Source organism: Myxine glutinosa, chromosome 4 (assembly GCF_964187855.1).
Source record: "Myxine glutinosa chromosome 4, kmMyxGlut1.1, whole genome shotgun sequence".
Lineage (NCBI taxonomy): Eukaryota > Metazoa > Chordata > Myxini > Myxiniformes > Myxinidae > Myxine > Myxine glutinosa.
This window is the reverse complement of record NC_136264.1, coordinates 110,007,295-110,139,577: the sequence shown is the minus strand read 5'-3', so window position 1 is coordinate 110,139,577 and position 132,283 is coordinate 110,007,295. Positions and strand designations below refer to the sequence as shown.

Genomic DNA, 132,283 nt, shown 5'->3' with positions numbered 1-132,283 from the left:
TCAAAATAATATTTATCCTGACTATTATGAATACAAACCCAATGAGAACCATTCTGTGTGTCTAAATTCATTATAATATTCTTTGTATTCTTATTTATATGTATTAATTCATCTCTCATACAAATAACCACATTATCAATTTTTAGTGTTTTACAATACTTAGCTAGTTCTATATTTGACGTTGTATTCTTTCCAAATTGTTTAAACCATTTATCCATTTATTTATGAGAAAGATACAATCCATTACCCCGTTTAGTTAGTTTAACACCCGCTTGAGCGATAGAGGAAAGCATATCTCCAACCAACAATCTAGCTTTATCAGGTAGACTTTCAAGTTTTTGAGCAAAATCTACAATTACACCACTTACACTAATTTGTTTCTCCAACTCCTTGTTATGTCTTTCCAATTCTTTTTGAGCTTTTAGTTGTGCCTTCCTTTCGTTAGCAGTTTTTACCGCTGCTGAAATACCACCAGTCAATGCTCCCGCCGCACTTAAACCATCAAATAAAGGAATTAGAAACGGGAGAAATCCTCCTCTTGACTCGTCTATTGAATATTTCTTTAACATAGGTTTCGTCATTTTAATTTTAAGAGATCCAACATCATTTAGTGTTTTTACTTGTGTGTGTGTGAGTAAAACATCAATTCTTACAGCTCCTTTTCTTTGAATTGTATTAACATTAATAATACAAGGCTTTTGATTTTGAATACAAGATGTTAATTTATTAAGATTGATTTGATTAACATATACCCCAACCATTTATTTATGAGAAAAAACCTATGTGATATTAATCATAACACCATTATCTGTATTAATCTGTAATTCTGTTTCCTCCAAAAGCAAACAATATGCATTAACCTCTTCACTCTCCCCTCTTTCAATGTATAGAGAAGTATCCACTCGATTAGACTTTATAGTTTCCTTTTGAGAACTCAGGTCAATTGCATAGATTGTATAAAGTTTTTGAAACGCAACCATATCCAAAATAGGATCATTATTACCTTTACTTTCACACACCTTTTGGTAGGACTTGTAGGCTTCCGCATAATCATTTTTTTCCCAATCAATTTCCAATCTATCTCGCGGATAAAATGTGCCATCAAGAGAAACCCGAAGTTGTTTCACCTTAGCATTATCACTCAGCGCATTATTCTTATCAGTGCCTTCATCTCCATCTGGTTTCTTAAAAATGAGCCATAGGTATCGTGGCTTTCCTTGAAGAACACCTAAATTCCAAGTGTAGGTAGTGTGTTCCAGTTTAACGTGTTGACATCTTCTTTTAAGGTATGATACATTTAGTGGTTTCTTTGAGTTAAGTCTTCTATTTAACATCTCTTCCGTTTTAAGATTAGGAGTATATTCACTAATATACCAACACAAATCATTAATAACAAATTTATTATTATCACCAAAACCATTTTGAGCCCCAAAAAGCAATCTATTTACATTATCATTCCTTTGTAGTTGAAATCTAATTTTAAGCCCATACAAAACTTTATCATAATCACAAAATCCAAATATACCTTTAAGAGGTACTGCTACGGTAAAACTATTCTCTTCTTTTGTTTCATCATTATACATTGACTTCCTTTGACTATAACCGGGGTCAGCATTTGTTCCCGTTGACATATCAGGAATAAAACCTTCAACAGCTCCCTTACCCATTCTATCACTAAACGAATATAGTGTAAATTTCATCATTTCAGATGTAGCAGAGACATAATCAACCGCTTCAACCTCTTGTGTTCCAATGTACAGGCGGACACTGTCAAACATTTTCCAGAAGAAATCATTTACGAGTGTAGCATTAGTATTATTCGCAGCCTTAGTGAATTTAAATTTACACAGCAAGAAACTATCAGCTATATTCAAGTAAGTTTGTTGATTATTTATTTCAAAACTTTTTGTTCCGTTTGAATTCCAGTCTGTTCCTGTTATAGCATTTACCTTAAAATAGTCTTCCTTTTTAGTGGAGTTTGAAATGATAATCGTATCATCCAAATCATAGATACTATCAATCGCTTCCATACTTGTATTTATATAGCATTAAAATTGTTGAAACCCTGACCCAAGTATTTTAATGATTTTTTGTCGTTCTTGTGAAGATAGTTGAGTTTTACCTTTTTTTATTTCTTTGATTGCTTGTAATTTATGAGACTCCTTTTGAGCATCTTTTATACTCTTTATAGCACCCGCAACTGAACCCACGGCAGAAGCAGTTGAACCAATTAGGTCTTTATGTTTAAGGATGGTTGAACCAATACCCATTAGAGTATCAATTATCCCATCTCCTTTATTTCGAAATTGATGACCTACACCTCGTTGTCTCTTAGGTTTATAGTATCCTTTACCCACATACCTTGTATAGTATGGTGAAAGGTACATGCCCTCCCCTGTAATTATTTTATATTTTCCCAACTCATGTTTTCTCACAATAACCATTATTTATTTATTGAAAAACTTCACGTAGGTGAATTCTGATGGATATAATTTCATCATTAAAGGATATCATACGATTATCTTGGTCGGTTATCCTAAAATTTACTCTGTATATGGTTTTTCCTGACACAGGTAAATAGACAAGATTTTTTGGTTCCATATTAAATTTATAACCAATCGGGGTTGAGTATGCACTGAATGAAAATATTGTATTTGTTCTTATTCCATCGTTATAAGCACCATCAATCAAATCACAATGAATTAATACTGAATTTATACCGGAGGATATTTGGATAACATTATCACTGTAAAACGTCCCGTTAGTTTCAATCTTTTTTGAAGAGAAACCCAATAGCTCTCTGAACGAATTTTCAATCGTGAAATCAACTTTATAATTATTTTTAAGCTTAATCGTTGATTTTGAAGTGTGTTTTTGAATATCTATTACCATATTTTTTGGTTCATCACCTTTTTCTTTCATAAGGTGAAAGACTTCTGAAGATATTTGAGAAATCTCGTAAGCTCCGGGTGAAACGGTTATAGTTTTATATCCACTTCCTGGATTATAACTAAACTTGTTGTTTTTCTCTGTGATATTAAAAAGGGTATTGTAAGTTTCCATTGACAACAAAGAAGCCTCATATGAGGTAAGGGGGTCAAGTTGTAGTGGGTAAGGGAATGAAGCTGTGTAATCGCTCGTTGTGAAATTAAAACTAAGAATTGTGCTTCTCATCTTATTTAATATCTAATAAAATATCTTTGTATTGACATTTATTAATTATTTTCATATTCATCAACTGATCTAAAATGGCTGAGGATTCATTAAAACAATTGTTGTTTCCAGCCTTCTTACTACCTAACAACAATAATAGCCTATTAACTAATTGTGATGGGTCATTTGGAAGAAAACTAACACCTGAACCAAGCTTACTTAAAGCATCAATAATATGTTTCTCCTTCTCATTCTTCTTACTTTTACCAGCAACAGAAACTCCATAATCAAGTGCATTTAGCAACTCAATATATACCCTATCTTCCTCTCTTTCCATATCAAGTGGTTCCTCAAAATATTTTGAACCGCTGAATCCGGGGTTTGTTAGAAGAAACATTAATCTTGGAGTTAATTTAACATTTGGTTGAGTAGAACTCAAGAACATCAATTCATCATTAAATACCAATACCTTTTCTTTCACAAGATGAAACACTGCTGGTTCTTCTGTTGGAATGAGACCTGCTCTGGTTTTTGAATCTGCCAAATATTCATTGTTTTGAAGAGCTTCCACTACATAATTAGGGGGTTGATTTACCTCCTCAAGTTTCTGAAATAATTCTTCATCATTATATTCTAATTTTCCAAGTTCTTGTTTTGTTATCTGACTAAAATCTTTGAGCATTTGAAGTTTTTTCGGAGTAAATTCTACCGTGGGAACTGTAGGGTGTTGAGTTTTTAAAAGCGGTTTAAAAAATTTCTCTTGTTTTCTTTCAAAGGCTTCTTCACCAGTTAGTTTCTGTCTCCGTTTCTTCTTTATCTCTTCCTGTTGCTTTACAACTTTTGAAACCAACTCTTGATGTTCTTTAAACTTTCTTGCTCTTTCTTCGGTATTCATTTTCTGTATTTATTTATTGAAAAATATCATTTAATGAATTGTAAAGGTCAATGGGAAAATTTTCCTTTTCTTTGTCATTATAGTAAATGTGTTGAAATAAATCCTTTTCTTTAAATATTTCATCAAATTCTTTATTGGTATTAATACGAGTTGTTATTTCTTCTTCACTAATACTTGTATCTCTGCTTTTCATACGTTTGCGTTGAGTCTCCTCATCGATATCAAAACCGAATGATAAAATCTTAACTCCATCACCACACAATTGTTTAATAATTTGTCTCATTCCTTCAGGATTAGTTTCTAAAATCCCAAGACCATTAGATTTTACTTTATTTAACTCACTCTTACAATGTGAATATTTTGTAGAACCAAGAGAGACCTCCTCAAATATTTGACCTTCGTTCCTCAATCGCATATGTTCCTCCATTGAAATGTAGTAATAATCTTTCCCTTCTACTTCTCCTGGTCGCTTTGCTCTGGTTGTAGTACTCACAAAACGAATCATAGGGTGTTTTAAAAAAAAACTTACAATCTTTTCATTTTTACTATTCAAGAGTTTAGATTTATGAAAGTTCTTTCCTGAAGCAGATTTACCCACAAGATTAATAATAATAGTTATCATTTATATATGTAATTATGTTTAAAATAAAAATACATCCTTTAATATCTCATCTTGTTTCACAACAATATATTTATATTTTTCAATCGTGTGTTTCATATAATTTTCAAATTCTTTTTTACTACATAACGTAGAGCAATTATCTCTCCAAAAATTATTTACATCTATTGAATTTAACTTAAATAAAATAAAAGTATTGGCATTGTTTCTTATTGAGCGTCGAGGGAGTTGAAAATATGATTGACTAAGATATATACAATTACAAGAAGAATGTCTCCCTCTTGTATAGTAGCTATCCATTACTGTTTGGTTTCTCTCATTAACACAATCATCAAAGATGACGAGGTTCTTTTTTGATTTATCTAAATCTTGAGGTGAAGGTATATCATCCGTATTATCACTGAGAATACAAGTTATGGGTTTTGGTTTCGATTTTGATTTCTGTGTATCACAAAATAATTGTATTATATCTTCAATATTATAATCATTTAGTTTGTTTTGAAGTTTAAATAAACCGATAATGTCTTCCTTTTTAAGACCTGCATTAAAACCCTGTGAGAGTAGTTGATACTCGGGTTGAAAACTAGACTTTGTAAAAATTATTAAATTATCATAATCTAAAAAATTAGGACCAAGGAGCATCTTTAAAAGTAAACTGGTTTTTCCACATCCGCTTGAACCAACTATTAGACATCTCAATGAATTTGGAATGTTTTTATGGTTATTAAATTTTATCTTATTTTCCCAAACGGGTAAAAAATCATTCATTTATATATTTGGAAAACAAGTCATCTAACTTTTTTTGAGCTATTTTAGAAACTCTATATTTTATCCTGAGTTCGGGTTTAATTTCAAAATAATTCATTATTTTATTTATATAGTATCTTGTATTAACATTTCCATTAAAATAATTTTGAATAATAAATATCATTAAACCCTTATACATTTCCTCAATACAAATAGTCTCTTCCCTTGAAAGAAATGGTGTATTATCATCACAATACTTAACATTCATCTCTCTTATTAATCTTGTAAAGTAATTCATTTTTGGTTCTAATTTAAAAGAGTCATATATTTTTTTCTATTTCTTATTATCATTAATTAAAATTAAATCACAGAAAATACATTGTTTATATGAACCCTCATTATTAAGCCCTATTCTATCACAAGCCGGACAATTCTCTAATTTATCATATGGAGAGTCTGGAAATTCTAAATATCCTTCAGAACTTATCATATTTATATGGTAAATTTTTACTTAAACTAAATGCAAGTTTATTCATTAATAAATACAATGTTTCAAAGCACAAAAGACAAATTTCAATCAATCTCTACTTCGGTGAAAGATATAGAAAAATATGTCAAAGATGTTAAATTGAACAAAGATAAATATGGAAATTTTTAGGTAAAACCAGTTATGGAAAATAACATGAGCCCCTCTATTTCATTTAAAGGAAGAGCTCTAACTATACCTGGAAAGACATCCATTAAAGTAAATCTAACAAAAGTTTCTCCTCTACTCCTGGCAATTTATTCAAAGCTTGAAAAAGTGATTGACCACGATACTTTGAAAAAGAATGATAAGACCATCAACAATACTCGTGGAGAAATTTGTATTTACTTTAATAATCCAAAGGGTGTAGATCTAAGTAAAATGAATGATGTTAATATTTCTGGTGAAATGTCATTTCGTTCTATGATAGTTAGAGATTATTTAAAGATAACTTTTGATATTAAAAATGTAGAGATTGAATCCGTTAATGAAAGAAAGTATATTGGTATAGATGGAAAGGTTTTTTCTGCTAATTAAATATGAGTCATTACAGCAGTGAAGATTTTACTATTTCATTGAACTCGGACGATGGTGATGATAGTATTTCATTGAACACAGATGATAGTTATGATACTAATAGTTTGTGCTCAAATGATAGTTATGAGAGTAGCTTTATTGATGACTCTGTGTATGATTCTGAGTATTCATGTGATAGTGATGACTTAGATGATTCTGAGTGAAAAGTGTTTTAGTTTAAGCACAGCGATATATATAAAACGGAGCTGTAAAGCTCAAAAGTGTTTTATTTTAAGCACAGCGATATATATAAAACGGAGCTGTAAAGCTCAAAAGTGTTTTATTTTAAGCACAGTGATATATATAAAACACCACGTTTTCTCACGCTATAAATATGGTTTATTGTGATACTTGCGAGAAGGAAGTAAAATATTATAAACAACATATTCTCACCGCAAAACATACATACAACATTCTTAACAAACTTTCCCCTCTTCCACCTAAAACAAAACATTGTAAGGTCTGTAAAACAACCATCCTCAAGAAGGGGTTTAAAGCCCATCTTAAAACTAACAAACACTTGTCAAAATTGTTTACTATTAAAAACTCTGATGGTGCATTCAAAGGACATATTAAAAGAAGAGTCTTTAACTTCAAACCTCCTGAACCAGAGTCTATAGTTGATGCTGTAGAAATAGTTAAACCTGCTGTTCAAACGTTGATTGAAAAAACACTAAAAGAAATGAAACCACTTAAATTTTATATGGGAGTAAAATTAGAAATGACAAAGGACGAAGGAGTTATAGATACACCATACATGAGAACTGAGCCACACTTTATATCTTCATATCAAGATTTTAAAACATCAGGAGTCTATGATGAACTTATTAAACAAGAGCAAGATGTGGATAATTCAATCGTAGGAAGTGGATTCAATATAGGAAAAATTATTTACATAGACATTCATATTCTTAAATCAGATCCTCTAAAAGCTTCTTCTTACATTGATTTACCCAGTGTTATCAAAAATAGAAAAGCAGTTATCAATATCAAAAATAAAGACAATAAATGTTTTCTCTGGTCTATTCTAGCACACTTACATCCTCCACATTTTCATGATGAAAGAGTATCTCATTATAAAAAATATGAGAATACATTAAATACGAAAGATCTAAAGTTTCCGATGACTTTAAATGATATTCCTAAATTTGAAAAGTTGAATAATTTATCAGTTAATGTTTATGGTCTAACAGAAACAAACAACATTCAGGTTTTAAAGCTTTCTGACAATTGTAAACAAACTCATATTAATCTTCTATATTTTAATTCAGACGAAAATTCACATTATACATACATCAAAGATATTACAAAATTAATAAAACCACAAGTATGTAAAAGAACAAATAAAATATATATTTGTATGCGTTGTCTTAACTTCTTCCATACACAAGAAAGATTAGATAAACATTCAAATTATTGTGGTGAACATAAATCAACGGTAATCAACATGCCTAAAAAAGACTCAAAGATCACATTCAAAGATGAAAAGAAAACAATAAAACATCCATTTGTTATATATGCTGATTTTGAAAGTATTTTAGAAAAAATTGATACTGCTTCTCCAGATCCAAAAGAATCATACACAAATAAATATCAAAAACATACTCCTTGTGGTTTTTGTTATTATATCAAATCATCCGTTGGTGATAAATATAACAAGTTAGAGATGTATAGAGGCTCAAATACCCCAGAGGAGTTTGTGAAACGACTAGAAAAAGACTGTGTTCGATTAACCAAGATAATGAGAGAAACCAATAAACCAATGTCCTCAACAAGTAAAGAAAAAAGGGAATTTATAAAAAACAATGTCTGTCATATTTGTGAGGAGAAAATTGGTAAAGGTCTAAAGGTTAGAGACCATTGTCATCTCACTGGTAAATATAGAGGTCCGGCTCATCAAAGTTGTAATATTAATTATCAACTCCCCTCTTTCATTCCTGTCTTTCTTCATAACAACGCTCATTATGATACACATCTATTTATCAAGGAACTCTCAAAGACTTCTGGAAGTATCTCAGCAATTCCAAACACGGATCAGAAATATATTTCATTCACAAAAACAATTCACACATCTCCTATTACTCATATCAGATTTCTTGATACATTTAAATTCATGGCAAGTCCATTGGCTAACTTGGTTCAAAATCTAAAAGAGTTTCCATGTCTTTCAGAGTATTTTTTAGATAAAGATTTTCTAACACAAAAGGGAATTTACCCCTATGACTATATGGACTCATTTGAGAGATTCAATGAAACACAACTTCCTTTAAAAGAAAATTTCTATAACAAATTAAATAATAGTCATATATCTGATAAAGATTATGTACACGCACAAAATGTTTGGAAAAAATATAACATTAAGAATCTTGGTGAGTATCACGATTTGTACCTCAAAACTGATGTGCTTTTGTTGGCTGATGTGTTTGAGGCTTTCAGAACAATCTGTCATTCTGGATATGGATTGGATCCTGCTCACTATTACACTGCTCCTGGATTGGCTTGGAGCGCGATGTTAAAAATGACAAAACAAGCTTTGGATTTGATAACCGATGTTGATATGCTTTTGATGATTGAAAAGGCAAAGAGAGGAGGAATTTCACAAGTCTGTTCAAAGAGATATGCTAAAGCAAATAACAAGTACATTCCAAATTATGATCCATCGGTAGAGAGCTCCTACTTGATGTATTATGATGCGAACAACCTGTATGGCTGGGCAATGTCTCAGGCTCTTCCTTATGGAAAACTTAGATGGGTAAAGGAAAAAGATTACAAAAAGGTTTTACAAGATGTATGTATCTCTACACAAAAAGAATTGGATGATTCAAAGGTTGGTTATTATTTTGAGGTCGATTTGAAATATCCAGAGGAACTTCATAACCTACACAAAGATCTCCCATTTGCTTGTGAAAAGGAAAGTCCAAAGAAGGAGTGGTTAAGTGATTATCAACAATCATTTAATATAGGTGAATCAACAGAAAAATTACTTACTACATTATATAACAAGAAAAATTATGTTCTACACCAAAGAAATTTGCGACAATATTTATCAAAAGGTCTAAGAGTAGAGAAGATCCATAGGGTTCTAAAGTTCAATCAAAGTCATTGGTTGAAGGGGTACATTGATTTTAATACACAAAGAAGAACAGAGTCAAAAACAGATTTTGAGAAAGACTTTTATAAATTGATGAATAATGCCGTCTTTGGTAAGACCATGGAAAATGTGAGAAAAAGACAAAATATCAGACTATCAACATCTTGGAAACAAGCATCAAAATTAATTAATAGACCGAGTTTTACTAGAGCTGAGGTCTTTACTGAGAACTTTTGTGCGATCCATTTGATTAAAGAGAGTATTGAAATGGACAAACCTATTTATATTGGAACATCAATTCTTGATTTATCAAAGTCATTAATGTATGATTACTTTTATAATAACTTGAGGAAGAAATATCAAAATGATGTTCATCTACTTTATATGGATACAGATAGTTTTATTTTGCAAATTAATACTGATGATGTTTATTCAGACATGAAAAAGGACATTAATATCTATGACACTAGTAATTACAGTCCAGAGAGTGAGTTGTTCTCTTCTAAAAATAAAAAGGTGATTGGAAAGTTTAAGGATGAATTAGGAGGAAATGTCATGAGTGAATTTGTGGGATTGAGGTCTAAGGCTTATGCTTATAAATACATTGTGAATAACGTTGAAAATCTGATAAGAAGTTAAAAGGCATAAAGAAAAATGTCATTAAAGAAACAATAAACTTTAAGGATTATTATAACTGTTTAACAACAAAGAAAGAAGAGTTTAGAAAGATTAATGGAATAAGAAGTTATAAACATAAATTATATTCAGAAGAGGTGAATAAGAAAGCATTGGGGGCTTTTGATGATAAGAGGTTTATTTTAGAAAATGGAATTGATAGTCTCCCTTATGGTTATATAAGTATATAAGTGATAAGTTAAAAAGGGGGTTAGGGATTTTAATGGGCTACCGCCGCCTTTTTACTATTATATAAATGATAGAACCAAGTACCAACCAGACTAAAGAGTGGAGGTGTAATCAACCTTGGTATATAAATGGTAAACATAACGAATGTGAAAAATATCAAATAGGTATAATTGAAAAGACAACTGGTAAAAAAATTTACAAAACAAATAAGAGAATTAATTTAAATACCGGTGAATTGGGTAAAAAAGATGGAAATATTTTTGAGTGGACGGAAAACTTTGATGGTTGCCAGGAAAATATATACTTTAATTTTAAAATGGTATGTGGCACTGGAGGTGCTCAAACAAGAACATTGAGGGAGGTTTACCATTTTATCTTAGCTCAGTTAAAATATCTTAATAAAGAACCAAACTCAAACATCTTTTTTGTTAATATATTAGATGGTGAAGGGAGTGGCAAGAGAGTTAAATTATTTCCCACGCATAAACAAATATTTGTAGGGTCGTTGTTTGAGTGGGTCAAAGATGATTCACCAGATGATATTAAGAGTAAAAGGTTAAAAGGTCCATAAGGTCAGAAGGATCACAGGTTCACACAGAAGGACCATTGTTTAAGTGGTCTAATGAATAAGGATAACATGTCAAAAGGTTAGAAGGTTCGTAAAGAACAGGGTGAGAGAAATAGAGGTGTTTAGGGGCAATGAGGGAGGGGAAAAATTAACATGCAAGTCAATGGGAAAATGAGAGTGTCCCAGAAGCAACATACATACACTACTATGGCCTGATTGTGAACCCCGCAAAGTGCCGGTTCGGCGTCGCCGAACTCGATTTTCTGGGGCACCGCATCACCAGGCATGGAGCCATCCCCCTGCCGGCCAAGGTGGAGGCGGTGAAGGGGTTTCCGCGCCCCCGCACGATCAGGGGGCTGCAGGAGTTCCTGGGCATGGTGAACTTTTACCATCGGTTCCTGCCCCGTATCGCCCAGCTCCTGCGCCCCCTGCACGAAGCTCTCCGAGGTAAGCCGGGCAAAGGCGACGTTACCTGGACCGAGCAGATGGACGCGGCGTTCACGGGCACGAAGCTCGCCTTGGCTAATGCCACCATGCTCGCGCACCCGGCGCCCGATGCACCGATCGCCCTCACCACCGATGCCTCGGACTACGCCGTGGGCACGGTGCACGAGCAATGGGTGCGTGGAACTTGGCAACCACTGGTGTTCTTCAGCCGGCAGCTTCGCCCTGCCCGAACGCCGTTACAGTACCTTCGACCGTGAGTTGTTCGGGCTTCACTTGGCGGTCAGGCACTTCCGCCATCTGCTCGAGGGCCGTGTGTTCACAGCCTTCGTCGACCACAAGCCACTGGTCTTCGCGATGGGCAAGGTCACCGAGCCGTGGTCGGCCCGGCAGCAGCGTCACCTCTCGGCCGTGTCCGAGTACACGATGGACATCGGCACGTCGCGGGGAAGGACAACCCGGTGGCGGATTGCCTTTCCCGGGCCGTCACCCACGCAGTCCACCTCGGCATCGACTATGCCCGGATGGCAGCGGACCAGGCCGCTGACCCCGATGTCCAGGCCTTGCGGACCGCCGTCACGGGCCTCCGCGTCACCGAGGTGCCGTTCAACGGCGCGGGCACGGCCCTCTTGTGCGACGTCTCCCTCTGGCGGCCTCGCCCCATCGTGCCCGCGGGCTGGCAGCGCCAGGTGTTTGACACCATCCACGGCCTGTCCCACCCGGGCACGAGGGCCTCCCAAAGGTTGATCGCCGACAAATTCGTCGGGCATGGCCTCCGGAAGGCCGTCCGCGGCTGGGCCAGGACGTGCCTTGCGTGCCAGCGCGCCAAAGTGCACCGGCACACCCAGGCCCCGTTGGCCCCGTTTACGGTGCCGGAACGCCGGTTTGACCACGTCCACGTGGACCTGGTGGAACCTCTGCCCCCCTCGCGGGGTTTCACCCACGTCCTCACCATGGTGGACCGCACCACCCGGTGGCCGGAGGCCATTCCCTTGGCGTCGACGACAGTGGCGGACGTCGCGCAGGCTTTCATCGCCACCTGGGTCGCCCAGTTCGGTGCCCCCTTAGACATCTCGTCCGACCGCGGCCCCCAGTTCACCTTGGAGCTCTGGGGGGCGGTCGCGCAGGGGCTCGGGGTCCGGCTGCACCGAACCACGGCCTACCACCCCCAGGCTAACGGCCTGTGTGAGCGATTTCACCGCTCATTGAAGGCCGCGCTCCGGGCCACCCTCCGCGACGGCGGCTGGGTCGACAGGCTCCCCTGGGTCCTGCTGGGCCTCCGGACGGCACCCAAGGAGGACCTGAGCGCATTCGCGGTGGAGTTGGTCTTCGGGCAACCGCTGCGGGTGCCGGGCGAGTTCCTCCCCGACTCCACGGCACCATGGTCCGCGGCACATCAGCGCTCCGCTCTGCAGGAGACCGCCCAGAGGTTCGCCCCAGTGCCGACGGCACGCCACGGGCACCCACCGACGCACGTCGCCCCGGAGCTTTGCACGGCAGAGTACGTCTTCGTCTGCCACGATGCCCATTGGACACCACTGCGGCCCCCGTACGACGGGCCTTTCCGCGTGCTGGAGACCGGGGTGAAGCACTTCACCCTGGACATCGGCGTTACTCCTGACCGCGTTTCTGTGGACCGCCTCAAGCCGGCCCACCTCGACATGGACCATCCACCGCCGGTGGCCCGACCCCCGCGTCGGGGCCGCCCCCCTGCGGGCGGACCCCCGGCACCGCCCAGCCCCGACGCCACGCCGCCCCCCGGTCCTGCACCCATCCCAGGGGCAGCCGGCGGCATTCCAGATGGCATGCCTGCATCCCGGACGCCGCCTGTCGCCAGGGGGCGCTTCGGCCGGGTCATCCGTTTGCCCCGCAAACTGACCCTTCAGGTGCGCGGGGATTCTGGGGGGGGCGCGTGTGGCGGACACGAAAGCACTGACGTGGTGACATCACCCCGCACACCAAGTGGAGGTGGGCCACGCCGGGCAGAGAGGCGTGGCCTCAAGATATACACGGGGTGCGCAGCCCTGAGCAGCTCAGTGTTACAGTGAGCTCTTGAATAAAGACTCTTACAAATTACCGCGTTGTCCGCTTCCTCCTTGCTTACAAGTAGCGCGCGTAACACCGCATCCGCGGCAGAGTTGGTCTTCGGGCAACCGCTGCGGGTGCCGGGCGAGTTCCTCCCCGACTCCATGGCACCATGGTCCGCGGCACAGCAGCGCTCCGCTCTGCAGGAGACCGCCCAGAGGTTCGCCACAGTGCCGACGGCACGCCACGGGCACCCACCGACGCACATCGCCCCGGAGCTTCGCACGGCGGAGTACGGCTTCGTCCGCCACGATGCCCATCGGACACCACTGCGGCCCCCGTACGATGGGCCTTTCCGCGTGCTGGAGACCGGGGTGAAGCACTTCACCCTGGACATCGGCGGTACTCCTGACCGCGTTTCTGTGGACCGCCTCAAGCCGGCCCACCTCGACGTGGACCATCCACTGCCGGTGGCCCGACCCCCGCGTCGGGGCTGGGTGGTGCCGGGGGTCCGCCCGCAGGGGGGAAAATAGCTTTCATATTTGTTGTAAATGTCGTTTAAACTCGTGGTTATGCGTTAGAGCGGTGTATTTTGTTAGCAGCGTCGTCTTCAAGGTTCTTTTTCTTTCTTTCTAATAAAGACATATTCTGTCATTTTAAAACCACCAATGTGTGTTTTCGGTTTCCCCGTTTCATAAAATGTATTGTTTGATACGAATAATGCTTTAAAACTGTTTTTTTTTTGTTGTTTTTTTTACCTCAGAAGAGATATCAACATTTACCTCAGCGAATGTCAATTGCGGTGTCAGTATTTGATGAACTTATAAAGACTTAGGTGAGTTATAAGTGTGACAAGCATGTGCACGGGATTCTTCCCAGAAGAATGAGTGGTCGCATTAGCTTGTACGACCTAAAATGAGCGAGGTTTGTTTTGACGTTTGAGCCAGTTTTACATGTTGTATCCCTGAGGAATGAAACGAACGTTTTTCCTGGCTTACAATTTTATTTGAAGTCACACATGCCTCAAAATACACTCACGTATATAGAATTGAACGCTGAATCCGAAAATGTAAGTGAAATTGCCTTGTTTTTTTTTTAACATTATCTTCTATATATTCTAAATATATATCTGTGCAGTGTCTGGCTTAGCTTTAAAAAAAAGAGTTATGACAAAATCCTATGTATGATCTGTCCACAAGTGAATGTTACACAAAAGCTAGCTCAAAAGCATACATTATGTATTAAAATAGTGTGCAACTCACAATTTGTTATCTGAATAAGTGGAATGCTGTCACTTTCCCTTGTACTAATGGGGAGCTCCATAGATGCAGATAAGGAAAGTGATTATCTTGAAATTCCTGTGGTCAATGCAACATAGAATTAAGTATGTCTAGATGAGCAACATTTATTAGATTGAAAGAAAAATAACATTTCATTCCAGGAAAAGGAATTTCATGATTAAACTCGATGAAAACACTGCTATACTTTTTTTTTTTTTTTTTTTTTGTATACAAAGTCGAGGCTCGTGTGAGAGCTAACGCATTAAACACAAAAAAACACAAACAGACACATAAAACATAAAATGAAGGGAGCGGGAGACAAGAGGGGCAGAGAGAGGGAAACACACAAACACAACAGTAGAGAGCAGGGACATCGGGAGATCTATGGATCTATACACACACACGCACGCACACACACACACACACACACACACGCACGCACACACACACGCACGCACACACACACACGCACGCACACACACACACACACACACACACACACACACACACACACACACACACACACACACACACACACATGCATACATACACTGTCTCTGCCATGCCTGTGGGTGTCTGTCTGCCAAGCCGGTCTGTCTGTGTCTTCTGTCTCTGTTGCGCCGGTCTGTCTGTGTCTGCCGTGCGAGTCTGTGTATGTGTCTGTCGATCCGTGCCAGTCTGTGTCTGTCTCTTGACACAGGTGTGTGTCTGTCTCTGCCGCACCAAGCGAACAACACTCAGCCTTCCATGCACACATCTCCCATCCAAGCACAAACCGAGTTTCTTAGATGACAGGATTATGTGTTTTATCCATGTACACGCATTTAAACACAACAATTGTTTGAGGTAGGGATTAATTGATTGAGCTTAATTGATAGCCTTTTAAAAAAGTATTATTTGCTTAGTCCATATTTAACATCATGTTATATGTACATCCAATCTTAATTAATTTCCTGTGAATCACAGAGAATGCCCACCCAGTGCCTGGTCTGCTCCTGCTGTGTGGGTGGCCTGCGACCCTGGATGGTCCGCTTATAAATATAGAACTTAATTTTTTTGAATAATCTGAATTTTGTATATTCTTCCACATAAACCTGATGCTATGTGTACCTAGAGAATAACCAATATTGCCTTTATTTTTGGAGTTCTTCCAGGTGTCAGTGAGTAAGAATAAAAGAGGAGTAAAAAATGAGCTTGAGCACAGGAGAGAATGAGACCATCCTACATTTCAAAGTATATTCAGCGATGTGACCCGGTGTGTACCCTGGTTAGAATAGGTACACCGTATCCCTGCGTGTCGTAATAGGCGACTAAGGGGGTTGGCGTCAGGAAGGGCATCCAGCCATAAAAGCATTGCCTCAAAAAGAGAACCATGACTATTACCAATACATATGAGCATGGTACAGCCCGAAGTGGAGATCTGTTTCTGAGGTTTGGGACATGGAATGTAGGGACAATGACAGGGAGATCAGGTGAAGTGGTGGAAGTATTGGTCAGAAGAAGAGTGGACATATGTTGTGTGCAAGAGACGAGATGGAAGGGAAGTGGTGTGAGAATGATGAAGGGTAGGCAGGGACAGAAATACACGTTTGTGTGGCAAGGGTGCTTGGAGAGCGTGAATGGTGTTGGTGTCCTGTTTTCTGAGGAGTTTGTAGACTGTGTGGTGAGTGTGACTAGAGTGAGTGATAGGTTGATGATGGTGAAAATGATGATTGGAAAGCTCTTGGTGAACGTCATCTCGGGATATGTTCCGCAGGTTGGTCGGAGCGATGAAGAGAAGGACAAGTTCTGGTGTGCGATAGAGAAGCTGATGGAAAACGTGAAAGATGAGGAAGTTGTTGTGGTAAGAGAAGATCTAAATGGACATGTGGGAAGGAGTATGGACGGTTTTGAGGGAGTTCATGGGGGTTACGGATATGGTGTGAGAAATGGAGAAGACGAAAGGATTTTGTAGTTTGTGATGGAGCTGATTTGTTGATTTGTAATACTCAGTTCCAGAAAGAGGATAATAAGCTTGTTACATACACGTCAGGTGGGTCGACGACAACCGTTGACTACCTGCTGGTGCATAGGCGAGATAGGGGCACCTCCGGGACACAAAGATGATCCCGGGGGAGGAGGCTGTTTCACAGCACCACTTGGTTGTCTGCGACATAAGGGTGAAAGATGTGAGGAGAGCTCGGCGGGTGAAGTACCAACCGAGAATGAAGGTGTGGAGGTTGAAAGAGGTGACAGTAAGGGAGGCATTAAAAGAGAGGCTGAGGATGATGTGGTTGAGCTTGAACGTGCTTGGATGTCAATGAAAGATAGTCTGTTGGGAGCCGTTGGTGAGGTATGTGGATGGACAAAAGGACCACCGAGGCACTTGGAAACATGGTGGTGGGATGATGAAGTTGGAAAGAGGATTGACGAGAAGAGGAAGAAGTTCAAGGAGTGGCAGAAGGCGAAGGGTACGGGGGCAGAAAAGGAAGAGCATGAAAGTTCTAAGGCAGCCAAGAAGGCTGCAAAGAAAGAGGTAGCAAAGGCGCAGGAGGCATGTCAGAAAATGTTCGGAGAATGCTTGGATTTGGAAGAGGGTCAGAAAGCAGTATTCAGGATTGCAAAGCAGATAGCGAAAGATAGGTGTGATGGGGGTGAGTTGCTTGAAGGATGAAGTGGGACAAATCGTTGTGGACCCAGATGGAATTAAAGGAAGATGGAAAAGATATATGGAAATGCTGTTGAATACAGAGAATGAATGGGATGGCAACATAGAGAGTAACCCAGTTTTAGGACCAGCAGAGAAGATAACTGGGAAGGAAGTTGAGGAAGCGATAAAAGCAATGAAGAGTAGAAAAGCGGGAGGGCCGACGGGAGTTGTGGGAGATATGTTGAAGGCAGCAGGAAGTTGTGGTGTGAAGAGAATGACAGAGATCTGTAATCTGGTGGTGAAAGAAGGCCACATTCCAGTGGATTGGGAACTGAGTACCCTCGTCCCTCTATACAAGGGGAAAGGTGACCCCCTGGAGTGTGGCTCGTACCGAGCGATAAAGTTATTGGAGCATGGAATGAAGGTATTGGAAACGATGTTGGAGAGGAGGATAAGGAAGAAGGTGAAGATCGACGAAATGCAGTTTGGATTTATGCCAGGAAGAGGAACGGCAGACGCACTCTTTATTGTGAGGCAGTTGCAGGAGACGTACATGGAGAAGAGGAAGAAGTTGTTTCTTGGGTTTGTTGATCTGGAGAAAGCATTCGATAGGGTTCCACGCAAAGTATTGACATGGGCGTTGAGGAAGTTAGGAGTGGAGGAATGGTTGATCAGAGTAGTGATGGCAATGTACAAAAGAACGCGCACAGCTGTAAGGACGAAGGACGGGAACAGTGGTGAGATTGAGGTGAAGGTGGGAGTGCATCAGGGGTCGGTACTAAGTCCACTACTAATGGTAGCTGTGATGGAGGTGCTGGCTCAGAACGTAAAGGAGGGTTTACCATGGGAGTTGTTGTATGCAGATGATCTGGTGTTGATTGTGGGAAGTATGGATGGACTGAAGGAAAAGATGAACAAGTGGAAGGAATGTATGGAGACAAAAGGTCTGAAGGTGAATATAGAAAAGACGAAGGTGATGGCAAGTGGTAAAGCATGTGGTGAGGTGGAAAGAACTGGGAAGTGGCCATGTGCTGTGTGCAGGAAGGGTGTCAGAGTGAACTCCATTCAATGTACAATGTGCGCTGAGTGGGTTCATCAAAAATGCAGTGGTCTGAGAGGGTCATTAACCAGTGTGGCAGCTACAGTCAAATGTAAGGTGTGCACAGAGGGAGTTGCAGATGGAGGAAATGTTGAGTTGGATCTTCGAGACGGCGTGAAGCTGGAAGGTATGAAAACATTTTGCGACCTCGGAGACATGCTGAATGGAGAAGGTGGATCAGACTCTGCAACGGTTGCTCGAGTGAGATGTGCATGGAAGAAGTTTCGGGAACTGAGTGGCGTGCTGATGAGGAGGGGAGTGTCGTTTAAGCTGAAGGGAAAGGTGTATGCTGCATGTGTGAGAAGTGTTGTGATTTATGGGAGCAAGACGTGGGTCATGAATGCAGAGCAGCAACGAAGGCTGGACAGGGTGGAAATGCGAATGGTTCGGTGGATGCGCGGAGTATCGTTGAGAGAGAGGAAGACAAATGATGAATTGCGAAAGATGATGGGAATAGAGCCTGTGATTGATGCTGTGACGAGGAACAGGTTGAGATGGTTTGGTCATGTGTTGAGGAAGGATGAAAGTGACTGGTTGAGAAGAGTGATGGAAATGAATGTAGAAGGAAGTAGAGGATGGGGAAGACCGAGAAAGACTTGGCTAAAGATGGTGGAAGAAGAAATGCGGGCAAGGGCGTTAACAAGGAGAGATGCAGAAAATAGGGCAAGATGGAGAAGATTGTCATGGGGACCGCAAGGCTAACCCCCGCTCTAGCAGGGAAAATGGCCTTAAAATGCATGTTGTTGTTGTTGTATTCAGCGAATGACGCATGGAAGTTGGGGACACACGGAAAAGGATGACTTTTCACGGAACAGCTGAAAACATGAAAAAGTATACGAGATGTAACCTCAGCAAAACTCAGGACGGAGTTGTCACAATCAACATATAGTAAGGGCATTTTATGAGATATTTCACAAATCTGTTAACTAAATTGTTACCAAAAAATTTCTTCACCAATATGTTTGTAAAGGTGTGTAATAACATGTGTTAAAATGTTGAAGTTCAACTCCCGTGGGAAACCCAGAAAAAAAGCTGTTGAATTCGGGTACCGAAAAATTATTTTCGAGAATTTTTTTTTTTTTAATCGGCCCTTAAGTAACTTATGAGGGGTCAAATAAGGGTTTTTCATGATTCTGGTTTGATTGTTAACATTTATATTTTCACTTTTACATTTACACACAAAGTAGCTTTTATTTCACATACATATATAATACTCAAGAGTTATTTCTCATTCACAATGTCAGAAGTTTCAACAGTCATTGTCTATGTCTTCTTCAGACTCAACAACATCATGACTGCAGTTTCTGCATGTAATGCCATTACAGACTCCACAGGCCGAGATGCATGTGACCCCATTCTTCTTGCAGCTGCATCGCCGGTTGCTGCAATCTCCATGACAATTACAGCTCGTGAACTGCAATAGCTCCTCAGGAGCCGTGGGGTCCAGTGTTGGAACTGGCTCATACCCGTGCACACCTATTGTCCATCCATAGTCACTGGGGTTCAGAGACATGCTCTGTAGAAGGATCCTCTTTCAGAGTGGTGAAGATGGTGTTGAGGTCATTAGGGTCTCCTTCAATAACTGGGAGGAACTCGATCTGTGTGCTCTGCTTTGCATCATTAGCATGGATTCTCTTCATCCAGCCATTCCAGTTGGAGTGTGGGAACTCAGGATCGTTGGCTTTGATCACCCACCCCGCTGCCCAGAGTGTGTCACCTGGAGTGAGGAGTGGCTGATCATGAGCCAGGGAGGAGGAAAGCTCAGCGAGGGGGAGAAACATGATCGCGTTCGTTCCTATCTGTTTCCTGTTCGTAAATGGAATAATCTTTACTTCAGTTCCTCTCAGGATCTTAGCTTTGTCGAGTGCCTTCAACTTCACCCGGGGGAAAGCTGCTGTTGTCTGTGGATCTGGCAAAGGTGGTGCCGGAGAGGTGACTTCGATCCAACCCATTGAGTGAAAGGGAGTGTTTCCGTGAATAGAGACAATGTTTAAATCTATATTGTCTCCAACAAACTGAGTGACTGCATTGTTTGTTTCCCCAACCTCCATAAAGACCACCTGATCATTACTTGACAATTCACTTTCACTGGCTGGCACTTTGGCTGTCATCACTGATTGATCCTCAAGCGCAGCATCAACCGCAACCTCATCATTGATCTGTTCATCGGTTTCCTCCACAATGGTGTCAAGAGTGCCAGAAGTATCTGGAACATCATCTCCACTCCTACTATTAAGGAAGCAGTATTTGTAGTTTTGTGTCTCCGTGTAAGACTCAGTGTATCCCAGCCGGTGGAACTTGTTGAGCATCCATTTTGACCCAAATCTATGATCAAGTTGTATGGCAAGCCCCATTTGGTGTGGCAATACTCCAGACCGAGGTCGACAGGCCTTAATAAAATTCTGCCCCCAAACGGCAACTCTTTCGTCTGTCTTGACAATCGGTCTCAAGAACATCTGAAGGCTTGCAGGAACAAGTGTCAGCTGACTATCGATGTCAGTCATACTGTGTGTGGTGGGGTATGACTTTGGACCTAAATCAATCAAGGCAATATCATTGGAAATGAACTTGAGTGCCGTCTTTATGATCTGAGTCTTCTCATCTCCATGGTCAAGATTAGCATGATGCACTCGCAGAATATTGTCGGTGCCATCTTTGAGACAGAGTACATCTGCCCTTCTTTCCTGTGTTGTGAAATACAAGGTGTCTTCGTATTTCTCTAGAAGTTTTATCTTTAGCCAATGCTTTGAATAAGAAAGGCTCTTCTCTGGTGACTGATCAAACTCCTGCAGCTTTTCATGGACTTGGTCCATGTTCATTACCCCATGCTCTAATTCTGAGTCTAACCATTTGCAGAATTCAATAAAAACTGCCTCTCGCTCCTCATCAATACTCCTCTGTCCTCTCTTCCTTTTTCCTTCCTCATCAGTCTTGGACAAACTGTCACCTCTCGCAAACATAAGTTTGCATCGCAAATGGTACAGTGTTTCTTCTGCTACCAAGTCGTTGATCCCTTCCAGGCGTCCAGTGACTTCAGTGCCCCAGTCATCCCCGCGACTCCGTGCTGTCTTCAGCAAGCTTGCCTTCAGTGTATCTGCAGTCAAATTATCTGGCACTCTGTATTTCTTTCTAGCTTGTGCTGGATTATTTTTGTAGAGCTGGGCTGGTTGGTTGCAAAGAATGCATACATCCTTATACAGGAGGTCAACTGACTGTGATCTTCTAGAACTGCAGCCAGTTGATGAACTGAACTCAAGTAGTGCGTCTTCTCTTCACCTTTGATGACTCTTTCTCTGCCTTTGATGCTTGAGCTGACTTCTTGGTGGTTGCAACAAAGTTGTTGTACAGATCATTTTTACACTTCTGGTGGTACCTCAGTTTTCCTTCCTTTTGAGCCTCCTTCATACGTTCCACAACAGTAACATTTTCGACAGTTTCTGCTTGTTTCAATAAAGTTGAGTATTCCTTTGGAGTTGCCTGTATGAGCCTTTCAGCTGGTGTATCCGAGCGTGCACAGATGAAGCAATTGAGCACAGGTGGAGTAACGTCTTCATCCATATTGCTAGACTCCATGTCCTGCAAAGTAGAAAATGAGATATATTTAGAAATTATTTTTCCACAAAGGAGTGTCTGTGGTGAAATATAAATGTTAACAATCAACTCAGAATCATGAAAAACCCTTATTTGACCCCTCATAAGTTACTTAAGGGCCGATTAAAAAAAATAAAAATTCTCGAAAATAATTTTTCGGTACCCGAATTCAACAGCTTTTTTTCTGGGTTTCCCACGGGAGTTGACCTTCAACATTTTAACACATGTTATTACACACCTTTACAAACATATTGGTGAAGAAATTTTTTGGTAACAATTTAGTTAACAGAGTTTCATGTTTCCCTTACTAATAGTAATCCGTGATGAAATACTAGAGAAAATAATTAAATCTCTTGGTTCTAATCTCGTTTTGCGGGTTTCAGAAGGTGCAACAGAGTTCCCTCTTAGCCCAAACTATCCACCTCCTTTTATTTTAGATCACCTTTTGAGGACCAAGTCGTGATGTTTTCCTGTTCTAATATCACTGTACCACAGGCAACCTTCAATTGTCTGAAACTCTGCCAACTGTCAATTCTGACGACTGTGTCGACTTGGGCATCTTTGGCACGAGTCGATGTTTTGTGGATCTTTATTATTTTTCAGTTGGTTTTGTGAAACGTTTTCCCTTTTCTTGTGTACCCGACCTCCAATTTCAGGTGCAGAATATGCTTTGCAATCAATGGTCTCCTTTTACAATGAACGTTAAAATATATGGATCAATGTGGTCATTACAGGCTACAATTTGTAAGAAATGATCCATGTTAATACCCTGTTGATCTCTCTTAATTTCTGCTACTTATGTTCGATAAGCTACTTTTTTGCTACTTTTTCTGCTCTCCTACTTTTTTCTGCTACTTTAAAAAACTTTAAAAAAAATTTTTTTTTTTTGTTGTATACACGATCGAGGCTCATGAAAGAGCTAACATTTATCACACAAAAATCAAACAGACACACAAAACATAATAAGGGTAGTGGTAGAGAAGATGGGGAGAGAAAGGGAAGCACACAAACACAACATTTGAGAGCAGGGACATCGGGAGATCTGTGGGAGGGCTTGGGGGGAGGATGCGTGGGAAGGGGGGAGGGGTGGGAGAAGTATAAAACACAACGACACTGCAAGGATTTCCAGGAAGGAAGTTGGTATTTCAAAAAGGTGAATCTGGGGTGAAATTCGTGGGGTTACAAAAGATCAAGGTTTTGGATGGGGGAAGATAAGAGATGGTGGTGAACAGCTGTTTTAAAGACCTGAAGGGAGGAGTGGGATTGAAGAGAGTGAGGGAGTTTGTTCCAGAGGTGGGAGAAAAGAGGAATGAAGGAGTGAAGGTGAGCAGAGAGTCTTGATTTTGGCAGTTTAACCATAAGAGGGTTGCAGGCAGATCTTGTGCGACCTGCAGGAATATTTGGGGGACAGAGCCCAGAGAGAGCTGTGGGAGCAAGGCCGGAGAGGAGTCGGTAGAAGACAGAGAGCCCACCAACCTGTCTGCGGTGAGTAAGTGAAAGGCCCTCGGAGTTAGCTTCATCGCGGGAGATCCAATGATTCTGAAAGCTTCGGTTTCAACAGCGTGAAGCCGAGCTAGGTATGAGGCTGGAGCATCGGGCCAGAGGGGAGAACAGTATTTCATTGAGCTGCGGATGAAAGCCTTGTATGTGGTGAGGAGCTCAGGTGTGGCAAGGAAGGACTTCGCACGACGGAGGATGCCCAGTCGGCGACTGGCTTTGGAGGCCAGATTTGAAATGTGGTTTTCCCAGGAAAGATCATGGCAGATAGTGATACCAAACAGCTTGAGTGACATAACTTCTTGGAGAGGATTATTCAGAAAGTGGATGGGAGGGTTGTCCAGTCGGTCTTTTCGGAGAGACATACTAAGCGTGTGAGATTTGTCAGGATTGAAAGACATGTCACACTTGTTTGACCAGTCTGTGATTTTGTCCAGGTCTGCAGAGAGTGAGGAGGCTGCAGACTGCCGATCTGAGGGATGAGGAATGAAGTGGCAGAGAGTGGAGTCATCAGCAAAGAGATAGAGAGGATTTTCAAGAGAGTCAGAGAGACCATTGATGAAGACCAGAAAAAGTACAGGGCCCAGAACACTGCCTTGGGGAACTCCAGCCTGAACAGGAAGGGGAGATGAGAGAAACCCATTCAGGGCCACATGTTGACTACGACTAGAGAGGAAGTCCGCAAGCCAAGCGTGGAGATTTCCATGGATACCATAGGAGGAGAGTTTGGTGAGCAGAGCGGGGTGCCAGACCATATCAAAGGCATGTGATATGTCCAGGGAGACAGCTCTAATTTCCTGTTTGGCATTGAGGACCTCCATCCATTGTTGGGACAGCAGAAGCAGCATGTCTAGAGTAGAGTGACCTGGTCTGAAACCAAATTGATGATCAGAGATCAAGCCATTTGAGATGAGGAAAGATTTGATATCCGAAGCAATGATGTATTCCATGACTTTGCTGATAATTGGGAGAAGGCTGATTGGTCTGTCGTTGCAAGGATCTGCTTTACCTTTTTTGTGTAAAGCGGTGATGTTGGCCGCTTTCCAAGCTGATGGCAGTTGACCTTGAGCAAAAGAGAGGGTGAAGAGAACAGAGAGAGGGAGTGAAAGAACGGCGGAGCAGGATTTTAGGCCCCATGGGCTGATGCCGTCAGGTCCGGTTGCAGAATCAGAGTCGAGGGTTGACAGAAACTTTTCCACCTTGTCAGGAGGAAAGGACACACCGTCCAGGAACAGCTGGGTACGACTGGGTACGGTGGGTACAGAGAGGGATGGGTTTGGGACACAAGATTTAGAGGCAAACACAGAGTTGAGGCATTCAGCTTTTTCACGTGCGGAGTCAGCTGTGTAGCCGTTTGAGGGAAGGGAGGGGAAGGAGGTGGAACTAACACCAGAAACGGATTTGAACAGAAGCCACCAGGATTTGGAAGAGGGAGACAGGTTTGAGAGTTCGGTCTTGAGAGTGGAGAGATATTATTTCCTGGCTCTCCTGAGGGTGGACACACACTTGTTTCGGGCTTTGTGAAAGGAAATGAGGTTTCCTTCCTTTGGATTTGCTTTCCAGAAGGCGAAGGCAAGTTGTTTCTGGGAAACTGCCACACCACAAGATTACGTGTACCATGGACGGGAGGAAGGGTATGAAAACTGAAGGCGAGATGGGATAAATCTGTGCATGAGAGAGAGCAATTTACTTTGGAAGAGTTCCCAGGATGAGTTGATGTCAGAGGCGGTAGAGATGGGAGACCAGTCCAGATGATTGATGGCTGCTTGAAGACCGTGCCAGTTGGCCTGAGTGAAATGCCAGACTCTTCAACGCTGAGGAGGCTCTCTGAGAATGGTCAGAGAGATGTCCACTTTAACAAGCACATGATCAGATGAGCCGATTGGAGCAGAAGAAGAGCAGCAGACATTTGCAGGGAAGTTAGTCATAACCAAGTCTAGAAGAGAAGATGCTCCGTTGCCTGAGATCCAGGTCCGGAATTTGACAGATTGTGTCAGTTCCAGTGAGTCGCAGAAGTCCTTTGCTGAGGAGTCATGGCTTTTGAGAGAAGTACCCACACCCAGCCAACTGGCATGGTGACAATTGAAATCACCACATATGAGGAAGAGAGAGTTGGGATGAGTTGATAGAAGTTGGTCCATGTTGTCAGGCAGCGAAATGTAAATTCAGTCATCACTGTTTGGAGGACGATACAAAACACATATGAACAAAAGGTGGGAGCGGAGAGGAAGCCGTAGCCAGAGGTACTCCTGGGGGTGAGGTGGAGAGAGGGCATTGCAGAGCGAGTGAGGAAGAGGGTTTTTGATAAAGATAGCAACCCCACCTCCAGGACGAGGCTCAGGTCTATCATACCGGAGGAGGGAGTAACCCGGGAGAGATATTAAGGAATCAGAGACATCATGAAGGAGGAAAGTTTCTGTTCAGCAGATCAAGTCTGGTTTGTCAGAAGCAGCCTTTTTGGAGAGATCAGTCAAGTTTGAGCGAAGGCCCCGGATGTTTGAGGTCCATACTCTTAATGAAGAGGAAGGGGGAGCATCGGATACAGAACGGGGGGGGGGGGGGGGGTGGGGAGGGAGGGGTAGGGTAAGATGTGGAAGAGGAGGAAGAGGTAGGGAGAGCTGTTGAAAGTGTGTCAGAGATTTCCGAATAGCGAGGAGAAAGGGAAGGATGGGGAGGACAAAAGGTTTGATGGTGATTGGGTGAGGCACAGTGAGGTGTTATTTGAGGGGGGGGGGGGCAGAGTGAGGCAGAAGGTTGGAGGAGATGGAGGTGAGAGTTGGAAGGGGTAAGAAGCGGGGAGGATGCTTTGAGGAGGGGTGAGAGGAGGGAAATGGAGAAAAAATGAGGATGGGGAGATTTGAAGGGGAGGGGTGAGGGGGGAGTTTATGAGGGTAGGGGTTAGGGGGGAGTTTAGGAGGGAAGGGGCAAGGGGGGGGATTTGAAAGGGATGGGTGATGGGGAAGATTTGGAGGGGAGGGGCAAGGGGGGAGACTTGAAAGGGATGGGTGATGGGGAAGATTTGGAGGGGAGGGGCAAGGGGGGAGACTTGAAAGGGATGGGTGATGGGGAAGATTTGGAGGGGAGGAGAGAGTTTGGATTTTAGAAAGTGTACGATCAATGGGAAACGAACATTTATTGCAAAATGAGTTTCTTGTGACTTTCGAGTCAAAGATACATTTAAGGACGCTGGAGGGGGGTGGGGGGGGTGGACTGCAGTTGACTTTAGAGAATGTATGAAAGAGGCACTGTAAGAGATGGAATTTTTTTTTGGAATGAACAGATTTGGTGAGCAAGTCGAAAGCAACCTTTTAAAGAAGAAGAAGAAAAAAGTGTTATAATATACGACAGAATACATCACTTCAGGGGAAAGTTCAAACATTTTAAAATTGAACAGTGAAAACTATCTGGGGAAATGGGGGTGAAACACATGGTCGAAGAGCGAATGAACGAATAAGAACAACGAATAAACGAATAAGAACAACGAATAAACGAATAAGAACAATGAATAAGAACAAAGAAGGAAATGTTTTTTTTTTGTTGAGATTTTAAACAAGGAAGAATGGGGTGAAAAGACTGGGAAAAACTGAGAACGAAAGTAAATGAACCACAATCGACCGCTGAATGAAAAAAAGCCTCAAGGTAGGAAACAAAGTACTCGGCCGCAAAAAACGCGGCACAAAATAGCCCACGATTTTTTATACAGGTATGAAAGATTAACACCAAGAATCTTCCCCGGGACACACTATAGGTACACACACCGAAAGATAAATGCAGTTTCGACAAAAATACAATTGTGAACAATTACTTAACTTCGAAAGCATGGAGAGCGTGTGCAGCTTCGAAAAACCATGCCCTCGCCGACAAAGATCTCAAACTTCAATCCAAGTCTCCGATTAAGATCAATAGCAGCACCAATATTCTGGTTGCTATTCATTTTGTGTGCAACCTGTGGCTGGTGGTTTGCATCATTGCCTGTGCTGCTGTTGCGGTGGCCCCTGTATATTTTAGGGCAGGAATTTGGAATTTGTTCATAGTGCCGGCGATATCTCGTCTATTCGTCTACTCTCAAAGGACACGGTGGGGTCTTAAATGTCCACCAACAAATGCCTGTAGATGGGAGGCCCAGTTTAACTTCCAACCGTCCAACCGAGGGACGGCACACACATTGATGAATCACCTTGCGTGTGAAACGTCAGGAGAACAGTTTATAGCTGGGCCAAGATTCAGACCCAGGCTAGACGGCTTACCTCTAAACTAAACGGTGTGCGTACCTCCAGGCCATCCTGACAGCCCTGGTTGCTACAATATGTGACAGAGGATGTCAGGATAATTTACAAGTGACATACTCGTCTTTGATCTGCTAGTCTGGATGTGATTCCAGACCAGAGTGTATAACCTGTCCCCCTGCTATTTCAGAAGGCTGTCACGCTGTTATTATACTGGGAATGTACCATACCTGTCATCCTCTTTTTATTACCAGGAGGAATTATTACTATTACTAATATTATTGTTATTATTATTACTAATATTATTACAAGGAGGAATATATATTATTTTACTAGGACAGCATTTCCCAACCTGGGGGAAATTTCCCCTGGGGGGAAATTTTAGGATTCCAGGGGGGAAACTTATTCCAAGGGAAATACAATATTAGCATTCGTGTAATATTGTGCTTTAGTGAATAAATCTCAAATCTTTAATTGTTTTGTTCTTCGACTTTTTCCTTAACATAAACATTTATAACATCGTCGGTAAATAAAAATTTATATACAGTAGAATAAATTTTTTAAATAAAATTTATATGTGTGAGTGTGTATGTGTCTCTGTGTGTGTGTGTAGGTTTGTATGTGTGCAGGAGTGTGTGTGTTGCTATATTTTTGTGTTATTTATTATGTTATTTATGTTATTAAGCGAATAAATTTTGTGTTTTGGCTACTTTTTCCCTTGTTCATATATATATAAGGGGGGAGGGTGGGGGGAAATCCGGATGGTTGAATTGGTTGAAGGGGGAAACGACAGAAAAAAGGTTTGGAACCACTGTACTAGGAGGAATGTCAGCATCCAAGTTGCCTGGTGGATTAAAAGTCAAACACAAAAAGTGTGGACTGGGGTTCCATGCAGAGCAGACCTGGTGGGGACAGGTAGGTTGACCGCCTACCTGAAAACCATCAATAATGACAAGGCAATTCTGTGAGAGGAGCTCAGTTTTTTTCACAAGACTAGATAAAAAAAACTTTTTTTTTTTTTTTTTTACTGTTTTCTTCTGCAAGATTCAAATCCATAACTTCTTAAGCGCTAGTTCAGTGACCATAACATTGTTCTACCAGTGTCCTGACTTTGCGAGTGATTTGCCTTTCTGATGGAAAATATCTAGACAACTTGAGATGTGCAGGCGACAATATATGTTTATTAGGAACGTTAAGAATGACGTGGGCGGGATAAATAGCCAGGCCCAGTTGCTTCTGCCGGGTAGTCACGTCAGTGTTTCCCCCGGAACAATACATGACCCCTCCCTGTACCGATGCCTTCACCTCCACCCCTGCGACCTGGCTGCGCCTTTAAAGCTCCGACTCTCGGTAACAATCACGGAGCAGCTGTACTGGGCACACTGCGGGAGGCGACAGAAACCTTGTCAAACCTCTGCAGAATTTTACACGTGTCGCAATGAAGCTCTCTTGGTCTGTGCTCATACCACTTGTCATGGGAGGTGAGCTTTCGAGGTCGAACCATGAGTCGTGTTCGCTGGAACTTTTATTTTATGAAGTTTTCAGAATGTAAAAACTCAAAAATCTCTTCTGTACATTCTGTTTTGAAAGTCACGATTTTCTTTTGACTCTGATATCGAATGCATTTTGAAAGCACAGGTTAAAATGTCATGGCTAAGTTCAAGTCAATATTAATAATCCTCATTTCTGCAGTTGTAGTATTTTTTATTCTGGATGGTTATATGTTTTTCCTTATTACAATGGTGCTTCAATGAGGATTACCCTTGATATACTGTATTTGTACCACTCTTTTCTTGAATGGCCATGTATGAGGAACTTGGTGGACAAAAAAAAAAGTTGCAGTACTGTATGAACTTCAAAGAAATAAAGTGAATGCTTTCCTCCTTCTCACCTGTACCCAACCCTTCCCTGTGGACATGTAGTGCTGATCATTCCAGCGGATATGCAAAGCACAGAGGCTGCCCTGGAAACTAGCACGGACCTCGAAGAAGACATGCTTGAACAAGGCAGCGCAGAAGGAGAAAATGGATTTCTCGTGACCACAGTGACCGAGGATGAAGGAATGCTGTTAGCCACCGAGTACCCCATTGCTCCTGTGCAGGCATTGCAGGCCAGACAAGAAGAGGAGCCCAAGCCAGAGAAGGGGAAGAATAAGAAGAGGAGGAGGAGGAGGAAGGGTCGTAAAGAGAGGAAGAATGGGGGAAAGAGAAAAAAGGAGCCTAAAAGAAAATCAAAATGCCAAGAAGAATTCAAAGATTACTGTGTTAACGGAACGTGCATATACAGGAGGAAGGTGAAAATGGCAAGTTGCTTGTGAGTATACAATCCAAAAGCTGACACGTTTTGCTGTGGGTGTGGCTTAATTATAATGACGTCATCGTTCTACCTGGCAGGCTGTTTGCTCTGGTTATTGTCAGCAATGTGTTTATTTATGTTGTTTTGGAATCCATGGAAGGACTTATATCTTCCACATAAAACCACTGTAACCGTTAGAAGGAAACAAGAAAATTCTGGAGGGCTAATGGTGGATTTATAAACTAGTTATTGGTCCACCTGTGACATGTTTGCAAACAAGTCTCACATCAGGAAAATCTGACGCAAACGCAAAGCTGCCCTTATTGTCACACTCTATTTTTCTGTCTGTCTGTCTGTCCTTTTCCTTATATCTTGTATGTCTTGAGAAGAGAATATTGTCGGCCACAAAACTTGGCAGATACAATGGGGCCTCATGGGGAGTGTCAAGTGTGATGGGGGGGGGGGAGGGGGGAGGGAGGGGCGGGGAAGATATTAGTGATGGCTTGCGTGATCGCAACTAAATTTACTACATAATGGGGGACAATGGGGAGTAAAACATGGGTTGGGGGTGGAGTAGTAATTATCGGGGAGGGAGGTGGTGTGGGAGAGGAGGGAAGAGGGGGTTCTCAAAATCTGGGTCCGGCTATTCACGTTAGCCCTAGTGCTATGAAACGTGGCTGCATAATGGAGGCCTCATGGGGGATTTATGGGAAGAAAATACAATTATAACCTTTTATAGTTTCTTCAATATATTGGGATTTGGCATGGAGGGTGGGAGGTAGGAGGGTCTCTGTAATGGCCTACGTGATGACCTGCAAACTTTTAGTGATAATGTAGGCCACACAGAGGTCTAATGCCAAAAAAAAAATCAGGTTTGGAAGAGGGGGAAGTTTGGAATCTTTTTAACTGCTTTAATTGACCTGAACCAAACATTTCGAGGATAGTGAAGACCCCTTGGAACGTAGAATAAGGGATGGGGGGGGGGGGGTGGAGTATTTGGAAAGGGGGTTGAGGTTACTTGTGTTTGTTGACTTGAGAACAGTAGGGGTGGAACATTCTACCTCTTGAAAAATTTTCTTGTTAAAACTTGTTAAGTAAAACTTAGCACTCTTAAATTTCATTCTTATGTGCGATGAATAAATCAAATTCTTCCACGCCACAAATGCTGACATGAAGTCCATTTTCCCAGAGGCTTTGAAGTAAAATTTGGATCCTGAAAGATTAGGCATGTTGATACATACTGTTTACATATATATATATATATATTTATATATATATATATATATATATATATATATATATATATATATATGTATGTATGTATGTATGTATGTATGTATATATATATATATATATATATATATATATATATATATATATATATATATATATATATATATATATATATGTATATATATATATGATCAAGGCACCTCCTAGCTTTAATGGTGAGCACCAGCCACGAATTATGTCTCACACGGTAAATACCGCATAACCCGCAAGGAACCAACAGCCTGTCTGCCACACAGACCATCGTTCCCACCAGTGCAAACCAAAACCAGGGGGTGCAGTGCGATCGGCGGGGATAATAATCAACGAACATAACAGCGTGACGAGCGCTGCCCCGATCTCCTGTATATATAGGAGGAGGAAGGGTCGTAAAGGTCGGGATAGATAGGAGACTGTATATATTTATATATATATCGGGATAGATAGACTGTATATATATATATATACATATACATATATACATATATATATATATACATATATATATATATATATATATATATACATATATATATATACATATATATATATATATACAGTCTATATATATATATATTTATATATATACATATACAGTCTATATATATATATATATATATATATATATATATATATATATATATATATATATATATATGAGTCTAGCTTACACCCTGCACATCAGAGAAAGGGAAGTCTCACATATAATTCTTTTGTTGCATGACTGTGATCTGTGATGCCTAGTGGGTTAGGAATCGCTTTATTTCAAATCATTGTACATACGTTTGCATATTACCATTTACCTCTTTGTGTCCATTTGACTCGGTTGATTCATTCTGTTTTTGTTTATAGCGTCTTGTTAACCTCTTCCATGTTTTCTTTACAAATAAATCCTTTAAAAGGTAAGAAAACAGGTTTCAGCCACCCATTTTTGTGTGTGTTTGCCTCCGTTTTTTCGGCCCAATTAAATGCTCCTTGGAGAAGTTAGAATCAATGAATTGAAGGCAGTGCAATAAAAGATCGTTTGGTCGATTTCTTGAGACTAATGTCTTGGTGCTGAGGTTTCTGTGTTCACTGGAGCCACAGACGTGACAATATATATACAGTGGTACCTCGGCTTACGAGTTTAATCCGTTCCGTGACGGAGCTCGTAAGCCAAATCGCTCGTAAGTCAAAGCAAATTTTCCCATTCAAATGCATTGAAATGCTATTAATCCGTTCCAGCCTCAAAAAAAAAACACCAATTTTTTTTGTTAGGTGCTTTTAAATAACAAAAATGTACTTTATAAATAACAAATAATGTATAAACAAGCACGACCTCGTATATACTGTACATAATACAAGAGAATGTAAAGAAATAAACTGGTTTTATTAAGCAGAGGAGAAGAGCATGCCAGGTGAGGTGTGCGTGTTGTCAACTTGGCGAGGCAGTACGATCGTACTCCTTCTACGATATGTACGATTTTGAAGCAGAAGGAGTCCATAAAGGCTATAACGCCAGCCAAGGGCGTTACGATTATTTCAAAGCTCCGGACCTCTATCCATGAAGATATGGAGAAGTTGTTGTTTGTGTGGTTGAAGGAGAAGCAGCTCGCAGGAGATACCGTGACCGAGAGCATCATGTGTTTGAAAAGATTGAAACTCGGATATCGAGCACGGACCACGAGGTGTTTTTTCTTAATCTCGGTTTCAGTGAACTTTTGCTCTGTGCTCACGTGTACTGTACCTGTACCTGTAATGGTACGTCAGAGCATGGCACCTGTTGTCATCATATTAAGTGCAAGATGTTCTGCATCGTAAGTTGGTACACCGTGGTCTTTCGGCGGTGTTTAAGCCGGCCGTCTTGGCTTCTGTCACCATTGGCATTGAGTCTTTCGATGTAGGTAGGTCGTTGTGTGCCGGTGCCTTGGCCGAATTCCTTCATTGCTGCATTGTTAGCTCACCTGGTTTTTTATACCACATCTTTGGTTATCGGACCAGCGAATGACGTCATCTCCTCCAAAGTATGGCTTATTCTCACTTGTCTTGGACGATCTTCTACTTCTAGCCTTCCACCGTGCATTTGGTGTCCACTGTACTTACTGTACAGTGCCTGGTAAAATTGATGTAATGGGTTTTTGACCGTCAACGCCATGAACCGTCATGAACCGTCATGAACCGTCAACCGCCATGAACCGCCATGAACCGCTAACACTCAAAAGCCCATTTATCGCGCCTTATAAAGCAAAACGCAAACCGAAAGCCATGCCTCTCAAGCGAGGCGTGCTTCCGTGGTCACGTGATCCACAGGTGTAGCTCATTATACCCGCACGCGCGACACGCTTTGGCGGTCACGTGACCAGCCACTCTGGAGGCGGGGATCCCCGCCGATGACGTCACCGGCTGGAGCAAGGAGATTCCTCGCTCATGTATTTCGACGATTGCGTGTTTTATATCCAAGCAGAGATGCTTTCACGGCAAGATAACCGCGTGACCGGAACCGGAAGCCACAACCGGAAAATTCAAAAAAATAAATTTTTTGAGCTCGTACATCGGATCTCGGCTCGTATCCCAAAGCAACAAACCGCCCGAGCGACGGCTCGTATCCCGAAAAACTCGTACGTTGGGGCACTCGTAAGCCGAGGTACCACTGTATATATATATATATATATATATATATATATATATATATATATATATATATATATATATATATATATATGTATTGTGCCACCAATGCAGTGTCTCCTATAGATCAGTGCAGGAAATTGGGAGACTGGATGCGAGCGGTACCTCACTATATTCTTCATTAAAAGGGAATCTTTAACATCTAAAAATTAATGGTAGCTGAAGGGACACTCAGCTTAACCTCTGCACAAGGGATGGATGCGTATTCATGCAACACTCTACCTGTGTAGCACCAATTTGACAGTTGACAGTCGAGGTGAGAATCAAACCCAGACTGTACAACTCAAAGGTAAACACGCTACCTCTTCAATATCCTCTCATATGAGGAGAAAGATAGAGGAAAGAAAGGACAATGCATGAGATATATGAGAGGTGTGAGAGAGAAATGTGAAATACCGGCCATTTTTGCATCTGCAGAAACCTTTATGAGCATATCTTTTTGTCTTTCAGATCATAGTATTGTGTTTTACAAATGGTGGACTTCAATCATAATTTAAGGATGTATTTTATTGCAGGTGTCAAAAAAACTTCAAAGGTGAACGTTGTGATGAAAGGATCCCATTCAGAATTAAGACAAATATGCAAAGTGATTCCAAAACTCTATCGCTCACTGCCATCGCACTTTCCGCTCTCAGCCTCTTGCTGGCTGTCGTGGTGTTGTTAGCCACAAGGTATGGATTTTAGAGAAACTTGATATTCCTCAACTTCCACAGACACAGGCTCAACACTTTTAACATATCATGAAATCTACTTGCATACAAATGTGAGAAACAAGACTCTGCTGTTTATCACAATCTCCTCTACATCTATAAATCTTCAAAAAACACTTTGATGAGTTCTGTTTGAACATGGTTGACATATATATTTGGGATGGCAATATTCTCATTCTACATTGCTTTATTTGATCTGTCATTCTTCTGTGTTTTACCTCTAGGTGTAGACGAGAACGTGACTACGATGTTGAAGAAGAGTTGGAGAAAACCAAACATCGGGAAGACACTCTTCTCAAGGCACAAACTGTGACTGCCTGGTAATGGCATCGTCATTGCGACAGATGCTCTAAAAACTGGTCCTCTTTCATTCCACAGAGAAGGCAACAGGATCTATTTTGAGATCCAGCATTCAGTTTGAGAACTTGTTATTTTTTAAGGAAGGAAGTCTGAAGAGGGAGCTCACATCCTCATCATCTCAATAACATTTGAGCCCTGGTTGTAAAATCCTGATTTAAAAAAAACAAAGCAAAACAAACCCACTATGACTGATCAAGTATTAGAGGTTATCTGTTTCATCAAAGGTGCAGCAGAGGAGGTTGTGATGGTGAATGTAACAAATAACATTGAAAAAAAATCTTTGTTAGTAATTTTCACAAAATGTTTATCCATATCCAAAGAATGAAACCTTGTTCATGACGGTTCACTTTGCTGGTTGAATAATAACGATTGTAATGAAAACTATCCAAATGAAAGAAAGCAAGAACTGCGCATACCTCCGCCAGGCTGAACAGTATATGTTTTTTATCCCACTGATAGGCCGGATCTGGATTCGGACTTGAACCAAAATTGAATCGTCTTGTTCTTGTCACCTAACCAATTACTACATCAAGTTTTGTCATATTCCATCCATAACTTTTTGAAATATCATGCTCGGTATCATTTTTGGCCCCATCTCTCAATGGCGAAGAATCACTTTAAAATTATTGTATCCAGATCTGGATGGGTCTTCACCAAAATCAAGTCCTTGCCACACACTCAACCTGTCCACCAAGTTTTATCCAAATCTGTCGATAACTTTTTGAGATATCATGCTGTATATCGTTGTTAGCAATATCTCTCAACGGTGAAGAATCACTTAAAAATTGTTGCATCCGGATCTAGATCCGGACCTTTACCAAAATCGAATCAATTCGACCTTGACACACCCAACTTGTCCACCACGTTTTATCCAAATCTGTCGATAACTTTTTGAGATATCATGCTGTATATCGTTGTTAGCAATATCTCTCAACGGTGAAGAATCACTTAAAAATTGTTGCATCTGGATCTAGATCCGGACCTTTACCAAAATCTATTCAATTCGACCTTGACACACACCCAACTTGCCCACCAAATTTCGTCAGAATCCATCCATAACTTTTTGGGACATCCTGCTCATAGACAGACAGACCGACAACAAACAGACATGGGTGAAAACATAACCTTTATCAACCTTCAGTGGTGGAGATAACAATCCACCACCACCACGACCACCACCACCACCGATTGTGAGACCTTGAGATTTTTTAAGTGAAAAGATGTTTGTACATAGGTAACTATTATCAAATAAAAATAACAATCACAATGTGCCAGGTTAATTTCTCACTTTGTATTTCCTTTGTGGACGGCATTGTTTTATTGCCTGTAGAAATAAAGGCTGAGTTACTTTTGGGTATTTGAAAGAGTACAGCGTAACCAGTGCTCCTTTTGAATCAGTATTTGATGCAAATAATTATTTTGAACCATAAATCCTGCTTCCTGTTGTTTATTCAGTTATCAATGTAATATTTATTTATCGATTGTTTTTTCTAAATACATTCTCTGAAAACAATTTTACTTTGTGTCGACTCTGTCTCTTAGTTTTTGACTCATAGTAAATGTAACGGCAAACGTCTGGGGCCGGCCTTGTGTACAAGTATTCTCAATGGAGGGCAAAAAAAGTTCACGTTTTTTGTTAATATTGTTACTCGTCCATATTTTGTGGTAGATGTTTAGCAGCTTGAAAAGTGGAATTATATGTTTACGAAAATGAAAATATTGATTGGAAAAAAACAACTTTAAATACGTATGTGACGACATACAGTACGTAAGTAGAATGTTGAAAAGTAAACATCAGTTGGAGTCTTCTGTGTTGAAGCGAGAATCTTTCAAGCAAGCCAACACATCTCAAATCATTCAAATATGTACAACGTTAAACTCTTATACTTTTGGTTAACATTTTTTTGCACAGTTTGATGTTATGCTACAAAAGACAAAAAGAGGTTATAAAACCTGAACATTCTTGTAATCCTTTTCTAGCTCTTTGGTTAGGAGGAAAGCTGAGAGGTATGTCGATACTCCCTTTGAGGCTGACAAGCCTGGGTTAGAATCTCGACCCAGTTATAAAATGTCACCTTGATATTTTACCTATAGGATGATGTGCCAATGTGTACACTGTCTACCCAAGGACCCGACTGTCAGTTCAGGTTGTTGGTAAACATTTAAAAAGGTTGTATGGTGTCTTTTGTAATGATTAGGAGAGTTATTGCGGACACCTTGAACAAATTACAAATTTTCACCCCCTTCAGTTGAACATCAGGCCTTGCTGGCTGGTTTGTGACATACTTGGTGCAAAAATGTTTTCTGGTCGACCAACCTAATTGAGGTCATTCAAAAAGTAGTAGTAGTGCTTTTGTTCAGAGGTTTGCTGTCAGTTTGCAGAAAAGTTCAGGCAGACATAAGTTTTGGTTAGAACGGCCATGGTTAGAACTGCAGTTGACAAGGCAGATTATTTTAAAGAGAAAGCACTACAAAGACAGATAAGGAGGGAGAAAGACTGAAACCAAATAAAAGTTATCGTTAGAGAAGTAAAAGCAAACTTTGTGGGGAGATACTGCAAAGTGTATAATTTGTAGTCCATATTTCATTAAACTTTTCAGTACTTTGGGAACATTGTGCCATCTTAAACTTTGAAGTCATACATGAGTATAATAAAGTTTTCAGGCATGCAAAGCTATGTTGCACCGCAAAACAGAACATCAACTCCAGGGGACTTATCGAGCAACAGACTATGGAGAGCAGTTGTTATTTCATCCAGAGACAAATAAGTTGGTGTAGCCACAAAGAGGCTATTCCATAAAGTGCCACAATCATTAGTATCCATGCTCTTCCCTGAGTACAGTTGAGCATAAAAGGCTCAAATGAGTTGATGAGCATTTCTACAAGCATTGAGCAAAGAACCATCTTCTGTCAGAACACTGGATACAGATTTAAATAGAACTTTGCGCTTTTCCAAAGCTTTGAGATAAATCAGGGTATATTTAACTTCAAAAGGTAACTGCAGATGAGAGAGCAGATATGTTTATTGGTCTTCACACTGCTTCATGCTTTCAGGGTGTTCTGCTTTTCTTCATAAATATGCAATTCAACAGGGGTAAGTGCTGTCACTTGTCACTTGAGATGCAACAGTTCCTCTTCAAGCTTGCTGATCTCTTACCCAAGTGTTTTACTCATTCTATATGAATATTCCTGCCACAACAATTTCAGCCGTATCTTACCCACATCCCACCAGAGTCCAAGCAAGCAGAAATCTCCTTTTCTGTTCTGCCAAAATTGCCAAAAGTCATGAAAAACTGAAGGAAAAGCTTCATCCTGAACTAAGGAATTGGAGAAGTGGCAAAATACAGTACCACGCATTGTCTCTGCCAGAGAAAGCTTTATCCAGGCCAGATTATGATCTGTAAAATGTGTAAATCCGATACCGCAGCCACTGACATTCCTGCACCAACGATGAGACAAATAGATTCTGTCTAATCGGGAATGCGAGATATGGCCACCACTGATACTAATGTACGTAAACGATGTGCCTGTTGGGTGCTGTATACACCAAATGCCTCTCAGTTCAACATCAGTATCACTTTTTGTAACACTTTAGAAGAAGGACTGTACGTCTCTTGACCCACTTGATCAAAGGAGGGACTGAGTGAGACCTCAGGACTGAGTTAAGAACCCCTCCAAGAATTACACATTCTTCGCCAGGCAAGGTGAGCATACATTTTCACATGTGGTCGAAGAAACGCACTCTTGCAGCTCCAACACATGACGCATAAACATTCACCAAGTTAATAACAACATATTTTAACTGTATTTTCACATGTACCAAACGGCCTGAACTGACCTCATTTACAACTCGAACGGCACTCAGTAGAGAGCATATCTCCACCTGGTTGGCCATATCACAATGGTGAAGAATCACTTAAAATATTAAATAATTCTCATATCCGAATCCATATTCAGATCTTCACCAAAATCGAATCCATTCTTTCTTGTCACACACACAACCTGTCCACCACGTTTCCTCCAAATCCATCCATAACTTTTTGAGATATCCTGCAATGTATAGTTTTTGGCCTTATCTACCAATGGCGAAGAATCACATAAAAAATTCTCGTAGCCGGATCCGAATCTTCACCAAAATCTAATCATTTCGTCCTTGTGACATACGCTACGTCTCTGCCAACTTCGTCCGAATCCGTTCAAAACTTTTTGAGATCTTTTGTTCACAAACAGACAGACAAACAGACAAACAGGGGTGAAAACATAACCTCCATCCACTTTTGGTGGCGGAGATAACAAGTATATCAGGTTGAAAAACTGATGAGAAGAGCTCAGCAGAATGCATCCATTAAGTGACTGATCCAATTTGCCAATCTCTGCCATTGGTTTTTTTTTTTTTTTTTTTTTTTGTATACAAGATCGAGGCTCGTGAAAGAGCGAAGGCAAGGTGAGCGGTGAGACATCTCCCTCCCAGTCATCAAAGCTCCCTTCATCTTCACTGTCTGGGAGCTTATAGTCTCTACCCTTTAGCATGTCTTCACTGTGGGCCAACACTTCTTCCTCGTTGTTACTTAAACAGACTCACTGCTCTGTCTCTGTTAATGCCAATCTCTTGAGTTGTGTGGGATTCCTGTAGAAAGGCTCCTCCAAATTTTTCCTTCAGACAAAAGGACAATACCTGATGCACCCAGAACGCATCTTTACACCCATTAATGTTCATTGATCTCAGACAAAAGCCTATTGCCTCATTGTACACACATATATATATATATATATATATATATATATATATATATATATATATATATATATATATGTGTGTGTATATTAGACTCTCTCGTGTTCAGGCCGTTGGTGCTCCTATGGTTGGCAGCGAGTTCCCCGGAAGCAGACAGAAAGAGAGTGGCAATTCTATGTGTTGGAAAATTGCATACTCAGTGAGGGTCAGCCAGATAGCTCAGATGGTAGAAGAGCACTGGTACGTTTCACCAGAGGACTTGGGTTCGATTCCTGGTCTGGGCGCGTAACTTTCCCACCTATGTCAATTCAATATATATTAGAGTTCGATGCTTTACAAAGAAGAAAATCCTAAGCCAATTCATGCTAGACCCACAGCTCAACAAGTTTGAAAGAAACTTCCTTCGTTGGACCTGTTCAGCTGAGCCTGAAGGCTTTTGTGTCCTTCTCTTCTCAGTGCATCGAGGGAATGCACAGATAAATTATAATAAAGCAGTTTAAACTTCATTCCAACTGTGTGAACTTTTTTTCCCCGAGAACTCTAATATCTCATATAGCCAGAAATACAAGAATGATGCCCTGAAGACAGATCTGACTCAAGCTCATCATCACTCCTTGATCTCCCTCCCAGTCATCAAAGCTCCCTTCATCTTCACTGTCTGGGAGCTTATAGTCTCTACCCTTTAGCATGTCTTCACTGTGGGCCAACACTTCTACCTCGTTGTTACTTAAACAGACTTATCACAGGCTTTCTGGCAACACAGATGAAACCTCCACCATCAGTATTACTTATGCAATCATTTCTACCCCACTAGTTAAAGCTGTATGATTTGAAGATGCCACATTTAAGGGGACAAGGAGTTCATCCCTCCGAGGTGCTTTTGGTGAGGTGTGCTTGTCGACTTTCCTCTCTGCACATATGCGGCCGCAGAGGCAACACTCGGGACCTCAGTCAGTACAGGTGATGCCTTAAACGCTTGTATGGTTGGTTCCTCTTGTGTGTTTGTTTCAACAATGAAGGACTCTGCTGATTCATTTAAACCTTCAGTGGTGTTCATTTCTTGCAGAAATGTCACAGCAGGTGCACCAACCACCAGTTTACTCTCAGCTTCATTATAGTTGTTATTTGTGCGTCGGAACGTATCATCTTCATAACAGACACCAGTTTCCTTTGACTCTGCCAAGTCAGGAGGAGCCACAGAGTCTGGATTCATGACAATACTGGGTTTGGTAATGGATGCTTTATCTTTCTGATCACTCTTTGGCAGGCCTCTAGCTGCATTTGGCAGCCAATCACATTCATGATCTGTCACCAGAGGAATAGTCTCTTCCACTTGTTCAAGCCAATAGGGCAGGCTTCGGCATCCTAGAGGCACGGGCCTCATGAGTGGACTTAGCAATCCCAATCTTTCCAAGAATGGAACAGTTACATGATCGGCAAATAAAAGGAGGTATGTTAAATAGGATGATCCATGTACCAAGGCTCGAAAGCGGCTCTACTTGGACAAATAAGCCTTCGACAACAATGCCTTCCTCGATCACCTTATTTGCTGCAACTGCAGATTTTAGGAAGAACGCAGCTCTTCCGTACATCTTTAAAGCTGCAATTATTTCTGATGACCCACCATCATTAGTCATTGCACTCACATATGCTTCCATTTGGATGATTTGTCCTAACTTGCATCTCACACCATGTTTCCTTGTCAAGGACTGAAACAGGTGCACTATGTATCTTCTTGCGTCTGCACCAGAAGTAGAAGAGGCGCCTTTATTTTATTTATTTTTTTGGATACAAGATCGAGGCTCATGTAAGAGCTCACATTGATCAGAAAAAAGACAAACTGACACATAAAACATAAAATATATGATAAAGGAAACGGGAGAACAAGATGGAGAGCAGGGACATCGGGAGATCTGTAGGAGGGAGAGGGCTTGGGGGGATGAGGCATGGGAAGGGGGGGGGGGGGTGGCAGAGGTAAAAAAAAAAAAAACCACAAGGACACCAAGGACTTCCAGGAAAGAAGTCGGTATTTCAAAAAAGTGGATCTGAGGTGAATTAACGGGGGTAGAAAAGATCAACGTTTTGGATGTGGTATAAGAGATGGTGGTGAACAGCTGTTTTAAAGACCTGGAGGGAGGAGTGGGATTGAAGAGAGTGAGGGAGTTTGTTCCAGACGCGGGAGAAAAGAGGAATTAAAGAGTGAAGGTGAGCAGAGAGTCTTGATTTTGGCAATTTAACCATTAGAGGGTTGCTGGCAGATCTTGTGCGACCTGTAGGAATATTTGGGGGGCAGAGCACAGAGAGAGCTGGGGGAGCAAGGAAGAGATGAGTCGGTGGAAGACAGAAAGACCACCAACCTGCCTGCGGTGAGTGAGTGGAGGATAAAGGAGTTTATCCCATTCGTGATACATAGGCATGATGTGTAAATAATTATACATTTTGCAACCATAAAAGTACAAAACTACGTCATTAACAAAAGAACCTCTCACTTGTTCACCAACAGTGTGCTAATTTAGCACATGAAACGGTAATTAAACAAAACAATAGAATCTCTAAGTATCTTTGTGATAACAACACCTTTGGGCACGAATAGTCACAAAAGTGCACTGCGGCTAGGCCTGAACCCAACTAATAAAGTCGAACAGAACATGAAAATCTATATATATGGATGGAAAGTATGTTGTTTGTTTCATCTACTCGTATGAAAGTATTTGACCAAGAAAGCTGAAACTTTGAGGGATTGATGAGCGCACCTTGAAGTTGCCTGTGGAAGTTTTGTTTGATTCTATAAAGTTTGAAAACATTTTTTTTTTCCATCTTGGCATTTTCTTCCTTTGGGATGGGGGAGGTGGGGAAGGTGCAATTGGAATTATCCAAGCCATGTAACAACAATGTATTACAGATGCACTATGCACATAAGCATTACACATGTTTTTGCTTCATGAACGTGAGGTGGGCTATTTTTAAGTAATGAAGTCGTTTCAGTATTTGGCTATGTCGTCCGTCCGTCAAAAATGACAAAGAAAAAACTTTAACCCACCGAGTTTAATGCTAAAGGATTCCAAAGGGTAATTATAATGGGTTCTAAAGAGTAATTCTAGAGGATAATTCTAAAGTGAAATTCTCAAGGGTAATTCTAAAGGGTTCTAAAGGGTAATTCTGAAACATAATTCGAACGGGTTCTAAAATGTAATTTTGAAGAGTTCTAAAGGGTAATTCTAAAGGGTTCTAAAGGGTAATTCTGATGGGTAATTATACAGGGTAATTATAAAGGATAATTCTAAATGATTCCAAAGGGAAATTTTAACGGGTCATAAAGTGCAATTCCAAAGGGTAATTCTAAAGGGTTCTAAAGGATATTTCTAAAGGGTAATTCCAAAGGGTGATTCTAAAAGGTTCTAAAGGGTAATTATATTGGGTTATAAAGGGTAATTCTAAAGGGTAATTCCAAAGGGTGATTCTAAAGGGTTCTAAAGGGTAATTCTAATAGGTTATAAAGGGTAATTCTAAAGGGTAATTATACAGGGTAATTCTAAAGGATAATTCTAAAGGATTCTAAAGGGTAATTTTAATGGGTTATAAAGGGTAATTCTAAAGGGTTCTAAAGGGTAATTCTAGAGGGTTATAAAGGGTAATTCTGAAGGGTTTCGTTCATTTCTAGGCTTTGCCTATTTCCCATTAAAAATGCCTAACATAAGCGCTTCCTTCAGACACAGGTGCGAATTTTTTCTCCTGCCTTACAGTTTGCAGCTGAATCCATATTGTGCACCCTCTGTGTTCTTCCCTCACCCTCATTCTTCCCCACATCCATTAGTTGTACTCTGTAGTTCTGTCAGAGTGGTGTTTTGGTTCTTGGTCAGGTCTTGCCTGACCGGGCAAGATCGTTCTTGCCCGTTCAGATCGTTCTTGCCCGGTTGCCTAGTTTGGTCGGATGGACAGCTCTAGGAAGAGTCTGGGTAGTTCCATATCCTTTCTAGTTCCTAATGATAATCACTGTGCTTTTGGGAACTTTTAACACTGTGGAAATTGTTTTACACCCTTCCCCAAATCTGTCTCCTCACAATTCCATCTTGGAGTTATACGGACAGTTCATTGAACTTCATGGTTGAGTTTCTGCTGTCAGGTGAATTGTCAAATGTGGAACCTTATATAGAAAGGTGTGTTTCTTTCTAAATCACATTCAATCAATTGAATTGGCCACTGGTGGACTTCAATCAAGTTGTAGAGATGTCTCAAGGATGATCAAAGGAAATTGGATGCACCTGAGCTGAATTTGGAGTGTCATAGCAAAGGGGTTGAATACCTATTTACTCAAGACATTTCAGCTTTTCATTTTTTATGACTTTGTAATATATATATATATATATATATATAAACACGTTGACATTATAGAGTACTAGCCGAAAGCACCCGGCATTGCCTGGGTTCTTTTTGAATGAATTCACTACTATAATTCAGCTTTTACTCGCGGCCGTAGAAGATTGACTTCTATAATTCAGATGAGCTTTTAATTGCGAAATGGGCCCAGCCCGGCCGAAGCAGCCTCGACCGGCCTCGCCACCTAGCCTATAAGCTTCCTGGGGCCCGTGCCGACATTATTGTCTTTTTGAATGAATTTACTACTATAATTCAGCTTTTACTCACGGCCGTAGAAGATTGACTACGATAATTCAGCTCAGCTTTTAATTGCGAAATGGGCCCAGCCTGTCCGATGCTGGCTCGACCGGCCTCGATACTGTTGCGGATCTCCCGAAGCCCGTTCCCGTTATAAAGGGGGGATTAAACCCCTTTTTCCCCTCTGGGTCTTCGGGTCTGCGAGGCCGAATCGCCACTTCCAGAGCAAACGTGAAAAAGGGTATTGGGTCAATTTCGCATGTACCTTTAACCCATGCTGCCACAAAAGCGGGGACCGAACCTCGCACAAGCCACGCTTAATCGAGTACGCCAGAGCGGTATGTGTCTCATGTGACTCGTGCTGTTACTTATTATGGAAGCCAATTCGAGCGGTTCTATTCGTACCATGCGAAGCCAATGGATGGAAGGGACAGGAATGTTCAAATCAAAGGAATAACACAATTTATTATTATTTACAATGATCCAGGATGAAGGATAGGGGACACAGAACAGAAGCTTAACCAGTTTAACTTAATGCCAGACACAGGGCCCACTCACTCACACGGGGAAAAGAATAGAAGAAGTTCGCGCGCCAAGCGCGCTTTGCCGTCGGTCGCGCCCCGGGGCAGCTCGCCCGGCGTGGTTCTCCGATGTTCACGGCACATATGCAGGCGAAGGCAGGCAGGAGGAGATCGCGCATCTGTGGCCCGGCGTGGGTCGCCCTCTCGAGCGCGTGATTAATACAGTGCAGAGCGCAGGGCACGGGGAAAGTTCGTGTACAATAGGCAATTCAATTCGCTCGTTCTGCAGATCCACTCGCGTTCTCAAGCTCAACCCAACTCACTCTCACGGGGAACTGTAACTCGTCTCACAGGGAACTGTAACTCAGCCCTTGAACTCACCGGGAACTCAACTGAACTCATACTCATCTCAACTGCCGCCTCTCTCCTCAACTCAACTGAACTCTCGTTTGAAATCATCGGGACCTCAACTCAGAACTTCTGAGATGGGGGGACTCGGAGCAGGGTTTATGGCCCCGCCCCAGAGTCTCCCTCGAATGTTCCAAACCCCGCCTCTGGTCGTCGTGGTTAGCCACTCCCCGAGAGCCCCAATTGGCGGCTCGTGCTTACCGACCACTCCTCCTGCAGTGCCTCCCTTCGGCCTCGGTAGACTTGTTCAGGCTTGCCACATGGCATGCTATCGCCAAAAGAACACCTAAGCTCACTGGCCTACTCAACGCAAAACTAAACACAGGAAAGGACTATGCTCACATTCACTAAGAAATAACTGAACTATCGCGAGGCTTCATGTTGTGGTGCGTCTACCTACGAGGGGGAATTAACCTTTATTCCAAAACCACAACAATACCTAGCCTATAACCTTTCCGGGGCCCGTCTTGACATTTTTAGTTCTTTTTGAATGAATTTACTACTACTAGGACGTACCCGTACGTGGGTGCCCGTTCCTTGCCAAAAAAAAAAAAAAAATGTCTGGGCGTGCCCATGGGCCCATGGGCGTGCCCATAAGTGCGTGATGTGACCGTACAATGAATGTATCGTCCCGACGCCGCAGCTCGGATGGCGCTGCAGTTAATCGGGCCTGTATCGGCAGAGTTATTATAAACGTGTACTACAATCGATCGTACCTTACAACAATCAACACAGATTGCAACGTCAAATAAATGAATACGCTCTCAAATGTGCCGTCCGAGGCAGCGTCTGCTCGCCACGTTCAGCATCAGTACGTCGTCACTATGACTATCCGTAAGTCCGGAAGTGATGTCCTCATTTGACTGTCCGGAAGGTCGCATATCGCAGTTACGATGAATCGCAAATTAGTTTTAATTAGTTTTAAAACATAGTTTAACGCCAACATAGTTTGCCAACGTGAAATAAATGAATACGCTCTCAAATGTGCCATCCGAGGCAGAGTCTGTTCGCCACGTTCGGCACACGTGATAGCTCGCTGCTCTCTGATTGGTTGAATCGTTTTTTGGACATAGCTCGGTAACTACTTCTCCGATTAATATGAAACCTTGAAAAGGCACATCCTCAGGTCCCCAGCAATATACCTGGCAAGTTTCAAGTATATCGGACCCGTGGTTGTCGAGAAACAGCGGTCACAGACACACAGACATACACACAGAGATTACTGGAATTATAGATAGATAATTCAGCTTTTACTCGCGGCCGTAGGACATTGACTACTATAATTCAGCTCAGCTTTTAATTGCGAAATGGGCCCAGCCCGGCTGAGGGGGGCCTCGACCGGCCTCACCACCTAGCCTAAAACCTTCCCGGGGCCCGTCTGGACATTTTTTGTTTCAGAGGTTTCCTCCTATCTTTCACCGTTCAGATTAGCGCGTGCAGACAAACAAACAAACAAAAAACAAACAAAAACTTTCTTTTCTATATATAGAAGATTATGTGTCGATCAATGACAAAAAAAAAATCTCAATTTAATCCATTTAAATTTCAGGCTGCAACACATGAAAATTTGAAAAAAGTCAAAAGGTGTAAATACTTTCTGAAGACACTATCATTTTTGTCCCCATCTCTAAATGGTGAAGAATGACTTAAAATTGCAGGATCCGGATCTGGATCTTAAATTGTGGTATATTGTCATTGTCACACACCCAACATGTCCCACAAGTTTCGTCCGAATCCATCCAGAACTTTTTGAGATTTCCTTCTCACAGACAAGCAAAGAGACAAAGAAACAAGGGTGAATACATAACCCCCATCCACCTTCAGTGGCAGAGGTGGTAATGACAGTGTAGGAAGATTAAATATAATACAATTGTTATTTAAAATATTTTAATTGATTGGGTGTGAGGGCAGAAGGAAAAACAGGGATTTGAGCGGAAAGAAGATCGTTTTAGGAATATTTAAGAAAATTATCCAGTATTTAAAAAAAGATCAAGACATGTTGTGAAGCATGCTTTTAGACAAATAACTATTGATTTATGCATTCTCGACAACTTTTCATTATCGAAGTGAACTTTTAACTATGCTTTACAAGAGAAGAGCCAGTCAAACGAACATACTTTTACCTACCACAATATCTCCCATCTGTCATGCATCCATGCCCAACAACAAAGGCCTGATAAAAGTAAATGGTTCTGCCTCCCATATATCACGCATGCCCTCCCTCGCATCGACTGGCACTCCTAGAAAACGTGACCATCTTGCATTTTACACATATTATTGTATGCAGGTAATTCACCTGAAATTCTTTCAGCAGGAAAAGTTTATGACCTCATGAGGACACCATACACGTTTCTTTCAGGCATTTAGAAAGATGGATTTATATCTCTGCCCGCAAGTATTTATATCTCTGCCCGCACCCTAACCCTAACCCTTCATGTCCACTGCCTCCTGGAATCTGACATTTTCATCAGAGATGGTCGAAAAAGTTCTGGCCAGCCTTCACAATGCCAAGATGAAGGGCCGAGATGGCACTGTTGCCAAAGATCTTATAACCTGTTATCCTGCTCCCTATTTTCCTATATCTGTTCTTCACAGTCTGTTCATCACTTGGGGTGTCAATTGCAAAAATGTAGACAGCCAAAAAAGTTGTAGTTTTAAAGGGAAAGCAAACGCAATTTTTTTTGTCTGAAATCCAATGAAAATCATTAATAATGGTATAATTTTAGGGAAAGATTTTTTAGAACTTTTATTCCCAATAAGAACGTGTCAGAAAAAGCCCTGTTTTTCAATTTCGCCAGTGACGTCACACTCATAACCCACCTTTATCCAAATGGCCATTTACATAGAGAAACAGTGCATGTCGAGCTTGGATTGTGATACTAATGTCACCGTCATTAGCAACTCTGAAGGTTCTTAGTATCTTGAAACTGATCAGTGGATTTTGACGAAACTATTAGAGACAAATTTAGTGATGGAAACGAATTCGGGGGAATTATGGAGCTGTATCGTTTCAAGCCTTGTGCGAGCAATTCAGACAAAGATGGTGACATTGGAGGTATTAGCAGTGTAGATAAAAGCACCACTGGCAACTCTTCAAGAAGTGCCAAGCAGATGCCCTACCATTTGGTGAAGTTTGGTGAAGATCGGTTTAAAATTGTGACCTGTAGGCAAGTATAAGTGAGCGGACAGACAAACACACAAACACAAACACACACACACACACACACACACACACACACACACACACACACACACACACACACACACACACACACACACACACAAACCGGAGTGATCAACATACTTGCAAAAAAAAATGTTTTTTTTGCCAAGTAACAAACAGACAGACAGAGACGGAATAACAAATGCAACCGACCAATATACTTGAAAAATCTTACATTTTGCAAGTAACAAACAAGAAAAAGAGCAATCAGAGATTGCAAACCCTCGCCAGGATGTATTTTCAGTGGTTTTTAAGGCTTTAGTGTTAAAACAAATATAACGGCCGAACCACGTGACCGATGAAGTCATCATTATTTTTTTCTAAACTAATTTATTCCTAGATTATGCTCAAGAAATTTCATCTTGATCGGATGAAGTTTTGTACTTGTCGAATTATGACGTCATAATGGAGGCACCTATGACATCATCATTAACATATTTTATTCCCCATGGAGAGTTATTTACAATGAGCCATGTCTCAATTTTTTCTATTCAGTGGTTTTGAAGATATAGAGGTGCAAATTTTTTCGATTTTTCCAAGATGGCGGCCGAATCACGTGACCTATGACGTCATAATTATCATTTTAAAATTCTACAGGTGGATTTGCACGTATGGTGAAAATTTCCTTGCAATCGGACCAAGGGTTGCAGAGAAAATCATATTTATTCTGTGCGGACAAACAGACAAACAAACGGACTCAAATGCAATACCCTCTCCTCTGGCCAGGGTAACAAACGGAGTGAAAACTGAGTGCTTCATTTCAGCGCGCCGCGTCATCGCCACTCCCGTTTGATGCCCAGCGATGACGTCATGCAGCGCCTGGAGATGGAAAAGGAAAGAGGCGGTGTACAATATATGGGAAAAAAAATTAATATGATGCTTCACATATTTGTCACATTTCATCCAAAAATAGTAATCGATGCCCCATGAACACAGATTCACTTCCTCCCAAATTTAACTAGGTCAGAAGACTGTACAAATACACAAAAACAAACACATATGTTAAATGGATATATTTTCAGATCAGAATAGAGAATCGTTTTTGGCCATTCTTATCAAATTGCGAAGCTATTGCAAAGAAGTGCTATCACATCGACTTTTCAACCTGAAATCATCAGCAAGCAATTACAGATTACCAAAACAGAGAAACCACAATGTTATGCAACAGCAAAGTCAATGGTTTAAAACAAAAAGATGGCTTTAAAACTTTTTTTTTTGATGATGTCAAACTTTTGATAAATGTTCAAAAGGTTCTTTTACAAACATTTTGTAATTTTTTGTGTACAAAATATCGGCTCATGGAAGAGAAATGTGACAAAAGGTAAAAGAAAAACCAACATATTGACAGTGGGGTCGCAGGACAACAGGTGGACACAAGTAAGAGAAAATAATGAACAGGAAAAGAGAGCCGAGTGGAGGAAACCCCGTAACCTGCAAGTAAGAGGGTTGGGTTAAGTAGACTTCATGGGGGGTAGAGAAGATCGCAAGTAAGGATAGGATTTGTGACTAATGTATTCTACAATGGTTACTGTGCGCTGTGCAGTCAAAACATGACAGCATTCGTGACGTCTTTTCACATCAAAAGGAATAGATAGATGTGCGTGCCCTCGGGAACATTCCAAAAAAAGATCAGGAGAAATACATCACTGAATAATTATTATTAGGTGCGTGTATCATGAAGTCTCCTCATGGCATTTCCATTATTATTATTGGCACATCTGGAATATTTTTGGAAGCAGTCTGGAAATTCTGGGAATCTAAATTTAAATGCAGAGATCCAATGAACCCGAGGCCATGTTGAATTTATTTGATGGACCATACTCTTTTACAGTGTTGGTGCTGCCAAAGCAGTTTCTCGGCAGTTATTATACTGGTTGTTTTGCCATTGCCTTCCCAGCATTGTTTGTCCATATGCTCTATCCTTTTTAAATGCTGTGTCAAGCAAGGAAGCAGCTCGTACACTTTTTAAAGTCTTTGCGAGAAGGAGAAGGAGAGAGGAGAATGAGAGCAGAGAATGATAGAGAATAATGAGAGAGGGGAAGGAGAGTAGAGAACGTTCCCAGGACATCGTTATTTATATTATTACTTAGTAAAAATACAGCGACTGAATACTGAAGTTCGGGTTCTAATTATATATTTACATATTCCTGGGGTTTATATACAAAGTTTGTTTTAAGCGAGTCAACTCTTTTCCAACCATGGAATTAAACAATACAGTAATTCAAAAATGTACATAATAATGTAAACTAACGATGGAATACAATATTTATTAATAACATTTGATTTTAATCTATTTTTACTTGGTAAAGCGAAAAGTTATTTATAGATTCAAGTTGAAAAATGAATAAGAGTCATGGGCTCTATAGGTTTACGATCCGCCTCTGTATGCTCTGTATGATTGTCTGTATGATCGGATGTGCATTTTAAGACTCAATCATCACGTCTTCGATCATTAATTACTTTTTGAAGAAACAAAGGTACATTTTACTGTTTCGTTCGGAGCGATTATACACCACCCAAATAAAATGCGTTTCGTAGCTACAGGTGTGTGTGTGTGTGTGTGTGTGTGTGTGTGTGTGTGTCCGTCCCACTCGCCCGTTTGTGTGTGTGGCCCACTCCCCCATGTGCGAATGAGTGTGTGACCTACTCTCCCTTGTGTGAGTGTGACCCAATCCCCCGTGTGCGAGTGTGTATGACCCACTCTCCCGTGTACGAGTGTGTGTGTGTGTGTGTGTGACCCACTCCCCTGTGCGAGTGTATGTGTGTGACACCCCCGTGTGCGAGTGTGTTTGTGTGACTCCCGTGTGCGGGTGTGACCCACTTCCCCGTCCGTGTGTGAGTGTGTGTGTGACCCACTCCCCTGTGTGTGAGTTTGTGTGTGTGACCCACTCTCCTGTGTGCGAGTGTGACCCACTCCCCTGTCCGTGTGCGAGAGAGTGTGTGTGTGTGTGTGTGTGTGTGTGTGTGTGACCCACTCCCCCGTGTGTGTGTGTGTGTGTGTGTGACCCACTCCCCCGTGTGTGTGTGTGTGTGTGTGTGTGTGTGTGTGAGACACTCCCCTGTGTGTGTATGTGTGTGTTTGTGTGTGTGATCCCACTCCCTTGTGTGTGTTTGTGTGCATGTGTGTGTATATATATATATATATATATATATATATATATATATATATATATGTGTGTGTGTGTATGTGTCTGTATGTGTGTGTGTATGTGTATATGTGTGTGCATGTGTGTGGTTGTACATGTGTGTGTGTGTGTGTGGATGTGTGTGGATGTATATATGTGTATATATGTGCATATATATATATATATGTGTGTGTGTGTGTGTGTGTGTGTGTGTGTATGTGTGTGTGTGTGTGTGTGTGTGTGTGTGTGTGTGTGTGTGTGTGTGTTTCTGTGAATAAGAGAGAGACAGAATTGTGAGGAATAGAAATGAAAAAACGAGATGTGCGTGTGTGACCCACTCCCCCGTGTGTGTGTGTGTGTGTGCGTGTCTGTGACCAACTCGCCCCCCCATTTGGGTGTGTCACCCACTCCCCCCCCCCCATGTGTGTGTGTGACCCTCTCCCCCCCCCCCCGTGTGTGTGTGATCCCCCCACCCCCACAGTGTGTGACCCCCCCCCCAGTGTGTATGTGTGTGTGTGTGTATGACCCATTCCCCCACGTGTGTGTGTGACCCACTCCCCCGTGTGTAAATGTGACCCATCCCCACGTGTGTGAGAGTGTGCGACTCACTCCCCTGTGCATGATCCACTCCCCGGTGCAGTGTGCGTGATGTGGGAGGGATTGGGGGTGGGGGGGGGGGGGGGGGTGGGGAGGGAGGAGGATTTGAGCTCTTGAAGTCACGTTTTACATGAGATGTAATGACACATTTCAAACTGTATTTCCCATGTGCACGCACATGCATTCACATGTTGTCAGAAGTAAATACATTGTGTAGATGACATCATTTGTGGATCTGATAAATTGCCAGTAACCAGTTTGCAAAACTGAATGTGCAGGTGCAACATGTGCAACAATATAACTCAAGATGTCCAGATGTCACACACGTCCATGCTCGTGGGTGACCACACTCGTTTACAGTCAAGTGAAAACGTAAGTACACCCCATGTAAAGTTTTGACTTTTTCAACATATTTCAACATACAGCTATTTGATCTTCATTTCAACAATATTGATAGATAAAGGTGATGTAATAAAACAAATATCATGAAACATTTACATTTTGTAGTCCATTGTATAATTTAAATAAACATAACTGCAAATTTCGCATGTGGAAAAAGTAAGTACACCCTTGGCTCTAATAGGTGGTATTGCCCCCCTTTGGCAGAAACAATCTCAAGTAGGCGTTTCTTATAACTGTCTACCAGTCTCTGACATCGACTGGGAGAAATTTTTGCCCACTCCTCCAAGCAGAATTCTTGCAGCTGTGCGATGTTTGAGGGGTTTCTTGCATGCACAGCTCGTTTCAAATCCCCCCACAACATCTCGATGGGATTTCGATCCGGGCTTTGACTTGGCCATTCCAGAACCCTCCATTTCTTTCTTTTCAGCCATTCCTTTGTGGATTTACTGGTATGTTTAGGGTCAATGTCATGTTGCAAGGTCCACCTTCGGTTGAGCTTCAACTTTCCGACAGATGGCCTCACATTATCCTCAAGCACCCTCTGGTACAATGAAGAATTCATAGTGGATTCTATGATGGTGAGCTGCCCAGGCCCTGATGCTGCAAAGCCGCCCAAAACCATAATATTTCCACCACCATGCTTAACAGTTGGTATCAGGTTCTTGTGGTCAAATGATGTCTTTGGTTTTCGCCAAACATGTCTTCTGGTACTGTGGCCAAATAGCTCTACCTTTGACTCATCTGTCCAGAGCACATTGTTCTAGAAATGCTGGTCTTTGCCTCGGTGTTCATTGGCAAACTTTAGTTTTGCCCTGATGTACTTTCTGGACAGCAAAGGTTTCCTCTTGGCACACCTCCCATGTAATCAAATTTGTGCAGCCTCTTTCTAATGGTAGACTCGTGCACTTTGACATCAACAGTGGCAAGAGCTACCTGTAGGTCCCGTGCTGACATTCTGGGGTACTTAGAGACTTCTTTCAGCATCTTGCGGTCTGCTTTCGGGCTGAACTTGCTGGGGCGGCCTGGCCTGAACAAGTTGGCATTTGTTTGGAATCTTCTTCACTTGCAGATGATCTTCCGGACAGTCGAATGATGGATTTCAAATTGTTTGGAGATCTTTTTAAATCCCTTCCAGGACTCGTAGGCATCTATAACCTTCTTTCTGAAGGCCGCAGGGAGCTCTTTTGATCTAGGCATGGTGACGCCACATACTTCAACAACAAAGAGCAAACCAAACTAAATGTCTGAGGTTTAAATAAGACAGGTTCCTCCAAGATCCTCTCTAACGATGTTCTAAACATTTGCACCTGAGCTGGTGCACGTGATTCTAATTTTAGGTATTTGAAGTAGTGATAAATGTCGGGGTGTACTTACTTTTTCCACATGCAAAATTTGCATTCATGTTTATTTAAATTATACAATGGACTACAAAATGTAAATGTTTCATGATATTTGTTATATTATATCACCTTTATCTAGCAATATTGTTGAAATGAAGATCAAATAGCTGTATGTTGAAATATGTTGAAAAAGTCAAAACTTTACATGGGGTGTATTTACTTTTTCACGTGACTGTATATATATTTAGAAAGTCGTGTAGGAGCTACACTTGCAATTAAAAATCAAAATACAACGTTGGCATTTTTTTTGTGGGACTTCTGTATTGTGAATATCTCATTCGTAGATATAACATGTTGAACACCCGTCGTAGGATCTATTCTCCTTAGCCCACGTTGGATTCATTCCGAAACAGGGGATTATGGATTGGGTTTCGTCCGTCTGTCCGTTCGCAACCATACCTTGGAGATGTATGGACCGATTCTGTTCATACTTGGCAGAAATACAATACATGAAGGGATACATATGCGCATCATTTTATTTTGCGATGCGATCAAAGATGGCCGACTGGCAGCCATTTTAGTTGTAAAAAACCCGATATTGAACACGTCCTCGACCATTTATTGGACATATTTACCGATCTTGTTCAAACTTTGCACACATATAAAGAATGATGGTTTACATATGCACATCATTGATTTTCGAGATCAAATCCAAGATGGCCCACTGACATCCATCTTGTTACTTAAACGTGTCCCCAACCATTTCTTGAACATGCATGAACCGATTTTGTTCAAACTTGGCACAAACACTGCACATGATGGCATACACATGCACATCACTTTATTTTGCGATCATATGCAAGATGGCCGACTGGTGGCCATTTTGTTACTTCAACATGTCCCAAACCATTTCCAGACATGCACGGACCAATTTGTTCAAACTTGGCACAAAGACAATACATGAGAGTTTTATACATATGTAGAAGATTTTGTTTTGTAATCTAACTAATGATGGCCGACTACAACAACAACAACAACAGGCATTTTAAGGGCATTTTCCCTGCTGGAGCGGGGGTTAGCCTTGCGGGCCCCATGAAAATCTTCTCCATTTTGCCCTATTTTCTGCATCTCCCCTTGTTAACCCCCTTGCCCGCATTTCTTCTTCCACCACCTTTGGCCAAGTCTTTCTCGATCTTTCCCGTCCTCTACTTCCTTCTATATTAATTTCCATTATTCTTCTCAACCAGTCACTTTCATCCTTCCTCAACACATGACCAAACCATCTCAACCTGTTTCTCTTCACAGTATCCATCACAGGCTCTATTCCCATCATCTTTTGCAATTCATCATTTGTCTTCTTCTCTCTCTCAATGATACTCCACACATCCACCGAACCATTCGCATTTCCACCCTTTCCAGCCTTCGTTGCTGCTCTACGTTCATTACCCATGTCTCGCTCCCATAAATCATAACACTTCTCACACATGCAGCATACACCTTTCCCTTCAGTTTCAACGGACACTCCCTCCTCGTTAGCACGCCACTCAGTTCCCAAAAGTTCTTCCATGCACATCTCACTCTAGCAACCATTGCCGAGTCTGATCCACCTTCTCCATTCAACATGTCTCTTAGTTAGCAAAATGTTTTCACACCTTCCAGCTTCATGCCATCTCCAAGATCCAACTCAACATTTCCTCCATCTGCAGCTCACTCTGTGCACACCTTACACTTGAATGTAGCTGCCACACTTTTTTTTTTTTTTTTTTTTTGTATACTGAATCGAGGCTCGTGAAAGAGCTAACATTTACTTCACAAACAAATCAACCAGACAAACAAAATATATAAAAAAAGAGGGAGCGGAAAACAAGATGGGGAGAGAAGGGGAAGCACACAAACACAACATTTGAGAGCAGGGAGATGTGTGGAAGGGAGAGGGCTTGGGGAGAGGAGGCGTTGGAAGGGGGGGGGGGGGGGGGGGTTGTGGAGGGAGAAGTATAAAACACAAGGACACCAATGACTTCCAGGACAGAAGTTGGTATTTCAAAAAAGTGGAATTGGGGTGAAATTAGCGGGGGTAGAAAAGATCAAGGTTTTGGATGGGGGAAGATAAGAGATGGTGGTGAACAGCTGTTTTAAAGACCTGGAGGGTGGAGTGGGATTGAAGAGAGTGAGGGAGTTTGTTCCAGAGGCGGGAGAAAAGAAAAATGAAGGAGTGAAGGTGAGCAGAGAGTCTTGATTTTGGCAGTTTGACCATAAGAGGGTTGCAGGCAGATCTTGTGCGACCTGTAGGAATATTTGCGGGACAGAGCCCAGAGAGAGCTGGGGGGGCAAGGCCAGAGAGGAGTCGGTAGAAGATGGAAAGACCACCAACCTGCCTGCGGTGAGTGAGTGAGAGGCCCTTGGAGTTAGCTTCATCGCGGGAGATTCCAATGATTCTGAATGCTTTGGTTTCAACAGCATGAAGACGAGCTAGTTGTGAGGCAGGAGCACCAGCCCAGAGGGGAGAGCAGTATTCCATTGAGCTGCGGATGAAAGCCTTGTATGTGGTGAGGAGCTCAGGTGTGGCAAGGAAGGACTTCGCATGACGGAGGATGCCCAGTCGGCGACTGGCTTTGGAGGCCAGATTTGAAATGTGGTTTTCCCAGGAAAGATCATGGCAGATAGAGAGACCCAAAAGCTTGAGTGACAGAACTTCTTGGAGAGGATTATTCAGAAAGTGGATGGGAGGGTTGTCCAGTCGGTCTTTTCGGAGAGACATCGTAAGAGTGTGAGATTTATCAGGATTGAAAGACATGTTCCACTTGTTTGCCCAGTCTGTGATTTTGTCCAGGTCTGCAGAGAGTGAGGAGGCAGCAGACTGCCGATCTGAGGGATGAAGAATGGAGCGACAGAGAGTAGAGTCATCAGCAAAGAGATACAGAGGATTTTCAAGAGAGTCAGAGAGATCATTGATGAAGACCAGAAAAAGCACAGGGCCGAGAACACTGCCTTGTGGAACTCCAGCCTGAACAGGAAGAGGAGATGAGAGAAACCCATTCAGGGCCATACGTTGACTACGACTAGAGAGGAAGTCCGCCAGCCATGCGTGGAGATTTCCATGGATACCAAAAGAGGAGAGTTTGGTGAGCAGAGCGGGGTACCAGACCGTATCGAAGGCACGTGATATGTCAAGGGAGACTGCTCTAATTTCCTGTTTGGCATTGAGGACCTCCATCCATTGTTGAGAAAGCAGAAGCAGCATGTCCAGAGTAGAGTGTCCAGGTCTGAAACCAAATTGATGATCAGAGATCAAGCCATTGGAGAAGAGGAAAGATTTCATATCTGAAGCAATGATGGATTCCATGACTTTGCTGATAATTGGGAGAAGGCTGATTGGTCTGTAGTTGCTGGGATCTGTTTTTGCACCTTTTTTGTGCAAAGCAGTGATGTTGGCAGATTTCCAAGCAGATGGAAGATGACCTTGAGCAAAAGAGGGTGAAGAGAACAGAGAGAGGGAGTGAAAGAGCGGAAGAACAGGATTTTAGGACCCGTGGGCTGATGCCGTCAGGTCCAGTTGCAGAATCCGAGTCGAGGGTTGACAGAAACTTTTCCACCTTGTCAGGAGGAAAGGACACAGAGTCCAGGAGCAGCTGGGTACGACTGGGTACGGTGGGTACAGAGAGGGATGGGTTTGGGACACAAGATTTAGAGGCAAACACGGAGTTGAGGCATTCAGCTTTTTCACGTGCGGAGTCAGCCGTGTGGCCATTTGAGGTGAGGGAGGGGATGGAGGGGGAACAAACACCAGAAACAGATTTGACCAGACGCCAGCAGGATTTGGAAGAGGGAGACAGATAAGAGAGTTCGGTCTTGAGAATGGTGAGATATTGTTTCCTGGCTCTCCTGAGGGTGGACACACACTTGTTTCGGGCTTTGTGAAAGGAAATGAGATTTCCTTCCGTTGAATTTGCTTTCCAGGAGACGAAAGCAAGTTGTTTCTGGGCAATAGCCTCACCACAAGATTTCGTGTACCATGGACGGGAGGAAGGGTATGACAACAGAAGACGAGATGGGATAAATCTGTGCATGAGAGAGAGCAGTTTGCTTTGGAAGGAATTCCCAGGAAGAATTTATGTCAGAGGCAGTAGAGATGGGAGACCAGTCCAGATGATTGATGGCTGCTTGAAGACCGTGCCAGTTGGCCTGAGTGAAATGCCAGACTCGTCGACGCTGAGGAGGCTCTCTGAGAATGGTCAGAGAGATGTCCACTTTAACAAGCACATCTTCAGAAGAGCCGATTGGAGCAGAAGAAGAGCAGCAGACATTTTCAGGGAAGTTAGTCATAACCAAGTCCAGAAGAGAAGATGCTCCGTTGACTGAAATCCGGGTCGGGAAATTGACAGATTGTGTCAGCCCCAGTGAGTCACAGAAGTCCTTTGCTGAAGAGCCATGGCTGGTGAGAGAGGTACCCACACCCAGCCAACTGGCATGGTGACAGTTGAAATCACCACATATGAGGAAGAGAGAGTTGGGATGGGTAGATAGAAGTTGGTCCATATTCTCAGACAGCGAGATGTAGATGGAGTCATCACTGTTTGGTGGACGGTACAACACACATATGAACAAAAGGTGGGAGCGATGGGGAAGCCGTAGCCAAAGGTATTCCTGGGGGTGAGGTGGAGAGAGGGCAGTGCAGGGCGAGTGAGGAAGAGGGTTTTTTATAAAGATAGCAACCCCACCTCCAGGACGAGGCTCAGGTCTATCATACCAGAGTAGGGAGTAACCTGGGAGAGATACTAAGGAATCAGAGACATCATGAAGGAGGAAAGTTTCTGTTAAGCAGATCACGTCTGGTTTGTCAGAAGCAACCTGTATGGAGAGATCAGACATGTTTGAGCGAAGGCCCCGGATGTTTGAGGTCCATACTGTTAAGGAAGAGGAAGGGGGAGCATCGGATACAGAACAGGGGGGGGGAGCGGTAGGGTAAGATGTGGAAGAGGAGGAAGAGGTAGGGAGAGCTGTTGAAGGTGTGTCAGAGATTACAGAATAGCTCGGAGAAAGGGAAGGATGGGGCAGACAAAAGGTTTGATGGTGATTGGGAGAGGCGCAGTGAGGTGTTATTTGACGAGGGGGAAGAGCGAGGCAGAAGGTTGAGGGAGATGAAGGTGAAAGTTGGAAGGAGGAAGAAGCGGGGAGGACGCTTTGAGGGGGAGGGGTGAGAGGGGAGTCTAGGAGGGGAGGAGCGAGGGAGAGTCTCGGAGGGGAGGGGTGTGGGGGGAGATTTGAAAGGAATGGGTGATTGGGAAGATTTGGAGGGGAGGGGCAAGGGGGAAGATTTGAAAGAGATGGGTGATGGGGATGATGGAGGGGATGGGCAAGGGGGTAGATTTAGAGGGGAGGGGTGATGGGAAATGGGATTTTGGGGTGATGGGATTTTGAAAAATGTACGATTAATGGGAAACGAACATTTATTGCAAAATGAGTTTCTTGACATTCGAGTCAAAAATACGTTTGAGGACGCTGGAGGGAGGATGGAGTGCTGGAGAGTTTAGGGAATGAATGAAAGATGCACTATAAGAGATGGAATTTTTTTTTGGAATGAATGGATTTGGTGAGCAAGTCGAAAGCATCCTTTTATAGAAGAAGAAGAAAAAGGTGTTATAGAATATGACAGAATACAGGTCTTCAGGGTTCAGATGAGACATTTTTTAACAACGTGATCACAAACAGCGTGGTCGAAGAATGAACGAACGAACAACTAAGAACGAATAAACTAATAAAAACGGAAGGAAATGTTTTTGGGTTTTTTTTTTTTTTTTGAGATTTTAAAACAAGGAAGTATGGGATGAAAAGACCGTGAAAAACAGAGACCGGAAAAAAATTGCAGCGCGATCGGAGAACCGCTGAGACAAAAACAAAGCCTAAAGCCAAGGTTGGACACAGTAGCCTAGTACTACACTTAGGCCTCAGAATACATGATGAGAAAGACCGACGATTCTGTACACAGGTATGAAAAACCAACGCCAAGAATACTATTAAAGACACCCCAATAGGTACATACAAGACCAGTTTCGACAAAAACACAATTGTGAAAAGTTACTTAACTTCGAAAGCGAGCGTGCATGGACAGCTTTGAAGAGACGAGACCTCCAATCTTGCGCATGCGCAGAAGTCTTCAATGACCCTCTCAAACCACGACATTTTTGATTAACCCACTATGCGCACATTGTACATTGAATGGAGTTCACTCCGCCACCATTCCTGCACACAGCACATGGCCACTTCCCAGTTCTTTCCACCTCACCACATGCTTTACCACTTGCCATCACCTTCGTTTTTCCGATATTCACCTTCAGACCTTTTGTCTCCATACATTCCTTACACTTGTTCATCTTCTCCTTCAGTCCATCCATACTTTCCACAATCAACACCAGATCATCTGCATACAACAACTCCCAAGGTAAACCCTCCTTTACATTCAGAGCCAGTACCACCATCACAGCTGCAAATAGTAGTAGGCTTAGTACCGACCCCTGATGCACTCCCACCTTCACCTCAAACTCACCACTGTTCCTGCCCTTCGTCCTTACAGCTGTGCGCGCTCTCTCGTACATTGCCATCACTACTCTGATCAACCATTCCTCCACTCCTAACTTCCTCAATGCCCATGTCACTACTTCGCGTGGAACCCTATTGAATGCTTTCTCCAGATCAACAAACCCAAGAAACAACTTCTTTCTCTTCTCCATGTACTTCTCCTGCAACTGCCTTACAATAAAAAGCACGTCTGTCGTTCCTCTTCCTGGCATAAATCCAAACTGCATTTCGTCAATCTTCACTTTCTTCCTTATCCTCCTCTCCAACACCCTTTCCAATACCTTCATTCATGCTCCAATAACTATCGCTCGATACGAGCCACAGTCCAGAGGGTCACCTTTCCCCTTGTATAGTGGGACGAGGGTACTCAGTTCCCAATTCACTGGAATGCGGCCTTCTTTCACCACCAGATTGCAGATCTCTGTCATTCTCTTCACACCCCAACTTCCTGCTGCCTTCAACATATCTCCCACAACTCCCATCGGCCCTCTCACTTTTCTACTCTTCATTGCTTTTATCGCTTCCTCAACTTCCTTCTCAGTTATCTTCTCTGCTGGTCCTAAAACTGGGTTACTCTCTATGTTGCCATCCTATTCATTCTCTGTATTCACCAAATTTCCATCTATCTCTTCCATCTTCCTTTAATTCCATCTGGGTCCACAATGATTTGTCCCACTTCATCCTTCAAGCAACTCACCCCCATCACATCACACCTCTCTTTCGCTATCTGCTTTGCAATCCTGAATACTGCTCTTTGACCCCCTTCCGAATCCAAGCGTTCTCCGAACATTTTCCTACATGCCTCCTGCGCCTTTGCTACCTCTTTCTTTGCAGCCTTGTTGGCTGCCTTATAACTTTCATGCTCTGCCTTTTCTTCCCCCGTACCCTTCGTCTTCTGCCACTCCTTGAACTTCTTCCTCTTCCTGTCAATCCTCTTTCCAACTTCATCATCCCACCACCATGTTTCCGAGTGCCTCGGTGGTCCTTTTGTCCATCCACATACCTCACCAACGGCTCCCAAGAGACTATCTTTCATTGACATCCAACCACTTTCAAGCTCAACCACATCATCCTCGACCATACGCATATGCAGTACATGGCTGTGAGTGGCCTTCTTGGCTAAAAGGGGGCCTGGAGTGGAAGGGTTGGGGGTGGGGGGGATGTAACTCGCCTACTCTGAGAAAAACTATGGGATCTTTGACATGCACCGACTGATCCTGGCAGACGGGACACCAAGTTTAATTTTAATGCCTCCCTCACCGTCGCCTCTTTCAACCTCCACACCTTCATTCTCAGTTGGTACTTCACCCGACGAGCTCTCCTCGCACCTTTCACCCTTATGTCGCAGACAACCAAGTGGTGCTGTGAAACAGCCTCTTCCCCCGGGATCACCTTTGTGTCCCGGAGGTGCCCCCTATCTCGCCTATGCACCATCTGGTAGTCAACGGTTGTCGTCGACCCACCTGACGTGTATGTAACAAGCTTATTATCCTCTTTCTGGAACTGAGTATTACAAATCAAGAAATCAGCTCCATCAATATGTGGCCGACTGATGGCCTTTAACTTTTTTAACTTTAACTTTTATTGTGAGGCAGTTGCAGGAGAAGTATATGGAGAAGAGGAAGAAATTGTTTCCTGGGTTTGTTGATCTGGAGAAAGCATTCGATAGGGTTCCACGTGAAGTAGTGACATGGGCATTGAGGAAGTTAGGAGTGGAGGAATGGTTGATCAGAGTAGTGATGGAAATGTACAAAAGAGCGCGCACAGCTGTAAAGATGAAGGACGGGAACAGTGGTGAGTTTGAGGTGAAGGTGGGAGTGCATCAGGGGTCGGTACTAAGTCCACTACTATTTGTAGCTGTGATGGAGGTGCTGGCTCGGAACGTAAAGGAGGGTTTACCGTGGGAGTTGTTGTATGCAGATGATCTGGTGTTGATTGCAGAAAGTATGGATGGACTGAAGGAGAAGATGAACAAGTGGAAGGAATGTATGGAGACAAAAGGTCTGAAGGTGAATATCGGAAAAACGAAGGTGATGGCAAGTGGTAAAGCATGTGGTGAGGTGGAAAGAACAGGGAAGTGGCCGTGTGCTGTGTGCAGGAAGGGTGTCGGAGTGAATTCCATTCAATGTCCAATGTGCGCTGAGTGGGTTCATCAAAAATGTTGTGGTTTGAGAGGGTCATTAACCAATGTGGCAGCTGCATTCAAATGTAAAGTTTGCACAGAGTGAGCTGCAGATGGAGGAAATGTTGAGTTGGATCTTGGGGACGGCGTGAAGCTGGAAGGTGTGAAAACATTTTGTTACCTAGGAGACATGCTGAATGGAGAAGGTGGATCAGACTCGGCAACGGTTGCTCGAGTGAGATGTGCATGGAAGAAGTTTCGGGAACTGAGTGGCGTGCTGACGAGGAGGGGAGTGTCGTTGAAGCTGAAGGGAAAGGTGTATGCTGCATGTGTGAGAAGTGTTATGATTTATGGGAGCGAGACATGGGTAATGAACGTAGAGCAACAACGAAGACTGAAAGGGTGGAAATGTGAATGGTTCGGTGGATGTGCGGAGTATCGTTGAGAGAGAGGAAGACAAATGATGAATTGCGAAAGATGATGGGAATAGAGCCTGTGATTGATGCTGTGAAGAGAAACAGGTTGAGATGGTTTGGTCATGTGTTGAGGAAGGATGAAAGTGACTGGTTGAGAAGAGTGATGGAAATGAATGTCGAAGGAAGTCGAGGACGGGGAAGACCGAGAAAGACTTGGCTAAAGATGGTGGAAGAAGAAATGCGGACAAGGGGGTTAACAAGGAGAGATGCAGAAAATAGGTCAAAATGGAGAAGATTGTCATGGGGACCGCAAGGCTAACCCCCGCTCTTGCAGGGAAAATGGCCTTAAAATGCCTGTTGTTGTTGTTGTTGTTGTTGTTGTTGTTGTTGTTGTTGATGGCCTTTAACTTCGTACAGCAAAATGACTAAAACCATGGGGGCTATGACATTTTATGTATTTTACCTTCACCACAAAAGGTGGATGGAGGTTATGTTTTCACCCCTGTCTGTCTGCTTGTCCGTTTATCCGTTTGAGAACAAAATATCTCAAAAAGTTGTGGACGGATTCAGACGAAATTTGGCAAAGATGTAGCGCATTTCACAAGGACGAAATGATTAGATTTTGGTTAACATCTGGATTCGGATCCGGCTACAATAATTTTTTTAAGTTATTCTTCACCATTGGGAGATCGGGCCAAAAACGATTCATAGCAGGATATCTCAAAAGGTTATGGACGGATTTGGACGAAACTTCATGGACCGGTTGGGTGACTGACAAGGACAAACCGATTCGATTTTGGTGGAGATCTGAATATGGATTCGGATATGACAATTATTTAGTTTTTAAGTGATTCTTCACCATTGGGAGATCGGGCTAAAAACTATACATTGCAGGATATCTCAAAAAGTTATGGATGGATTTGGACGAAACTTATTGGACAGGTTGTGTGTGTGACAACGAAGAATCCATTCCATTTTGGTGAAGATCCGGATCCGGATCCAGCTAGTATAATTTTTTAAAAGTGATTTTTCATCATTGGCCAACCAGGCGGAGTTATGCCCTCTACTGAGTGCCGTTCTAGTTCTTCTTGTTTCATATGCAGCACATGGCTGTGAGTAGCATTCTTGGCTGAAGGGGAAGGGGGGGGGGGGGGAGTGTGGGAGGGGGATAGCACGCCTACTCTTTGAGAAGGAAACTATGGGATCTTTGACATGCACCGACTGATCCTGGCATACGGGACACCAAGTTTAATGTCGTTCCAAGGGACTGCACGCACATTGGTACCTCACCCAGGATGACAGTTTGTAGCTGGGCCGAGATTGGGAACCCAGACTAGATGGCTCAGCAATGAGTGTGCATGTACCTCTAGGCCATCCTAACAACCCGGTAGGTTCTATGTTATTGAGCCACATGCACAAAGGTGTCCTCGTGGAATGCGAAATATTTGAGAAAGGTGCCACTTTCTATTGACATTGTTTAAAGGAAACGAAACAAAACCCTGCTTACTTGTTACAGGCATCTTGGGGCCATCGTTTGTTTCAAGCTCATACAGTTGTATGAAAAGGAGGCGACTGACGTTGTGGGATTAAGGGGTGTGGTTGTACCTTGTTGCGGTGTGTGACCGACTTCAAAGTGAGAGCCGTAATGCGCAATCCTTTTGCATAAAACAGTGGGGAAAGAGTGTCCTGTTTCAGTAACACCTTTAGGCAGGTGAGGAATGCAAGTGAAATTGTGGACCTTTCCCCTTCCTTTTAATTGTCACTGTGTTGGCGAATGCAGATGGTTGAGTGATGACTATGTTATAAATAACTTGCTTTTGAACACACAAAGCTTTCTCAACTAGAGTTCATAGGACACCTTACCCCGGACATTTTTTTAGAAAGAAAGGACATGGGAAGGGTCTTACAAACCCTTGTTTATCGTGCTTCCGAGCACGATCTATATTTCCTGTGAGCCGCCATTTTGTCGGAGAGAGCGAGTGGACATTTTTATTGGCAAATGATGTAAAATGCTGGAACATTTTGTCCTATTACTGCTAAACGGACGGTTTATGAAAGTGGCACGAAGGAAGTGCCAAATGTTGAGCCAAAGTTCTGCTAAACTGCAGGTTCATGTTCTGATTCGTATTCTACAGTGTTTAACATTTAACATTCAATTTAAATTAAGTAGTCCCTCGATCATAAACTGACGTCTGCAGACAGATATAGACAAAGTGAACCAATTGCTTATCCCTGCTTTTGCATGTGTGTCCAAGGCAATAAAAGAGCACAATGCTAGACCCACAGGGCCTCATGTGAACCGCTGTCAACACCAATCCTGACCACATTCAGTCCCTCAAACCTTTGGGCCTTACAATGAACCATACTTTCACTTCACAAAACCATATATCAGTTTTTTTTTTGTATACAAGATCGAGGCTCGTGTAAGAGCTAACATCAATCACAAAAACCAACAACAAACGGACACACAAAACATACAATAGAGGGAGCGGGAGACAAGATGGGGAGAGAGAGGGAAGCACGAAAGTACAACAGCAGAGAACAGGGACAATGGGAGATCTGTGGGAGGGAGAGGGCTTGGGGGGAGTTGGCATGGGAAGGCGGTGGGAGTTGGCCTCCAAAGCTAGCTGATGACCAGGCATCTCCATCGTGCTTATAGTTATTCCTTGGAAAATCTGCACTTCCAACAACATACAAGGCCACAACTATTGGGAATGCCTCTTCGTGGTGGTTGTACCCCCAATGCAAGTCGTGGGCCAAATCTTCCTCATTATTCCCTGGCGCATGGATTTGTCAGGGCAACGCAGTCACGGTCAGTGCCATTGGTCCACATGGACTGGCCCTTTCCCTCTTGTCTCACTCTCACTCTCTTTCTCTCTCTCTCTCTCTCTAACACTGTCGTGGCCCTGACTTAGTGAAGGTGGGGATACACCATTGTTGATGTGGGGATCTCTGGGTTGTTCTTGTGAGATCAATCGGCTGTCTTCGTGCCACGAGCTTGCTCGAGAGAACTGCTATACAACAACAACAACAACAACAACAACAACAACCAAGGCCTTCATTCTTAGTTTTATGGACTATTGCGCTACCGTTTGAGCTGGTGCGTCAGCCTCACACCTTGATGATACATATATAGCACAAGGCCTTGATTATATGTTACAATCATTGGAATGTCCTGTGATCAAGTTGAATCTCTGTACCTGTTGCTACCGCCTCACAGACAGGTTAATGTCCTCTGTCTACCACTTCCTTTCTGGTGTTTCACCCTTTACCATCTAAATTCTCACCTCTCCCATACCTAAGGTTTCTCTAGGGTGTGCACTTTTTTCCAGTACCAACTTCTGGTGAAAATCCCTGCTCACGGTTCACCTCCACCCTTGTGTTCCTCTTCACTCTGTTCATTCACATTCTTCCTTCCAGGGCTTGAATATGGCCGTTCACCTTTTCTCAGTTCATCTCCCACCCATAATCCTAAACTTTTATATCCTCAATAACCCTCAGTAAACCCACCGCTTCATTTTCCGGGTTATTGAACTTTCTCCCATCTACTTCCGCCAACCTCTCGGTTTATTTGTTCCATTGCTATTTCATTCCTGTTTTTCTTTTTCCTTTTCTTCCAGCCTTCTTTTTTTTGTGTTTGTGGTTCGATCCAGCTTATTCACCACATGTTGTCCATTATTCTCCCTGCTGCTGTTCAAGTCTGAGTTCGATTATGTCTCCCTAGTCCCTGCTGTTGCATCTCCCTAGTCCCTGCTGTTGCATCTCCCTAGTCCCTGCTGTTGCATCTCCCTAGTCCCTGCTGTTGCATCTCCCTAGTCCCTGCTGTTGCATCTCCCTAGTCCCTGCTGTTGCATCTCCCTAGTCCCTGCTGTTGCATCTCCCTAGTCCCTGCTGTTGCATCTCCCTAGTCCCTGCTGTTGCATCTCCCTAGTCCCTGCTGTTGCATCTCCCTAGTCCCTGCTGTTGCATCTCCCTAGTCCCTGCTGTTGCATCTCCCTAGTCCCTGCTGTTGCATCTCCCTAGTCCCTGCTGTTGCATCTCCCTAGTCCCTGCTGTTGGTTTGTTTTCCCACTTTCCACTCAGATTTGTTCTGTTTTAGTGTTCTGTGGTGTAGCCTTCCACGAGCCTCGACTTTGCATACAGAAAAGAAACGCTGACCCGAACCGAATCGTAATCCCATCTCTAACCGTGACCCAATCCATCCCCTAACTCCCACCCTAACCATAATCCTAACATGTGCTGTGTTCATTTAGAAGATTCTGATATAATCCCACACAATAAAAGACACAGTTGATAAAAATAAAAGGAATCGTGCTTTGCTCGGGTCAAACTTTTCCAGAAGACTGGCTCGTTTGTTGATGCCATTTGTCAAAGACTTTGCTTTATGGTCAGCTGGATGGAAAATAATCAAATGATTGTCGGTCTCTGTGAGGATTATAACAGCAAATGTAATTCCAGTCGGTCCTACTGAAAGGATCGAATACTCTTGTACGCAATATAAGTGAACTTCATAATAGTATAGGGTATCATAATGAAGTGCTTAGTGCTCCAAATCTGATTTGCTCCTCATCAGATCCAGTGTAGTTGAAACGGCACGCATAACGATAACAAAGTGTAGTTACAATTGAATTTTCCATTTCCACTTCCAAACATACATATATATATATATATATATATATATATATATATATATATATATATATATATATATATATATATATATATATATATTACTTAGGCAGTTAAGACCGAAAAATAGGGCGTATCGTTCATTTTTTCAGGAAAGCACCAAATTTGGCACAGATGTAGTATGGACCTATACAATTGTATTCCTGAGGGGCGCCCAAAAATTCAGAACCCCTGGTGGCCGCCATATTGAATTTCAACATGACCGCCCTCTGTGACCTATTTCCCTCAATAACTTCTATACTATGAGCGATAACACCACAGTTCCAGTGTCTTACCCCATGTTTTCATGGTCTCTGAATCCAATGGGATAAATTGCATAAAGATTGGCATCCATCATATTTAATTTCAAGATGGCCGCCATGGTGTTTCCATTTTCCTTGAATCTCTCATAGTATTTAAGGTAACATTTCAATTCCAAGTGATACACATTCTTTTATTGGTCTCTGATAACAATGGAATGGCATTAATTAATCAAAGTTACACACAGTTGCAGTTTTAACTTAAAATATTGTGGGTACTTGAAAGGTGGAGGCTCTCGCACAGACGCGTAGTACTACAAGCACTGTCCATCGCAGTCGCACAGTGATGTGCAGGGCAGATTTGCCCTGGAGCATTTACAGTTTGCATAAATTACAGGGCCTTTACAGGCCGACTTACAATGGCAGCTTGTAAGCGCTGAACATGCCTCCTGTATCAGTGGTATTGTGGTCCAAATTGGTGTCCAAGAAGTCCCTGTTTTCATCCAGCCCCAATCAGCTGGTGATGGAAGTTCTGGGTAGGGCACAAGTGCCTGACTCCATACGTGTCCAGCCTGAAAACATGCACGTTTTAGGTGTTGTTCGAAGGCGTCTGCTGTTGGGGGAATGTGATCAATTGTTCTTGCCTTCTTCGTGAACAAGTGTCGGCGCATGTCATTCACTGTCTTTATCTCGGTAGTCCGGTCATACAGGATGGCAACATATCTTTCGAGACTCGGACTTCCGGCGGCCAAGGCCGGTGGCAATTTTATGGATGGCAAGGTAGCGGTAGCTTTTACCAGTGCCAATGCCAATCCAGAGTTCCTCCACACCGTTTGACTGGTAGGTAAAGTAGTGTGCTATTGCCAAGACCACAATATCAGAATCTACAGTTCGAATCAATACCCGTTTTCTCCCCTTTTTCACGGCATCCAGGACATTTTTTTGGATTTTTTGGCGCCCCTCAGGAAAACAATTGTATATATAGGTCCATACTACATCTGTGCCAAATTTGGTGCTTTCCTGAAAAAATGAACGATGCTTCCTCTTAACTGCCTAACTATATATATATATATATACAGTCTCATGAAAAAGTAAGTACACCCCATGTAAAGTTTTGACTTTTTCAACATATTTCAACATACAGCTATTTGATCTTCATTTCAACAATATTGATAGATAAAGGTGATATAATAGAACAAATATCATGAAACATTTACATTTTGTAGTCCATTGTATAATTTAAATAAACATAAATGCAAATTTCGCATGTGGAAAAAGTAAGTACACCCCGACATTTATCACAACTTCAAATACCTAAAATTAGAATGAGGTGCACCAGCTCAGGTGCAAATGTTTAGAACATCGTTAGAGAGGATCTTGGAGGAACCTGTCTTATTTAAACCTCAGACATTTAGTTTGGTTTGCTCTTTCTTGTTGAAGTGTGTGGCGTCACCATGCCTAGATCAAAAGAGCTCTCCGAGGCCTTCAGAAAGAAGGTTATAGATGCCTACGAGTCTGGCAAGGGATTTAAAAAGATCTCCAAACAATTTGAAATCAATCATTCGACTGTCCGGAAGATCATCTACAAGTGGAGAAGATTCCAAACAACAGCCAACTTGTTCAGGCCAGGCCGCCCCAGCAAGTTCAGCCCGAGAGCAGACCGCAAGATGCTGAAAGAAGTCTCTAAGAACCCCAGAATGTCATCACTGGACCTACAGGTAGCTCTTGCCACTGTTGATGTCAAAGTGCACGAGTCAACCATAAGAAAGGCTGCACAAATTTGATCTACGTGGGAGGTGTGCCAGGAGGAAACCTTTGCTGTCCAGAAAGAACATCAGGGCAAGACTCAAGTTTGCCAATGAACACCTCGGCAAGGACCAGCACTTCTGGAACAATGTGCTCTGGACAGATGAGTCAAAGGTAGAGCTATTTGGTCACAGTACAAGAAGACATGTTTGGCGAAAACCAAAGTCAGCATTTGACCACAAGAACCTGATACCAACTGTAAAGCATGGTGGTGGAAATATTATGGTTTGGGGCAGATTTTCTGCATCAGGGCCTGGGCAGCTCACCATCATAGAATCCACTATGAATTCTTCATTGTTCCAGAGGGTGCTTGAGGATAATGTGAGGCCATCTGTCGGAAAGTTGAAGCTCAAACGAAGGTGGACCTTGAAACATGACAATGACCCTAAACATACCAGTAAATCCACCAAGGAATGGCTGAAAAGAAAGAAATGGAGGGTTCTCGAATGGCCAAGTCAAAGCCCGGATCTAAATCCCATCGAGATGTTGTGGGGGGATTTGAAACGAGCTGTGCATGCAAGAAACCCCTCAAACATCGCACAGCTGAAAGAATTCTGCATGGAGGAGTGGGCAAAAATTTCTCCCAGTCGATGTCAGAGACTGGTAGACAGTTATAAGAAACACCTACTTGAGGTTGTTCCTGCCAAAGGAGGCAATACCACCTATTAGAGCCAAGGGTGTACTTATTTTCCACATGTGTGTGTGTATATATATATATTGTTACAGACGTGGCTTAGATGTTATTTACCGAGCGGTTTTGGTATGACCACGTCTGCACAAGATTATACTCGATATTATACCCGAACGTTGACTAGTCGCGCGATGCTAGGTCAATGAAGGAACAGACACACGGCTGGGATTAAAATGATGACACCAGGGATACGGTTCTCAAGACCTCCGGAGGAGATTATATTCGTGCGGAAGGTCAGATTACAGGGACGAGAGGTACAGCACAGAAAGGTGGGCACTTAGACACAACCTTATATTAACCCCAACAGACGACAGGCAAACGGGACAAGGCTGACTCACACGGGGATTGATAGCAGGAAAGCGGGTATCGATGGCTCCAGGTGCACCTGGGCTCAGGGCAGAATCGACCCGGTTCGGTCCGGTCCAAAGATGCGGGGAGGTATCGTCGCGCTGGGGGTGGCGGTGGCTTCCTCTGCTCTCCGTAGTTCAGGCGCATCTGACGTCACGTCCGCTACGTGGCCGCGTATATCCGGCGGGGAGTGACACGCCCTCAGCTCGTCAGCTCCGCCTCGTGGAATCGGCACGTTGCTTCTCATTGGGTGCGTGCGGGGGGGGGGGGGGGGGGTTACCGGCTCCGCCCCTGACGAGGAGCTGACAAGGAGCCCCTTCGTGGTAACCCCGTGGAGCGCATGGTCTGGAGCGCATCGTCTGGAGCGCATTGTCGATGGCGGCGAACCGAGCCGGTGGGAGGACGCACACTCCCCCCCGCGCAGCGCCCCTCTGTTGTTGTAGACGGGGAAGAAGATGGGAGGAGGTACGGGAAAGGTCCTAAACTCACTACTGGTGCCATATAATCACATTCTGGTGCAACGAAGAGTCATAATTAATGGAAACGAGTCCTTAACTGACATAGACTAAGAATAACTAGCAAGATGTCCGAAAGTTGTCTACGTGTGATGCGGTGGACCTGGGCACGACATTTAATGGGGGAAAAAGGGGCAGGTCGGCTCTACTGATTGTTGTTTACAGACAATGGGACTAGGGAATGGGGGATTGGGGATAGTCGGGGAGTATTGGGGAAAATAGGGGAATATTTACAAGCGGATATGGAGGCCAAATTCCATATTCGCAACATTGCACCCTTCTCTACCCTCGGGGCGTCCCGACCCGATAAATTTTTACCTACTTTAGTGTGGCACGCAATGTAGTTCCCTCTACTATTAACTCTACCCTGAGTGCGACAGTTTTACAGATATTCACAAATGAGTAAATATGTCCCCCTGCGACGTTGCACCCTTCTCCTCTCAGAAACACACCCACAGGATAACCGAATCCGGAAAGAATTCTAAAACTAAACATACAGCCGGTAGGGAGCATTATTTACACAAGACTACGCTGAAATTTACACTACGATCCAGGACCTGTTTTTGGAGGAACACATGCAGATGTTATGCATAGAGAGAGCACGCTTGCCAGCATCGATACACCAACCCACGAGTGCTCTGTGGCCGACGGCCTTTAATAACGTGCAGAGCACCCCTTCCAAGCATCAAGCACCACCCCATCACACAGTGAGCACCATCCGGTGCACCAATAAAGTGTTTATAAATCATTGTGTGGTGTCGCAGCCGGCCGATGTTCTGCCGCTGGTCTTGCCTTCGTGTGGTGCACTTGGCCTTCTTACTTCTTTTCAAAAATAAAGAAAGGCGCCAACCGCATCCATTTCTGTATTTTGGCCTTCAGTGGTGTCAACTATAAGTGGTTCACCTGTTTGGCATAGGTGCCACGTTGACCCATAGGTCCTTCCACGGGTGGTGCTTGGCCGCAAAAGAACTGCGGTCCATTGTGGGTGGCCACAAACATTGCGGTCCGTATGGTGTATCGATCCAAGCAGCAAGCAGCGAAAGTGCAGGCCCACAACTGCGTAGCCAGCACCGCTCTCTCCTCTCTCTCTACCCCAAAGCCAGATCCTCGGAGGTGGGAGACAAAAGAAGAAGACAAGTGAGTAAGGTGGTAAGGGCACAAAAGTGCACGCAATATAAGATGATGCACACTGGGGGCACATGGGAACCAGGTGAGACAGGTACGTTCCTATCGTACGCCCCCCCCACCAGGTAACCTACATGGCCCCTCCCTTACCCCTTACCCCTTACTGTATCCACAAAACTCAACACTACCCATAAACATCTATTTTACAAATCAACAAACATCCCTACTGTCTTCCCCGTTCCTCCCATAAACCAAATTCGTCTTCTCTCCCTCCTAACCAATCAAATTTGCCATTTTCAACTCTCATCAAAATTTGCCATTTTCAACTCAACATCAAAATTTGCCATTACCAATTCATCATCAGTCCCTCCTAGGGAGGGAGAGATGGAATCACCCCAATGTCTCATCCACGTCGTGATGCGTCTCACCAATCCACACAGCAATTCTCATTTCCTGCAACAAAACAAAGAAAACACAGGTGTGGAGTCATCATCATCACCACAGGTAAGTGGCTGCGTATGGTGCGACAGGTTCATCAATCCTAACTATTTCCTAAGTGACTTTAACAACTTTACACTACCCGGGGTCTTTCTCCGGCCAAACCATTGGCCCTCTTACACTATGGGTTCTAAAAACCAATTCCCATTGGCCAAACTGTGGTGCTCTTCAATTTGGGGTCTCACTCCCCCGATTCATCTCCCGGTGCCCTCGTACAATTTCTGGGCTGCGACGTGTACCTCTCCCAGTGGGTCTACCCACCTGCACACCTCCACCACTGCAGTTGCCTCCGAGCTTACCTGCTCCTCACCCTAACCTAACTACCTGGGGAAGGCCCTCTGGCACTCTCCCCACTCGGTGCCCTCTCTGGCACTGGGCTGCCCGATCCACACCCGGGATCCTCAGGCACCCACTCACAACTACCGGCTCCCAGAGCCCCCCTGCGGCCTCACCTGGCCGACATCCTCACAGTGGTGGAGTGCCCAACCAACTACACACACTAACAGGCTACACGCCCAGCCATTTCCACAACACTAATGCACCCATTCACAACACCATTCTGCAACCGCACCACAAATGCCAATATCCAACCACAATTTACCTGTACCCTCTACCTAACACTTACACTACCCGCCCCGGGTATCCGTGATAGGGGTCCACTCTTCCCCCATCCACACCTTCGCACCATGCACACCACTCCGTACCACTTACTCCAACTCTCTCCACACACCTGTACTGGCACACCTGTGCTCTCACACCTGGTGCCACCTGCACCCTTCTCTCCCCAAGCGCATTCGCGCTGATCCACAACACTCATTACTCACACACTGCTCCACACACCTGTCCAGTCGCACACCTGTGCAATCACACCTGTTCAATTCTCACACACACGGCATCATCTCAGCTAACTACTCCCTTCTGAAACTTGCGCTTCCCAGTCGTCCCTTTAAACTATTGCGCTCCCTCGTCATTATCATCCATACTAATCTACCTGCGTCCCCACTACAGGTATCAGTCACTAACTAAACTTAACGTTACCTAATGTCATCTTCTAGGGCCCTATCAATATAACCTAACCCACCCGGGCTAGTTTTCACTGCCATACACCCCATAAGCTATTGCTCCTTTGCCCCCACATGGGAAGGATGGTGGATTTGCCATCCCACCACATCGGGGGTCTCTCACTACCAATTTTGCACATCAAATTTCAATAAATCAAAAATTTGCCAATCACTGCCCATCATCTGCCAATCACTACTGCCAATCCCTTGCCAATCATCAAATTTTGTTTTTCTCCAATTTTGGGTCCAAAACACTAACCTCATCACCCAGTCGACTCACTAATACCTCTCGGTGCGCCAATCCCTGTCCAAAGCCCGGCTTCGTAAAGCCAAGCAATGGATGCTGGTTGTTTTGTGCCAGCGGCTGGATGCGTCCGGCACTCGGTGCAGGGACGGGGGCTTACCCGTGCCGAGATCCCACACACCACCTCGGCGTGGAGCCATCCAATGCCCCGATCTAGACTTGCCGGACTGCCTCAACAAAAAGTGGTCGCCATGACGCCCCTTTCTATCGGGCTGCCCGCTCCGCCTAGTGGAGCACGGACGCGGCCGTTCAAAGCGAGGCCCGGCACGCACCGAGGGCCCGATTCGGCTATAAGTCGTTCTAAACTCTACCCCGTCTAACGTCGATGCTTCACCTGGACGCTTACACCCCGCAGCCCGTTCCTTGCTCACACATCCAGCCGTGCCCATGCTCCTCGTACCTTTCCTTACACACCCAGGTACCCTCATTCCACTCACAGCCTTGGTCACACACGTGACCACCGAACACTTTGGCACACATTCGTTGGTCGCACACCTCACCAAAACACCGCTTCGCACCCCCTCCTCGGTCACCTCCTCTGTGACAATCACAGGTGTGCCCTCATTCGCACACCCAACCACGTGCCTCACCACCAACTCCAGCGTGCATTCCCACTCACGCTCTACCATTCCAGGTGTGCATCCTCGCTCACCTGTCACAACTAACTCACGCTCCATGTCACTCTCACTACTCTCACCACCATTCTTGACAGCGCACTCACCCTTACTCTTGACAGCGCACTCTTTCCTCAGGCACCTGTCCGTTACACACCTTTCTCGCGCACACTCTTGCACACACTCTCCCGTCACACCCTCTGCAACACTCACCACAGGCGTGCATTCTTCCTTGCCTTTGACAGCGCACTCTTTCCCCATGCACCTGTCCGTCACACACCTTTCTCGCGCACACTCCTGCGCACACTCTCCCGTCACACCCTCTGTAACACTCACCACACCACGCTCCCATGTGCTCCCTCGCACACGCGCTACGACCGACTCACTCTCGCCAGCACCCTCACTCCTTGGCACGCACTTTTTCCTCACACACCCCAGAGTCGGACTTTCTCGCACACCTCCTTTTTCGCACACCAGACCTGTCGCACACTTCACCAACGGCCTCTCACGAACACCCGGGTCTATCTCGACCCCCAAGCTTATTAAATCCCCTGGCGCATCATACGCACGACCATATTGGTCACCACTTACACCGGGTCCTCTTCCTCTTCGCTTCTCCTCCATCACCTGCGAATCCCTCATCCGGTTAATGAGCACATCATCACGATCCAAACACAGACTTTGGACCAATTCTTTTATCTCCTCTTTTATCTCCTTCTTATCCTCTCTCCGTCGCTTCTTAATTTCGCTCACCCCTTCTTCCACTTCTTCTAATTTCTGCTTCACCTCCTTCATTCCCCGGTACGTCTCCTCAAGCTCGTCCTCTAAGGCTACCTTGACCGTTTCCAGGTGCGTCCTCACCTGCCGGTCCTTCGTCTCCATTACCTCTATCACCTCGTCCAACCTCGTTGTCAGTCCCTCACGTACCATCTGACATTCCCTCTTTGTCGCTATCAAGTCGTTTTTTATGTCGTTTTATGTCGCTTTTAAACCTCCTAATACCGCAGTGTTCCTTTGAACCTGCTCCACTAACTCCGTTTGTCCCACCGTCAGCTGCTCCACCTCCTGCGTCAGGTCCTCTATGCCCCCTTGTAACTTTACAGTCCCCTTTCTCACCTCCTTCTCCATGTGCTCCTTACAGTGCCTCACCTCCTCGCGCACTCCTCCGACCTCCTCACTCACTCCTCTTCTGATCTCCTCTCCCATCACTTGCATCTCCTGCCCAGATGCCACCCTCATCTGCTCCATTTCCTCCCTGTGAGCATCCAGTTTGGTTTCTACCCCCATTCTGACCCCCTCTATCTGCTGCCCCATTTGGTTAACTTCCCTTTCCGCTTGGTCCCTCATGTCCCTCAATTTGCCTTCCATGGTGTTTTCTAACCCCTCTAACCCTTTTTGCATCCCTTCCATTTGATTCTCTTGAGCGGCCATTCTGTTTTCTACCCCCGTTAACCCCTCCTGTATTTCCCCTAATCTATCGTCTAATTTCCCAAATTTCATGTCTAATCCCTTAAAATTATTGTCTAATCCCTTAAAATTATTGTCTAATCCCTCACTGGTACCCCTCGCTTCGTCCCTCATTACCCCTATTTTGCCCTCCAATCGCTCACCCTGAGCATCCATCCGGTTCCCCATTACCCCCATTTGGTCCTCCAATCGCTCACCCTGAGCATCCATCCGGTTCCCCATTACCCCCATTTGGTCCTCCAATCGCTCACCCTGAGCATCCATCCGGTTCCCCATCCGCTCACTATTAGCCCTCATTCCCATCATTATTCTGCTTTCCATTTCTTCATTATTCTTGTCCATAAGGGCCTTCATTTGCATAAAAAACAAGTTCAAATCCACCGGGGGCGCTGCCACGGTCGCTGGCGCGGTGATCAGCGAGGCGCCATTTTGCGCGCCCGCTTCTTCGTGCGTGACGGCGCTATTTTGCGAACCTGCCGCCCTCACTGCTTCGCTCTCCTCCTGTCCCTCATTTTGGTCCTGGATCGACCCTACCTCTCTCTCCTCTACCGGACCCCAGCTGTCTTGATCCGCCATAGCGCGACTTTCAAAATTCGGTTTTTTATTTATTTTCGTAAAACAAATTCAAATTTCGGCCGTTATAATTTCGCGCGGGAAACGCGCTCCGAATCGATTCTAACTGTTACAAATTTGGGCCTAATAAATTTAGTCCCGGGTTCGAATTCCACTCCTCGACACCAATTGTTACTGACGTGGCTTAGATGTTATTTACCGAGCGGTTTTGGTATGACCACGTCTGCACAAGATTATACTCGATATTATACCCGAACGTTGACTAGTCGCGCGATGCTAGGTCAATGAAGGAACAGACACACGGCTGGGATTAAAATGACGACACCAGGGATACGGTTCTCAAGACCTCCGGAGGAGATTATATTCGTGCGGAAGGTCAGATTACAGGGACGAGAGGTACAGCACAGAAAGGTGGGCACTTAGACACAACCTTATATTAACCCCAACAGACGACAGGCAAACGGGACAAGGCTGACTCACACGGGGATTGATAGCAGGAAAGCGGGTATCGATGGCTCCAGGTGCACCTGGGCTCAGGGCAGAATCGACCCGGTTCGGTCCGGTCCAAAGATGCGGGGAGGTATCGTCGCGCTGGGGGTGGCGGTGGCTTCCTCTGCTCTCCGTAGTTCAGGCGCATCTGACGTCACGTCCGCTACGTGGCCGCGTATATCCGGCGGGGAGTGACACGCCCTCAGCTCGTCAGCTCCGCCTCGTGGAATCGGCACGTTGCTTCTCATTGGGTGCGTGCGGGGGGGGTTACCGGCTCCGCCCCTGACGAGGAGCTGACAAGGAGCCCCTTCGTGGTAACCCCGTGGAGCGCATGGTCTGGAGCGCATCGTCTGGAGCGCATTGTCGATGGCGGCGAACCGAGCCGGTGGGAGGACGCACACTCCCCCCCGCGCAGCGCCCCTCTGTTGTTGTAGACGGGGAAGAAGATGGGAGGAGGTACGGGAAAGGTCCTAAACTCACTACTGGTGCCATATAATCACATTCTGGTGCAACGAAGAGTCATAATTAATGGAAACGAGTCCTTAACTGACATAGACTAAGAATAACTAGCAAGATGTCCGAAAGTTGTCTACGTGTGATGCGGTGGACCTGGGCACGACATTTAATGGGGGAAAAAGGGGAAGGTCGGCTCTACTGATTGTTGTTTACAGACAATGGGACTAGGGAATGGGGGATTGGGGATAGTTGGGGAGTATTGGGGAAAATAGGGGAATATTTACAAGCGGATATGGAGGCCAAATTCCATATTCGCAACAATATATATATATATGTGAAGAATCAGCTCTTCGTTTGCAAAAGAAGTCCACAATAGCCTGGAATGGCGCAGCTTTATTAATAACCAACTTATACGGATCCGGAGGAGACCGACGTCTACAGCAATCTACAGCAAGAACATGCCACGTCAAGCCTTCCTGAAAACACATTGATTCCCAGTCCATTTATATAGGGACACGTTTTATCAGGAAATCTCCGAGGGAACAAACAACACTGGGAGAGGTTCCTCCCACCGTTATCATTCGGGGGAGTCAGCCCGTCCTTATCAATTGTTTTTCTGGGCTCCGAGAAAACAGAACTGTAACTCACAAAGAGAAGAGTGTATGCTTAGCCAAACAAACCCATATATTTTATGGGTTTGTGTACATGAGTAATCCAAAGCATGTTTATACAGAGTCATGCGTTTGCTGAGATTAAAACAAAATATATATAGTTAACGATAGGTTCATGTCATTCTACTTGCATTACGCTAAAACAAGCGCATGTGGGCGTGGTTTTACGACCAGCCTCGAAAAAAGCACACGTATACAACCCGTTCAGCATGACCTCACTCCAAGCCCCTCCTCATCCAAATCCAAAACGAAGCAAAAACCCTTTATCCACTTTATGAAACAGCACTTTTAGACATCATACAAATCACAACACATTAGCACCCAACGTCTATAACTGAACTTTAGGCAATAACAAATCTACTACTTGACATTCCTTCCTCTTGTCTCATCGAGACAAAGTATCTTAAGAGACAACGTGCCACATCGGGCTTTATTGAAAAATAATTGTGTAATGCGGGTATTGAAAAAATAATTGTGTAATGCGGGTATCTCCCAAGGGCATATCGTGCGCCCAAAGCGCCTCGCCCGTGCATTTGGCGAACGTGTCGTGTGGTGCGTGCTCGGAGCCTGAGGGCTCAGAACATGAAAGTCCATTAACGTTTCGGATCCACAACGAAGAGGTCTGGTCCAGATGAGGTTCTGCTCCGCCAGAGGGTGCATCACTTCCCCTGCGGAACTGGCTCCCCCCACCCTTTGCAGACCCAGTCCTTGCAGATCTTCGAAGTTAATCAACGGTCATGCCCATGAGGTCCCTCACGTGTTGCTGTTCTGGGGAATACAAAATGTCGTCAGTATCTTGTGTCTCAATTTCCTGGTCAGGGTACAGAGCGTAAAAATCCGAATCCGAATCACTTGAAGCAAAGAGATCCGCAACATGTGGATCAAAGAGATCCGAAACATTTGGATCAAAGAGATCCGAAACATTTGAAGAAAAGAGAGGGACTTCCTTTATGTCAAAGTCTCCCATGGGCGCCTGGTCGGCTTGCGGGTCTAGGATATCCACGTCGGGTCCCTCGACCGCCAGACCCAGTGTCGCAATCAGATCCATAGTTGGGTCGGAAGGGGCGTGCAGCTGTCCGCTTGTAATACATAAGCAGCGTTAGCCAGTACACGCAAGGGGTTTATAGCACAAGTATCACAGTCATCACATACACCGTTACAGGCAGCAGCCAGTTCCCACATGGGATCCACACAAGTATCACAGTCGTCACAAAATTCAATGCAATTTTCTGGAGCGCTGGTCGCAACTGCCTTGTTGAAGGACCCGTTCAGGTCGACGGCCTCTGTGGTCAGAGCCATAGTTGTTGTCGGCGGCTTCTTCACTTTCCATCCTGTAAAATACTTTCTCATACAGAGGAGGACTAGAGATTTCATTAGTGCCCCCCAAATTACTACCCCGATTATCACAGCCAGTGCGGTCAATAACCACTTCACTATGGTGCCCGTCCATCCCTGGAACCAGCCAGTGAGCCAGCTAAATGTATAAGAATTTTCGCGCGCGATCCGATCGATCCAATAGTATGTCATGAGCCGTAGCGGTGTCGTTTGCCACCTTTTCTAGGGCCAAAGCCAATTTATCTATCCGGAAACTATCCATGACTGTGCCCGCTCCTGGGAAGAAGAAACCAAACACCTTTTCCCATAGACTCCCGTGTAGTTTAGTGGTTCCATCTTCGTTCATGACTGACCTCTTATAACGCCTGTCCAAGGACTTTGGGTCTAGCTCATCCAGTATCTCAACGTCAGGAAGGACTGAACCCAGATAACATGTGCCCCCCCAATTATTTGGTAAATAGGGGTAAGCCTTGTCGCCGCATATAAACATTGTCCCATGGGGTGGGACCAGGTGGGTGGATAAGCACTGGAGTCCCTTTACCACCCCATTAATCCTACTAACCCCCCTAGAGAATGTTATAGCCGTTATGTTGTGGTTGTGTTTATCTTGCAGTACTATTCGTAATGTAATCCCCGAGCTCCCTTGTCCCAGCTTTCCGGGGAGAGTGTAGGCGCATTCTGATTCTCCCATACGCAAGTGGCCGGAACCCTGGAGGCAGACCTTCCCTTTCTGTGGTTTGACCCAGACGGGGGCAGGCCTCTCGGCCACATGGGCAATCATTGACGGGCGATAATTAAATTGTCGATTGCAACTCTTGCCGTTGTCAACCCCTTCTCTTTCCAGCGTGGTGACTAAACATGGGGAATCGATAGGTTGTGAGCAGAGGTCATTGAGGGACAGAGGTAGCACTATCATGTGTATTCCTGTGGTGCCTGCTTGGGGAAAGTGCATGCACGACCAGCAGTGTGTCCTATTTTGAATTGTTGCCACTTCCCTGGCCACTTTCCAATATGTGTTTTCCCCCCTCTTTGGGGCCTTATCCTGGGGTTGCGGTGTGAGTATGTATTCGATGCATGGTATGTAGTTCCTTTCGCCACCGGCCGCGCCAGGGGTCCAGACGCTGCACCGGACCTGCATGGTCATGTCTTTCCCTAGGCATGTGCGTGTTTGTAGCTTAAAATCAGGGGTTCCCCATTTGTATCCTGGTTGGGCCAAGGTCTTAATGCTAGCTTGCCCGTCTTCCCGGAACTCTCGTTGCTTTTGTTGTACCATGCCAACGCGTCCAGGCCCTGCCGACGGTGCTAGCCAATTTATGTTCACCCAATTTGTGTGCAGGGCTCTCTGTTCGAAACATGGTAGTGATACTCTTTGTCCCCATGTTACGGTGAGGTGTCGGGTTTCGTTTTCGCATCTATTGGAATTGGAGTTTCCCCTAGCTGCTGTTGCTATCAATAGTATTGTACCTATGATTAGGCCCATCCTTACTGTGTTCTGGGGGTGTGGTGTCTGGTGCTTGTATGGCCAACTTACAGTGCGTGGCGTGGGTCCACGAAGTCTTGCCCTCGCAAAAGACTGCCGTTGGTGTAGTCAGCAACACCTGGACTGGTCCCTTCCACCTTGGTTCCAAGGCGTTCTTGCAGGTGAAGTGCTCCACGAACACCTGGTCTTTTTCCTCTGGTGGAACACCTGATCCACAAGTCTCCTGGGAGCGCCTGGTCTACAGGTCTCCAATTTCCTAATCCACTTTTTTCCAAGTGGATCCAATTTTATTCAATATTCAATTTTTAAATTCAATCCCATTTAATCCAGTCCAATTCAAATTAAATTCCATCCTTCTCTCAGCATCCCATTACCTGTTTCCAACATCAATAAAAATAAAATTATAAAATTAATAAAAAATCAATCATCTCAACTCTCAAATCGAATCAAAAAATAAAAATAAACGAAAATTACTTCAGTGAGAGTTTCAACTAGAATTAACACAAACAAACCACCATTAACCTCCATTAACACAAACAAACCACCATTAACCTCCATTAACACAAACAAACCACCATTAACCTCCATTAACCTCCCCCTATTATTTATTTATTTTCACGAATAAACAAATAATAGAAATAACCTGGTCTACTTCCAATTTCAATTCTGGTCAGTTCTGGTGTCTGGTCACACACAATGTTTTCCTCACCCACTGTGATTCGCTCAAAATAGATTCTCACTGTTATGTCTGAAATTCGTCTCATGAAAACCCATTCAAGAGTCCGGTGTGACAGACAGCCAAACACATAGACACGCCGAAGACCCCAGGGTACCCATCAAACTAGCTTGTCCCCAGATCCACAACACAGCGAAACATGTAATTTTACTAAAATAATCACTTACTCATAACTAATACTCATACCACTAATTACTCATAATAGCTCATAATTACTTATGTAATTACTCATACCAATACTTACTTAAAATAATGTAATATCCCAATCTTCACCCTTTATGCAAATCGAAGCACCCCGGACAACCCACAACCAATATCAACCACTGTAGCCGCCTTCCCCTCCAGGCAGCCACACACAGCCACATACATCTCCATCCACGTCACACAAGACAACAGCCAACGAGTGTGTCCACCACACAGAAACCTTTGGCAATGCAACAACCGAACACCCAGACAACCAACAACAAAACCCAATCCATCTCCATGGCTCATCCAGCAGTTCCAACTTAATCCAGCTTCACATACCGATTTCCCCAAAAACTCGTGAAACTTCACCCCCATTTTGGAAAAACCCTGGACTAAACCCTGACACCCTAAATAACTTCAGACCCATCTCCAACCTACCCTTTCTGTCAAAAGTTTTGGAACGTGCTGTGGCCACTCAACTCAAACATCACCACTCTGCCAATAACCTGTATGAAACATCCCAATCCGGATTCTGCTCCAGCCACAGTACTGAAACTGCTCTCCTCAAAATCACCAGCGACCTTTTCTCTCCTCTGATGCCGGCAACCTCAACATTTTCATCCTCCTCACCTCAACGCCTCCTTTGACATCATCAATCACGCCATCCTCCTCACCCTGTTTAGACCAGCTTGTGCCTATTAAACCCAAATTAGTTCACCCCCAAGCCTACAAGGACCACCTACAGCACTGCAAAGATGTCCTCTACTCCACCTACTACCCTCAAATTATCCACTCTGGCTCCGGAATCCCAAAAGCACTCTTCTCTACAATAAACAAACTAAATAAACTCTGCAACGTGAACAAACTCCTCAGCTCCCTGGATACCACCACCTTGCTCCACACACCTGTTGGTGCACACCTGTGCACTCACACCTGGTGCCACCTGCACCCTCCTTCCTTCCTGGACCATTCATCCAAAGCAAAATTGACAGCATCTACAACAGCTTAATCACCACAATTCACTCCCCCTTAAGGTGTCCCCCAAGGTTCAGTTCTTGGCCCCCTCCTCTTCGTCCTGTACCTATCCCCCCTTGGTCACTTAATCCGTCATGCACCATAGCCAATGCACCATGGTCTCCAATTCCACTGCTTCACCGATGACATCCAGCTTTTTCATCTCCACCAAATCGTGCTCCACCACCACCCACTCTATCCTGACAAACTGCCTAACTGAAATAAAATTCTAGCTTCAGATCAGCTTCCTCGAACTTAACTACGCTAAATCTGAATTAATCTTCATTCCCCCCAACATCGATGGTTTCCCAGTATCCACATCCGGAATCTTGGCATCATCATTGACCAAAACCCTCTCCTTTGAAAAATACACTAAACAGATCATAAAGACCTTAAACCTTAATCATAAAAACTGAAAAATGCTTCGCCATGGAATAGTCCACCACTCATGTAAATAATCATAAGAGTTCTGCGAAACATCTCCATCTTTAAAACTTAGCCAACCAAATTTAAACCACATGTTTTCCCCCCAGAAACAAGTCACATTCTTTGTATATTGCCAACATTGTTCATCGTTTAAGTATCATCCAGACCTAAATTTTTATAAACCATCAACTTGTAGATGCATTTATTTATATCCCATTAACCCAAGAACTCTCAATTGCTTGGTTATATTTTAGTAATGTCATATATCCATATTTCTTTTCCAAATTGTTCCTGATATACACATTAATCCCATCTGTCTTCGTTTCCAGATGAACTCAAATCAGGAAATCAACACAAATCCTTATTACCTCCAATCAATTCAAAATTAAATCAAACAATTCAAAACCAGATCGGATCAGCGATCAGAAATCACTTTTCCAATCAACACATTCCTTCAAAGACCAAGCTTAAAAACACAACTCTCGTCTTACTGTGACAAATAAGCAACCAACCTACTTCACACTAAAACAAATAACTTTTCATAACGCCCACATGCGCTTAAACAGATCATAATTACTCACTCATACACTATTGCCCATCACCCAGTTGCCCCAGACCCAAACACAGGTTTGAAATCCCAGTAGGTTGTTCTTCAATCCCAACCATCATGTGATCCCAACATCTCTCCATTTATTTCGTTCCTCATGGGGTTGGTGTTTTATGGCCTTTACCTCTTACCCAATCACACTGCACATTATTCCCCGTCCTTGATGGATAATTTTACATCCAGATGGGCACAGCATCCCATTTTTGGCGACCCAGCCCTAAAACAAGCCCCTGGACTCCTTGCAGGCTGGACCAAAACCCCCGGACGAAGTTGCATCCCCAAACCCGTCCATATAAACTCCATTGTTGTCCTGTTCATCTCTCTGTGTTACATTTACATTTTGTGACTCACAGCTCCTGCCTCCATGGAGCAATGACGCCTGAGCACTCAATTAGCCCTCCCAGTACCAAAGACTTACAATCAGACCGACAGACAGACAAATAACGGAGGCATGTCGTCAGCCCCAGCACAGGACATCCCCTTTCCGGGCAGGTACAATATAATCCACAGCATCGAAATGCCAATTTCTATCCGGGGCCTCGCAAAGCCAAAATCCATGCATGCGTGCTCCATCATGCAACCCGATCTGTACTCGGTGCGCCCGGCGCCCCCTATAATCAGTGAGTTATAATAACCACAATATCTCTGGCACCCAACTCGTGATACCACAATTTAATCCACGTTACTTGCACCTCTTCATCCTCACAAATGTCCTCCATTTAACGTGACTCAAATCCATCTCAAATCCCCACCGCTCGGCCCGGTTAAATTAAATTCCAAGCGTACTGTATTCTCTGTCCACTAATTATGTACATGATTTTGGTTTTACCCACAATATAATGTCCCGATATTCTCCAGATTTAGGTTCTATATCCTGTCGTTAAAGCAACACCCTGTAGACTGACTCCGCCTGTCGTTCTTCCAAGGTTAGTGAATTACCTCTGACCTTTCCCTTGCATATCTCGAACAAAGGTCAACTAAACTTTAAAAGGTCAAACTTCGAATTGGGGTAACCAGCGCTTTATTATCCCACAAGTAATGCAAGTCCGGCGACAATGGACAAATGACCATTAATGTGGCTCTACATAGCATAATGCTAACTTCTACGAATCCAACAACCGTCACAATCCGTCCAAGGACCTTCCGTACGAGGCGTGCTTCACAATGCCCATCGCACATCCTTCCTCGTTCGCACAACGCTTCATCAACGCACCTCCTCGCGTCCACACCTTGGCACAAGCCACACCACATACCGACAGTTGAAACCTCGATATTCCTCTTTCCTCGGATCAGCGTTCTGTTGAAAACGTGACATTTCTGCTCAAATTATTGAATTTCCAAATACTCTCCCTGCAGCGCCCGTGAGGCAGCTTGTCCCACATTATCTGCCCCCAGACCCATATGCGTTTTAATAACTTAACCTTATCAGCATCGTTCGCCAGCATACCCTTTGTCCGGCGCATCGATCATCCCAAATGCTTCGATGCATCTTCCAGCCGCCACTCCGCACTGTACCTTACTGTATGAACAAGACTTTTTGGCTCCGGAAATTAATTACTCTGTCTAGAAATCGTTTAATTTAACCATCCTAAATAAATCCATCCATCTATCCATCTTATAAATCCATCTTAAATAACGTATTCGTCCTGTGACATTGCCTGGCATATATGTCACAGCCGGCCACTATTCCGACATGGCTCATGACTCATGTCTAATTCTGACAAGAAGATGAAGGATGAAGGACATGATATGAAGAAGAAGATTCTGACAAGATACTGACATGTGAACGTCCGACATCCAGCAAAGTCGAAATGACCCACAATGCATTTGGGCACACACTTCCTCTGAGAGTGGGCGAGTTATCGCCGGCACTCTGAGCAACCTCATACAGCACACCCGTGACTCGCGGCTCGCTTGGCTCCTGTCTGAACACCCAATATCCCTCTACCCAAACTTCCACGGAGCCGCACGGCGGAAACACAGGTTTGTCAGAACTCATCCCTAGCTAACAGGATCTCCGACGCTTGACCTCTCTGACCCAAAATGCACTATATGACACCAATTCCAAAGGTGAGCTGCCTCAGCGATACATCCCACACATACAATACACAATATCTGCCATTGAATGAACTCTTCAATTCAAGTAAAACACACATATTGATTCGAATTCTGCAACCATCTCCGAGAAACCGCTTCATATCAACAGTAGATCGACAAGGGCACTCCGGGTGCTTTCCTGACCCGATTTATATCAATTCGCTTCCCAAACAACTCCCAAACAGATGAAAATCCGGACTCAGTTCAGGACCTCGCCTGTTCTCTCGGATAGACGCTAAAATGGACATTCCCGGCCTGAATTTCCCCCAAGTCGAGCAGATCGCTTACAAAGTTTCACACCGAAACCCTCTGCTTTGCACATGACACACAGACAAACACATTGGCCAGACACACACGTCAATTAACATCCCAATATACTGTTGCGAATATGGAATTTGGCCTCCATATCCGCTTGTAAATATTCCCCTATTTTCTCCAATACTCCCCAACTTTCCCCAGTCCCCCATTCCCTAGTCCCATTGCATGTAAATAACAATCAGTAGAGCCGACCTTCCCCTTATTCCCCCATTAAATGTCGTGCCCAGGTCCACCGCACCACACGTAGACAACTTTCGGACATCTTCCTAGTTATTCTTATTCTATGTCAGTTAAGGCCTCGTTTCCATTAATTATGACTCTTCGTTGCACCAGAATGTGATTATATGGCACCAGTAGTGAGTTTAGGACCTTTCCATACCTCCTTCCATCTTCTTCCCCAACCAACTATGGCTGCAGCAACGGAGGGGATGGGGGCGGCGCGGCGGCGCGGGGGGGAGGATGCGTCCTCACACCGGCTCGATTAGCGCCATTGACCACGCGCTCCACGGGGTTACCACGGAGGGGCTGGCTGTCAGCTCCTCCTCAAGGGCGGAGCCTGGTAACCCCCCGCACCCAATCAGAAGGGCGGACCGATTCCATCTGGGGCGGCGCTAGCGAGCCGAGGGCGTGTCACTCCCCGCCGGATATACGCAGCCGCTTGCCGGACGTGACGTGAGATTCGCCCCCAGCTGGAAAAAGACGGACCTGCGAGCGCTGAAACAGATGCGCCTGAGTTTGGAGAGGCCTGAGAAAGAACGTCACCTCTGAGCGCTGCGACGAGACCTCCCCGCATCTCTGGACCGAACCGTGTACCCTGCTTTGAGCCAAGAGTGCACCTTGAGCCATCGCTATCTGCCTTTCCTAGCCATCAAACCCCGTGTGAGTCAGCGTTGTCCCGTTTATCTGTGGTCTGTCTAGGGTTAATATAAGAGTGTGTCTAAGTGCCTGTCTTTCTATGCTGTCCCTCTTGTAGTTGTAATCTAACCTTTTTCCGTACGAATATACTTGAGAACTGAACCCCTGGTGTCGTATTGTGTCATCATAACCCAGCCGGGTGTCTTCTCTTTCCTATTGAGCCAGCATAGCGCGGCTCGTCAACGTCGAGTATAGTCGGGTAATTTGTGGTAATTTGTGCGGACACGACGGCCATTCCGCTCGGCCCCCTTTAACATCAAAGTCGTGTCTGTAACAATTGGTGTCAGGAGTGGGATTCGAGGCCCGACCAAATTTTGAAGAAAAAAAAAAAAACGAATAGAGGAAAAAAAAAAAAATTTGGTCAAAATTTGGAGCGGCCGAAATTTGTTTTGTTTTACGAAACTCGAATTTTGCAAGTCGCGCTATGGCGGATCAAGACGGCTGGGGTCCGGTAGGGGAGAGTGAGGTAGGGTCGATCCAGGACCAAAATGAGGGACGTGAGGAGAGCGAAACAGCGAGGGTAGCAGGCGCGCAAAATGGCGCCTCGCTGGTCACCGCGCCGGCGACCGTGACAGCGCCCCTGGTGGATCCGAACCTTTTCCTCCTGCAAATGGGGGCCCTTATGGACAGGCTAGAAGCCAAAATGGGACAAATGGGGAACCGGATGGATGCTCAGGGTGAGCGATTGGAGGGCCAAATGGGGGTAATAAGGGACGAAGCGAGGGCTCAGAGTGAGCAAATGGGGGTAATGAGGGACGAAGCGAGGGGTACCAGTGAGGGGTTAGACAATAATTTTGAGGGATTAGACATGAAATTTGGGAAATTAGACGATAGATTAGGGGAAATACAGGAGGGGTTAACGGGGGTAGAAAACAGAATGGCCGCTCAAGAGAATCAAATGGAAGGGATGCAAAAAGGGTTAGAGGGGTTAGAAAACACCATGGAAGGCAAATTGAGGGACATGAGGGACCAAGCGGAAAGGGAAGTTAACCAAATGGGGCAGCAGATAGAGGGGGTCAGAATGGGGGTAGAAACCAAACTGGATGCTCACAGGGAGGAAATGGAGCAGATGAGGGTGGCATCTGGGCAGGAGATGCAAGTGATGGGAGAGCAGATCAGAAGAGGAGTGAGTGAGGAGGTCGGAGGAGTGCGCGAGGAGGTGAGGCACTGTAGGGAGCACATGGAGAAGGAGGTGAGAAAGGGGACTGTAAAGTTACAGGGGGGCATAGAGGTCCTGACGCAGGAGGTGGAACAGCTGACGGAGGGACAAAAAGAACTAACGGAGCAGGTTCAAAGGAACACTGCGGTATTAGGAGGGTTAAAAGTGACACAGAAAGAACTAAAAGACGACTTAATAGCGACAAAGAGGGAATGTCAGATGGTACGTGAGGGACTGACAACAAGGCTGGACGAGGTGATAGAGGTAATGGAGACGAAGGACCGACAGGTAAGGACGCACATGGAAACGGTCAAGGTAGCCTTGGAGGACGAGCTTGAGGAGACATACCAGGGAATAAAAGAAGTGAAGCACAAATTAGAAGAAGTGGAAGAAGGGATGAGCGAAATTAAGAAGCGACGGAGAGGGGATAAGAAAGAGATAAAAGAGGAGATAAAAGAATTGGTCCAAAGTCTGTGTTTGGATCGTGATGATGTGCTCATTAACCGGATGAGGGATTCGCAGGTGATGGAGGAGAAGCGAAGAGGAAGAGGACCCGGTGTAAGTGGTGACCAATATGGTCGTGCGTATGATGCGCCAGGGGATTTAAGGAGCTTGGGGGTCGAGATGGACCCGGGTGTTCGTGAGAGGCCGTTGGTGAAGTGTGCGACAGGTCTGGTGTGCGAAAGAGGAGGTGTGCGAGAAAGTCCGACTCTGGGGTGTGTGAGGAAAAAGTGTGTACCAAGGAGTGAGTGTGCTGGCGAGAGTGAGTCGGTCGTAGCGTGTGTGCGAGGGAGCACATGGGAGCGCGGTGTGGTGAGTGTTACAGAGGGTGTGACGGGAGAGTGTGCGCAAGAGTGTGCGCGAGAAAGGTGTGTGACGGACAGGTGCATGAGGAAAGAGTGCGCTGTCAGAAGTAAGGAAGAGTGTCCACCTGTGGTGAGTGTTACAGAGGGTGTGACGGGAGAGTGTGCGCAGGAGTGTGCGCGAGAAAGGTGTGTGACGGACAGGTGCATGAGGAAAGAGTGCGCTGTCAGAAGTAAGGAAGAGTGCGCTGTCAAGAGTGGAGGTGAGAGTATTGAGAGTGACAAGGAGCGTGAGTTAGTTGTGACAGGTCAGCGAGGATGTACACCTGGGATGGAAGGATGCACACCTGGAATGGTAGAGCGTGAGTGGGAATGCACGCTGGAGTTGGTGGTGAGGCACGTGGTTGGGTGTGCGAATGAGGGCACACCTGTGATTGTCACAGAGGAGGTGACCGAGGAGGGGGTGCGAAGCGGTGTATTGGTGAGGTGTGCGAGCAACGAATGTGTGCCAAAGTGTTCGGTGGTCAGGTGTGTGACCCAGGCTGTGAGTGGAATGAGGGTACCTGGGTGTGTAAGGAAGGGTACGAGGAGCATGGGCACAGCTGGATGTGTGAGCAAGGAACGGGCTGCGGGATGTAAGCATGCAGGTGAAGCATCGACGTTAGACGGGATAGAGTTTAGAACGACTTATAGCCGAATCGGGCCCTCGGTGCGTGCTGGGCCTCGCTTTGAACGGCCGCGTCCGTGCTCCACTAGGCAGAGCTGGCAGCCCGATAGAAAGGGTCGTCATGGCGACCACTTTTTGGTGAGACGTGCCGGCAGGTCGAGATCGGGCAATTGGATGGCTCCACGCCGAGGTGGTGCGTGGGATCTCGGCCCGGGTAAGCCCCCGTCCCTGCACCGAGTGCCGGACGCATCCAGCCGCTGGCACAAAACAACCAGCATCCATTGCTTGGCTTTACGCAGCCGGGCTTTGGACAGGGATTGGCGCACCGAGAGGTATTAGTGAGTAGACTGGGTGATGAGGTTAGTGTTTTGGACCCGAAATTAGAGAAAAATAAAATTTGATGATTGGCAAGGGATTGGCAGTAGTGATTGGCAGGTGGGCAGTGATTGGCAAATTGTTGATTTATTGAAATTTGATGTGCAAAATTGATAGTGAGAGACCCCCGATGTGGTGGGATGGCAAATCCACCATCCCTCACAGGGGGGGCAAAGGAGCAATAACTTATGGGGTGTATGGCAGTGAAAACTAGCCCGGGTGGGTTAGGATATGGTGTGTAGGGATCTAGCGAAGATTGACATTAGGTGACGTTAAGTTTAGTTAGTGACTGATACCTGTAGTGGGGACGCAGGTAGATTAGTATGGATGATAATGACGTGGGAGCGCAATAGTTTAAAGGGACGACTGGGAAGCGCAAGTTTCAGAAGGGAGTAGTTAGCTGAGATGATGCCGTGTTTGTGAGAATTGAACAGGTGTGATTGCACAGGTGTGCAACTGGACAGGTGTGTGGAGCAGTGTATGAGTAGTGAGTGTGTGGATCAGCGCGAATGCGCTTGGGGAGAGAAGGGTGCAGGTGGCACCAGGTGTGAGAGCACAGGTGTGCAGGTACAGGTGTGTGGAGAGAGTTGGAGTGAGTGGTACGGAGTGGTGTGCATGGTGCGAAGGTGTGGATGGGGGAAGAGTGGACCCCTTTCACGAGCACCCGGGGCGGGTAGTGTAAGTGTTAGGTAGAGGGTACAGGTAAATTGTGGTTGGATATTGGCATTTGTGGTGCGGTTGCAGAATGGTGTTGTGGATGGGTGCATTAGTGTTGTGGAAATGGCTGGGCGTGTAGCCTGTTAGTGTGTGTAGTTGGTTGGGCACTCCACCACTGTGAGGATGTCGGCCAGGTGAGGCCGCAGGTGGGCTCTGGGAGCCGGTAGTTGTGAGTGGGTGCCTGAGGATCCCGGGTGTGGATCGGGCAGCCCAGTGCCAGAGAGGGCACCGAGTGGGGAGAGAGCCAAAGGGCCTTCCCCAGGTAGTTAGGTTAGGGTAAGGAGCAGGTAAGCTCGGAGGCAACTGCAGTGGTGGAGGTGTGCAGGTGGGTAGACCCACTGGGAGAGGTACACGCCACAGCCCAGAAATTGTACGAGGGCACCGGGAGATGAATCGGGGGAGTGAGACCCCAAATTGAAGAGCACCACAGTTTGGCCAATGGGAATTGGTTTTTAGAACCCATAGTGTAAGAGGGCCAATGGTTTGGCCGGAGAAAGACCCCGGGTAGTGTAAAGTTGTTAAAGTCATTTAGGAGATAGTTAGGATTGATGAACCTGTCGCACCATACGCAGCCACTTACCTGTGGTGATGATGATGACTCCACACCTGTGTTTTCTTTGTTTTGTGCAGGAAATGAGATTGCTGTGAGGATTTGTGAGACGCATCACGACGTGGATGAGACATTGGGGTGATTCCATCTCTCCCTCCCTAGGAGGGACTGATGATGAATTGGTAATGGCAAATTTTGATGTTGAGTTGAAAATGGCAAATTTTGATGAGAGTTGAAAATGGCAAATTTGATTGGTTAGGAGGGAGAGAAGACGAATTTGGTTTATGGGAGGAACGGGGAAGACAGTAGGGATGTTTGTTGATTTGTAAAGTAGATGTTTATGGGTAGTGTTGTGTTTTGTGGATGCAGTAAGGGGTAAGGGAGGGGCCATGTAGGTTACCTGGTGGGGGGGGGCGTACGATAGGAACGTACCTGTCTCACCTGGTTCCCATGTGCCCCCAGTGTGCATTACCTTATATTGCGTGCACTTTTGCGCCCTCACCACCTTACTCACTTGTTTCTTCTGTTGTCTCCCACCTCCGAGGATCTGGCTTTGGGGTAGAGAGAGAGGAGAGAGAGGTGCTGGCGACGCAGTTGTGGGCCTGCACTTTCGCTGTTCGCTGCCTGGATCGGTACACCATATGGACCGCAATGTTTGTGGCCACCCACAATGGACCGCAGTTCGTTTGCGGCCAAGCACCACCCGGGGATGGACCTATGGGTCAGCGTGGCACCTATGCCATACAGGTGAACCACTTTTAATTAACACCAAGTGCACCACAAGAAGAGCAAGAGACACCTGCAGGGTTAGGGGTTGTCGAATTTATTTTTATTCCAATGAACAATGGTGACTGCACCGATTGGTGGTGGGGTGGTGCTTTTGATGCTGGGAAAGGGTGCTCTGCACGTTATTAAAGGCCGTCGGCCACAGAGCACTCGTGGGTTGGTGTATCGATGTTGGCAAGCGCGCTCTCTCTATGCATAACATCTGCATGTGTTCCTCCAAAAACAGGTCCTGGATCGTAGTGTAAATAGCAGCATAGTCTTGTAAATAATGCTCCCTACCGGCTGTATGTTTAGTTTGAGAATTCTTTCCGGATTCGGTTATCCTGTGGGTGTGTTTCTGTGAGGAGAAGGGTGCAACGTCGCAGGGGGACATATTTACTCATTTGTGAATATCTGTAAAACTGTCGCACTCAGGGTAGAGTTAATAGTAGAGGGAACTACATTGCGTGCCACACTAAAGTAGGTAAAAATTTATCGGGTCGGGACGCCCCGAGGGTAGAGAAGGGTGCAATGTTGCGAATATGGAATTTGGCCTCCATATCCGCTTGTAAATATTCCCCTATTTTCTCCAATACTCCCCAACTTTCCCCAGTCCCCCATTCCCTAGTCCCATTGCATGTAAATAACAATCAGTAGAGCCGACCTTCCCCTTATTCCCCCATTAAATGTCGTGCCCAGGTCCACCGCACCACACGTAGACAACTTTCGGACATCTTCCTAGTTATTCTTATTCTATGTCAGTTAAGGCCTCGTTTCCATTAATTATGACTCTTCGTTGCACCAGAATGTGATTATATGGCACCAGTAGTGAGTTTAGGACCTTTCCATACCTCCTTCCATCTTCTTCCCCAACCAACTATGGCTGCAGCAACGGAGGGGATGGGGGCGGCGCGGCGGCGCGGGGGGGAGGATGCGTCCTCACACCGGCTCGATTAGCGCCATTGACCACGCGCTCCACGGGGTTACCACGGAGGGGCTGGCTGTCAGCTCCTCCTCAAGGGCGGAGCCTGGTAACCCCCCGCACCCAATCAGAAGGGCGGACCGATTCCATCTGGGGCGGCGCTAGCGAGCCGAGGGCGTGTCACTCCCCGCCGGATATACGCAGCCGCTTGCCGGACGTGACGTGAGATTCGCCCCCAGCTGGAAAAAGACGGACCTGCGAGCGCTGAAACAGATGCGCCTGAGTTTGGAGAGGCCTGAGAAAGAACGTCACCTCTGAGCGCTGCGACGAGACCTCCCCGCATCTCTGGACCGAACCGTGTACCCTGCTTTGAGCCAAGAGTGCACCTTGAGCCATCGCTATCTGCCTTTCCTAGCCATCAAACCCCGTGTGAGTCAGCGTTGTCCCGTTTATCTGTGGTCTGTCTAGGGTTAATATAAGAGTGTGTCTAAGTGCCTGTCTTTCTATGCTGTCCCTCTTGTAGTTGTAATCTAACCTTTTTCCGTACGAATATACTTGAGAACTGAACCCCTGGTGTCGTATTGTGTCATCATAACCCAGCCGGGTGTCTTCTCTTTCCTATTGAGCCAGCATAGCGCGGCTCGTCAACGTCGAGTATAGTCGGGTAATTTGTGGTAATTTGTGCGGACACGACGGCCATTCCGCTCGGCCCCCTTTAACATCAAAGTCGTGTCTGTAACAATACATTCATTCCTCATTCATGTTACATCTCTCATTCAAGGAAAAGGATTTTTTGGGACGGGTTTGGACGGGGGGTGGGTTGAGGTGAAAAAAAGGGAAGGCAGGGTGGGGTGTTGGGGTGTTGCCTAGAGCCCCGGGACTGAGCTCAGGTCTTGGGGGGGTGGGGGGTGTTGCCTAGAGCCCCGGGACTGAGCTCAGGTCTTGGGGGGGGTGGGGGGTCTTGGTCTGGTATCTGGTCCAGCGGCATCACTCGCTGTTTTACTTGTTTAACTACCTCCTTAATTGTTTTGTCCTGAACTTTGCTTCCTGAACTTGCTTCCTTTGGCTCTGAAGCTTCAAATTCCTACCTGTCGTTCTCACCCTGTGGCCACCTGGCCCATTTCCTGTGAGCTTATTTATTTTCTCTTGTCCACCAGATCCTGGCCTGCTTTATCTGGACCTCTTGTCTAGAACTTAGTCTAGAACTTCCTGGCTTGACCTCGTAGTTGTCACTACCTTCTTGTCAAACCTACCTGGTACCTACGCATTTCACCCTTCCTGGCCATGTCCCTTTGGCCGTCTAAGTTTAGCCACAGCCCTTCGTTCCCTGGCATGCAATGGCATACCCCATCTTGTCTCTGGGCTGTTCCTTCCTGGAAAAATCTTGGCCACCCGGTTTCAACCTATATGGCTGTCCGACCTCATTTTCCCCTCCTGGTGCTAACTGTAACTTTAAGCTTACTGTTAAGTCCTTACTTGTATCCTTACTATTATTTATTTATCCTGGCTTTAACAAAGCTACGCCATTCTGAGGCCTAAATGAGCCTCTACTTACAATTTCTGTTCGAGTGCAGACAGCGGGGAAGACAAGGAGACTGAACCCGCTCGAAGGAGGAAGGTACGAATTTGGAATAATAGCCCTCTGATATAAAACAACTCCCACCTTTACTCAAATCAACGTGCCGGCGCCGGCCTCAGGTCAGCCTTCCTCCTGTCCATCGGGCTCCGTTTCCCGTCCTCCGCGTCTGTTGACACCCCACTCCTGGTACCATCTGTGAAGAATCAGCTCTTCGTTTGCAAAAGAAGTCCACAAATAGCCTGAAAAATGGCGCAGCTTTATTAAAAACCAACTTATACGGATCCGGAGGAGACCGACGTCTACAGCAATCTACAGCAAGAACATGCCACGTCAAGCCTTCCTGAAAACACATTGATTCCCAGTCCATTTATATAGGGACACGTTTTATCAGGAAATCTCCGAGGGAACAAACAACACTGGGAGAGGTTCCTCCCACCGTTATCATTCGGGGGAGTCAGCCCGTCCTTATCAATTGTTTTTCTGGGCTCCGAGAAAACAGAACTGTAACTCACAAAGAGAAGAGTGTATGCTTAGCCAAACAAACCCATATATTTTATGGGTTTGTGTACATGAGTAATCCAAAGCATGTTTATACAGAGTCATGCGTTTGCTGAGATTAAAACAAAATATATATAGTTAACGATAGGTTCATGTCATTCTACTTGCATTACGCTAAAACAAGCGCATGTGGGCGTGGTTTTACGACCAGCCTCGAAAAAAGCACACGTATACAACCCGTTCAGCATGACCTCACTCCAAGCCCCTCCTCATCCAAATCCAAAACGAAGCAAAAACCCTTTATCCACTTTATGAAACAGCACTTTTAGACATCATACAAATCACAACACATTAGCACCCAACGTCTATAACTGAACTTTAGGCAATAACAAATCTACTACTTGACATATATATATATATATATATATATATATATATATATATATATATATATATATATATATATATATATATACTTATCCCAGTGTACCCTGGATAAGAATAGGTACGCCGTATCCCTGCGTGTCGTAAGAGGCGATTAAGAGGGTTGGCGTCAGGAAGGGCATCCGGCCATAAAAACATTGCCTCAAAAAGAGAACCATGACAATTACAACTACATGTGGGCAGGGTACAGCCCGAAGTGGAGATCGGTTTCTGAGGTTTGGGACATGGAATGTAGGGACAATGACAGGGAGATCAGGAGAAGTGGTGGAAGTATTGGTCAGAAGAAGAGTGGACATATGTTGTGTGCAAGAGACGAGATGGAAGGGAAGTGGTGTGAGAATGGTGAAGGGTAGGCAGGGACAGAAATACAAGTTTGTGTGGCAAGGGTGCCTGGAGGGCGTGAATGGTGTTGGTGTCCTGTTTTCTGAGGAGTTTGTAGACAGTGTGGTGAGTGTGACAAGAGTGAGCGATAGGTTGATGGTGAAAATGATGATTGGAAAGCTCTTGGTGAACGTCATCTCGGGATATGCTCCGCAGGTTGGTCGAAGCGATGAAGAGAAGGACAAGTTCTGGTGTGCGATAGAGAAGCTGATGGAAAACGTGAAAGATGAGGAAGTTGTTGTGGTAGGAGGAGACCTAAATGGACATGTGGGAAGGAGTATGGATGGTTTTGACCGAGTTCATGGGGGTTACGGATATGGTGTGAGAAATGGAGAAGGTGAAAGGATTTTGGAGTTTGCTGATGGAGCTGATTTGTTGATTTGTAATACTCAGTTCCAGAAAGAGGACAATAAGCTTGTTACATACACGTCAGGTGGGTCGACGACAACCGTTGACTACCTGATGGTGCGTAGGCGAGATAGGGGGCACCTCCGGGACACAAAGGTGATCCCGGGGGAGGAGGCTGTTTCACAGCATCACTTGGTAGTCTGCGACGTAAGGGTGAAAGGTGCGAGGAGAGCTCGGCGGGTGAAGTACCAACCGAGAATGAAGGTGTGGAGGTTGAAAGAGGTGACAGTAAGGGAGGCATTAAAAGAGAGGCTGAGTAGGGTCGAGGATGATGTGGTTGAGCTTGAAAGTGGTTGGATGTCAATGAAAGCTAGTCTGTTGGGAGCCGTTGGTGAGGTATGTGGATGGACAAAAGGACCACCGAGGCACTCGTAAACATGGTGGTGGGATAATGAAGTTGGAAAGAGGATTGACAAGAAGAGGAAGAAGTTCAAGGAGTGGCAGAAGGCGAAGGGTACGGGAGCAGAAACAGCAGAGCATGAAAGTTATAAGGCAGCCAGGAAGGCTGCAAAGAAAGAGGTAGCAAAGGCGCAGGAGGCATGTAGGAAAATTTTCGGAGAACGCTTGGATTCGGAAGAGGGTCAGAAAGCAGTATTCAGGATTGCAAAGCAGATAGCGAAAGAGAGGTGTGATGTGATGGGGGTGAGTTGCTTGAAGGATGAAGTGGGACAAATCGTTGTCGACCCAGATGGAATTAAAGGAAGATGGAAAAGCTATATGGAAATGCTGTTGAATTCAGAGAATGAATGGGATGGCAACATAGAGAGTAACCCAGTTTTAGGACCGGCAGTGAAGATAACTGAGAAGGAAGTTGAGGAAGCGATAAAAGCAATGAAGGGTAGAAAAGCGGGAGGGCCGACGGGAGTTGTGGGAGATATGTTGAAGGCAGCAGGAAGTTGGGGTGTGAAGAGAATGACAGAGATCTGTAATCTGGTGGTGAAAGAAGGCCGCATTCCAGTGGTTTGGGAACTGAGTACCCTCGTCCCTCTATACAAGGGGAAAGGTGACCCTCTGGAGTGTGGCTCATACCGAGCGATAAAGTTATTGGAGCATGGAATGAAGGTATTGAAAAGGGTGTTGGAGAGGAGGATAAGGAAGAAAGTGAAGATCGACGAAATGCAGTTTGGATTCATGCCAGGAAGAGGAACGATAGACGCGCTTTTCATTGTGAGGCAGTTGCAGGAGAAGTACATGGAGAAGAGGAAGAAGTTGTTTCTTGGGTTTGTTGATCTGGAGAAAGCATTCGATCGGGTTCCCCGCAAAGTATTGACATGGGCATTGAGGAAGTTAGGAGTGGAGGAATGGTTGATCAGAGTAGTGATGTCAATGTACAAAAGAGCGCGCACGGCTGTAAGGACGAAGGATGGGAACAGTGGTGAGTTTGAGGTGAAGGTGGGAGTGCATCAGGGGTCGGTACTAAGTCCGCTACTATTTGCAGCTGTGTTGGAGGTGCTGGCTCAGAACGTAAAGGAGGGTTTACCGTGGGAGTTGTTGTATGCAGATGATCTGGTGTTGATTGCGGAAAGTATGGATGGACTGAAGGAAAAGATGAACACGTGGAAGGAATGTATGGAGACAAAAGGTCTGAAGGTGAATATCGGAAAGACGAAGGTGATGGCAAGTGGTAAAGTATGTGGTGAGGTGGAAAGAACTGGGAAGTGGCCCTGTGCTGTGTGTAGGAAGGGTGTCGGAGAGAACTCCATTCAGTGTACAATGTGCGCTGAGTGGGTTCATCAAAAATGTAGTGGTCTGAGAGGGTCATTAACCAGTGTGGCAGCTACATTCAAATGTAAGGTGTGCACAGAGGGAGCTGCAGATGGAGAAAATGTTGAGTTGGATCTTGGAGACGGCGTGAAGCTGGAAGGTGTGAAATCATTTTGCTACCTCGGAGACATGCTGAATGGAGAAGGTGGATCAGACTCGGCAACGGTTGCTCGAGTGAGACGTGCATGGAAGAAGTTTCGGGAATTGAGTGGCGTGCTGATGAGAAGGGGAATGTCGTTGAAGCTGAAGGGAAAGGTGTATGCTGCATGTGTGAGAAGTGTTATGATTTATGGGAGCGAGACATGGGTAATGAACGTAGAGCAGGAACGAAGGTTGGAAAGGGTGGAAATGCGAATGTTTCGAAGGATGTGCGGAGTATCGTTGAGAGAGAGGAAGACAAATGATGAATTGCGAAAGATGATGGGAATAGAGCCTGTGATTGATGCTGTGAAGAGGAACAGGTTGAGATGGTTTGGTCATGTGTTGAGGAAGGATGAAAGTGACTGGTTGAGAAGAGTGATGGAAATGAATGTAGAAGGAAGTAGAAGACGGCGAAGACCGAGAAAGACTTGGCTAATGATGGTGGAAGAAGAAATGCGGGCAAGGGGGTTAACAAGGAGAGATGCAGAAAATAGGGCAAAATGGAGAAGATTGTCATGGGGACCGCAAGGCTAACCCCCGCTCTAGCAGGGAAAATGGCCTTTTAAAATGCATGTTGTTGTTGTGTGTATGTATATGTGTGTGTGTGTGTGTGTGTATATATATGTATATATATATATATATATATATATATATATATATATATATATATATATATATATGTATACCGGGTTCTTGGTCACCAATACAGTGAGTCTTGTACGCAATACAATGAGTCATCGGGTTCTTGGTCACCTCTCTTACCAAGGGCCTTCTCCCCCGATTGCTGAGTTTGGCCGGGCGGCCAGCTCTAGGAAGAGTCCTGGTTATTCCAAACTTCTCCCATTTAAGAATTATGGAGGCCACTGTGATCTTGGGAACCGTCAATGCAGCAGAATTTTTTTGTAGGCTTCCCCAGATCTGTGCCTCGACACAATCCTGTCTCTGAGCTCCGCAGGCAGTTCCTTCGACCTCATGGCTTGGTTTTTGCTCTGATATGCATTGTCAGCTGTGAGACCTTATATAGACAGGTGTGTGCCTTTCCAAAGCATGTCCAATGCATTGAATTTACCACCTGTGGACACCAATCAAGTTGTAGAAACATCTCAAAGATGATCAAGAGAAATGGGAGGCACCTGAGCTAAATTTCAAGTGTCATATTTAAGGGTCTGAATACTTATGTCAATGTGATATTTCTGTTTTTTATTTTTAATAAATTTGCAAAACTTTCTAAAATCCTGTTTTCTCTTTGTCATTATGGGGTATTGAGTGTGGATTGATGAGGGAAAAAATGAACTTAAACGATTTCAGCATAAGGCTGCAACATAACAAAATGTGAAAAAAGTGAAGGGGTCTGAATACTTTCTGAATGCATTGTATATATATATATATATATATATATATATATATATATATATATATATATATATATATATATATATATAATATATATATATATATATATATATATATATATATATATATACATATATATATATACATATATATATATACATATATATATATACATATATATATATATATACATATATATATATACATATATATACATATATATATATATATATATTAGTCATAGGAATATTCCAGGATTTGTTCTAACAAAAAATGAAGCAACCTAAACAACGTCAGCGCACTTGTATTTTGATTTCACTGCTGATGTCAAGCATGAAGGCCTTTCTGGTCATAACTTCGTGGTGTCAAGTTAAATCTCTTTGTTGCAATTTCAATTGATATTTATACTTTTCTTTGACGTCGGCCCGTTTGATGTCTGACTTATATAAATTGATCGATGAGAAAAAAATACAAAACGTGCATGGTAATGCAAATTAATTATTCCCCATCCTACACCTTTCCCCTCTGGCTCAACTCATAAACTTGTTTCAGAGCCTTTCATGACACATCACTCATCTTCCGGCGACATTTTTGCCTCTCAGTTTTCCAAAACTCACCCACGCAATTTCAGCAGTACATTGTGCAAGCACAAAATTGCTGAGGATGTTCCCTCCAGCGACATGGACACAGATGAATTACATCTCTGTTTGCGCACGAATGTTCCCACTCAAACTCAGTGTATCCCATGCAATATTGTAAAGGCCACTTTGTGCTTCAAGCAGAACAAAGCTCACTTCAAAATTGTCTTTTTGGATGAGTTATATGTCGATGATATTTTTGTGAAACATGCGTGCTACAAAACATAAATAGTAATTTAATATAATATAAAGCAACTGTGCTTATAAACATAGCTAGCAAGTACATTTGACAGTTGTTCACCATCAATGTCATATGCACAATGGCAAAATTTAAACGATCAACCATGCTCTTCCATCTGAGAACCAAGCATGGAAAGATCCATATTGCATTTAAGGCGATACAGTAAGTAGTAAAAGAAAAAGATTCCAAAAGTTGAAAAAGTAACAACTATGAAGTCAACAGTTGTTTCAACCATATCCAGGCATCATCATCACTACTATGGATCACATTCAAACAAACCTGATACCTGTGATCATGGAGGAAATCTTATTGCAAGTTTAGGAGGGCACTCGGAACGTATTACCTTATAACTTGGAAAGCAGGGCAAGGTTCCAGAATATCCAATGCAAGGAGGATGTCCGGTGACATTTCACTCACCTCTTCTTTCAGATGGAGAGCATCCACACATTGTTGACATAGTAGAAACAGCATGGCCAGTGTGCACTGACTTGGGTGGAAGGCAAACCTATAATTAGAGATCATAGAACTATGGAAGAGATGAGTCTTGAAGTCTGCTGTGATGACTTGTTTTGCTTTATGATGCAGACAAGGCCGACCAATCTGCCATTGAGTCAGCTAAGGCATAGTTGTTATGCAAATTGTGGTGATGCAGGCCGGTGACCTTCGGAGAAGGACCTGGAAAATAGCAGAAAAAGGGGGAAATACTACATGAAGATTAAGTCTTGAGAATGTTTACGCATGATTACTGTGTCATGTTGCACAAGTTGACTAAAGGTCAAAACTAAAACTTTTTTTTATTAACCCAACTGATCCAAATACAGCAAAGCCTAATTTTGCTTTATTTTAAAATATATATTTTAATTGAAATGACAAAGTTTTATTCTCCTTGCGCCATGAGGCACATAAGGTTGCCGAAGCAGTTTCATTTTCTAGGGGTTGGTAGTCATTCTGACTCAGGGTACTCGAATGAGTGTGCAGGCATTTAGAATTTGTTCAAGGTGCCGGCGATAGCTTGCCTACTTTCAGCAAAAGACACCAACATGCATTTTACAACATGCATTTTAAGGCCATTTTCCCTGCTAGAGCGGGGGTTAGCCTTGCGTTCCCCATGACAATCTTCTCCATCTTGCCCTATTTTCTGCATCTTCCCTTGTTAACCCCCTTGCCCGCATTTCTTCTTCCACCATCTTTAGCCAAGTCTTTCTCAGTCTTCCCCATCCTCTACTTCCTTCCACATTCATTTCCATCATTCTTCTCAACCAGTCACTTTCATCCTTCCTCAACACATGGCCAAACCATCTCAACCTGTTCCTCTTCACAGCATCAATCACAGGCTCTATTCCCAGCATCTTTCGCAATTCATCATTTGTCTTCCTCTCTCTCAACGATACTCCGCACATCCACCGAACCATTCGCATTTCCACCCTTTCCAGCCTTCGTTGCTGCTCTACGTTCATTACCCATGTCTCGCTCCCATAAATCACAACACTTCTCACACATGCAGCATACACCTTTCCCTTCAGCTTCAACGACACTCCCCTCCTCATCAGCACGCCACTCAGTTCCCGAAACTTCTTCCATGCACATCTCACTCTAGCAACCGTTGCCGTGTCTGATCCACCTTCTCCATTCAGTATGTCTCCGAGGTAACAAGATGTTTTCACACCTTCCAGCTTCACGCCGTCTCCAAGATCCAGCTCAACATTTCCTCCATCTGCAGCTCCCTCTGTGCACACCTTACATTTGAATGTAGCTGCCACACTGGTTAATGACCCTCTCAGACCACTACATTTTTGATGAACCCACTCAGCGCACGTTGTACATTGAATGAAGTTCACTCCGACACCCTTCCTGCACACAGCACATGGCCACTTCCCAGTTCTTTCCACCTCACTACATGCTTTACCACTTGCCATCACCTTCGTCTTTCCGATATTCATCTTCAGACCTTTTGTCTATAAACATTCCTTCCACTTGTTCATCTTTTCCTTCAGTCCATCCATACTTTCCGCAATCAACACCAGATCATCTGCATACAACAACTCCCACGGTAAGCAAAAGACACCGTGAGATATTTAATATCCACTAACCATCGCCAGCAGATGAGATGGCCTGCTTAATGTCCATCCGATAGACGGCCCACACCTTCATACCTTGCCCTCCTAAAAACACCAGGCGACTATAGCTGGGCCGAGATACAAAACCAGGCAAGAAAGTTCAGAGGCGAGTATGCCTCATCTTCAGATAGACTATCTTCCCAATTTCAACACATCTGGGCCACAAGTGTGCCTCACTGACCGGGTCTTCAGTCAAAGTCCTCAAGCAACAATCAGTTTCAGCCCTTCAACTTCAAAACGGTCAGCTAAGGTCGGCCAGCAGGGGCACATATGCCTCCACAATGCAACAACTACACTTTGATGCATATGTACCCCCACCCTCAGTCAGTGAGAACACAAACTACAACAACAGAACACCAGCTACCACTCCCAGAATCCACAGCAGCCAAAACAAAATATATGCTGGAGCATCGAACCAACCACCCAGCCTTACACATACACCACTCTGCAGCAACACACACACACACATAAAACATATATATATATATATATATATATATATATATATATATATATATATACTGTATATATATATATATATACTAGGTGCTTTTTTGCAAACTCCAAGAGGGCTTTCATGTGTCTTTCACCGAGGAGAGGCTTCCGTCTGGCCACTCTGCTATATAGCCCAGATCAGTGGAGTGTTGCAGTGATGGTTGTCCTTCTGGAAGTTTCTCCCATCTCCACACAGGATCTCGGGAGCTCAGCCAGAGTGACCATCGGGTTCTTGGTCACCACTATTACCAAGGCCCTTCTCCCCCGATTGTTCAGTTTGCCCGGGCGGCCAGCTCTAGGAAGAGTTCTGATTGTTCCAAACTTCTTCCATTTAAGAATTTGGAGGCCACTGTGCTCTTGGGAACCTTAAATGCAGCAGAAATTTTTTTGTAGGCTTCCCCAGATCTGTGCCTCGACACAATCCTGTCTGTGAGCTCTGCAGGCAGTTCCTTCGACCTCATGGCTTGGGTTTTGCTCTGATATGCATTGTCAGCTGTGAGACCTTATATAGGACAGGTGTGTGCCTTTCCAAATCATGTCCAATCAAATGAATTTACCAAAGGTGGACTCCAATCAAGGTGGAGAAACATCTCAAAGATTATCAAGAGAAATGAGAGGCAATTGACCGAAATTTCAAGTGTCATAGCAAAGGGTCTGAATACTTATGTCAATGTGATATTTCAGTTTTTTCTTTTCAATACATTTGCAAAACTTTCTAAAATCCTGTTTTCTCTTTGTCATTATGGGGTATTGAGTGTAGATTGATGAGGGAAAATATGAATTTAAACGATTTCAGCATAAGGCTGCAACATAACAAAATGTGGAAAGAGTGAAGGGGTCTGAATACTTTCTGAATGCACTGTATATATATATATATATATATATATATATATATATATATATATATATATATATATATATATATATATATATATATAATGTTTATTTATGATGCAACCAACACCTTGCAAGTACTATGTCCCATGTTGCATCAGCTAACCAAGTCACAAGTAAAACTTTTTTTTAACCTGACTGATCATAATAGAGTAAAACCTTATTATACCGCATTTGAAAAAAACACACACACACACACATATATATATATATATATATATGATATAATGTACAGTATATATTTATAAATATATTATATATATATATAATATAATATAATGTACAGTATATATTTATAAATATATAAATATATAATATTCAATATATATAATATTCAATATATATAATATTCAATATATACATATATATATACTGAATATTATATATATATATACATATATCTATATATATATATATATCTCTATATATAAAGGAGGAGTGTCTGTGTGTGTGTGTGTGTGTGTGTGTGTGTGTGTGTGTGTGTGTGTGTGTGTGTGTATATGTGTGTCTGTGTGTCTGTGTGTCTGTCTGGATGTCCGCTTATAACTCAAGAACTACACATCGGAGAAAAGTTTTAGAAAGATTCGGAATCAGCATAAAATCCTGGTGGTTATAGGCTACGTTTTATTTTAATATCAATGGTTTAAAAAAAACCGTGCCACCTGCAATTCCATGGTGGTTTGTGGCGGCGCAGACGTTCGGGGTGTATTGCAATGGTTTGTCGGGTTTGGCTGTGGGTCCAGAATAGCTCCCATTTCCTCATGTTCTTCCACTTTTATTTTGATTCTTATGTTACAACGCCTTCCTTATGTACCTTATATCCCCCCCGACGAGGCCTCTACATAATTTCATGCGGCAGAATTTCGTACATTTTGAGTGAAAGAAGTGAGACGAAGTTGTAGAAGGAAGAAGAGGCGCGGCCACTGTGGAGGGCCTCGATCGTGAGTGGAAATGGCGGGAATTGCGTTTGTATCGCAAAGTAAAGGATCTGCATTCATTTCTGAACTTGCATTGGTGGATTGTTATACATCTGCATTATTTTTCATTAAAAAACTTTATGTTGAACTTGAAGGCTCCAAGCACGGACTATATATATAACCCTCATTGAGGTAAAAATAAAAGTACAAATCCTGCTATCGCTTGCCAAGCTAGCCGTTCCCCCACCCTCCTCCTCCCCCCTCCTCCTCCTCCTCCCCCCCCTCCTCCGCCCCTCCCTCCTCTTCTCCCCTCTCCGCCTCCCTCTCCCTCCTCTTCTCCCCCTCCTCCTCTTCTCCCCTCCCCCCCCTCTTCTCCCCTCCCCCCCTCTCCTCCCCTCCCCCCCTCTCCACCCCCTCTCCACCCTCTCCTCCCCTCCCCACCCTCTCCTCCCTCCCCTCCCCACCCTCTCCTCCCCTCCCCTCCCCACCCTCTCCTCCCCTCCCTCTCCTCTCCTCCCCTCCCCTCCCCACCCCGTTCCCCTCCCCTCTCCCTCCCCCCCCGTTCCCCTCCCCCGTTCCCCTCCTCTCCCCTCCCCCCCCCGTTCCCTCCCCCCCCCGTTCCCCTCCCCTCCCCCGTTCCCCTCCCCTCCCCTCCCCCCCCCGTTCCCCTCCCCTCCCCCCCTGTTCCCCCCCCGTTCCCCTCCCCTCCCCTTCCTCCTCCCCCCTTCCCCCGCCCGGCAATGCCGGGTACTTCCCATGGCCAGCTGTACGTGGGCTGCTCGAGGGTTGGAAAACCAAGCAATCTTTATATCTTGGCACCAAGTAAGAAAACCAGAAATGTTGTATACCAAGAGGTTTTGAGAAATTGAAAATTGACAAAATGCCATGTAGGAAATGTGCTGTGATATTGCTCTAAAATATACATGTTCTTTTCATCATATATTTGTATTATTCTTATTCAACATGGGCGAAGCACCCCTCCCCCCTCCCCTTCTCCTCCCCTCCCCCCTCTTCCTCCCCTCCCCCCTCCCACTCCCCTCCCCTTCCCCCTCACCCCCCTCCCCCTCCCTCCTCTTCTCTTCTCTCCTCCTCCCCCTCCCTCCTCTTCTCTCCTCCTCCCCCTCCCTCCTCTTCTCCCCTCCCCTCCTCTTCTCCCCTCCCCTCCTCTTCTCCCCTCCCCTCCTCTTCTCCCCTCCCCCCCGTTCCCCTCCCCTCCCCTTCCTCCTCCCCTCCCTTGCCCCGCCCGGCAATGCCGGGTACTTCCCATGGCCAGCTGTACGTGGGCTGCTCGAGGGTTGGAAAACCAAGCAATCTTTATGTCTTGGCACCAAGTAAGAAAACCAGAAATGTTGTATACCAAGAGGTTTTGAGAAATTGAAAATTGACAAAACGTCATGTAGGAAATGTACTGTGATATTGCTCTAAAATATACATGTTCTTTTCATCATATATTTGTATTATTCTTATTCAACCCGGGCGAAGCCGGGTACCTCAGCTAGTATATATATATATATATATATAATCTATACAAATAAAGGAGTGTGTGTGTCTGTCTGGATGTCCGCTTTTAACTCAAGAACTACACATCAGAGAAAAGTTTTAGACACAGATTCGGAATAAGCATAAAATTCCGGTGGTTATAGGCTACTTTTTATTTTGATATCAATGGTTTAAAAAACCGGGCCAGCTGCAATTCCATGGTGTAGTTTGTGGCGGTGCTATTGCCCCTTTCCGATCCTATGACGCATTGCGGTTCCGATTCGCGATAAGGTCTATGCGCTATCACCGACACTTTTCCACCTTTTCCATACCTTTTAATCAGATTTACCTTATCGTCCATCGTAACCACATTACGCTTGGAATCACGAGCATTATCCTTCTTCGGACCCATGGCTAACACAGAAACAGTAAAGGAATACTGTACGTCGCCTCTATTTTGAATGAGAATCAGTGGTTGCGCGTACGTACAGTATATTGTACGTACATATTTATATATTTTTAATGTGCTTTTTATTGTATTGTCACGCAACCGCGATTAACACCACAGTTGCGGATGGCCAATTGCGAGGCTTTAACTCCCGAGGCGAGAACTCAATAGCGGATTCCAAATCAAACACTTAAACTAAAGTTAAACGCGCGGAATGGCGGACACAGCAAAGCTCCGTCGCCTTATCTATTAAAATCAAACCCAGGAAACTGCGTTCAGATATATTCAGAAAATAATATAAGGATTTATTAATGAAAAGTAAAGACAGTGAAAAAGCCCGTGCCGGTAATAACTCTAATCAGAAGCCTAAATTGGGATCCCACACACAACAGATACCAAACACGATACGAGGGAGATTATGAATTACAAAAGAAACACATCACGTCGTGTACAGTGTACGCGGAGCCCGGGCTTATCTGTCTCTGTCGTCTTCTTGTAATACGGCCGCGCTCAGCCGCCACCAGGCCTTCTCCGAGCCTCTCGCCGCCCACGAGGTCGGTGCACCAATCTCCAAGGTACCCAACGCAGGCCAGCGGCTCCACCCAAGATCGATCCCCACACAAAGCACGAAAAGACAGGAACGGGGAGAACGCAGGTGTGACTGCACGTCTCATCCTTCCAACTCGCTCCGGGACTGGTCTCAACTCAACTCCTCCGGCTCAACTGAAGTGAACTCTCTGCGGGAGTGCTGGCAGCCAACTCTTCTGCAGAACTCTTCTCAACTGCTGCGCAACTAAGAGCATCAACCACAAGAGACCAAAAGCTGCACTGCCAGACGCCAGAGAGGCAAGAGAACCAGAGCGAAGAGAGCATTCGGCGCTCCCTTAAATAACCTTGCTGGTGACGTCACGTCCCTTGGTGCGCCACCCAATCAGTGCTCTCCACCGAATCACAGGCCTGTAGTGTTGTGATAGCGCGTGGCACTCGAGGCCCAGCGGGGGTGTAGCTGGCTGCGTCCATCATCGGCAGTGTCCTGGCCTGGTTTCCTGTCCGTTTGTTCCGAAGTCATTGTCAGGGAAAGGAATTATTTAATGTTGCGCTAGTGACCTATCTAATGTTTATGTGGTCTGCAGTGCCATAATGGACAAAGGTTTGACTACTAGGTGAGACTCACAGGGGCGTTACCTTTAATCCCTCACTACTTAACACTCGAATCTCCAGGTAGATCCACAATCATACATCTTACCCCGACAAACGCCTAAACATCAAGAACTTATTACATGTAGAGTCCCTGTCACGACAGTCGAATACCTACCTATACAGATCTACCTAGCTCTAGATGTTGCTCTACCAAATTCATAACACAGCCTCCCCCCTGGAACCGTAGCTCCTGCAAGGTTCACCGCAGGCGCTACCATTCCAGCCTTAACACTTACTGTCACACACTTAATTAACCTATGAAATAAATCAGGAAGGGCTGTGGGAATTGAGTCGGACTACCTACCTACACTTCCTTAACATGCTAAACCCCTTAACCATCATGCAAGTATGTACATTTTCTTCGTTGTTCCTGCGGAGGGAGGAACAAACAACACACCAAAACTCCTACCTTATCCACAAACTTAACCATCTTACAGATACTCAAAACTCTAACCCTTGTAGATACCCCGATCTACAGACCGCGTCCCCCTGTGGATTCCACAAGACACAACCTTACCTGCGGGGCCATTCCAATGCACCCCCTCAATTTCCACGGGCCCTGTCCAGATGTTGCAGGTGAGTGACATGGCTCGGTGGATTTCGCCCACATTCATGCAACACAGACCCCTTAACCACTCATCCTCATTCCAAAACTCATCATTACATTCCAAAATACATCAAGGCATTTCAAAAGTCAACAAAGCACTTATTTCAATACACCCCCCTGCAGGACCATGGCATTGATGTCATTCGCGTGTGTGTGCATTCCTCAACTAGGCAGCGGGGAGGTACCGCACAAAAAGATGGTGGGGGCGCATCAGGCTGTGGTGCCCGCAGTCCCAAAAACAAGTCAACCGACTTACAAGTTCATTGCCCCCCCCCCCCCTTTACCTCTTGGCCCCGTGACAGCCCAACAGCCCCTTTCCACCGTTACCTCGTCGGTGAGGGTCTCCACACACACCAGGCTCCTTTGCCTCCTGCTTCTGCGCAGCAACACGGGTCACCGGGGGACTTCCTCACCCCACGGCGCCCAACCAGACCCTCCACCAACGAGCTCCAATTTCCAGTTACCACCGGCTGCCAGGGGTAATTGCCGCAGAGGGGGGCCCACAGGCATCGCTCCTCAGAGCTTGCTCTGTACCTGCGGACACACACACCTTCCCCACCCACAAGACCCCAAAACACACTTCCTCCCCCGCTGCCATTCAATTCTCCACACAACTCAGCACAATTCTATAGATGATGGTAGTACAAAAGGTGTTTCAAAGTTTGCCATGGCCTGCTACATGTGAAATCCCATTCACAGTTCAAATCATTGAATCATTACACATTTCCATTTTCAAAACGCATTTCAAAACTCAATAATCACCACTCGCTCACATTTTTCCAACCTCACGACCACATCAAAACACATAACCACAACACAAAAACATACGCCACCCACAAGACACTGTGTGGCTCCCATTCCATCCCCTCACCGGCCATGTCATCACTCTCACCCACCTCCCAACTCCAAATTACATGTCCCCAATTTCCCAAAGCAAGTCCTGAAGCCTGGGACAGTACTCCTCAAAACACTCACCTCAAGTGCAGGTAGTTGCAGGTTGGTCGGTCCAAGAGTGTCATCCACCCTCAAAATCCCAAAATTTCTCATCGAGCCTACCAAATACTCCCAAATTTCTCTTTTGTCCCCACTACACTGGCAGGTATGTGGATCCGCATCCAACGTGATCATCGCTACACAACTACCTGTGGCCACGACAGCTCTGCACCTCTACCGTGCAAGGGTCACCAGGACAAGGTGAGCAGTCAAAACGCCAACATGGCCCATGAGTGTCCATAAGGGCGCGACCCACCATCCATCCTTCGGCCCCCCTGTGAGGAACACAGCTGCATCAGCCCCAGCTGGCCAATGTGGTGAGCACTTGCTGCCACAACACACACTACCGTACACACAACCTCGGCCCTGGGGGGCACGGTCGCAGTGCGTGGCATCCCTACAGCCACGTCCCCTGCACCTCCACATCATCCCCCAGTCCGACTACAGAACTGCAGCCCCCCCCCCCCAGTGCTCACCCACACTTGACCACACCAAGGTCCAGTCAACAGCCATGCTCCACCAGGAGACCCACCCAGAAGACATGGTCCACACACCTCGGACACGCACAGCACCACGTTGACCCAAAGACCACACAACTGCATCCCCATGATCCCGGGTCCCAAATATCAGCACAGTTTCCCCCACAACCAGTTGAAAGCTGTGTCTTGCTACCCTATTAATTTTATCACAGCCTCCAACACTTTGGTCTACACACCTGGATCAATAATGGCGTCACTGTACAGTGTCCACCATGACATTTCAAAATCCACCCTTAAATTTCCATCTAACCCACAGATTACCAATGCCAAACATTTTTCACATTTCACTAACCTTACCAAAGAAAGATGCTTTGCCATACACATGCCAGCCGAGCATGGCCCATATGCTCGGCTCGTTACACATCTCCCCATTCATCAACCCCATGGCTCTCTTCCCAACCTGAGTCCATAAATCATAACGGAGCATCTGTGGAAGGTCACTCACACCATCACGTTCCACAGATGCCCCAATGGTTGTCTGGCAGGCTATCTCCATCCCTGTCCATTCGGTTTGACCCGCGTCCATAGACCAACCACCATGCCAGGTCACCACATGCTGGTTGTCCCAGAGTCTCTGGAGGAGGGTGCCAGGCCACATGCCCGGTGGTCACCACATCAGTCCCAAGTTGGCCGTCCGCAGTGCCACCACCAAAGTGCGACCCACAACACCTCCCCCTAGTGGTCCTCAATATTTGCCATCCCAGGCTTGAGAAACCACCTCGGACCCCCCTGGAGGTCTTAACCCCCACCAGGGTCCGGTGACCCTGCCGGCCCGAGCCACCGGCTCGGACGGCGCCCCGATGGACAAGGGACGCCACACTCCGCCAGACCCCCCGTGGGACCCAGGTCGTACCTCGACACCCAAGGCTGGACCCCATGCCCAAATCTCGCCATCACAGCCCCCCAGCTGGCTGGCATACCCAAATTTTGAAAGAGGCAACTTTTGACCGAGGCCATCACCCATGACCTCTCCATGTCCAAATCCCGCAGCCCGGGAACCAATCCCCACCATGGCTGCTCCAAATCAATTTCCCATTGTAATTTTATTTTAAATTTTCTTTTACAAATTTTCATTCCCACTGCCAAACCGCAGCTGCAGGGAACAACCTCTACCACCTGTGTTCTGCCCCTCCCTGCAGTTGATCCAAATTCCCTACAGGGACCAAATCTCCAGAAGCTCTATCTCCCGATCCTCCAAGATCCAAATCCAGCCCGGAGCCAACACACTCCCCCAACTGGTTGTCCAATTTTGGAGCCTCTGTTTCCAAATAGCAGTGTACGGTGAGCGTCCCCTCGGTCATTCCAACCACCTCCTCGGACCAACTCACCTCCTCACCCAGGCTCCTTTGGGCCTGAACAAGCTCTACCTCCAAGGGACTGTCACAGGTCTCCAGCCGCTGGATCAAATCATCCTCATCATTTCCACAAATCATTCCTGGCCCCGCTAGGCTTTGATCAATATCCCCAATAAATACCCGGTCCGGCTCCATTGCACGGACCCCCAAAAACTCTACCCCCTCTTGCTCCGCACCACCGCCCTGGTGCTGCACAATTCCAAATTCATCCCCCGGTTGGGGTGTTGACATCCACACGGTCCCGATAAACAACCAGGCCAGAATGTGGGAAACATTCCCCATTACAACTCTCACATTCCAAATTTCCTTCCCCCTTCACCTGTGGGCATTCTCCGCTCACCTGTGGACACTCCACGTTTACCTGCAGGCATTCCCCATCCAACTGTGGACATTCCCCGCTCCCCTGTACACTTGCCACAATTGCCATTTCCCCTTTTAATCCATTAATTTGGTCACTCATATCCTTCATTCCTTCCCTCCATTCATTCCCCTGGGACTCCATTTTATTTTCCATCCCTTCAATTTTATTTTCCAACCCACTTTTCATTTGTCCCATCTCATTACTCATTTTATTTTCCAGCCCGTCAATTTGTTCCTCCAATCGATCACTCATTGCCTTCATTCCTTCCCTACATTCATTCCCCTGGGACTCCATTTTTCTTTCCATTCGCTCACCCTGTGCGTTCATGTCTCCCATCTGCTTTCCCAATCGCTCACAATCGGCCCTCTGAGCATTTATTAAATTTACTATGGTCTGGAGATCTATCGGGGCCGTCCCAGCGGCGGGGGAGGTTCCAACGCTATCCTCCATTTCCGGCTCACTCCCGACGCTGACAGAAGCCTCGCTGCGTACCTCCATCTCGTCAATCTCCGACATCCGCCTTCCGGAAGATTGTTTCCCCCGCGCGTATTAATCTATCTATAATTCCAGTAATCTCTGTGTGTGTGTTTGTCTGTGTGTATGTCTGTGTGTCTGTGACCGCTGTTTCTCGACAACCACGGGTCCGATATACTTTAAACTTGCCAGGTATATTGCTGGGGACCTGAGGATGTGCCTTTTCAAGGTTTCATATTAATCGGACAAGTAGTTACCGAGCTATGTCCAAAAAACGATTCAACCAATCAGAGAGCAGCGAGCTATCACGTGTGCCGAACGTGCCGAACAGACTCTGCCTCAGACGGCACATTTGAGAGCGTATTCATTTATTTCACGTTGGCAAACTATGTTGGCGTTAAACTATGTTTTAAAACTAATTAAAACTAATTTGCGATTCATCGTAACTGCGATATGCGACCTTCCGGACAGTCAAATGAGGACGTCACTTCCGGACTTACGGATAGTCATAGTGACGACGTACTGATGCTGAACGTGGCGAGCAGACGCTGTAAGGTACGATCGATTGTAGTACACGTTTATAATAACTCTGCCGATACAGGCCCGATTAACTGCAGCGCCATCCGAGCTGCGGCGTCGGGACGATACATTCATTGTACGGTCACATCACGCACTTACGGGCACGCCCATGGGCTCATGGGCACGCCCATGCATGCATGGGCGAAGAGATATTTTTTTTTTTTTTTGGCAAGGAACGGGCACCCACGTACGGGCACGTCCTAGGCGAATAGACCAAACCATTTCATGTAAATAGAGGGGGGGGGGGATATAATTTTAGATATATATATAGTACGGGCATGCCCTAGTTTTAATAATTCCAGTAACACAATTTAAATTTGACGAAGACACGATATCGCGCTCCGTATGCCCAATTGATTACTAAATTTCTCCGCCTCGACTATAAAAATCTTGCGTTCGAACGTCGGGCGCAATGCACGCCCGACCGTGTCGATGTCTCGCCGCGGACAAAAAAATTTGTCCGACGGGTTCGAATCCGACACTCCTGACACCACTTGTCACGCAACCGCGATTAACACCACAGTTGCGGATGGCCAATTGCGAGGCTTTAACTCCCGAGGCGAGAACTCAATAGCGGATTCCAAATCAAACACTTAAACTAAAGTTAAACGCGCGGAATGGCGGACACAGCAAAGCTCCGTCGCCTTATCTATTAAAATCAAACACCCAGTAAACTGCGTTCAGATATATTCAGAAAATAATATAAGGATTTATTAATGAAAAGTAAAGACAGTGAAAAAGCCCGCGCCGGTAATAACTCTAATCAGAAGCCTAAATTGGGATCCCACACACAACAGATACCAAACACGATACGAGGGAGATTATGAATTACAAAAGAAACGTCACGTCGTGTACAGTGTACGCGGAGCCCGGGCTTATCTGTCTCTGTCGTCTTCTTGTAATACGGCCGCGCTCAGCCGCCACCAGGCCGTCTCCAAGCTCCGAGCCTCTCGCCGCCCACGAGGTCGGTGCACCAATCTACAAGGCACCCAACGCAGGCCAGCGGCTCCACCCAAGATCGATCCCCACACGAAGCACGAAAAGACAGGAACGGGGAGAACGCAGGTGTGACTGCACGTCTCGTCCTTCCAACTCGCTCCGGGACTGGTCTCAACTCAACTCCTCCGGCTCAACTGAAGTGAACTCTCTGCGGGAGTGCTGGCAGCCAACTCGTCTGCAGAACTCTTCTCAACTGCTGCGCAACTAAGAGCATCAACCACAAGAGACCAAAAGCTGCACTGCCAGAGAGGCAAGAGAACCAGAGCAAAGAGAGCGTTCGGCACTCCCTTAAATAACCTTGCTGGTGACGTCACGTCCCTTGGTGTGCCACCCAATCAGTGCCCTCCACCGAATCACAGGCCTGTAGTGTTGTGATAGCGCGTGGCACTCGAGGCCCAGCGGAGGTGTAGCTGGCTGCGGCCATCATCGGCAGTGTCCTGGCCTGGTTTCCTGTCCGTTTGTTCCGAAGTCATTGTCAGGGAAAGGAATTATTTAATGTTGCGCTAGTGACCTATCTAATGTTTATGTGGTCTGCAGTGCCATAATGGACAAAGGTTTGACTACTAGGTGAGACTCACAGGGGCGTTACCTTTAATCCCTCACTACTTAACACTCGAATCTCCAGGTAGATCCACAATCATACATCTTACCCCGACAAACGCCTAAACATCAAGAACTTATTACATGTAGAGTCCCTGTCACGACAGTCGAATACCTACCTATACAGATCTACCTAGCTCTAGATGTTGCTCTACCAAATTCATAACAGTATTTTAAATTGTTTTTTAGCTTCTTTTATTGTTAATTTATGTACTATTTTATTTATTTTAAATATATTTTTAAGGAAAACATGTTTTCACGTCCGTGGGAGTGACGTAAAGTAGCACATAATGACGTTCGCTGCCCGGTCATGAAAGAAATTATGATTCTCTTGACAAAGTGACATGAAGGTCAGGCAGTAAACCTCCCAACTGAGTTTCTCAACAGTCGTCAGCCTCAAGGACTCCCAACACACAGGTTGATTCTCAAGGTGGGAGCACCAATCATGCTTCTAAGGAATCTTGATCCACCAAAGCTGTGTAATGGAACACGATTGACAATCCAGCAAATGATGTGGCATGTCCTAGAGGCAACCATCCTCTCAGGACAATACAGAGGAGAGAAAGTATTCATTCCAAGGATACCACTTATTCCACCTGACCTTCCATTCTCCTTCAAGAGGATTCAGTTCCCCATCAGGCTATGTTTTGCTATGTCCATGAACAGGGCGCAGGGGCAATCAATGAAGGTTGTAGGCCTGAACTTCACAGAACAAGTGTTGCCCATGGCCAGCTGTACGTGGGTTGCTCGAGGGTTGGAAAACCAAGCAATCTTTCTGTCTTGGCACCAAGTAAGAAAACCAGAAATGTTGTATACCCAGAGGTTTTGAGAAATTGAAAATTGAAAAAACGTCATGTAGGAAATGTACTGTGATATTGCTCTAAAATATACATGTTCTTTTCATCATATATTTGTATTATTCTTATTCAACCCGGGCGAAGCCGGGTACCTCAGCTAGTATTATATATGTAGAATATTATATATATAGAATATTATATATATATATATATATATGTTTTTTTCAAATGCGGTATAATAAGGTTTTACTATATTAGGATCAGTCAGGTTAAAAAAAGTTTTACTTGTGACTTTTGGTTAGCTGATGCAACATGGGACCTAGTACTTGCAAGGTGTTGCATCATAAATGAACATTATTTTTCTAATCTAAGGTTTAACTCAAATGCTTAGCTCACACTTCCCTGAAGATCTTATCGATTGGGATTCATTGACATATCAATTAAGTACTGCAGTGAAATGCAGAAAAGATATTCTGAAATATAGGCATTCAATGTGTCATTGGTTTCATTCAGCGTTTGAGTCATTTTTAAATTTAACAGCACGGAGCACAGGAAATCGCGTGCAATTGCAGAGTCAAGTAAATATTTAGTGTATTTTATCGAATGTTTAGCTTCTGCGCTTACAATACCATTTGTATCTTCTTTCCAGGATGAATCCTTTGAAGTTCCTCGGATTTGGCAGGAGAGAAACATGGGACGAGGTTACGCGCAAGTGATACCTTAATCTTTGAGAACGCGGATACTTAAAACATCAAAAATGTAACACGAGTCGATGTGTGGCCATTTCGAATGATAAGAGATCAGGAAATTATCAAAGAGATGAGGCACAACTTGCTGTAATGCCTTGGTTTGGTTATGATGGGGAGAAGGCTGACCAATCTGTAGTTGTAAGAGGTTTTCGTCCACTTGTTGTGAAATTTTGGCACAATGCCTGCTTTTCAAAAGCAAACTGATTATTTTTTTTATCAGGTTAGTGACCTGAAGTGCATTGATTTAGCTTAATGATTAATTTTGTTGTTTTTAATTTTACAGGGTGGTCATAAAGTGGGGAATCAGAACATTTTGAATGTTATTTTTAGTTCACCTTTTTCAGGGACGATGAAATTGTTTCACCCATATATGTACGATTGATAATATCTTTTTATTTTTAAAGATGTGTGATGAAAGTACATGCAGTAATGAAGAGAGGGTTGTAGTCTCGGTGTGAATACATGAAGAACATGGGCCAAACAGAAAGTCCCAGACATCAGTCGTGTGTATCTTGGACGTTTTGGAAAGGATGCACCAACGCCAAGGAACTGGGCATCCCCAAAAGCATTCAATCAATCAATCAATCAATCAATCAATTCGGTTTTATTAGAATAAAATAAAAAATAAAAAATGTACATGACTGTAGTCCAAGGACTAATAATGTCAAGTGTGCAATATAAATAATTTCACATAGTAACAATTACATTATACAGATAGAAAAAGAAATCAATTATCTATTTGCATTGGTGAATCAATCAAAACAGAAGAAATTCATTTAAAAGGTTGAAATGCTTCGGTCAATATATGAATGTCAATAATTACATTCAAAATATCTAAATATTTGTATTAAATAGCCTACACTGACCTAAAAATAGTATAATATATAACATTACAAAAATTAAATATTCAATCAATAATAATCAAAGTATTTCAAATTATACATCTTATTTCAATTATTCAGGAAAAATGCATTTACTTTGTGTAAAATAGTACATGCTGTTAATAAAAATTTTAATCTTTCGAGATTATTACAGAAATTCGGAAAATCAACCTAACAAGACAAAAGGAATTAATTTAAAAAGTTAAAATACATTAATCATGCTGCCCAAATTATGCATTATATTTCAATAATACAAGATAAATATATTTACTTTGTATTAAATTACACATGCTGGTAATAAAAGTTGAAATTTTTCGAAATTATTGAAGAAATGCAGAAAATCAAAACAAACAGAAAAAAAATCATTAAAAGGATTAAAATACATCAATCATGTTTCAACTGGACATTTAACAGTTTCACTGGAGCAGGGACACTAGATTGTTTATATCGCTGAGTTCTTGATTGAGGAATGTGTATGTGGTGATTATGCAGAAAGTTTTGAAAGAAGACATGGAAGTGTGCTTGGATAATGCTAGTGATCATAGACAAATTTAGCTGAATGTTGTCGAATTGATCCCCCACTTTGTGGCCACACTGAATCATATTGTGACGGTTGTGCACCCGCAGAGGATGCCGTGCACCTCTCGGGTGGGTAAAAGTACACACAAGTAAGGTTAGAGTCAGTAATATCTTCGTATACTGTTTAGCATTTAAGTTGGATCAATACATGGGGATAAATATGCATTTTTATGCATGGTCTAATACTCATAATGGAGCTGACTGGCACACACACATGCTGATGAGACAAACACTTAACACAGCCAAATAGCTTGGAGGAGGTGACGTCACTGCCGTCACTTCCTGGAATACTCTGGGTACCAGTGACATCATAACAATGGCGCCGCTTTCCTCACCGCTCTCAACGGAGCATTCCTCAGAAGGAATTTCCTTCTCCCCATGGATGCCAACTGATGGGGATTGTCCATGCTCTATCCTTTTAAATGCTGAATGTCAAGCAAGGAAGCAGCACGTACCATTTTTGAAGTCTTTCCTATGACTCGTAGCGGTCCAAACCAGATGGGTATTTTTTAAGAGAGACGATCTCCTTACTGGATGGAAGTTGGCTCCCTTTGGGAGCTCATCCGATTTTTTCCAGGTATTGTTTTTAATCCTGGCAAGGTGCCACAGTCACCCTCACTGGCAAGGTGTTGGTTTAGGCACTGACAACCCAACCATGTGGAAGGTAGCACTAGGTTACATCTATCTATAATTCCAGTAATCTCTGTATGTCTGTGTGTTTGTCTGTGTGTTTGTCGTTTGTCTGTGACCGCTGTTTCTCGACAACCACGGGTCCGATATACTTGAAACTTGCCAGGTATATTGCTGGAGACCCGAGGATGTGCCTTTTCAAGGTTTCATATTAATCAGAGAAGTAGTTACCGAGCTATGGCGATTTCTTTACCAAACTCCGCAAGCCGTTCGCTTTGGACCAAACCATTTCATGTAAATAGAGGGGGGGGATTGTCACCGTACTCGCAAGCCGTTCGCTTTGGCTTTGCGAATGGACCAAACCATTTCATGTAAATAGAGGGGGGGGATATAATTTTAGATATACTATATATAGTACGGGCATGCCCTAGTGTTACCAATGGCAGTCTCAACAGACTTACCTGACGAAAAGCATTGTGAGCGTGAGTAGCACAAGTTAATGTCCTTTCACCCTCTCTACCTTCCCTCTTCTCAACATCTCACAAACAACACCACCACACACTTTTCCAAACAACAAGCGCCTCACTCTTCCGCGAAGGAGCGAACATGGCAAAACAAGGACAAAGAGCCAAACCCTCCTCCATCTGCGATCCAACTCCACCAATCCAGTGTGACCACAGCAGGAGTAGCAAAACCCATGATGGTCTGACTAATGTTGGGATTAACTTATACCAGCCCAAGTGTAGGTGAATGGAGATAGCAAAACAAAGAAGAGAGAAATGCGGCAGATCAGTTCATCTGCACAGTTCACTTGGAGAGTTCGTTCATCTTTGCCTGAGCAGTTCATCTGTACAGTCCACTTGGATCTGTCAATATATACAGACCCCTTTTGCCCTTCCAGTCACTTAATCTTTTGTTCGCTTCACCCTTCACAACATTCCTTGGCACGCTACACTTTTCCACTCACTTCATTTCCACACACACACTTTCATACAGACCACAACACCTTTTCTTCTTTTTCTTCTTCTTCATTTTCTTCTTCATTTTCTATTTTGTTCTTTCATGCTTCCTAACTGTATCTTTTCCTTTCCTTCATATTTTCCACGGCTTTTACACACACTGGTACACCTTCACACCTGGCGCACCTTCTCCACACCATGTTCATTGCCACGCTGCCTCGGAAACGCCGCCTGCCCTTGCACGACAGAACACGATTACCAAAACCCACACAGGTCATTGCGTTGGGGCGTTTGAACCTCCCACAGAATCCCCATATGACTGGGCCATGCCACAAGAGGAAGGAATGCAATGTGAGGGGAAACGAGCCTGAACCACTGAGCAGTGGGCACAGTCACCTCCACTGAGGTTGCTGAAGGTGTGCCAGGGCACGTAATAGTCTCTATACTTTTCTGGCACACTATCTCTTTACACCTCTTCCCAAACTATTTGTGTTCTTCCTTCGGGTGTTTGGATCCATTAGTGCAAAGGTGCTAAGCCATTGTTCTAAGGCATCCGAGGGTGGGAATATTCATGTAGCGGACAGGCAGGAATGCATACATGTTGCAAATTATTAGATATACTTTGCTTTGCCCCACCACCCCCCCTCCCCCCCACCCCCCCCTCCCCCCCCCCCACCCCTTGAATTATACTGCCATTTTCCCCTTTGAATTCCCCAACTGCCATCCTTCCCGCCCTTTCCCATTCAATTGATTGTGTTGTAATAACATATATGGAAGTTTTATACCATGTTGTGATTTATTCTGATTGGGTTTGATCTGGGATTGCGCTCCTGGGATGATTGGTCCGAATACATAATTGTAATGGTACCAATAGAGTGCTGCCGGTGACGCTGGTTCCCTCAGCCAATTAAGTAGCTGCAACGTAGTCGTCGGCACGGTTCCCCATCTGCTTCATTCATCTCACAGGTACGGTAAGCTAACCATAGGCATGAAGATCCAGCCAGGGATGAACGCTATCGATGGTGTCCGTGGTCTTTTTATAGACATGTCGATGGAGTTATCCTCCCATGCGGCCATCACAATATAATTAATCAAAATATAGGAAAAACACATTATATTCTTATACGAGTACTCAATGTAACTTATAGAAGAGCTTCAAGGCATCAATTAACCAATATATCTTATAGAAAAGCTTCAAGGTATTCATTAACCAGTAAAGCGTGATGACATCGTGTGCAAAGGGCAAAGTAACGAATGTCCTTTCTACACAAGCAAGTTCTGAAATAGTTTGAGCAAGGGCCAAATGTTTCCCATTAACAGAAGTCCAGAGTACAAGATTCTGGTGAGTTGAGATGCTGCAGGTGTAGCTTGAACAAATTGGAACTCCCTGGTGAAATCAAGGCATGAGCCAAAATGTCGAATCTGATGCCTTTGAATGAAATCAATCATGAAGAGCTTAACTTCTGTAGCTTTTCATGTTTGTCTTAGACAGGATTATAAAAATCCTAGCCACCTGGGAATAATTGATTAGGTTAATTATAGATTAATAATCTGGTAATAATTGATTAATTAGAGCAGGGGGAGATTAATTATAAAGATCCTAGCGAGCTGGGAATAATTGATTAGGTGCGAGCTGATTGGTTGTTCCCTCCAATTACAGGTGAGAGACGTGATTGGGTCTTGTTATTTTCATTTATATGTTAACTGCTGATGACATTGAATGTGGTACATGTTTGTGAGCCTCAGTGGTGCATGTTTCTGCCTACACTGTTGCTGATGACTAGCAGTGAGTGATGAAACTAGTCCAGCGGCTGAGCAGGGTGTGTAGTATTGATTTCTCATGCATGTGTGATGTACTTGTGAATGCTTGCAGCTGTAGAGGAACCAAGGTAGGGTTTGACACAGCAAAGGGCTTACCTTGTGTAACTTTTCTTGGTTGTTTTAGGCAGCCTTCTTTTGCCGGAAGAGCAGGGGGGTTTATATATATATATACAGACTTGGCATTTAATATGGAATATATTTTTTGTGGGGGTGAACTTACTTTTCAAGATGACTTAGAACCAAAAGTTAATTGGAATTATGTTGAAATTATTCTAGATTTTGTTAATGTGACCTTTAAAAGAAACAAAAACCACATTTGACATTTCAAAGCAAATAAATTGATCCTTGAAAGTGATGTAAACTGATATCGAACTCAATTCACGGACAGTACTGTGTTAAACTTCTGTGCGTTTTCCAGAAGTATCTCTTTATTTTGCACATTAGCCCAAATTGTTTTTTTAACAAAAACAAAAGTTAAATTACGACTGGGATTACGGACAGCATAATTACAGTTCAGTACTTCGTGTATGTGTAACCCCCGCGAGCATTCAGGAGAGCACGTACACGTTGAGGCATGCTGTTCAAGAGATTTAACAAGGTTTGGACAGGAATCGTTTCCATGTATACACAAAGAATTAAGTTAAGCACCCCCCCCGTTTTTTTACAACCTCGCACATTACAAGTTTGTTGTCGTCAAAACAGTGTAATATACCCATGATATTGCTATATTTTCTGGAGAAGTGATATTATGGTCACATAAAAACATAACAATCATGCCGTTTTCAATATTTTATTCTGAATAATTTAAGGTGAAATTTTTTGGGAATTTTAGGCATATTTTCACCTCAATTTAAGTATGGAGCTATAGGTCCATCACGGACAGTGTGGATGACGTTTATGTTTTCTAACGTACAGTCATTGTTCTGAGAAGACCTCTAGCGATCTTTGCGTCAATCACGACCACGTGGATGATAACACGTGCTGCACGAGCGATGGGCGTCACAGATGAGTGCACTCATCTGCATTTCATCAATGGATAATTGCTAATGTCATACCAATCATTATTTGATCTCACATACCTTAGAATATATGCCAATGTATACATATACACAAAGAATATATATTAGGGGGTGCTTAACTTAATTATTTGTGTAGGGGGTGCTTAACTTAATTCTTTGTGTATAGTTACAATAGCCTGCTGCAATTCACGCACAGAGGCAGGCTGCTGGTCCAAGTTGTCGATTTGACGCATTAATTCTGCCCACAAGTTCTCTATCGGATTCATATCCGGGGACATGGCAGGCCACTCCATATGCTCTACACCACGGTCAGCAAGAAAGTGTTGGATCATGCGAGCATGATGAGGCCGTGCATTGTCATCTTGGAAGACAAAGTTTCCTCGAAAGGCTGCACGAGCAAATGGAAGCAAAGTTTCTTCCAGAATGGCCCTGAACTTGAACTGGTTCAGGGTTCCATTCAGAACAACCAGGTCAGTTTTGCCCCCTGCATGAAAAGCAGCCCAAACGGTCACCCCACCACCTCCAGCTTGGACTCTTGGCACTATACAACCTTCGTTGTAGGCTTCATGCACTTGTCTGCGCACTCGGACACGGCCATCTTGACGATAGACCAGAAATCTAGACTTGTCACTGAAGGTCACGTGATTCCAGTGTCCTAGCTGCCATTGACGGTGCTCTCTCGCCCACTGTAATCGGCGCTGTCGGTGTTGTCTGGTCAGACGTGGCTTTCTCAGGGGATGCCTGGTACGATAGCCTGCTTGAACCAGTCGTTGGTTGACTAGCCTTCTGGATACAGGCACATTTGTCAGTTTCTGCCACTCAGCCCTAAGCCGATTAGCTGACTTGGTACGGCCATTGCGGACTAACCGGTGCAGCTGGCGATCATCCCTCCTTGTGGTTCTGCGGGGACGTCCTGACCTCGGTATTAGAGTAGGGACACCCCTCTGAGCATTTCGTTTCAGGATCTTTGACACCTGACCTTGAGTGATGCCATACTGCTGAGCAATAGCATGCTGTTTCATTCCGGAATTTCGTAAAGCCACCACTAAATGACAAACAGCATTGTCGAGTTGACGGACCATCTCCAGGGGAAACGGCAATAACTTTTGTAGACGTGCAGCAGTTGTTTTCCACTAATACAGAACACAACAACCCTTATATACCCAATTGTGAAGCCAATCGTCAAATGTACCTGTCCGTACATTTTGTCACGCCACCTGTGATATAATCCTGTTATTGACTTCTTGCTGCGACAGACAATCAGTGACATGGTTCTTTTAACAAAGAAATTACCGAAGCGTGAAAGAAACTCACCAGATTGATATACCGAGTTCAGAAAGTAAACCCAAGTCAAGAAAAAAAAAAAATTCCATATTAAATGCCAAGTCTGTATATACATATATATATATATAATATCACATACAGTCACATGAAAAAGTAAGTACACCCCATGTAAAGTTTTGACCTTTTCAACATATTTCAACATACAGCTGTTTGATCTTCATTTCAACAATATTGATAGATAAAGGTGATATAATATAACAAATATCATGAAACTTTTACATTTTGTAGTCCATTGTATAATTTAAATAAACATAAATGCAAATTTCACATGTGGAAAAAGTAAGTACACCCCTAAATTTATCACTACTTCAAATACCTAAAATTAGAATCAGCTGCACCAGCTCCAGGTGCAAGTGATAGGAACATCATTAGAGAGGATCTTGGAGGAACCTGTCTTATTTAAACCTGGGAGGTGTGCTCTTTGTTGTTGAAGTGTGTGGCGTCACCATGTCCAGATCAAAAGAGCTCTCTGAGACCTTCAGAAAGAAGGTTATAGATGCCTACGAGTTTGGGAATGGATTCAAAAAGATCTCCAAACAATTTGAAATTGAAACATTCGACTGTCCGGAAGATCATCTACAAGTGGAGAAGATTCCAAGCAACTGCCAACTTGTTCAGGCCAGGCCGCCCCAGCAAGTTCAGCCTGAGAGCAGTCTGCAAGATGCTGAAAGAAGTCTCAAAGAACCCCAGAATGTCATCACGGGACCTACAGGTAGCTCTTGCCACTGTTGATGTCAAAGTGCACGAGTCCACCATTAGAAAGAGGCTGCACAAATTTGATCTACATGGGAGGTGTGCCAGGAGGAAACCTTTGCTGTCCAGAAAGAACATCAGGGCAAGACTAAAGTTTGCCAATGAACACCGAGGCAAAGACCAGCACATCTGGAACAATGTGCTCTGGACAGATGAGTCAAATGTAGAGCTATTTGGCCACAGTCCCAGAAGACATATTTGGCGAAAACCAAAGACAGCATTTGACCACAATAACCTGATACCAACTGTAAAGCATGGTGGTGGAAATATTATGGTTTGGGGCAGCTTTGCTGCATCAGGGCCTGGGCAGCTCACCATCATAGAATCCACTATGAATTCTTCCTTGTACCAGACGGTGCTTGAAGATAATGTGAGGCCATCTGTCGGAAAGTTGAAGCTCAACCGAAGGTGGACCTTGTAACATGACAATGACCCTATACATACCAGTAAATCCACCATGGAATGGTTGAAAAGAAAGAAATGGAGGGTTCTGGAATGGCCAAGTCAAAGCCCGCATCTAAATCCCATCGAGATGTTGTGGGGGGATTTGAAACGAGCTGTGCATGCAAGAAACCCCTCAAACATCGCACAGCTGAAATAATTCTGCATGGAGGAGTGGGCAAACATTTCTCCCAGTCGATGTCAGAGACTGGTAGACAGTTATAAGAAACGCCTACTTGAGGTTGTTTCTGCCAAAGGGGGCAATACCACCTATTAGAGCCAAGGGTGTGCTTACTTTTTCCACATGCGAAATTTGCATTCATGTTTATTTAAATTATACAATGGACTACAAAATGTAAATGTTTCATGATTATTTGTTATATTATATCACCTTTAACTATCATTATTGTTTAAATGAAGATCAAATAGCCGTATGTTGAAATATGTTGAAAAAGTCAAAACTTTACATGGGGTGTACTTACTTTTTCACGTGACTGTACATATTATTTTATTTTATTTTTTCATTTATTTATTTATTATTATTTGAGATAGGATTGCGTACTTAAAACTATATTGCACTCCACATGTTTTACTCCTATTTGGTACAGTTCAATCAATTGCGAAATTTGTGTTTGAGGTTGTTAAATTATGTATTGATTTATCATACAAATACTCCAGTATCATACAAATACTGGATACTTTGTACATGTTCTGACAAACTGATTAGACTGGTGCATACATACTTACATGGTGTGTATACATGTGGAGGCGTGAAAGGTGAAAACCTCCACCATATTTGCTCACATAATATAAAGATTACCCCTCACACCATTTCGGTATATTGGCAGTCCAATGGAAGCAATTTTTGACTTCTCCAAAGTACCACTCTGTCAGGGAGTACACTTGAATTCTTAATATACACAAAGAGCAAAAATTATACAAACAACTTTATGACTTCCCCGAAGAATGTTTAGATGTGTGCTGCAGCGCCTCTTCTGGAACACATTAGTACCGCGAAACATTAGTCACATACATGAAGGTCTAACATGTATGTTAGATGGTAGTTATACTGCGTATTTAGTAACTCCTGCAATTTCGATCAAGTAATTAATACGTAAAGAGGTCACTGTGCAAATATTGTATAAATATTTTATTTCCTTTTTTTTCCCCATTATCTACAAGACTCATGTCAGGAATGTAATAAAATACTCACTGCCTACCTACATGGGAGCATCTGAGACAAACTCAGGAAGCTCAATTCCATCTAGCACAACGATAATACTTAATTGGTGTACCACCATCTCAAATCAATATCCACCAACTACATCACTGGCAAATCTGTGGCAGCAGTGTGCACTATCTACACTCTTTACAGAATGCACTGCCTCAACTCACCCTTAGTGCTCCAATAACTCTTTCCAGCACCACAACATGGACAAAACTCCACAAGGCTAGCATCATGTTGAGTACCACACCATCTCCATATTCCACTTCAAGCCACAAAACATCCTGACTTAGATGTATGTCACATTGGCCTTTCATCATAAGCTGAATTGAAATCCTGAAATGCTCTTCCAAGCACAGGTGGGCATTCCCCATAGGGAGTCCCCATAGGGACTGCAGTGGTTGAAAGAGGAGACCTACTATCTTCTTCTCAAGGGAACTTAGAATGCTGCCTATGTGCAGAGGTACTCACATCCCACAAGTGAATAATAGAGGAAAGAAAAATCTGCATACCTATTATTATTTATTGAAAAACTACTGACCAGCCTCATACATCGCTTTAATAATCATTCAAAACATTTAGTTACAATCACATTGCTTTGCCCCCCCACCCCCCACCCATTCATTCATTCATTCATTCATTCTCCCAGTAATTCAAGCTCCTTGAGTTTAATTTCCCTCTGATACTCCATGTCCCGTTCCTTTAAGTCCCTTTCAGCTCTCCTTTCCTCTGCTCTTTCCTCTCCTTCATTTTCTACTTACAGAAACCTGGTGTTGCCAAACCAAGCCTGGTGTTGGCTTAGCGGTTAGGGTGCAGGCTTGGGATCCGAGGTTCCTGAGTTCGAATCCCGGTTGATCGCTGAATTAACGCCAGGGGGGTTGACTCAGCCTGTCATCCTTCCGAGGTTGGCAAAATGAGTACCAGCTTGCTGGGATGAATGATCCTGGTGCATACCCAGATTTACAATAGGTACACTGTATCCCTGCATCGTAAGAGGAGATTAAGGGTTGGCATCAGGAAGGGCATCTGGCCATAAAAACATTGCCTCAAACAGGGAACCATGATTGTCATGGGGCCCGCAAGGCTAACCCCCGCTCCAGTGGGGAAAATGGCCTTAAAATGATCATTCATTCATTCATTCACATTGTGTCAAAACTATAACCATGTTAATGAATTATTTAATTACAAAACTTCATGCCCTCCCTTCCCCACCCACCAAGTTTTAACATGAAAAGGCCTGCTTGCTTGTTGGCGAGACTCCTAAAAAGTTACAACAAGCAGGAACCTTTTAACTTTTTAATCAAAGACTGATTAATTTTCATTGGTATGAAAAAAATGCACACAATTCTAGAATATCTCACCACACATCACATGGGCAATGTATTCAGCATTACTTTAGTCTTATGTAATGCAATTCTTGTCATTGCTTGGGTTGGTTAAAAAATGAAAGAATTCTGCTTGAATTATTGGGGGAATTCCACCGTTTCATTACCTCATCGAGATTCTGACAAGGTATGGTAGTGTCACTTCAAGTAATCTCGTATTTTTGAGGTTTAAAAAAGCACCGATAGTTGAGACTTATCACACATGGTTATATATATATATATATATATATATATATATATATATATCTATATTATAATAGCCGTAGATGATTCTGTCTGTCTGTCTGTCTATCTGTTGGGTGTCTGTCCGGGGTGTGGCTTACTCGGTTTGCAGAGTAGCTCCACCCATAGCTACCACCCATTCTGGGAGTGGCTATAAACAAATATCCACCATTTTATTAACTCGCATAGCTTTGAGTCCTGTTTTGTAGGCCCGTGGTGTCTTGCTCTCCCCCAGTTTTATTTCAAATCAAATTCGATAAATCATTTTATTTTTCACAGTCGCTAACATAGTTTTAGACTCGGTTGAAAAAAAACGGGAAGAAAATCCGATGAAAGTTGCCGTTTATAGAACGAAATGAATTCTCAAAGGCCTGTAACTTCAAGGCCATTGAGTCTCTCTCACGCCTTTATCTCCAATCTAACTCACCATATGATTTCATTTTTATCGATGGTTTTACTTTTAGACTCGGTGTCAGCAATAATTGAGAACAATCCACACACGCGGGAAAATGCAGAGATATATTTTTTAAAATCGCGTCATGGTGTATCATACACCGCCCAACATGACACCGCCGGCAATGTGTCGATATATATTAAAAATTCGCTTTTGCTTTTCCGTTATGATATATTACTATTTCGTTTGATGATAGTTGTCACAAAAACGTCAACAATGATGCCGACATATATTTCTTCGTTTTTATTTCATTCAACATATTAGCCGGAAGTAAAATATGTTTCAGGAAATTACCGAGAGATATTTCTTCGTTTTTTTTATTAGTTATGTGCGCATACACTTTAAATAGGTTTATTTGAAATCTTTAATTTTCCACAAACATTCCACACACGCGGGAAAATGCAGAGATATATTTTTTAAAATCGCGTCATGGTGTATCATACACCGCCCAACATGACACCGACGGCAATGTGTCGATATCTATTTTAAATTCGATATATCATTTCATTTTTCACAGTCGCTAACATAGTTTTAGACTCGGTTGAAAAAAAACGAGAAGAAAATCCGATGAAAGTTGCCGTTTATAGAACGAAATGAATTCTCAAATGCCTGTAACTTCAAGGCCATTGAGTCTCTCTCACGCCTTTATCTCCAATCTAACTCACCATATGATTTCATTTTTATCGATGGTTTTAGAGTCGGTGTCAGCAATAATTGAGAACATTCCACACACGCGGGAAAATGCAGATATATTTTTTAAAATCGCGTCATGGTGTATCATACACCGCCTAACATGACACCGACGGCAACGTGTCGATACATATTAAAAATTCGATATATCATTTCATTTTTCACAGTCGCTAACATAGTTTTCGACTCGGTTGAAAAAAAACGGGAAGGAAATCCAATGAAAGTTGCCGTTTATAGAACGAAATGAATTCTCAAACGCCTGTAACTTCAACTTCAAGGCCATTGAGTCTCTCTCACGCCTTTATCTCCAATCTAACTCACCATATGATTTCATTTTTATCGATGGTTTTGGACTCGGTGTCAGCAATAATTGAGAACATTCCACACACGCGGGAAAATGCAGAGATATATTTTTAAAAATCGCTTCATGGTGTATCATACACCGCCCAACATGACACCGACGGCAACGTGTCGATATATATTAAAAATTCGCTTTTGCTTTTCCGTTAAGATATATTACTTTTTCGTTTGATGACAGTCGTCACAAAAACGTCAACAATGATGCCGACATATATTTCTTCGTTTTTATTTAATTCAACATTATTAGCCGGAAGTAAAATATGTTTCAGGAAATTACCGAGAGATATTTCTTCGTTTTTTAAAATTAGTTATGTGCGAATACACTTTAAATAGGTTTATTTGAAATCTTTAATTTTCCACAATATAATTTACTTGCCATTTATCATTTGATGATTACGAGACAAATTCCTCTTGAGGATCGTGACAATTCATGCGCTGCGTGGAAACTTCTATTTCCAAAATGAATGAGACGATCGATGAAGAACGCAGACTTGAACAGGATGCAGCAAGAAAACGAATGAGACGGGCGAACGAGTCCATCGACGAACGTCAATGCAAACTTGCGGGGTCACCCGTGGGAATCCCACGGGCATGGATGTGTGTGACATTTCGACATATTGAGTTAGATGCTGCACATTCATTTTTACAAAATGGTTACTGGCAAGTCATCAGATCCAGAAATGGTGTAAAAACCACCGTTTAGAGGCCATTTTTCCCCGCAAAGCGGGGGTTGGCCTTTTCGGGGACCGTGGTAGTTGTTTTTTTGTCCCCTTTTTGAAGCAATGTTTTACGGCCGGATGCCCTTCCTGACGCCAACCCTTTTTGCCGCCTTCAACGACAAACAGGGAATTACCAGTGAACTGGTACTCAATTAGCCGACCTCGGAAGGATGACAGGCTGAGTCAACCCCCCTGGCATTAATTCGGCGATCGACCGAGATTCGAACCCAGGATCCTAAGCCGGCACCCTAGCCGCTAGCCCAACACCAGAAATGGTGTCATGAACACAATTTATTTATGCACAAGCACAAAAGCAAGACGGGCCGATTTCCGATTCCGACGGGCCGACGGGCGAGACGGGCCGATTTCCGATTCCGACGGGCCGATTTGGAGCAAGAAAAAGAACGAGACGGGAGAAAAAGGAGAGAAACGAGACGGGGAAAGCCGATTGGAGAGGCGAGTGAGGCGCGATTGGAGAGGAGTGTGAGGCGCGATTGGAGAGGAGTGTGAGGCACGATTGGAGAGGAGTGTGAGGCGTGATTGGAGAGGAGTGTGAGGCACGATTGGAGAGGAGTGATTGGAGGGGAGTGTGAGGCACGATTGGAGAGGAGTGTGAGGCACGATTGGAGAGGAGTGTGAGGCGCGATTGGAGAGGAGTGTGAGGCGCGATTGGAGAGGAGTGTGAGGCGCGATTGGAGAGGAGTGTGAGGCGCGATTGGAGAGGCGTGTGAAGGATTGCAGAGGAGAGGAGTGTGAGGGATTGGAGAGGTGAGGGATTGGAAAGGAGAGGGATGTGAGGGTTTGGAGAGGAGAGGAGTGCTAGGTGGAGAGAGGAGAGTGTCAGGTGGAGACAGGAGAGTGTCAGGTGGAGACAGGAGAGTGTCAGGTGGAGAGGAGTGAGGGGTCACATATTATGTGAAATAACTAAATTCACACCATTTCTGGATCTGATGACTTGCCAGTAACCATTTTGTAAAAATGAATGTGCAGCATATAACTCAATATGTCGAAATGTCACACACATCCATGCCCGTGGGATTCCCACGGGTGACCCCGCTAGTTATATTATAATAGCCGTAGATGATTCTGTCTGTCTGTCTGTCTATCTGTTGGGTGTCTGTCCGGGGTGTGGCTTACTCGGTTTGCAGAGTAGCTCCACCCATAGCTCCACCCATTCTGGGAGTGGCTATAAACAAATATCCACCATTTTATTAACTCGCATAGCTTTGAGTCCTGTTTTGTAGGCCCGTGGTGTCTTGCTCTCCCCCAGTTTTATTTCAAATCAAATTCGATAAATCATTTCATTTTTCACAGTCGCTAACATAGTTTTAGACTCGGTTGAAAAAAAACGGGAAGAAAATCCGATGAAAGTTGCCGTTTATAGAACGAAATGAATTCTCAAACGCCTGTAACTTCAAGGCCATTGAGTCTCTCTCACGCCTTTATCTCCAATCTAACTCACCATATGATTTCATTTTTATCGATGGTTTTACTTTTAGACTCGGTGTCAGCAATAATTGAGAACAATCCACACACGCGGGAAAATGCAGAGATATATTTTTTAAAATCGCGTCATGGTGTATCATACACCGCCCAACATGACACCGCCGGCAATGTGTCGATATATATTAAAAATTCGCTTTTGCTTTTCCGTTATGATATATTACTATTTCGTTTGATGATAGTCGTCACAAAAACGTCAACAATGATGCCGACATATATTTCTTCGTTTTTATTTCATTCAACATATTAGCCGGAAGTAAAATATGTTTCAGGAAATTACCGAGAGATATTTCTTCGTTTTTTTTATTAGTTATGTGCGCATACACTTTAAATAGGTTTATTTGAAATCTTTAATTTTCCACAAACATTCCACACACGCGGGAAAATGCAGAGATATATTTTTTAAAATCGCGTCATGGT

At 44.2% G+C, this 132,283-nt stretch overlaps 1 protein-coding gene and 1 long non-coding RNA gene across 2 annotated transcripts; one reads left to right on the top strand and one right to left on the bottom strand.

The window, feature by feature from the left end:
* The first annotated feature begins 29,075 nt into the window (after positions 1-29,075).
* On the top strand, positions 29,076-36,644 carry LOC137425070 (uncharacterized). Its single transcript, XM_068113083.2, has 4 exons — positions 29,076-29,311; positions 29,753-30,143; positions 34,577-34,732; positions 34,996-36,644. Exons 1-4 carry the CDS (start codon positions 29,269-29,271, stop codon positions 35,093-35,095), a joined length of 690 nt encoding a protein of 229 aa, XP_067969184.2. The 5' UTR covers positions 29,076-29,268; the 3' UTR covers positions 35,096-36,644.
* Positions 36,645-49,054: 12,410 nt separating this feature from the next.
* LOC137426236 (uncharacterized) lies at positions 49,055-116,975 on the bottom strand. Its single transcript, XR_010984224.2, has 3 exons — positions 116,759-116,975; positions 101,693-101,950; positions 49,055-49,451 (listed from the first exon to the last, which is right to left on the bottom strand). It is a non-coding gene; the product is annotated as an uncharacterized LOC137426236 (long non-coding RNA).
* Positions 116,976-132,283: the final 15,308 nt, after the last annotated feature.

What these genes read in the sequence shown, in the direction of transcription:
- LOC137425070 (XM_068113083.2), top strand. Translation starts at nt 29,269, where the DNA reads ATGAAGCTCTCTTGGTCTGTGCTCATACCACTTGTCATGGGAG. An exon ending in GTGAAAATGGCAAGTTGCTT is followed by an intron (nt 30,144 to 34,576) that starts GTGAGTATACAA and finishes ATTTTATTGCAG; the next exon opens with GTGTCAAAAAAACTTCAAAG. An exon ending in GTGGTGTTGTTAGCCACAAG is followed by an intron (nt 34,733 to 34,995) that starts GTATGGATTTTA and finishes TTTTACCTCTAG; the next exon opens with GTGTAGACGAGAACGTGACT.